Here is a 144,179-nt window from a genome sequence, read left to right on the forward strand (position 1 = left end):
TACCAAAGGCACAACAGAAGGCAGCAGAAACGAGAGATACATTCGTCTCAATCAACGGAAAAGCAGCAGACGACATGCTTGCATTTTAAAAACTCTTCAATGAACAATGTTTAACCTACATACCTGGAGAATTAAGAAAGTTCTCAGAGGCCCGTTTCTTGGGTTCAGTCAGTGATGGTTGATTTTGTCTTAGATGATCTTAACATCAGTTTTAAAAAAGAGAAAGACTCTGTTCAGTTCAGCTCAACTCCTGGTGCTTCCCAAATATGTCTGCATGTGTGTGCATGAGTGTGTGTGTGTGTGTGTGTGCTTTCTTGGCCATAGTACTGAAGTGGTTCACTATTGCCTTCCTCTAGAACAGTGTTTCTCAACCTCAGCAACTTTAAGATGTGTGGACTTTAACTCCCAGAATTCCTCAGCCAGCCATGCTGGCTGGGGAATTCTGGGAGTTGAAGTCCACACATCTTAAAGTTGCTGAGGTTGAGAAACACCGCTCTAGAAACTCCAACCTATAGCCCTAGGGTTCTTGATTGTGTCTCATCCAAGTACAAATCAGATCCAACCCTTTTATCTCATTCAAGAATAGCCAACGTCAGCTAGGGATTGCAACCTACTCTAGACAAGATTCCTCCCAGGTAAATTTCAAGAACTCTTTTCTGGTTGAAGAAGTTACTGAATCAGATTGATGGAATCCCCTTTTTCCAAGGTGGCCGGCCCATCTCACACAATATATAGACCAAAGAGGAAAAAATCGCAAGGCCAGTTCCATGTCAGCTCAAAGAGTACCTTTTAGGACTATGATAGACTAAAATATAAAAACACCGGTGTAGGGTCAGCTATCGTCAACTAAATTAAACTCATTCCACTTTTACTGCTGCCCGCTAATTAAATTTTGAAGAGCTAGTGAGTATATTATAAGCCATCTCTTTCCCACACAGGCTGCAAAAAAAAAAAAAAAAAAAGTTACATGAATCAGTTGCAAACCTGAACTTGAACTTCCCAGACTCACTCCACCCCACCCTTTAGTGCTAATGAATACATGATGAAATAAAGCATTGGTCTGCCTACCATGGATTATGCAGGATCAGTTATTTCATAAATCTTTTCATTTTAAGAAAGACATATTCTTTCTGACTGTTTAATGTACAGGGAAACACATTTATATAAGCTTTTCTTTAAAAAAAAAAAGAAGCAAGGAAACAAAATTTCAAAAAAAATTCTTTAGTTTTCCCTGTAATTGTACATCCTCTTACTGTTGTATTCTATTGGCTTTTCTGAAAAACGTATATCCTGTAATCTCAGGTGATATAAAGCAGGTTTGGGCCCTCTATGTTTTGGCCAGTAATCTTCTATTTACAAAGGCCATCTTTCTATTATTTGAAGACATGCTATCATCTCTCCTCTCCTCTCCTCTCCTCTCCTCTCCTCTCCTCTCCTCTCCTCTCCTCTCCTCTCCTCTCTTCTCCTCTCTTCTCCTCTCTTCTCCTCTCCTTTCCTCTCCTTTCCTCTCCTTTCCTCTCCTCTCCTCTCCTCTCCTCTCCCCTTCTCTTCTTCCAGATCCTTCAATATTTCTTTCTAGGATTTAGTTTCCAACTGCCCTTCTAAAACTTGCTCAAATTTGTATGAAACTTGCTTATATTTGGGGGGGGGGGAGGGGGCAGAACTGGTCTGATCAGTACCAAAAAAAAAATGATTACTTTCCATGACATGCAATCTGTATTTCTGTTGATGCAGACTTCAGTTGTATATTTATTTAATCAATTTACATGGCCACACAACTTGCCAGTTGAAACTCTAGGCAACTAACAAAGGATTAAAACTAATACAAAAACAATATACAGAACAAAAACCAAAGACTTGTGATTTTACTTCTGCATTCTCCATTAACTCTGCTTATTGGAATAAGGCATTGAAGACCTGGATTTTCCCCCAGAGATTGGGCTAGGGTTCTGGATGAGTCCTCCAATAATAGTTGGGAACAGACTGGTTGTGAACTGGCCTCAGTTATGTTATGTTTTTTCTTTTTCTTTTTGGTTGATTGAGTTAATGTTTTTGATTTTAATCCTATGTCAGCTACCCAGAGTAAAAATTGCAAGTTGGATGACCTTACTAACAAATAAATAGAATAGAGAAGGCAATGCAGGATTGGATCATAAGTGGGAATGTGTATCTCTTGAAATATAAGATACAATATATCTATTCTTTTTGCTCTACTATTTTGAGACAGATTTTGGCAGCCTTCCTGTGGTTACTTCGTCAAAGAGTGATAATTCAAATGTGGATTATTTCCCCTATGTAGGTAAAAAAGTTTTCAAAAAAAGGTAATCCATATTATTTACAAATTGAACAAATATACATGGAATAAGCTAACTATTTTGAAAATAGGTATCATCTCTAGCCAATCAAAACATACCTAATCTAGAAATAATTCTCTTATAACGGAAGCATTAATTTTGGACTGAGGTTTTCCTACAATTGTTCTTCATTACCACTTGATTTTTATCTTGGTCTTGGCTTTTCTATAACTATAACATTCCCTTTAAACCAAGCATAAATTGTTTTAATCAACAGAAACAAAATCTTAACGTTATTTTAGCCTTAGCTGCTAGGTGGATGAACAATACTCATGGACAATGGAAAAAAAATGAAATAAATATCAACCTAAGATTCTTAAATACGTGACATTGTTTTATCTTCTTACCTGATCATTTGCACGTGAATATTGAGACATTCAACTTTTATACCAGTGGGGTTGCAGACAAGGCAATTTGAGGCTAACACATATTCTTTTTGAAGTTAATGAAATTCAACTAGTTCTAATTGTGCCATCAGTTTGAAATGGGCTGAGTAAATGGGGTGGAAGGGACTGAGAGTTGCTTCTGTATGTATGAAAGTGTTGATCAATATAGTAAATGTGGGCAGGGCAAAATAAAAAATGGGGGGAGCAGGTATGGATTTTCCTTTTTTCCTCCCCCCTCCTTTTCCTACCTCTTCTCTCCTTCCTTTCTTCATCCTCCTATCAGTTCCTCTTTGAATATTCTCACAAACACACAATCTTTTCCATACTACCAGCTAATGGTTCATAAGTTGGTCATGGTAAAAAGTGGGTGGGATTCTCCAAAGAGCTTCAGGACAGGTAGAGTGAATCTTGAGCTACAGACTTTCCCAATTTTTTTTTTTTTTTACTCCTTTTCAGAGAGCCTTGCCCCAATTCAACCTATGGGTATGCAACCCATCTGCAACAGACAGTAAATCTAGCTTGTTGATCCAGTCTGTGGCTTTCAACTCTTGCTGTTTAATTTAACCCACTGGCTTGGAAGACAAAGGGTGGGGTAGAGTCAGCTTCTTGGTATGGAGGTTTTCCTTCCAATAAAAGAACAAAGGATGGAAAACAAAAGATTGAATCTGTATTTCTCCTTCAGTTATTAAAAGCAGGGGAGGAGGGATTTCTGGTGAGTGCAGAGTAAGATGGCATTTTAGGCTCCTTGCTATAAGAGTTGCCAGCAGATTGCCTTCTGGAATTACCTTCTGTATCAGGTGTGCAGTTTTCCCCAATTGTAATAGCACTCATTATTTTTGTGCATTTGCAAAAATGCAAGGACAAAAGTTGAAAGTTAAGTACTGAAGTACAGAAGGGGGATGGATGGATTGGGGGCGGGGGGGGAACCTCTCAGAGATTAGTGAACACAGAAGAGCCATGCAGTTTTCTGAAAGGGGATGAAAGAGGAAGAGTATGAATAAGAACAGGTAAACCATATGATTGCTTTCCCACAACATTTTTGGACTGTTTCTCCTTTTGACTCTGGGCACTTTTTGTTAAAAAAAAAAAAATCAGCATGCATGAAGTCTGTACAATATATGTTGCAAAGATACAGAATGAAAAGCAAATATATAGCATCAACTGAGGTTTAACAGTGTTAGATCAGATTAACATTTGTCAAAACATCCTTGAAAAGTCAACTTTTCCTCTCTGCTGTTACCCTACACTGGGACTCCAGAAGCAATTGACAGAGGGTGGCAGATGTTCAGTGTTTGCTCTTTGTATGCTAACTGCACTGAATACTGCAATATCCTGAGTTAAACGTATTTTTATGATTACCTGGAGGGTCTCTTTTCTTGTCCAGCTGAGAAGTCCAAGAGTGATTCTTAAGTATCTGGTGGGGCAAGGAAAATCCCCCTTGGAGCCACTGTCACATCCAAGAAGCTGCCAGTTCACAACAGAAAAATTATGAACTCCCCCTGCTCCTACCTTCCTCTTCCAGGAGCTACAGCTACACTTCTTTCTTTTTAAACTATCCTATTAAATGCAACGAGAGCCAGTTTGGTGTAGTGGTTAGGGCACCAGGCAAGAAACCAGAAGATCATGAGTTCTAGTCCTGCCTTAGGCACAAAGCCAGCTGGGTGAATTTGAGGCATTCACTTTCTCTCACCTCTGGGAAGAATGCCAACCACTGAAAAATCCTTGGGAGAAAAAAATCCAAGCAACCAAAAAAAAACCAAACCCCACAGCACTAAGCTCCATGCAGCTGGGCAAGATCAAGGAGGCTGATTTAAACTACACAGATTCCAAAAAGGTATCTTTAATGCCAATCGAAGGTGCATGTGGAATCTTGGAGAATCTATTAGGAATTTCCCAGCCTCATTTATAATTAATTAAGACAAAGTCTCTTTGAATGCTCCACAAAGCCTTTTTCCCCAAATTTCTCACTAGCAGGCCTGAGTTGCTGTTTACAAAATCAGCTATCAACTGAGTCACTCACTGCTATCTCTTGATGTTTATGTCGATGTTCTCTTCTATTCCTGCAATCTCTCATATGCAGTGAGGGGAGGGGGGGACAAAATTTTACACCAGTTCAAGGCTGATTTAAATTTGAAAGCTAATCCAGGAATACAGTATGCTAGGTGAATGACGAGACTCTCATTCTGCCAGACTCATAGTTTCTCCTGCCTCATATCTTCGTGATACTTTTTCTATGGAGCCATCATAACAGATATATTGCTACAGCGACAATGGTCCTTCCTACTGGTAAAAGTAGCCCTCTACCCCATCCCAATCTCTCTCAGATAATCTTCAGAGATAATTAGGAGATTTTGTTCCCAAAAATCTTACATTATTATTTACTATAATTGATGGGTGCAAAACTTTTCTTACACTTCTTTTTTTTAATCAGAATTCTATCCTACCAAATCATAAATAGAATCTTGGTGGCTCAGAAGCAGAACAATAGCATAATCATAATTGATACAAATACAAAACTTTCAGACCCCAAAACAGTACCTGGCATCAACACCCACTTGCCTTCCAGAGGACCTCAAGAAGGTGGGTATTGTTGGAGCCAATCAAGCCTCCCATGGGAAGCCATTTCAGAGCAGTATGGAAAAAAACCCTATCATCTGTGGGTGTAATGGTATGTGCGAATGACCTTGGGAGACAGGGCAGAGAGTCACAGCCCAAGGAATGGTCAGATAAAAGGCAGCTTAGCTTGCAGCAGAATGTGGGCATGGCAAACATCTCAGAAGAGATCCTTCTTAGTTTCTTGGGCTGTAAAGGTGACAGGGGAGAAACGTACTTTCAGACTTGCAAGATTCTGTTAATATAACCTTACAATAAAATAGAATTAGCTCATCTGGCTGTGTTTCCTGTCTGGTCTACCTCACAAGGCTGACAGTGGAATTAGGCCCCCATGACATCCTGGAAATGGCTGGACAGCTAGTTGCTTCTCCCAGCAAGATTGGATGGAAGAAGCTGTGCTCAGGCCGACTCTGGTGGAAAGATGGGGTCTTGCAGACAACCTAGCACCAAGCTATAAAGGGCTTTGTTGGTAAAAGCCAACATTTAAATTATCCTTGGAAGCTAGTAGGAAGCCAAGACAAGTCCTGCAGAATAGATTTGACATGCACCCGCTGGCCAGCATCTGTGAGCACATGAACTACTGTCTTATTCATCAACTGAAGCCTCCAAGTGATCTTTAGAGGCAGCCCCATGTAGAGTACGTTGCAGTATTCTAAATGAGTGGTGATGACGGAATGGGTCACCTTAGTCAGATCCTCCTACTCCAAGGTTTCCCTGGCCATGGCCTCTACCTGTTGATTTAGCAGGAGCCAGAAGTCCAGGTCACCACCTTCCAGAGCAATCTGGAGCAATCCAAATCAATCCAGAGATAACACAGGGAATGTAGATGAACCTCAGTAGCTCCATCTTACTAGAGTTAAGTCTGATCATGTTCTTTCCCATCCATACCCTAACAGCCTCCAGGCACCAGGACAGGATTTCAACAATATAGTCAATATGGTCCAGGGTTGCAATATATAAATGGGTACCCTTTGCAAGTGATGATACCAAATCCTGAATTACTGAATGACCTCACCCACAAACTTCATGTAGATGTTAAACAACAGGAGGGAAAGGACCAAGGTTTGTGGCCTTCCACAAGGAAGAAGCCACTGTGCAAATCTCTCCTTCCAAGGAGAGATTTCCCAAGGACATCTCCCAAGGAGAAACACTCATACTGTATTTGAGAGTTGGAAAAAGGGTTTGTCCTCATGGTTCCTTAATGCCCTGAAAAAAACAAGATGCCCCACTATCTGACAAATAACCAGGAAGACCCTAGAATATTTTTTTTTCAGATAAAATTTTTTAAAAACAATGATTCAACATTTAAGAAATGTTAGGAAACAAATGTTGAACATTTATTTACTTTTCTTTAACTTTCTAGGCTTAAAAATAAAAATCAGCAGTAAGCTAAGATTCTTATGGCCCAATGCTACCACTTTAATGGTCAAAATGAACTTTGGAAAAGCTGGGTAGGAGATAGTAAGAACACTATCCTATGGAAACTGAATATTCAGTGGTAAGTCAAAAAATAATATTTGAAGGGAATATAACTTGTTGAGTTGTATTGCAGTTATAACTTACTTACATACATCACATACATGTACTTATGTGGAGGGAAATGTCAAAATTATCCAAAATCTGTAGAGCAAAAAACAACGCTTACTACCAAGAGATAATTCACATAATATTGAGAAAATGTCCAGGGAGGATACAAATAAGATCTTTTTCTTTTTCAGCCAGGATTGCAATGTCTCACAAATCTTCATCTCCTAAACTCCAGAAATAAGACTGATTACTTTCTAAAAGTGTGCAGAATTAGACTTGATCTCTGCATGAGGCACAAGTATAAATTGGGAAGATCATTGCTTGAGAAGATAGGTTTTGGGCTGAGAGAGAATGACTTGCCCAAAGTCACCCAGCCAGTCTTCATGCCTAAGGGAGGCCTAGAACTCACAGTCTCCTGATTTCATTGCCAACACCTAAACCATTACACCAAACTGACTTCTGTGTTGCTCCTATTGTTTTTTTAGATTCAAAAATTATCTACAGCAGTGCATTTCCAATAGATACAAATCTAACTTCTGTTCTCTTGTTTGAAGCTTAAAATCTATTGAGTTTTAACTGAAACTTGTAAATGAAAAATAATCCTGACGTTGGGACAGGAGGCCAACAGTTTTTTGGGCTTTTGGTTTCAGTTTTGTGCATTAAAAAAAAAGCAAGGCTCTTATTGGGGAATGTTTCTCTAAAGATCGGAAGTGATATAATCTTAATATTGAAAGTCAAAGTCTACTCCTGTTTTACATAATAATAGATGATGCTGTCCTGTATGTATCTACTCAATCCTATTAACTGGAGTTACTCCCAGGTAAGCTTATATATAAAATTATAGCCTAAATCCTTATCCTTTCCCTTGAATACCTAAGGAATGAGGGAAAACAGTTAAAACTCAAATAGAACACTAGAATAAGTCCGCGTCCATTTGGTTCTCCAAAGATAAACCAGCCCTTCCTTCCTTCCTTCCTTCCTTCCTTCCTTCCTTCCTTCCTTCCTTCCTTCCTTCCTTCCTTCCTTCCTTCCTTCCTTCCTTCACAGTTGGGAAAGGATGTTTCTCTTCTTACAATGCTTTATGATCATTCTGTTTTAGGAAGATTGAATGAAATTACCTTAATAAAGAAAATCTGCCTTTATGACAATGACAAATAATTTAATATATAAATGGAGCTGAATAACAAAATTAATTGCTACCATCTGAAAAGCATTTCCATCACCGTGAACAATTAATAACATTTGCAGGCTATTCTTTAGTTAAACGTCCTCTGAACTTGCCCCACTCGACATATATTTAGCATTCAGCACAATTGACAAAGACCTGTCTGTCAAAACCTTGTGGATTTAAGGTTGTTCAAAATTACTTTTAGGTTTCTGGGAGTCAATGCAATTATATTTGTAGTAGGAAAAGTGGGATGCTGCATTTGACATAGGCATTGGGGGAGGAGAAATGTCTAAGAAGAAATAAATCTGCACATCAAGCACAAGAAGAATCTTTCCTATAATTTGGTAATGCTCCAGCCCTGAAATCTTTTCAGCATTTACAGGTTCCAAAGAGGGGCCACTGAATATTACAAATGCTCACTGGGTCCAAGGGAAAAACTATGTGCAAAATTCTGACATAATGTAATCTTTGTATGTTTATTTTATTTATTTTTGATTGGTTTTAGATTGTTATGGAGTTTTAAACTGTTCTTGGGTTGCACGCCACCCAGAGTCACATGTTTGTGAGATGGGTGGCTATATAAATATGCTAATTTAATTGATAATTAAATAAATAATCAAAGTTACTCAATTAAAGGACCATCATTGCCAAGGTAATGTGAGAACTCCTCACTCCTCGGTTCCTAATGAAGCAATTCATCTTTTATTTTTATTTATGAATACCTCATAATCTGGTCTCCTAGGTGGCCTGCAGTAATTTAGTTAAAGTTTAAACACAGATTATATTCAATGAAATACTGAATAAAATATGACACATTAGTACAAGATATAATACATGTAGGACTTAAACAAAATAAACTAAATACTCTCAGAGTGGAGAGTACAAAATAATATTCCCCATAAACCTTAAAAAATTAAAAGATAGTAAAGGCTTGGATAAACCAAAAAGTTTTGTTTGGTACAAAGGAAATTTTATCAAATATAGCACTAATAATATTTGTATTTGTGGGAATTCCCCTAAAAAAAATCTTCTTGCTTTCATTTGTATTATTATCTGTTCTACTTCAGATAGAGGGATATTCACTGAAGATCATCAGTTGATATCCTTCAAGTACTAGTAGAAGCAAATGGGAAGAGGACTAATTTCAGTAAAAATAATTTAGCAAATATAATACAAACGTAATATTCATCAGTTCTGTTTAAACGTCAGGCTTACTAACATAATTATTCATATATCAACATCAGAATGCAAGGTATTACTGGAATAATCTAAACCAAGAGGTAACCTTGTTTGCATTAAGTTCACCTCCTAAATATAGATCAGTGATTATTCACTCAATCAATGATCCTTGATGACCTAAAGAGCATTTCTAATGGCTTCATGCAGAACATATTATGCTTTTTCTGCAAAGAATTTTTGCAATATATTAATAGATTTGTTGTTGCATAAAATAATGGAGAGATAAGAGTGAAAAACAAAGCAAAAGAAATCCAATTACTTTTGAGAAGATCAGGAGACCTTCCTTTTGCCTCTGTTATCACAGAGTATGCAATGTTCTAAATGGGAATATAATTATAATGTGGGATTTTAGTCCAATCCATCCAGCGGGTTTCTCTTTTATATCAGAGCTTGTCTTTGGTTTGCTAAAAAGAGCTTTATTTGGTTGTGGGAGTGGTAGCAAATTGTAAGGTGCAAGGATTGGTTTAGGACCACATAGGAGGCAAAAGATTAAAACTTTCGATCCTACAAAAATTCCCAGTTGAGGCCAGATGACCAAGGCAAGGAACAGCTAAAATAACACATAGCCTGTAGATTGGTCTTGGAATTAATTTCTTCCAGCGTCCAGTGCAGTTTTTTTCAGATCTACCAGAAGATATACGAAGGCCTACATCTAGCAATTGGGTCCCATTGGACTGGAAATCTATTAAAGACTATCAGAGTTCTCCAGAGGTATGAGGGGAGTGAATCCATGACTAACAAGTGCCTAAATTTGTCTTAATGAAAGGATTTGAGTCAAACTAGAAGTTTGTCTTTGGAGATTATTGGAATGACTGGTCCCTTGAAGGAGCATGAAGAATGCATGGATTTCCTTTTGCTGTATTTATATGCCGGAATATGTGTGTGGGGGGGGGACGGGGGGGGAGAAGGAGGAGTGAAACGTTTTTTAATCCATAAAATGAAAAATATTGAATCATTGGAGCAGCTTATTTGAAAATATGGGAAAATAAAAAGGGTGTTTTTTGGCTTGTTTTCTGAAGAATGTTTGGAATTGGGGTTTCAAAAAAGGTAAACGTAACATTTCACCTCTCCCTTCCCCAGAGTTAGTCATGTGCTTTCACCCAAATATCACCCATTGCCACTTGTCAATGGCAATATGAAGTGCTGACTTGCATGTGAAAAAGGATAAGTAGAGACAGGCTGTGCATTGAAAAGTAAAACCTACAGTACATATTAAATTTCTTCAATAAATGTTATCCAACAACCTATCAAGCCAGGTTCTAGATGCTTTTAGAAAAGAACAGCTATAGTTGCTTTGTTCATATATACGTATCCTGTGGCTGATGATGGCAACATCTAGTCTCCTGGTAGCACTCCTAAGAGGAATGGGAAATCTTGATTTGAAATGCCCTCTAGTCAAAATGGATTATAAATCACTGGTCTGGGGTGATGAATTGAGAAAACAGCCTTTTTTGCAACCTGTATGTTGAATAATAATAAAGCCTCTTACATAGAAAATCAAATCCATACTCCATATTCATTACTGGTGAGGGCACCATTGTCAATACCTAACTCTGGATTTGGCAAGTTATCAGTATATCTGCACCAATGCTGCACTAATGGATTTTCCTTTTTAACACTTTGGAACAGGCGATGAGAGAGTTTCCCAATCAACATCAAAAGGCCAAACAAGGTTTCACAAATTGTGTACGCTCAGCATACCAAGGGGGCAGAAGCAACCTTTTGCTTGGTCAAAGCTTTTTAAAACACATTTGCCATTATTTGCAAAACAGTGAAAAGCCATTATGCTATACTTTAGTCTTGTGGCTTTTTTTTTTTAAATGAATAATGCATACAAAATGTTTTCGGTAGTGTCATTATTAATAAATAATTGGAAATTATGTCATGAGTCATGTCTCTCCCCTTTCCTCTGGTATGGTTCAGATCTACAGGGCCAGGCTAAATAAAGTACCAAATCTATAAAATAAAACTACATTTCCTGAAAATGGATTTTAGTGACAGAAATTATGATGGCATTTTGCAATCTATAAATGTGGTTTGTCCTTTTTAAAATAACGAAAGCAACATCTTAAAAGTCTTTCAAAAATGTAGTTAATTCACTACTCCATGGCTTGGGACCTTGGTCCTTGAAGGACTGTCTGCTGCTCTCTAAAGCACTGACCTGGTTCTTAAGATGTTCATCTGAGCATCTCCATCATGTCTTCAAAGGGAGGTACAGGTGACCTTGATTCTCTTTTACTCACTTCAGAGGGATCACTGGAATAGTTCTGTGCTCTGCTATATTTTTAGATGCAAGAAAGTGCCTAAGGTTTTGGCAATTTTTTTCTGTGTCTTTTTTTTTTTAATTACAGTTCTTTTCCTTTTCTTGAACATGGGAATTCTCAGGCAGAGTCTTCCCAGCTTCTGCAGTTATTTTAATCCAGATCAAGAACCCATGCCTTTACAACAACGTCCTTATAAACTTATGCTATTTTTTAAAAAGAGGATACTTGAAGGCTACTTGTATACTAATGTGGGAATGGGATGATAGATAGATAGATAGATAGATAGATAGATAGATAGATAGATAGATAGATAGATAGATAGATAGATAGATAGAACAAATTAAGGTCATAACTATATATAGATAGATAGATAGATAGATAGATAGATAGATAGATAGATAGATAGATAGATAGATATAGATATATAATCATAACGTAACTGTTAGCAATTATAACTCATAATAGAGTGGAGTTTGCACACAGTACAATAAAATTTAACAGCAATTAAGGACACAGAATTGTCTTTGTTGTCTGATAAATAATGTAAGTAAAATAAATGAGAATGCCTTGGGAATTTAGAATGGAGAGGGGAAATCAATTGCAAATGGGAGTCCCTATAGAACTGACAGTATAACAAAACATGGCCTGTAGTTTCTACTGTACCTCCATCACAGCGACACTATAGTTTAGCAAAGAGGATTTTCCTATATTTCCCTTCCAACACAGCAGTTTGGATCTTCAGCATCATGCCCAAACATACCCACTGCAGTCTTCATCAAGGCTTGGGCCCCTGATACCTACCAAACTTTAAACCAGGTTTTCTGCTAGCTACAACTTTAATGTAAAATATAGCTTAATCTTTAAAATAGACATGATGGAACTAAGTAGACCGGTGTTCTCAACCTTGGCAACTTTAAGATGGGTGGACTTGAACTCCCAGAATTCCCCAGCCAGCATGCTGGCTAGGGAATTCTGGGAGTTGAAGTCCACCCATCTTAAAGTTGCCAAGGTTGAGAACAACGCTCTAGACCCTTGAAGGCTTGCTACTGCATGGATAAGGAGGATGGCCCAATTAATGGAAGCATTAGCTGTAACAAATGTTACCCAGTTTATTTCTTGTAGTTTATTATGAGGCATCTACTTAACTTCAGACTTGAATCTGTTTCTAAGAAGTTAGGTTTCTGGTGATTTGCAATTTGAAAAGGGAGCAGGTTAAGAAATTAAGTACTTAACAGGACTCATTTTTCAAATACAGCATTTTGACACAGTTGTCATTTCTTCCAGTACCCACCCACCCACTGAACAATTTTAAAATTCAGATTTTTCTACAGGGCAAGTTAGCATGCATTAAAGCTGAGGTTTAAAGCTTTTTTTTTTTTTATTGCAATACCTTCCATTTATCCTTAATGACACACAACATTACTACAAAGGAACGCATCTGTACTACTTATAAGATGACCTATGAAATCTTAGCTCATGTACCATTTACTACTGTTGCATAGTTATTTGTAGCTTGTATTCATGTATCATCACTTAAACCATAATATCAGCATAATAGAACCATAATGTAGAAAAAGTATTCTTATTTATTCATATACTAACACAGACACACACATAAGACCAATACTAGCGTGGTACTAAATGGTGCTGATAGTGGGTAATATTTATTTCCTGTGCACATATGAATATTTTTAATATGGATATGTACAATATTTTGCAGATACAGGGAAGAACTGGCTGGAGAAGCTAGAAATCCTATGATGTTTCACGGTGATAAAAATATAGGAATATGGTTTATTTAAAAGAGCCCGTTTGCTGTAGTGATTAAGGCACCAGACTAGAAACTGGAAGACTGTAAATTCTAGTCCTGCCTTAGGGTATCAAGCCAGCTGGGGACCTTGGGCCAGTCACTCACTCTCAGCCCTAGGAAGCAGGCAATGGCAAACCACTTCTGAAAAACCTTGCCAAGAAAACTGCAGGGACTAGTCTAGGCAGTTGCTAGGAGCGAAAAACTGATTCGAAGACACACACGGACACGCAAACAAATGTTTTATTCTAAACATGTTAAAAACCATTGCAGAAGAAGACAATGGCAAACCATTTCTCAACTGCTGCCAATACGGACACATCCAAGAAGTCACTAGATTATTATTGCTGCTGCTGCTGTTGTTGTTAACAATAAAAGCTTAGGGCAGAGATTTCCAGTTCAATATGGAGATAAAGTTAATAGAAAACTTCAATGAAATTGAGGGACTTTAAATCCTATAGCTAATTATTTCCCCTGAGTACATTTTAATTGAAACCCAGCCCTACAGCTTCAGAGAGACAGGCATATATAACCACATATAACATTAATTTGTAAAAAAATGTGGTTCTTCCCCTTACTACCACCTCCACCCACATGAAATCTGTTTCTGCTGGGAATCTGGACAAGAAACAAGTACTTTCATGTGCCCCAAACATGCAGTCTTCTCAGAAGCTAAATCCTCTATAAGCCTGACTTCAGGTAAGAAACATGGCAAATGGGTGTGTTTTCCACACCACTAAGTAGCAAAAGTATCCATATAACTCAACAGGTTTGAGCAAGAGCAGATATGTGATGAAGCAGATAATCAGGCATTGTGTTGGGAGGTGACTGTAGAATTCAGTTACTTAATGTCTTGTCAAATGCATTAATTCTTTAGCAAACCATCTTGCACCTTGAATGGCTTTAGGAGAATCAAGCTTAATGTTACTTGCTGGGTTCATTTTGTCTTCTTGACTGCAAAGGAGACCTAGCCCATATTCAGACATTATGCTAAATGTATGAGTGAGAAGAGAATTGCACACACACTACTCTTATTCTGCACATATCCCAGACCTTAGTTTATCAACAAATTCAGCCATCCCCAATTTGATACTCTCTATTTGAACTACAGCTCTCAACAGTCTCAACCAGCATGGATAGGAATTTTAGAAAAGGTAGTTTCAGCACATCTGGAGGGCACAAGGTTGGAGAAGACTGATTAGAAATGACACATACAATTTATGTTTGCAATGCTGTTACCTCAATCTTGGGAACTATGTCCAAACCTTCTAAAATGCAGGTGAGCGTATATACACTTTAATCTAAACTTTCTCCCCCACCCTCCATACCTCACACCTTTAATTAAGTTTTGGGGTTTTGTTTTGTTTTGTCTTTGTGTTTATTTGTTTTTGTTTATTTTACAAAATAGGTGTTGGGTTTTTTTCCCACTTAAAGTTTGACAATTTTTTAATAAAAAAGATCTAGGGTTTTTTCCAATAAAGTGTTGCAAAAATATGTCTCACCAAAGGCAGAAAAGCAGGCTGTAGCTTGAAAAGTTATTTTTCCTATGCTCATCTGCAAAAGGCTTTTACAAACCATTCACTAGGGCTTTATTTATTTCAAAAATGTTCCAAAGAAGGGATACTGCCTACGTTCATTTAAGGAACAAGTTTTAAAACCTTCACAGAAATTACAGGTTTTCAAAAGACAAACAGTCCAGGTTAGGGTTACCAAAGATCACTCTGTTAGAGGATAGACATTGTTAATAATTAACAAACAGGCTTCCTGAAAAGATGAGGGTTAATCATGTCATTTTCCCTTAGCAGTTATAACCTGTCCTTTCAGGAGCATGTGGGTTTATTTATTTTGATGATGTAACTCAGCAAAATCACTGATAGGAGCCCCATACACCAGTGTATACACTATAGTGGTGAGCATGAGCAAAATGGGAACCTTCTTCTACTGAGGCACTTGCCACAAAAGAAAAAAGTTGTCCACTCATGCACTTCATGACCAGCTGATGCTCTTGGTTTTATTTCTTGCTTCCCAAGTAAGATTCCTAGAAAAGTATTGTGTGATGGATCATCATCCCAGTTGGTTTTCTCTGATACAGGTCACTTTCTTTGGGCCACCTATGGTTCAGAATTTTGCCCTGAAACATTTTAAAGCCAAAGATAAGTTGGTGCTTTAATGCTAGGTTAGACTATGAATCTGAAATTCCCATAGTCAGTCTACACATAAATAAAAACAGCGATGAAGTTGTAAAGTTATTTTTTTTAATACACACACACAACTACATATTCATTCCAAATTTAAAGTGTGGTAAATTCAGTTTTGCTTTTTGTACCAAATATGCTTATTAATAAAACCATCAGCATCTCTACTACGGTTCCTTCACCATAAACCATCATCACCCTCTATATCCCATTTCTACCATAGTCATTTCCTCACTAGCAATATAAAATGTCTTCTAGAGTCATGCAACTACAGGATCTTTCTGCCAAAATAACTATAATGAAAACAGGCTTGATATCACTTCAGTGTTAGTTCAATTATGCTATGGAGGTGCCGTAAGTCACTCGTGGCCCATCTCTTCCTTCACAAAAGCAGGTTTGTAAAGAGTCCATCAACCCCAGCAGCTTTGGATCAATCTCTTTCTTCCCAAACTGTCCCCAATCTTCATATTGCCAACTTCTTCCAGCTCTGAATTTCCTTCATTCCAGTACACTGGCTGGACTGGGGGGGGGGGCGGGGAGGGAGGGAGGGAGGGAGAGAGAGAGAGAGGAAAGAAAGAAAGAAAGAAAGAAAGAAAGAAAGAAAGAAAGAAAGAAAGAAAGAAAGAAAGAAAGAAAGAAAGAAAGAAAGAAAGAAAGAAGAAAAAACAATATTCCCCCCTCACTTGCAATTCACTTTTCTGTGATTCTGGAGGTAGTTAATTTTTGGAGCCTATTTCCCCCTTCTCTTTATTTAGCTTATATTTGGCCATCCCTGACATTTGCCATTTTTATTTGGCAAGCGACATCAGCGGTAACTATCAGATCTAATTGCCAGACATTTTCCCAGCCAGTTGGCCAATATGTCAATTTCTGAGTGTGCCAAACACTGATTTGTATGTCACATGCCACTCTGATTAGCTCACCCATCCTTGGTGGTGACATTTTCCTTGGCCTTATAAGAAGTAACAATCCCATCTAATAGGAGATTACAAATTAATTACATGTCATTTGCTTTAAGAGACAATATGCAAGTGGATCTTTCTAGCATTCTAATAACTTTGGTGCCCTTTCCAAAGTGTCACTGTTTCTGTGGGTCCCAACCACCTAACTTTTACTTAAGGGCTGCCACCTAGATGCTAGGAAGGAGCCCTTGTTTCATGACTCAACACTTCTGCCACAGACTTTTTTTTATTGTATATTTGTGCACAATAGCTAGCTGACAGGCTAGTTCCTTTCCCACAGTTTATTCAGATCTTCTGATTTGTGAAGCTTACTTTAGCTTTTAAATAAGTGCTACTTTTCACTGACCAGCTCCAATTCAAGAAATTGTTGTTCCTTATGTAATCCTTATTTAATAAGCTGTAGTTTTCCAAGTCATCCTTTCTCACAGATTCTTAAGACTGGGTGCTGTGCTCTATCAAACTCATTACAACATTTTGTGATTCTGTTTGAAACTTTTCAAGTCAATTGTATTATGTGTGATTTTCTCTCCCTCTCTATACCACTTTGAATTAGTTTTATTTAGTACTGCCCAATTCAAACATGTTTAAAAAATTCCCTCCCTTTCCGTATTCAAAGCATGTCTCTAATAAACATAAAGCATTATAGGATAAGATTTGTTCTGGATAAAGTCATAAAGCTAGATTAAACCTAAACAGCTTTCAGTAGGAATCTTACTTGTGAATGATGCTGGGATTATACCACTCTAACCTGGAACCTTCCAATTTGTTGAAACTGGAAAATTGGGTTCTGATGGCTGGGAATTTTGAGAGTCCAAATGCATCTGGAAGTCCAGATTGGCAAAGATTGTTCTAGCCCTAGGCAGACCTGAGGATGCAAAAGTTTGTCACTCTGTCTAACTGACAAGAACTGTAAGAAGGGGAATTTTGGGAAACATCTAATATTGATCATGGCAAAATCACTCTAAATGAGTTTGGATGTGCATCATTCATTCCATTTGGCAGCGTGCCTTACAGGAGCGGTAGGAAAATTGTGGCTGTCTAAATGTCCCTGAATTTCCGCTTCCATCAATTCCTACTGTTATCCAGGTTGGAGGAGACTGATGGGAACTGCATTTTTATTAGGAAGATTGTAAGTTCCCCACACCTGCCTGCCTTTAGAACTATTTCAGTACAGACTGTAAAACACACCATATGTAAAAAAGAGTGACGTGAAAACTATGAATAATTATACACAAAGACAATTATACAACTATAGATCATACAATTATGTCCTAGCAGTATTATATTTAACTCTTTTAACCATCCAGCTAGGATGGAAGTATGTATGGGGAAAAAAGTGCTTTGGCTATCGTTCTGAGACACAGACAAGGACAAACCAATTGGCTTTACATCTCTGTGCTTTATTACACCCTTTGAACCTCTGCAGACCTAGCAGGGCCCCTTCCTGACTATTCTGAAATGTTTTGCAGTGGTTTATGTACCTTAGACCTTCATCTGAATTTCAGCATCATCTGGTAAAGGATATGGCTTTATGGTGAAATATGGAATTTATTCCTGTATGACATAAATCATGAGATGTCATAAATCTTAAGTCTCCACTAGTGAGCTTTGACAGTAATCCATAAATAAAATGGACTATATTTCATGTTCTTGGCTTAAGTCATTGTGTATTTTATTTTCCCTTAAGGAAAATAATGGAGCTGTAACATTAAAAAGAATTGATCCCTGTGTTTCCAACCTATTAGTTGTGTATGATTCCTCCACTACCTTTAATGAGTTCACTATGTTCCCTTTACTAACAGAACTATAATATTTTAACATCTCACCACAGAGTCCTAGTTACCTTGCATTTCCATTTGCTTTCCCTTGTTTGTTTAGCGGCCCAGGCTTCCTCCCACCAATTTTATGGTCATGTAGCTAATCTCTCCCTCCAGGGCCTGTTCATTCTTTAGGTTTATTCATTGTTCAGCAGGACACAGTTACAGCAAAGCAGACTCGTATTTAGGGCAACACACTTGCAGCCCTGGGTTTAAGGTAATTTGTGCATGAAGCTGACATTTAAAGCATCCAGGGCTTAGCTTGGAATTAGGATTTAGAGTTCTGCTTCCTTCAGATGAACTGTTAATCTTGTACATCTATCACAAAAATGGCCAAAGCCCCTTAAAAAAAGGATGATGCTTTAAAAACAGAAGCCCTTCTCTCTGGCTTTCTTTCTGGATTTGGGTTTTTTTGGATTTCAAACTTGTTTTCCTTCTGTCCATATAATTGCATCCAAACACCCAGTGCTTTTATCCACGTATGTTTATGGGTAAAACAGAACATTGGTTAAAAAAAAAATTAAAATAATTGCATGTGTGATTGTGTCTATTCCATGCAGCCTTTTATTATAACAAGACAAGATTGGGGAACCAACCCCCCTCCCCAAAAGCATTTGGGAATTACATTGTTCTGGGCTCAGGAGGGATAAAAAGCAGAACAATACTTCTATATACAAAAAGACATATGTTCCATGTGCCTTCTTGGCTCCAATTAAGCCACCAATTTAATTTGAGAAGCCAGCCTAACAGAAAATATGGCAATGGTTTATACACTTACAAAAGGGACTTGCATTAATATGTTGCATACACCTCACTGCCTAATAAAAGGAGTACGGTTTCAACTAACCATCCATGTCCTCCTCCAGAACGTTGTAATTTGTAAGAGGCTCAAGTAGGCCTAGCTGCAGAATACCTCCTCCACTCAAGTTTTTTGTAGAGGCTGTTTAGTTTAAACTGCATAGCTTTGGATTCATTCAAGCATGCTGATGTCTTTCTCTTGTTTCTCAGACGTACCTTTTGGCTCCAGTATTATCAGCTCTTAACCACCAGACTTCACTTTTACAGGGAATAATGATTAACTTAAAATTGCTAGGAGTTAGAAAACAAAAAACTGAGGAGTGAAAACTTTAGCACAATTTTTTTTTAAAAAAAATGTATTTCTTCCCCCAAACAAAAAGATAATCTACAGAATAGATTCCATTAAATCAGCCTGGATGTGCTGATGGCAAATAATTCACATACTTACTGAATCTTTGTATATAATGACAGAATACTTCTAAATTCTGAGCAAAGAACATTATACCCTGCTTGCAAGTGTCTAGTCGGCCAATGCTAGAAATAAAGTCCTACCTTAGATTGATTAGCTTTGGTAGATAGTTTGCTTAATCATCAAGATAATTTGCAAGTCCCTCTGATTTCAATGTATACTCATAGTATGATTAAATCTAGATACAACCCAGTATGTATGATCATCAGACCAAAATACTAAGATGAATCTATTTTCCTGTTCTTGAACTATGCAGATTACCAATTGACTACCAGTTCTAGTCTCCCTCCACTGTTTATTAATGCCCGTCATGACCATGTGCAGTAAAGATGACAAGGAAACCCATAATGGAAAGGGATATGTTGAAGCATCAGTGAAGTTTTATTTCTTCTCCTTCTTCTATTTATGTCCTACTTAGCATGTTTCTATCAGTCTCAGCCTTAAATTCAGTCCCTTTGGTCTCTGTTCAGAGTCGCCTGATGGAACATATATCTTCTTGTTTCGTAAAACGTAGGTAAAATAGAGGTTGAATAGTTCTGCCTATTCTTTGTTTCATTGTATCTTTCTGCTGTCTTTATTGAGCAATTTATATGCTGGAATATTTCTCCTCATTCTATTTGGAACATATCTAAATAATTGTGTTGTTAGTAACATAATTTTGCTGTTAGCATCATTCTGACCTTTAATTTTCCTGAGACATCCCTCTTGTTCCAGACTAGCTGTATGAACTCTTCCTTAGTGGCATGACCCTTTTTCCACCTTCTACATTTGTGTTTTTCCCTTAGAACTTCACTAAGCTTTTTAAAGTGTCTCCAGCTACTTTCTGGATTTCACCCAATGATATCAGGCAACTACTGGCCTTTCCTTCTGCTTTCCCAAGAACTCTCAACACAATATCAGGGATATCATTAGGGAGAACCAATGACATCATAGAGTTTCTGAGCAGAGGTTCCCCAAATACAGTAAAACTGGCTCATGACATTTCTGAATGATAATCCATAATTTAAACATCTCCCCCACCCATCTCTTCAGACAATTAGATTGATGGTAGAGTATAAAATTACCAGATTCCATCACCTCTAACTAAAGGTTTATCTCTCTTTTAAAAATGCTTCATTAACTCTTTTTTGGGGGGAGAGGGGAGTGTCATGAGGGTCTATCAATGAAATCATGATGCACGTTCCCATTTAGATCACATGTGAGTCAGTTCTAAAATATCTTTGTTGGTTGCCTGTTTCCTTCTAAGACTAAGGTGCTTCTCTTTTCCTTAATGGGTCCAAGCACATGGCAAAATTCCTTCTGTTACGCAGCCTGCACATTAAGCTTAAAGAAATGTTTTAAAAACCTACTTCAAACCACTTCAACTCAATGGTCACTTAGTTCAGGAAATCCCACTGTCTGTCTCAGAATGGACTCCCTGTTATTATATGAGCAAAATCCTTCCATCTTTTGTAGCTATGTAACTTCCATTTCTTTGTCACAGTTCTCCAGAAACATATGGTTTGGATCCAGAATTAGTTATATTTAGAGCTGCTGTTGAATTACTGAAACTAGATTCTACTGATTTAAATAAACCTATGCTAAATATGACTAGATTGGCCACCAGCCATAGTTCTGAAACTTTTCACTCAAAAAGATATATATTGTCATATTTGCAGTCTAAATCAAGAAGTACATGGCTGTTAGTAAAAAATAATTTTATCTCCTGATTTTGTTTTACATTCCCCTTGACAAAATATCTCACGATAAATTAGCCATTTGTGTTTGTCTATGATTTCTCATCTATAAAATGCTTCTTGTGCTGAGAGCCACAAAGGTGTTTTCGGGTACAATCTGGGTTTATATCTATTCCATATTCTCAATATGGCATGTCTGATATAATGATTTTTAAAATCCACATTAGCCTTGACTATTACCACAGATATCCATGCCACTCAAATCCCAGGTCATGTTCTTCTAACTGCAAGAGTCTTAGATTTCTCAGCAATGCCCACTCTTTCATCCAAACCAAACAGCAAGCTGCAAAATACAGTTTCAAATCAGATAGTCCCAATCCTCCTCTTTCCTTTGCATCTTGTAATACCTTATATTTAACTTGGGGGTTTTCCCCTGCCTCACAAATTTAGATATATCCTTCTGCCACCGTTTAAATAGTGCATCAGTTGTCAAAACAGATTATCTGAAACAAAAACATCATTCTAGGCAAGACATTCATTTTTGGTAACATCTTTTGTCTTTGTCTTAATCTTGAAACCTGCCAATGCACCAAATTCTTTTAATTTGCCCATTAACGTTTCAATTCCCTTTAAAGGATCTTCCAAAACCAACACCAAGTCATTTGCAAAAGCCCTTAACTTATAAGTTTCTTTTTTAATCTTTCTTCCCACAATTTTCTCATCTTGTCTTATATCTCTAATCAAGAGAAGAACTGGTGGCAGAAGGATATTGTTGTCAGTGATTCTCTTATTTACAGTTATTAGAAAGATTTAAAGTAGTCAAAAGAGTTTATGGTTTTGAACATTGTAAGACTGAGTTTGAAATAGAATTGTGTACAAATGATGCATATGTAATTGCTAAAATGTATAAACTTTTATTTAAATTTGAAACAGAAGAAGAACAAGTGACAGAATGGACAATAAAGTGGATTTAAAATGTGGTTATAATATACAGATGGAACAATCGGAGTATGTGTAGTTGAAAGGATTGAAATTTATACTATATTATAATCTTAAAGAGAATTTTTATAAAATGATGTACCATTGGTATATGTCACCATAGAAATTGTCTAGAATGTATAAAGGCACCTCAAATTTATGTTGGAAATGTGAACAACAAGATAGGACATTTTATCATGTTTGGTAGATGTGTAAAAAAGCTAGAAAATTTTGGATTCAAATACACACACTGATTCAGAGGATTTTAAAGATAAATATACAATTGAGACCAGAGGTTTTTCTTTTGGGATTGATGGACAAACAGTTGGAAAAAAAGTCATGGAACTTTGTTTTTGTATATGATAACTTCAATGAGATTATTGTACTTCTTATTGCATGCACAAAGATGGAAAGATTCAGCATTACCCACAATGGAGGAATGGTTGCTGAAGATGATGGAACTTACTGAGATGGCTAAATTGACTTCTTTGATCAGAGAAAAGACAATATCTACGTTTATTGCTCATTGGAAGCCCCTTATAGACTTTTTGCGTAAAACAGAAAAAAATGAACTTACGATTTGTGGTTTTGATGATTAGACAGGATAGATTATAGAAAGAAGATAGTTATGTTGTAACCATAGAGTAAGAAGTAAATTTATAATTGTACTTATAACTGCTATAAAGAACATTGGAAGCCATGTCTTTGTATCTTTTTTCTTTCTTTTCTATTTTTCTTTTACTTTTTTTCCTTTCTTGCACTTTTAGCTTTCTCTTTGATTTCTTTTTCTTTTCTTTTTCTTACTTTATATTAGTTTGTATTAATTTTTATCTTCCTTTTAAAAATTGTTTGTGTGTATGTGTGTGTGTGTATATACTATATATGTAAAAAATAATTTTATTTGAGAATGCATCCCTTGGTTCATAGACCTTTTGTGAATAAACAGTACAAAATAAAAACATAACCAGCAACACCGTAATTTCCAGATTTACATCTAGGATGAAATAAATAAATAAATATATATATATATATATATATATATATATATATATATTCCCTTAGTCTCGGGGGGGGAAAAGATTGAAGTTGCTGAACTTGATGTACTTTCTCTTTCACCTCATTAGTTTCACTTACTCAAAATATATACAAATTTATGAAGCAAAGCTATTACATTCATCAAAATAATAATTGAAAAGACAGTTTTAATGGAGACTAACAATCCCTTTGGCCTTCTTTGGGCAAAGTTAATAGCATAACCTAACTTTATGATTAACAGGATCATTAACCTTCGACGGTGGGGAAATGGCACTGGGTGAGGCCAGGCTAAGAAGACTGAAGATCAAGTGACTATCGGGTTGAGATCATTTCAAGAACTCTACTGCATTCCCTGCAACCAGGAAAGCCAAAGGAAGTATCATTCTGTCTCAGACTCCAGATGAAGAACTAGGAGATTGTACCAGCTCCTTCTAGCAGGAAAGTGGAAATTGCTTTCAGGATCACTATGAAAGGGTAATGATCTGATGCTCTGGAATATTTAGCAAACTGACTCTTGAGGGGACAGGGTTTACTTTCAAGTACTAAAATGATCACAAGGTACTTCTGAAACACCTTCCACACACCCCAGTCATATGTCAAAACCTTGCCACTAAAATTGTCCTTTATATAAATGTTATTTGTAACATCTTAGTGAATTAAAATAAAATGCACACACACACATACATACAAACACCCATCTTGCAAAACACAACTCTGGGCATCCCACAACAATAATAAAATCACAAACAGGAAAAGCAAAAAAGCCAAGAACAACTGGGCACCCGATCCATCACCTCCATCCGTTCATCTAGACAAACCCTGGGCTTCAGCCTTATATCCTAGTGCCTGGGGGGAGGGGGGGGGAAGCTAGCCCTTTATAGCTTCCCCAGAGGCTAAAGATTTGCATTATTTAAAAAAAAAAATTCCCTATACCCTTATCCCAAACCTAGGTATCAATAAGGACACAATTAGTAGATCACATGTGCAAAAATTTCAATGACCACTATATAGATTGAAGTTTTTCTGCATCTCATTGGTGCTGGCTCATGGTTGTCTCTATTTTGACAGCTTGGATCTTATAGCCCTGGGTAAGAAGCACATACAGTAAAAAACACATGCAGAGAACTATTATTTCTCTAATTTGCCCAAAATCCAATATATGGTGGAAAGACCATTGAACCAGATTCTATTTCACTTTTTCTCAAGTGCTTTCTTCCAAGATCTAAGCTAGTTATACAGTTTAAATCAAATATTTAATGCATTATGCATGGAAGATAAAAATAACAAACCTACATCTAACTGATGTAGTTTAAATCAAGTTTTACATTTATTGCTTGAAGATAACATTTGGGTAGTATGCCTCTCAGGACAGAATTAAGGATGTCTGTGTCTATGTGCTAAGCAATGTCAGAGACCTGCACGAATTTGTATTAAAAACATGTCTTTGATGTAGACCAGCATCTGCAAAAAAAGAAGAAAAAAGTCTCCTGCTGAAATCCCACCATGGCAAAACAGCATAGAAGCATCACATTAAATGTAAAGAATAAAAAGTAGACTGTAACATATTCAGTATCAAATATTTTCCCCCTGAACTGAAATAGGGACTATAACTATCTCTAACAATACGATTTTATTCATATTTATGAAGCAGAGAGTTATACGGCAGCATTCAAATAATTATGTTTGTCTATAACAATTTACAATCTTTTGGAACAAAAAGATGGGATGAAAGAAAGATTCCAGCTTAAAATGGTGCCGTTTGTATTTTTTTTTTGTCTGCTGGAAACTTTCTTGGGCTTTTCATATCCTAATTACTAATGTCTTTCTCACTATCACTTATCTAAGTCACCATTGGGAGTCATTACAAATAAATCACAACAGTTTATTTAGTTTTCTAACACTGCATTTCACCCATTGCAAGAGAGGTGAGCTATTCAGGTCATTCAGCCAATACATTATATATTTTTTCTTGGATATTGTTAGGGGCGGTATTGTTGTTGTCGGTTTCCTTAGCTTCACTAAAGCAAGAAGCATGAAAAGGGAGCAGACCTTCATGTGGTCTGAGAGCACACTCTTTTTCTACAGAATGCCCTAACCATTAGAAGAAGAAGAAGCAATCTCATACTTGATGTGGTCATTCCTATAAGGGCTGATTCACGTTATTAATAGGAATAGGCCAAGCCCTTGATTATACACAGAAATTCAATTTAAGATCTCTCAGAACCTAAGAAGAATATGTGTCATTAGAGGAATCCTCTTTGATGTAGAAATGCAGGGGAGCACTGGATGTCTTCTGCCTGGTCAATTTATTTATGTTGTTGGTTAAAAACAAACCAGTTTAGCCTGCCACCTGTAAATGAATCCCCAGAGTGTATCCCAGTGTCTTTAGCAAGGCCATGAGACTATGTAGCAAATGGGTCGGTGGTTCCTCAGCAGAAGTATCAGTGCAGAAAGTGTCCCCTAAAAGGGTCCCCTCTAACTTTGTTAATATTCCTGGGACTGGAAGGATATTGGATACCAAGAAGCAGTGAAAATAAATTCGATGTACCTCCTATAATCATGTGATAATGCTCCCAGACGTTTGCAAAATTGGAGTTCATTTCTGAAACTCTCTGTCTGAACAGGGTAATCAAGTGAAACTCTCCCTGTTGGCCCGCTCTACAGACCTGGAGCCATTCCTGGTCGTCTGCAACTTCTCCCAGTAGCGCATCTTCATTAAGCTACTATGAAGTAAAAGCAGGTATTTCCTCCTGAGGCTTCCCCAAAATAATCATATTTGCAATATCTTCAGAATTACTCGGCACACAAGGGGATTTTTTATTCCTTGATCCTGCTGATTTAGCCTATCCTAATAAAAATGATATTTACTTTGCTTGGGAAACAACATTACTTCAACCTTATCTTACAACATTTTTTTAATCCACTGATTCCCAGACCGGTCCTGTCAAAATGGAGGTTTGGCTTCTCTAGCTTCTGTGAGGCTCTTCCATATATAATTCACCAGAAACTTGCTCTGTGTGTGTGTGTGTGTGTGTGTGCGCGCTTTTTCAATGAGAGTATCATTTTAAGAACAGGGTATAGCACTTCCCGGCAAATAATCAGGGTTACTGAGTACAGACTGTATTATGAGATAAAAATCTTTACGAGAACAGCTTTATTTTGAAGTACACCTTGGCAAGTCAAGCTCTGTAAAATATAACAGGATGTCAAGGTGGAAGGAACAATTTAAAAGGTAGAGAGGGAATGAGACCCAATAGATTTCAAGAGACTTTATAATTAAGGGCACAATATTTTGTGATGCATGGCTGATCAATACCAACAGACGTCCTAGATATAGAACATCTTCTCAGAGAGGTTCATCTGCTGCCCGTACTACGGCCATCTCAAACCAAAATAAGACTTTTTATTTTCTCAGGCTTTTGATCTATAATTGCTTTTAATGCTTTTAAAATTTATTATAATCCCTTGCTGCTCTTCATTCCAGATTCATCTTGTGCTGTTGGAAATTTTATGCTGTTTCTAGGCACTTTTAGCGTTCTTTTAAATTATTATTATTTGGTGAACATGTGGCATCACACAGGTAAAGACAGAGCTTTGATCACATTGTTGTGGCTGCCATCTTGACTTTTTGACCAAACCCTGCAGACCCCCCCCCGCTTTGTCTTTTGATCTGGGGATTCTGGGATTTAAAAAAAAAAAAAACAGGTTCCACAGGGTGAAAAGGTTTGAAAAACAGCTGTATATAGTCAGTTGTGTCATTTTAACATGATTCCTAATGTTATAATGTTTTTTTCTTCAGCTTTTCTGATCAGCTATGTATGTCTATTTGGAAAGTGAGGGGAGGGGGGAGAGGGGCAACTAGTAATATGTCTGGCTCCCAAATTCCCTTATGATACCATATTGTGGGTAAACAATATAATCCAATATAATGTAGTACAGTGTTCACTGGTTGGGGAATTCTGGGAGTTGACGTCCATACATCTTAAAGTTGCCAAGTTTGAAAAAAACTGGTATAGTGGATACAGTGTTGGGCTTAGACTGAGAAAGTTGATTTTAAGTCCTCGCTTAACAGTAAAGATTGCTGGGTAGCCCTGAGTCTCTTGAATAGACAAAATTATGTATGTAGGAGGGAATCACAGCTGACCTTGGAGATCTTCAAAAGCAGGCTGAATAATTCCAGTCTGATATGTATTGTCCAGTTGAAAATTAGGGAAACATATGAACATTATGGTGATAGAAAACACATAAATATTAATGGGATGTGATTTTCTCCTTCTAAAAATGATTCAATATACTCTCTATTAATTTCCTTTTAAACCTGCTGGTTTAACACCGGATGGTTTTACAATGTCCTCTTGTGTGTTTGTGTGTTTTATTTCATACTGTGTATTCTAATCATTTTAAAGACAATTTATCTCCATTCTTGCCTTAAAGCATTTCTGTTGACTAGAAGGCTTTTAAAAAGCTGTTTCCAGCTGTGCTATAGTTTAGTAAATTATATTGAAGGTTAAGAGTTTTTTTCTTCTTCTTTTTTCTTTGTTTTCTACTGCAAATCTATGGAGATGAGGCTTTAATATTTATTTTAGAAAAGCTGTTTCATACACTTTGTTTCCCGCTGTTTCTCTGAACAGCTCTATAAAACTTTTTAATGAAGCTGGTTGAAGAGTTCCTTCTATTTCTACCACTTTAGAACTGAAAACTTCCAGAGTAACCAGCAAATCAACATGCCGTTATCTAAAAAAGGGAGATGGAGAAATATAGAAGCAATGTTTCTCAAAACAATACCTAAATATTATCTTTAAAATGTTGGCCATGATCCAGCAATCTAGTTAAGCACACTAAAACCTCTTTGTGGATATTAGAGTTCCTTCCGATGTTTATTTGTTTAAAAGAGTTAAACCATGTCTTTCTGGGATATTGAATGTGGCTCATGTTTTAAATTTAAACCTGTACTCAAAGCTAAAGATAACCTAATGTCTACAAATAATCAAAATATCTGAGGAGATGATGGCAACAACAGCAGCAACAATAATACAATGGTACACTAGAATATCTGCAAGAAATATCATTTACCAATGATATTTGGTATCAAGCAAAGAACTGGTTGGACCACAAAACAAAGTAATAGAAAATGAAGACGCTAAAGTGCTCTGGGACTTTAGAATTCAAACAGAGAAGCCCCTGGCACACAACACCCCAGACTTAACAATTGTTGATAAGAAAGACAAAAAAGTCTGGATAGTGGACGTTGCAATACCTGGTGAATGCAGAATAGAAGAGAAAGAACTGGAGAAAATCACAAAATATAAAGGCCTGCAAATAGAAGTAGAACGACTATGGCAAAAGAAAGCAAAAATAGTACCAATCGTTATAGGCATCTTAGGTGCAATCCCAAAACACCTGGAGCACCACTTGAATGCCATTGGCATTGACAAAATCACCATCAATCAATTGCAAAAGGCAGCTTTACTTGGAACAGCTTTTATCCGGCAACAGTACTTTTAACACCATCAAACAACAACATCTGCCTGTCACAAGTCCTTGGGAAGGACTCGATAGGTGGATAAAAATGCCAAATCCAGTCTAAACATCTGGCTGACTGTGCAACCAATCAATACAACATTTCACGGCACTTCTCCCAGCATCCACTTGATTTCCTGAGCTAGTGTTTCATGCAGAACCACTTGAATATCAGGAAAGAAGAGCCAGCATGGCATGGATTCATAGACATTACCTTTGGGGTGCATGATGTAAGGGCTGAAGCCAGAAATAAGGCCAGACAGAAGCATAGACTCATGGGGGTGAAAGGGACTTTGGAAATCATCCTCCTGCCCAGTGCTGGAATCCTCAGACCATCCCGGGCTGTCCAGTCTTTCCTTGAAAACCTCCAGTGATGGAGCACCCACAATTCCAGGACACCAGCTGTTCCACTGCTTAATTGCTCTCACAGTCAGGAAATTCCTCCTTATTTCAAGTTTGGATCTCTATTAAGCTTCCACCCATTGGTTCTTGCCTTACACTCAGGTGCTAAAGAAAACTCCCCTTAAATGCCCCTTAAAAAGTCATTGGTTTGCCCTCCCCTCCAAGAAGTCATCGCTTGATCCCATGATACTGGACAAAGGTGTCCAAACTTCCCTTTTATTAATGTTTTATTATTGAGAAGGGGAAAAAAAACACACATAGAAAGTGCTTTAACAAAGAAGTGAAGGAAATACAACAAAGGAAAAAAAAACATGTTAATATGTGATTATAACAGTAAACAATTACAATTCTATATATACTTGTCTAATGCAAATATTATTCAAGTATGTATTTTATTTTTAATGCATTTATATGACTATTATTTTTTTAACCTACTGTATTTTGTATAAATGAATCCCATATTTCATTATACTTGTCAATACAAAGTCTACGTCTATAGGCAATTCACTTGTAAGTACCAAAGGCAAACAGGTTTTCAATCCATTGAATAAATGGGGCCATACATTTATCTTTCCAGTGCTGCAATATCAGTCTTTTGGCCATAGTAAGGGCATGGAGAATCCATTTACGCTGTCTGGTTATCAAGTTCCATGTACTAGATATATAGTTCAAAAAATATTACCCTCTGAAAATTTTAGAACCTTCCCCTTTTAGGGAAGGTTGTACAGAAGGTTGTCGTGCAACAGCTTCAGAGGATCCTGAATGAAGCGAATTATCTGGACCCCTTTCAGTCAGGATTCAGGCCCGATATGGGGCAGAAATGGCATTGGTCATGCTTCTGGATGATCTCTGGCAGGAGTGGGATGGGGTAGTGCATCCATCCTTGCTCCACTTGACCTCTTGGCAGCTTTCAATACCATTGACCCTGGTATCCTTCTAGACCAGCCTTGGGGTTGGAGGCACTGTATTCCGCTGGTTTTCTTTCTTTTTCCCAGATCGGTTCCAGTCAGTGTTGATTGGGAGCGAGTAGTCCGGCTCTCAGCCCCTTTTATGTGGGGTGCCACAGAGCTCAGTACTTTCTCCACTCCTATTTAACAGCTTTGTGAAACCGCTGGGTGAGATCATCATCACCATGGGGTGAAGTATCATCAGTATGTTGATGGTACCTAGCTGTACCTCTCCACCCCTAGCAAACTAAGAGATGCTGTTGAAATCCTGTTGTGGTATCTGGAGGCTGTAGGTGTCTGGATTCAGCTGAACCCTGGCAAGACTAAATGGCTTTGGGTTTTAGAGCCTTCCAATCCCAATCCTGGAACTCTACCATCTTTGGTATGGGAAGCACTGCCACAAATAAACCCAGAATGCAATCTGGAGATCATTCTGGACTCATGAGTCCTGCTTTAGGAGCAGCTGGCAGTTGTGGCCAGGAGGGCCTTTGTGCAACTTTGTGTTATGCACCAGTTGCTTCCCCTCTATCCCACAGAAAGTTCTATCCCACCCTACAGAAATAAACTTTTTTTTCTTATGAGAAGAAACAAGCCATTGTTTCTTCCAAACAAAACACCGGAATTCAGTCATCCATCACTTTTATTTTCTAAGAATCCCTTGGAGGCATATATAGGACATTTATGAAAATAGAGAAAATGCTGCCACTGGACTCTTTGCCTTATAGTGTCCCAGCTTTATATTAAGATATTTTGTCCCCAAGCCAAAGCAGAATAGTTTAGGGAACCTAGTGGGCATCAAGGGAAATGACTGTGGACACATTGATGTCCCCAGATACTATTTTGGAGCTCCAAGAGTACTAAAATTTTCCTTTTCCTTTTCCTTTATTTTCTTTATTTTTCTTTATTTTTCTTTTCTTTTCTTTTCTTTATTTTTTTAATTTAATTTAATTTAATTTAATTTAATTTATTATTTTATTTATTTTATTTTGGTTTTTCTTTTCATAAAAAAAAAATAATCCTACTGGAACAGGCCAAGGTCCACCTTAGTCCAAAGTTTATTTCTCTTAGCCAGTTTGGTGTAATGGTTAAGGCACCAGGCTAGAAACTGGGAGACTGTGAGTTCTAGTTCTAGTTCTACCTTGGGCAGAGTTGAGTGACCTTAGGCCAGTCACTCTCTCTGAGCCCTAGGAAATAGGCAATGACAAGTCACTTCCAATATTTATTATTGCAGCCAACAATAATAAATAAATGTCCAGGCAGATGTCTTCATGGTACATACAAGCACAAATGAAAATGCCCTCTCCAATAGGAAACAATGGCCTCTCTTCTGCCATAGTTTCTATTGGAGGCTAGCTCAGAGATCACATTGAGTTTTGACAACTCAATGCCCATCATAGACTTAATCTCCATGAATTTATCCAATCCTTTTTAAAGCTAACCACATTATTGGCGATCATCAAATCTTATGGAAATAATTCCACAGGTTAATTATGCTTGGTGTGAAGAAGTTTTGTCTGTCTAAACCTTCTTTAAATCATTGGATAACCCTGGTCTTGATGTTTTGAAATACAGAAAAACCTTCTCTATCTTTACTTTGTCCATATCATGCGTGATTCTGTACATGTTGATCATGTCCCCCTTGGTCATCATTCATAAAAACTAAAATGTCCTGAATATTCCAGACTTTCCCTGTAAATAAATGTTTGAATTACCCAATCAATCAATCCTCCCAATCTCCTAATCAATTCTGAGTCATATGCTTGTTCAAATGTGGAGATTTACTTATTAAATTAATTAATTAATTTATCTATAACTTAAATGGCCACCTATCTTATATATGACAATCCTAGGCAGCTCACAATGACATTCAGTAAAAACAGAATAATACAACCAACACAACTCTGAAATAACATATATGCCAACCACAGTGCCACAAGATTGCACCGACTCTACATTTATATCTGCTGGACTCACTTTCATCCTAGACCAATGACTGGGTGAAGCCAGGTCTTCATGGCCCTCCAGAAGGCTTGTAAAGAAAAGTTGGATCTCCAAGGTCCCAGCAGATAGCAACATTTAACGGAAAGGACCTGGAGCATATGAACCCTATTTGACCTGGTAGAATGGGCAGATACTCTTAGGGAGAGGCAGTTTTGCAAATAATCTGGCCCCATGCCATTTTGGGCTTAAAGGTAATAACCAGCACCCTGAATTGCACCCAGAAAGCAATTGAAAGTCAGTGCAGCTCACACAGCAGTGGTGTAACACAGGCAAAATGTGAAGCGGTTAGAATTGGGTTTACTGCTGCATGCTGGACCAGTTCCAAAAAGAGAAGGTTGGAGACTGGACAAAAGTTGTCCAGCATGGTTGGGGCCAAGGATGGCCTCTTGAGAAAAAGAGCACACTACAGTTTCCCTGAAGGTAGGTGGAACCACCCCCTCTCACAATGAGGTGTTAACCACTGCTCAGACCCAACCACATGCAACCTCCCAGGAGACCTTAACCAATCAGGAGGACCATAATACAGATGACAGAATTCACAGTGACTGCCCACTTCCTCAGGATTGACCAGCTTGAACCAAAGAACTGGGTTAAGACATGCCTTGGGCACATCCGTCTGAAGCCCAATTCAGAGTGAAGCCAAGTGACTTTGTCTGACAGATGCCTAGAATAGCCCTCACAAAAGCCCCACAGAAATTCCCCCAGTCCCTCCTTACCCAGAATGGGATCAAGTAATCTGAAACAGGATCACCATAAGCTTTCTTCACTGCTCTCATCACCACAGGTTAAGTCCTAAAAAAGGCTGTCACTTCTGCTTGTTCAGCTTCACAGCTACTTCCAGTAGCACTCTAGGCATATCTTGCATTGCTTCATCTCCTGGAGTTACTCTGTAAACAGGTGAAATCTACAGGATCTGCAATCACAGAGTCCACACAGGTGTGATCTGTTCCAAGGCCCTAGTTACATGCTCATTCCAAGCAGCAACCAAGACCTTGCTGGATTGTGGACCAGAGCCTGGGGAATAACTCTAAGCTTCCTCTGAAATCCTACTGGGTCCATCAGTTGTCTGGGCAGGCCAATCAAATAGACCCCCACTTCCCTTCAATGCGGGGTGGCTACAGAGAACTCTAGGCCCAGAGGGAATCCATGATAAGGTTAATATTAATTAACATTAATATTCCCCAACCCGAGATCATGTTGCCACTACCTCAAGACAAAACCCAGATCTAATGTGTGACCCCCATTGTGAGTTGAGCCCCTAATAAATGGAATCAGGTTCATTTGAACTCCAGAGCTACCTCTGACTCCAGGCCCAAAGAAGGCAAACTGAAGTTCCCCAAGACAATCAGCCTTGGCAACTCTCATATCAACTCACCCGCAAAGTCCAAGAGCTCAGATAGGGCTACCGCCACACCGCAGGGAAGACGTTCAGCAAATAATAAACCAAACAGCCCAATTTTATAAAGAGAGTCTCACATCCAGTAGGTCTGGGGTAGCCACCCTACAGTCCACCAGAGACACCCAGATAACAACAGCCACACTCTCACCCTTGCCCCAGAGTCATGGCTAGTGCCACACTCAAAACCCAGGAGTGCACATTCCTGAGAGATGAACCTCACACTTTGCACCCAACCAGATTTTGGTAATGCAAACCAAGTAGGGCCTTTCATGCATGATCAATGATCAATGATGGCATTAAGTAGAAGCAGCTGGAGTCCAGGGCCTCCAAGGCATCTGGAATGTGAAATCAGTACCAAACCCCAAGGCTGTCCACCCTCATTCCCACCAAATCTCCCCATGCCCATCACCACCCCAGCACTGCCATCCATCCTCTCCCCCTGAGGCCCCTCGCTACAAGGATGCCAGAGCCACAGCCATTCTGATATGCTAGCCCAATTCGATTGGCCTCCATGCTAGCTTCAATGCAATTTTCAGAATGGAGGGTGAAAATGAAACCTCCACTCTCCTGCTGCTCCTCCATTAAGCCACCTAGACAAACATCACCAGGGAGCTGAACCAAAATCAGTTTTTCTCTGGTGTTCTGAAGCTCCAGCTGACATTGGCAGCTCTCCGCAGAGTCTCTGGTGCCGGAAAGTGCTTTGATGAACCTGTGGCAACCGCCAGCTGCCCTACTGCCTCTCCTGTGCTCGCATGGGCACAGAGCTCTGTCTGCACCTTGCTGCCACTTCTCCCACCTACCTGAATTCTGTGCTAAAGTTCTCCTAGCAGCTGGACACTCCTCCCACACATACCCTCTCCAACATTCTGAAACGACTTCACAGTAGCTTCGTGCCCAGTTGCCATACATCCTACCCAGTGCCACGTATACAGTATTCAAGATGCAGACATGCCATAATGCCATATAAGGGCATTAAAATATTGACAGTTTTATTTTCAATCCTTTTCATAATGATCCATAGCGCAACATTTGCATGGAAAATTGAGGAGATCCAAGATCAATGATCCCATCATATCTCAGCTATGATACTTTAGCTGATTGAGCTAAGTTACCTCACAGTTTATAGTGAGGATAAAATGGGGTACGGTAGATCCAGGAATGTTATTTTGAGTTCCTTCAAGAAAGGATGAGACAGAAGGAAAGAAACTGATCATTCTTGTTAAAAGCTAGGTCAATAAATGGGTCCATTTCCAGAATAGCTATGCTTCTGATCAAATATTATTTTACTGAACCAAAGAAATGGTATCCTTCATAGTTACATCAAAGACTTCCCTCTATCACTCAACTTCCTAGCCATCATATAAAGTATCATCTTATGAGGTTGCAATAACTTTGAACATTTAAAACCATTCTATAGTTTCTTGACCTCAGATTGTAACAGTTTCCATCTAGTTCAGAACTGTGATGGGTGACAGCTTGACATGAGAACGTGAGAATAACGTCCGGGTGAAATTCCACATGGAATAACTTTCCAACTGCAAGTATACCATTTGAACATTTCAGCTGCAGTGATGTATGTATTTACATACACAAATATACAGACATACTTACAGTATACACATACACACAATGAAGTTATTCACATATTTCCAAAATAAAGAGAAATAAGCTATGCAGCGTTAGATCTCCTTTTTATCATGCTACTGATATTTCAGCTCCCCATGGAATCAATACTTCGGTTTCTGGAAAACCTGCAGTGGGGAGGTTTTCTTTGTGGCATGGGGTTTCTCGAAAACATGACAAGGAGAGGTAAGAATAACAGCCACAACAATATCTGTATCACAAAGGTAATGCAAGAATGCATTCTAAATGGCCTTACCTTGGTCAAACAGCAAGGCACTTAAGGAACGATATATTTCACTCCCTGGTAGGTTGAGCAACACAATCGCCTAAGTCCACTTTAAATATTTGATTGCAGCCTTCTCCTTTCATATAATATTTATGCCTACTTCAAGTATCGGAATGTTTGATGCCAGTAAATATACAATTTCCTGGTGCAATGGCTTGCCAGGAACATTTGAACTTCTATAGAAATACAGTTTAAACAACAGTTTGACAAGTGATCTCCTTGCACCCAAAACACAACAGATATAAGGATGGCATTTCATATACCCAAGCTCATCAGGAAAAAAGTAAAGGCAGTACTAACAGCATCATTAACCTGTTGTTGATTTAAATCGTGCACGTATCCTGTAGTCCAACAAACTGACCACAGCTCAATAATCATGCCCTCTGGCCCACCATGGATTCAATAAACTTCTAGAGTTTGCTGCCATCTAGACTTGCATAAATATACAGGGCACTGATAAACATTAGCAAGTTACAATACCATGACAAATCCCTCCATATGATGGATGGTTTGTTCTTGGTAGGTCACACGCCTTCTAAGTCTGCAAGATTACTTGATTCCAAAAGCAAGAGAGACACATTCTTCATAGAGACACAAATTTTTATCATCGTCCTACTTTGTGAGTTCAGATGCTTACCAAACTAGTATGAATGTGGAACACCTCTTAGCTTTTCTGATTCCCATTTTCTCTCTTTTTATTTTTCTTAGAGCACTAAGTAACCAGGTCATACACACTTTAAGAGCTATTTCTACTAACACAACACCACCATTTCTAAATGCAAAACAATCGAGTGTGGAAATGAGGTGCAAAATTGGGGTGCTGTCCCTTTATTTTGTCTATTTCAGGTTAGAACTTCCTAAGTATATAGTGTATTGCTTCTCCAGTTTTTTTTTTAATCAATATAAAGAGATCAGAGGAAATGAAAAACGGCGGCCTTAACAGCCATAGTTACATGAGCTCTGGCCCACTTATAAAAACAATGGCTGAATTTCTACAAATCACATACTTGCACTCTCCCTGCTTCACTGACATGTTCAACTTAATGCATACTGTGATCATGCATAGTTTGCCCTGATGTAAACTATGGTTTTATTGAACTCTTTGATCTAGGGTTACAAATGTTTTGCTATTGTCATTGGGAAGAGGTTGTCCAAGAGTTAATCTGCTAATGGTTTTTACATCTTAATTTAAAAAAAAAAAGTGAGGTCTTTTCGGTGCTAAAAGACAATTCGTAAATCCTTTTGTAAATAAAATAATAAATAATTATACAGTGTGGCTTGATCTAAACAGGAACCAGGAAGAGAAGAGTGAAGATACAAGCAAAAAGGCTTATTTTCAATTGATCAGTGAAATAAAGAATCTCCTTGGAGTCCTTGGGGTTCTCTGAGCTTGGTTGTTTTCTTGCCAACTTTTTGTTACCTGGCTAGGTAACATCTTCAGGGCTACAAACATCTGCAGGAAAGCAACCAAGTTCAGAGAACCCCAAGGACTCCACAATGCTTCCCCGAGCTACGCGTTTTCTCTTCTATTGGTAAAGAATCTCTATCTGGATGGCAATTTGGCCTGGGAAATTCATCTTCAGGGGATCAAGTTAAAACTATGAGTAGCTCTTCTCAAATCAAGAACCAGAATGTCTTTATCCTAGGACTGCTCAAGTTGAAGCCTTCAGGTGAAATAGAGAATTCACAACTTTACTAATCCCAATCTAAAGACAATACTTTGCAGTATAGTCAGAATATCAGTTGTGCATCTATTCTTTTCCATGTCTTATCAATGCCGGGATGTTCAAGCTTGAAATCACTGTAGCTTGCCAATTAGGGACATGCTAGGGCAGACAAGTCATTTGCAGAATTACAGCTATACTTATTAGTTTTGCAAACTGTCAGTGACAATATATATATAGCTATTGAAACACATGGATGCTTGTAGGACAGCTGTATCTCATCGGTACTTATACTATATTCCCTTTTATTCACCTTTATTTGAGCTGCAGTATGTTTATGCTTTACAATATCATGATGGTCTTATGAATATGCTCTGTTTCTAAACTATTGGAAATTTGGAAACTTTCAATTTTAATTTTAATTTGCGTTGCCTAACCTTTTGTTCACTTATATCTTTGAAAGTGTTTAGTATATAAATTCTGTCATAAGCTAATACAATATGCATGGGAAATGAATTTGTTCATTCAACTAGAATTTTCTGCTGAGATGAGCCCTTTATTTTTCAGTGAGTTAACTTTCCATTAAAATAAAGCAGTTGAAAACCTGCCAGTGACTCCATGAGACCAACACCAAATATTATTTGTGAGCTTAATGCTGAAGAAAGAAAAGCAGGTAATGCCCTCAAACAATAATCATGACATAAAATGCCCTTCCAGTGAGGAGTCTAATTGTTGTTTTATTGTATATGCTTGGCAACAATCCTCAACATCTGGCTTTCTAAAAATGATGTCTCATCATGTGCTATTTTTTTTTTAATTGCTCAGGACTACTGTTGTGACAACATAAAATATCTGATATATAATGCTGCATAATGTGACAAAACAACATAGTTTTAGAGCTGGGTTCCTAGGACTTGCCTCTGGTCCTCTGAATGTCATTAGAGGATGTCCTCAAGAAATTATTAATAATGATGGACAAGCTTCCTGAGGCTGTATTGGGTTAACCTTCAGGGCTTCCTTGAGTTTGTATAGGTCATGAATGAGGAGGACCATCATCTGGTTGGTATCCAATGTTTTCAACAAGCGATTCTTCCTGCCTACACAAATACAATTTGGGGGCTGTGATTTGTGAAATCTTCTGCCTCTTCTGCCAATTAGGCTTAGAAACTCAAAAGACTGCTTTTGCTTACCACTGATGCAGTCCCATGCATAACCTAAAATAAACCGAATACCAGAAATCCAGTGTCATTGCTGAAAGCACATAAAAAAGAAACACTGGGCCTAAACTTCCCACAATTCTGACTTGTTTTAGGGAGATCACAAGGGTTTCTTGCTCAAACACATTCATAAAATAGCTCTTTATAAATTGTTCACGATGTGCTTGTGCAGGCCAACAGAGCCCTTATTCACCAACGGGCAAAGATTCCTGAATTATCCGTCCCCCAAGGTGAAACAAAGCAAAGAGAATGCAGAAAGACAAAGCAGCCCAGATGGTCCATCAACAGTTAATTAAGTGGCAGAGCCCAAGCCAGGCCTGATGCTGCCAACCTCATTGCCTGTAGACCCTACATGGGAGTCTGATTTAGATTGCTGGATGAAATCCTCGTACAGATTGGCATCCGCATCCTGTGACATGCCTTTGAAACACAGCCAAGCAAACAAAAGAAGAAAAGCGAAGTGAGACTGGGCCTGCTAGGGTAGACGTTTAGCGATGGTGGGCTTTCTCTTTTTCTGTTTCACAGTGCTGGGCCTAAGCGAGCCAGATGATGATGATTGATTTATTGCCCCAAATACTGAATTGTCCCCTAGACTAGAGGCAAAACTAAATCAAGGTCACACAGAATAACAGGATTTGGCTTCTACTGACTGTTTTTACCTATTACCCCATCTAAAATTATCTCCAGCTTTGTGAATATAAAGCCTGCCTGGTAGATTTTTTTTTCCTACTACCAAGGAAACTTTGGTAATTTGCTTCAAGACAGAAACAGGGTTGACTTAATAGCTAGATTTTATACATCTAAAAGTAAGAGTCCAACAATTGTTTGCTTTCTTCTTCCTCACAAGCCTTTGGAAAATCTATCACTTTTGCAGTTAATGAGGCCTATTATGTATGGCTGCAGACTTTTCAGCACTTCGTTACAATTGTAAGCTATGCAGACATTGCTTGATTATAAGCCACATTAATTTTGCCCCTTCCTTTTCTCGACCTATTTTTAAACCATCTTTCTTTATGGAGATTCTTTGGAAACTCAAAAGCTTTCACAATATTTTGTCAAGCTTGAGTTGTCTTGATAAAGGCATTGTCTCAGTATAGATTCTGAAGGCCAGCTTATATTTTGGACTTTGGCAATGAAGGGAATTCAAAATCCAGAGTAGTCTTCCTTCAGATCGAAACCGTGTTCCCTGAAAGAGGGGAAATAGAGTAAGACCAATCAGAATATTTGCACAGAAGAAAAATATGAAAGGCCATTGTACAATAGTTTGAAAGAACAATAAGGAGATGATAAAGCCCCTCTGTATGTGATAGAGAGAAGAGGTAGAGGAGGGTTCTTCAAGAAGAGGGACAGAGAAATACAAAAGCATAAAACCTGGAAAGTAGCCAGTTTTTTTCCAAATTCCAAATCATCCTTCAACTGTACTCTTGATAGCAATTTCCCAAGTAGTATCCTATAAGTATCTTACCTACACGCCAGGTAAATACATGGTGTCAAGAAAAACTGCAGTATAGTATTAGGACTTCACTAAAATACATAAGAGTCACTACATGAGATGGGTGGCTACATAAATGTGATAAATAAAAAATAAATATATTGACAGATCTTGAAAAGTACTAAACACATACTTTGACTGTTTTCAAATGTCTAAGGTTTCACCCTGATTAGTACTTGAATAGGAGACTGCCAGGAAATTCCACGGGTATAGATTAAACGGGGAAATTGAAAGCAAAATTCCAGAAATAGGCTGTTGCCAAGCAGATTGCTTGGATGGGTTCATATGATCATTAGGAGTTGAACTTGACTTGAGGGAGTCTTTACACACTTTTATTTTCAAATTAAATTTGAAATGAAATAACAGGAAAAGTAAACATTGGCAAATGGTTCACAGTCCATCATTATGGACACTCTTGCGCTGGAATTAAAATCAGTGAGCTTCAGCAGAAGGTAAGTCAAATAGAACGTAAATTTGTTTGTTTGTTTAAAATGTTAATATGACCAGCATTCTTATACAATATCATCCTGGGCTGTTAACAACCACAACATAGGAAAATAATGCAAAAACCCCACAGAGTTAAAGCCATCACATACCACCAAGCTGCTGTAGCACTCCCATTCCTCATATGTTGCCTCAACTCCTGTCATAGCCCATTGCCTGGAGAAAGAACCAGGTCTTCACGGCCTTCCAGAAGGCCTAGAGGGCAAGAATGTTCACCAATCTCTATGTTAAACTCTAGACAGAAAGTAGTGATTTTTTGACTGAAGTGTTAAGCAGTTTTGTATGTGACCATTTGCACCAACTGTTGTGTACAGGATTGCTTTTAACTGCATGAGAATAAGCCTACATAAATCTATTGTCCAGGAAATTGTGGAAGTAACCCACTGCCACACTGTGTGGTAAGGAATCTAGTATGCTAATGATCAGATCTGCGAACAAGTACTTTCTTTTATCAGTTGTGACCTCAGCACTTTTTGTAGGGAGGAGTAAAGCCAGTTGCAACGCAGAATAAAGAGAAATACAGTATGAGAATTGGCTCGTAAATGCATTAGGAATGCCTCTTCCAACAGTTTCACAAAAAAGAAAAGCCATCATCAATTTTTCAAAGTAAAAAAGAAAAACTCGTTTAATAATTTAAATATTAACGTCAAGAACAGAGGCTGCATAATGGGGCTGTGTACTGGTTTTCAAGTAGCAAGATACCAAAATTAAAAAAGCATGAAAGTAGAATATTCCCCATTTTTCACTTTCTGAATTATTTTTGCCCAAAGTGTACACCACCATCTTTTTGCCAATATTGCATAACAACAGCAGTGGTTGACCCATCTTAAAATTTGTTAGAAACATTAAGAAAGCTTCTTAATTTACAAGTAAAAGTAATCTCTAAGATTTGATCTCAGTGATGTTATTAACACTAGTTAATTTCAGTTATTATTTGGCAAAGGTGGAAAGAGAAAGAATCATGGGATTAAGAAAGCAGCCATCTTTCTAGTAGGAGATACTGACAGAGAGAAAGTCCAAAAACAGATAGAGAAGATCCCAGTTAAAGTGGAAAGCATTGGCTTGTCTGAAGAAAGGGTAGCAATCTTGTTCAACTCCAGCAACTTCAATACAGCAGGTTAAATAAGCTAAATTGTCATAACTCATGATCTAGCCCACAGGGAATTAAAAGGTAGAATCATAGAAAAGAAGTGAGGGAAAAAGAGCCCTTGAAAATACAAAAAGTGAAGAGAAAACATTTTCCAGTGACACTTACTGAATCCAAGAAATACAGAAAAATAGATTGAGAAAACTATTACTCTCTATCAAGGTGTATTTTTCCCTTGCTTGATCTATTTTCTATATCCGTCCCTCTCCTCTCTTCCTCATTCATTTCTAGCTGGTCCCCAAGAGCTTTATCCTGCAGAGCTGAATGGAATCCATCATCTCCTATAGATTTAAACTTTAGTGTAGAAGAATTTATTGCACTTAACTGCAGAAAGTGATGCAGAAGTGGGTAAATTCATTCAATCAGGAGCCACAAATAATGCTATTACTCATCAACCATTCTTAAATATTATCCTGGGCTGAATATCTACTGAGGGTTGGCGGCTGTAACCATGGGTATCCATGGCTTCAGCTGCTTTTCTTAAAATAATGAAAGCAGCATTGTGCCATTGCACCAGCACACCTCAACCACTATAACTTTTTGGACATGGATGTGGAATTTTGGAATCATTGCTGAAAGACAATATTTATGCCTGGCATAGGGATTTATCAAGCTTCACTTGGATCATGCAGAAGAGTTGTTTGCTGTGCTTACAATGAGAAAACTAACAGTGACAAGCCAGGACGATGTGTTGGCACATTTATGGTTGGCTTCCATCCGCAATTAGTGTGGCCAATGTACTATTCTATTACCTGCTGACAACCAGAAAAATGTAGCGAAGCATAGATAGATGCATCAAAGTTTTTCATATGTCCCTTTTTATGTCTTTGAATCCTTACTGGATAGATGGAAGATCAGTAACATTATAGAAATAATGGTTGAACCCTCTCTCTCTCTCTCTCTCTCCCTCTCAAAGGTATTTTTCTTCCCAGTGTTCAAAGTGAAGAGTAAATTGTGATTTAAAAATAAGTTCTTCTTCCCCCACAAAAAGATCTTGAGCAACCTCATTTTCTGTAAAGGAGAAATGCAATAACTGTGCACTCAAATCCTTAACAAATTTACTCAAAAGTAAATAGCACTGAATTTGGTAAGACTTCTCAATAATTCTATTTAATTCTTAACAGGTTTATAAAGCTTAGGAATTTGGAGAATTGCTCTGCAGAAGTTGCAGTATATAGCAGTGATTAATTTTTATTTTTCTTTGGTGTAACATTTGGGCTTGTATCACTTTATCTATTCTGTGAATAACTGCATTAACACTAAATTTGTCAAGAATATGGAAAAGCACAGTTGAAAAAAGTGACATACAAAAATTCAGCAAAAATTATTCTTATTGGAATATATGTTTCTAAACATGTTTTCATTTTCAAAATATACTATTTTGTATTTTAAATGAGTATCTCATAAAGGTGGAATCAGAATCCTCCCAAAATACTGTAAAAGCAAAAGAGATGTGTTAGGATTCAGATTCTGTTATTAACTGAAAGTGAAACAAAGGGTAATGGAAGTTAAATCAGAAAGGAAGAAGAAAGCAAGAAGAAATATTAGAATAGAAATCAATAAAAAAAAAAAAGACCTTGAAGAAAGATTGTTTCACATTCTGATTTGATAATTTTCCCAGGCTCTGAGGCTATAAGATAGCTCATCCAATAATTCAGTAAGCATTCTGCAAAACTGTTTCATTGTGCTAATAGACTTTGGACTTATCTACCCTGCCCTGCAATATTTCTGGAGGTCAGAAATGGATAATGTTACCCTCTATTAATCCCCCGCCCACTGTCAAAACAACCTCAGTGTGTGATTTTCTGTTCTGCCTCATTTGCTACTTTGCAGAAGAGGGAATATCACTTAAACTGAGTCAGTAATTACCATGCTGTTTAATACCATCTAAAACTACCTTTTACCATGTGTGCTGTAATAGCACAATGGCTATAATTCTTGCCTTGCAAATAGAAAGGTTCTGCTTTGAAATCTGGCAGAACCCTTAAAAAAAATGTGTTTTTATTTTGTTGTTTTTCCCTGAGTGCCCTACCTTCCCCTGGGTTTCTTTTTGCCATCCCTATAAATATTTAGAGAATAGGCGCTAAACACATCTCCCTAGGGCACTCAACAGTCTGGGAACTATATAGGAGAAAGTTCTTTCTTATACATCAGATAGCTTCTAGCAGAAGGGCCTTTCTTGCTGATCTAAATAGCTGGTCAGGTTCAGAAGAGGCAATTGTGCAGATAGTCAGGCCTCAAGCCATGAAGGACTTGAAGCTAACACTAACGTCTACAGTTGTGCTCAGAAGGCAATTAGTAACTATTGCAGATCTCTAAATAGAGACAATATGATCCCTGTATGCTGCACTAGAAAGGAACCAAGGTGCCACATTTTGCACCAATTGCAATTTCCAGATACTTTTCAAGAGGAGCTTTAGGTACAGCACATTCAAGTAATCAAGATGGGTTGTAATCAAGGTATGGATATCTGTAATTAAGTCCAGACGTCTCAAGAAGAGTTGTATTTAGCACACTAATTGTAATTGTGCAAATGTGTTTCTCACCCAAACGGATGATGATCAAGGAACACACCAAACTATAAAAGTGCTTCTAGTAGGGGGAAAAACCTCATCCAGAGTAAGCCTATCAGTTCCAGAATCTGTTTTTTTTTTCCCCATGCCAACACTACCTCCATCTTGGCTGGATTTAATTTCAGCTTGTTCCCCCTCATCTAGCTCATTGTTGAGAATAGACAGTATTGAAGGGAACTGATTGCTTCCTTGGAATTAGAAGAGAAGGAGCAATAGCACCAGGTATCATCAGCATACTGTTGGTCCTCAATTAGCACTTAACATCACATGCAATAAAGTTTAAAGCATTCTACTTCCCGCTTATCCCTATCAAAAGACTGCTTGATTTGGAAACCCAGATGTAGAGTTTTTGTAATGCTCATGTACAGCAAAATAGATCAAATGTATTTCAGGCAGTGACAGTGAGCACTGTCATTGTTTTTAAAGAATAAAGAGTGAAGTACCTGTTTATTCTTTAGAAATATTCTTAAATGCTGACATTATATTCCCATTATAGGTTTATGCTTCCCATTACAGTAATCAATTTCAACTCCTTTCCTTCATTCAGAGGAAGTGAACTTGCATCAGAAAGAATATCTGGTTTAGTAAGATGTTTCCATCTTTCTATTCCTTTTCCTCTTTTAAAAATAGTTGCCTGGGTACACAAAACATGGCTGTAATCCTAATTAGCCATATGTGTGGGGAGAAAAGAAGAGGTGGTAACCACAGAAGTTTTGAAATAGTATTTTTGGTGTTTTATAATCTGATTATATGACTGAGATTATTAGATACAAAGCAGTAAATCTGGACCTACAGGATTAAAGCTTACTACTGTAATGAGTCCTCTGTGGTAGATCTTTGGCATTGCCTAACTACTTCAATAACATCCTTTCTGTCTTACATAGAAGAGGGTTTTGACTAGCTAGATTCATCTAGGTTCTCCTTAGAAACATAATATCCTATCCCAAGATGGTCTCTGCCTCAACTAGGTCAAAGTAATAGAGAAAGTATCTAGTCCTGCCCTCTCTATCACGCTAGGAATTCTGAGCTAATGACACTTTGGTAACCTATCATTTGTAATGGTACATTCAGAGTCTGAAAGAGGTTCATTATTGACCTTCTGGACATTCCTTACTTATCAATTAAGAGAATAGCCTCTTCATGTAGCGGCTATGAGCAGAAGACTGAAAAATCTCTGCTTAGCAACCTGGGAGATAAATTGGATTCTAAAGTGGGAGCAATCCAGTTGCAGGGATTTCTGTAATTTTTTTCCTATCCTTTTTCAAGCAATCTTGTTAAAAGAAATTCTGGAAGAATCTTGCTTCCTGATGAAGTGAGATATCAGGAGCTTGACATCAAGTAGATCAGACAGAAGAGTTAAGCCTTTTCTTGTTGCTAGCAGATTGGACTCCAGAAACATCTAGGAGGATTGCCAGATTTTGTGTGTTTGTAATTGCTGAGGTTCTGGGAAACACTCAAACTGTTTCCTGGCTAATTTATCCCTCTTCAGACAAGGTTCATTATTCATTTTATTAATTGTTTGGCTTTTCCTGTATTAAGTTCTCATCTGGTTTTCAGTGTTTCTGTTTTACTGTTGTGGTCTCTGAATGTAAATCAGCATGTCCACCTCTTCAAAAACATATTTCTTTCTGAAACAAAATGGTTCTTCTTCCTTAGAATTATCTAAGAATTAAGTCCAGTGACTAATATCTAGCTACACTACCTATACTCATATTTCAGCTTCTGGAATCCTGGAGCCTGTGTGACCTAAAACAATCTTTTCAACCTGGTTGGAATTCTGGGACTACTGATCCCATCTGAGGAACACCAGGGTGGGAAAGGCTGTTCTAGGATTCCATGGCTGAAACCAGCTGGAAGTCATTACTGCCTGTCTCTGACCATGTGTTGAGATACTTATGAGAATACATCCTGCTTTGCCATAATCTTACCAACAGGATTGCTGTTCTTGATGAAAACATACTCTTTCCCTTTGAGATAGTGGTGCTGGCCTGGGAATGGTGCGATCTGCTGTGAAAACAATAACTGATATACCTCTTGAAAACTAAACAGGAAAAAAAGTATTAAGCCAGTGCATACCGATCAATTCTTAGACAGCTGCTGAACTGAAGTCTAATGAAATCTCTGGGTTCATTTAGTACATACATGCATACAGGCTGGAATAATCTGGAGAGGTCATTCTGAAATCAAAAGTACTTCCCTGTTAAACAGCAGTCTGTAATCCTGAAACTCAGATGGGATGGATTAATTTTCAGATGCAGAAGAAAAATAACACTGAACCGTTGCCTGCAGATGAAATCTTTGTAATGCTAACGTACAAATATCTTGTTTAAAGGACAATGTCATGTTTTTTGGAATACAGGAATTTATTTTTTAAGAAAACATCCGATGATGTGATTTTCCAATTACAGTGAGGGTTATTTGGAAATAACTTCTTTTGTGCTTTGTGTGTGGAGGAGCATGTGTGTGAGTGAGTCGTAGGTAGAGGCAGAGAGAGCATTACGAACGGATTATATTGTGTTCCTCTAACATGCTCCTGAATATAGGTTTGGCTCTCCTGTGTGTACAAGTATTTGATTTTGTCATTCACAATAAGTCATCAAGCTCTTCAGAGTGGCTGAAGAATGGAGCCATATTTTCTTTCCTGCTACACACTTTGAGGTGTGTCTTGGGGGGTGGGGGTGGGGTGATCCAAAAGTTAAGATGGCTGCCACACATAAGAAAGGATACTGCTTTGATTGCATGGTAGTGGCTGATCACGTACACTGGTCACATAATTCATTTTGGGATCTAGTCCGCTTAATCAGAAAACAATCTGATTCAGTCTAGATTTATTTGGAAACTCTTCCTCTGGCGTGCTGTCTGAATCTGAATCTTGATTCAGAAATCTAAGTCATGACAACCCCCATCAACTGTACCAAGTTCTATACTATGTATTATTTATTATATTATATTCATTCTATTATATTCTATTACATATGTTATGTATTATTGATACTTTTTATTATTTTAATAGAACTGGATAAAATTTGCAGGAATTGTTGCTAAATTTGAAGGGATGAAATGTACTCAGTACCCTTGCAGGGAGTTTTGTTCTCGGCAGTTAATTTAAAAAGAAACGTTTAGATGACAATAATACTTTTGAGACAAATATAACACATTGATTTTGAATTAGATAAAAGTGAAGAAAACTTCTGTTGCTCAGTAATTCTATTGCTAAGGCAGGAAATAATATTACACATTTTATTATGTGGCTCCTATACTTTTCTTGTAAATTAGGGCTGTTCAGGATTTTTAGATTTGATCTCCAGAAGGTGCTTTAGATTGTATGGACTGCAATTACACGATGGGAGGAAAATCTACATCTGCTTTAGGAACTATAGGCCAGTGTACTCCTGAGCTCTCCAAAGGTCATCTTGAAGATCAAATCCAAAGCACTATACAGCCCTACTAAAAATCCCTTTGTTGGACACTGTGCAGGTGCCAAGATATCTTGCTTCCTCTACATTGAGTAATGAATATCCAGAAACACCTGGCCAGTTGAGCATTGGCAATGCAGGATGTGTTCCATCTCCATCCAGGTCGACTCCTTAGGAAAAAAACCCACAATTGATTCTCATAAATCACACCAAACCAGCTAAAAACCACCCTGGCTAAATCCCTGACCAAACACCACTCCCCATCTGTCGAAGTTAAATAGCCAGGAAGAAGCTTGTCAGAGGCTTCCAAAGAAAAGAATAATGTGGCAGCATGGGAGGAAACAGAAAAGTGCCCACTCCAGGTTGAGGACTGTGATTCTTCCAGGATTTTAAGAAGAAAAATACAATGTACCCAGATGTCTAGATTTAGGACATAATCAGTCAGATGGTGTTACAGTTTTGATTTCATTTTGAGGACTGTGAATCTTCCAGGATTTTAAGAAGGAAAATGCAATGCATCCAGATGTCTAGATTTAGAACATAATCAATCAGACAGTGTTATTGATTTCATTTTGGATATGCTCAAAGCTTTGTCCAATTCTTTTCACAATATCTTTTCCCTAAGGTTCAAACTCTATTATGCATGAACCTTCCCATGATCCCTTTGTTTACAATTCATCTTGAAATCTAATCTTTCTTCTCTAAGCCCAACACCTACCTGTGTTTCTCTTTGTTGTTGTATGTTTTCTAACAAAATCCATTTTTAAACAGTTGTTTTTGGTGCCAGTCTGTGTATGGAGGGTGGTAATTTGGTAAAATACTTCAAAAGGTCTGTTTGTGATAGTTACTTTAATTACCCATCTCCATCCTACCTGTGACTGGCCAGATTCCAAATGTATAATTGACCAAACACAATGATTTCTGCAAGAATTAATTCCTGGTCATGTTGGCCATGGGTTTCAATTATAGGGAGAATATGAGATTAAAATATAGCACATCTGGCAGGTACTGCTATTGATAGCAGAGTTCTGAAACAGCAAAAACTGGTTAGTTAATATATATTTGGAAAACTTTGGAGTTGAATAAAGTTGACATATTTTAACAAAGAGAAGAAAGCAAAACCTTTTCTCCCCCAAAATAGTGGGGGGGGGGGTTATTTTTATTTTGTTTTAGGTTTTTTTTGTTTTTGTTATTTAGCATAATAATGTTTAACTATTTAAATCCTAAGAACCTTCTGGACTTCTTAATGCTAAATGGTAATAGAAGTATATCTCAGTTTATAGATCAAGAACTATAAAGATTTATACATCAAAACAAAGATTTTAAAATTGATGACTTGATTAAGGTTACTTTCATTCAACTAAAAATGAAAATAGAAAAGTGGCAACTGTAGAATTTTTGGAGGAAATGTACATTTCACTCTATATATAGTATAGTAGAAAAGAGTTCACCCAAACTCCCCACATTAAAAGAGAGGGGAAATGATTCATGAATCATGGCAGGACATGGCCTGAAAGTCTGCAAATGATGGCAACTAATGTGTTCAACCAAAGGAATTTAATGGTTATGTTATGGGTCTCCCACCATTGCCTAATACAACAGGCATTGCATGAATGAAAAAAACTTTTTTAAAAAATTCTCACCTTAGAGTATTTCTTCTTCTTTTTCTTTCTTTCTGCTTCTAAAAAACAAGCCACCTACTCACTTCAGAACAGCATATATTTCTAAGCATATAATTTAGGCTAAAATGACACTGTAAATTAAATGTAAGGTTTTCATTTGCTTTGTTTGTTTGTTTTGAAAAAGAAATCATAAGGGATTCAGATCCAAATGGTTTCTCTTTGGAAAAATAAAATGCATGTGCATATAAGGTAATATATTGCTTGATGTTAGCATAACATACTTATAGAATCAGTTTGCCTTACTTATAATATTCTAATAACATGACTGCCAGAATAATTCTGGATATTGGATCAGTAGCTTCCATATGGCATCCTATAAACCAAGACACAAACTTTTTCAAGTGCCTCATTAAAATTACTTCATTCATTTTTTTATCCAAAATCACCAAAAGCCTTTAACACTAAGACAGCCATATTAACTTCTTAAATTCCTCCCTCTTCACCTAATTTCTCTAGCTGTGTCACTGAAGACAGTGGCTTGATTCACTGATTTGTATTTGTACCTACAAGCATAGATGTACCCCTTAAAAGGCAGATCCTTTCAGTGAGATCACAGACATTTATTAAGTAATCATGCAATTTGATATGAAATAATATGCATGCTTGTCGGCTACCGGGCCAATGGAGCTAACACATCCATGAGCTTAGCAGGAATCTTTTGATACATCTGAAGGCAGGCCCAGTTACGATGAAGGTGTCAGCTGTTCAAACGCAGGTTGTTTGCAGACTCAGCTATGATACCTATGCAATTACCTTCTATCAAGGTCATTGTTCAACGTCAGGTAATGGAGAGGAATCCATGTTCTCAAATGAAAAATGGATTGCTAAGCCTGATTGGGGCCTATCAAGGACAGTCTCACTTTCACTTCTGTGAACTTTGAGCCTAGTGACAATATGGTCTGCAGTTCATTTTCTTTTATCTTCCTTATAGGAGGAATGAATGCAGCTAGCACTTCCCAACATTTGCGATGAATGCAGAATCAGAAGGATGATTAAGTGCCTCTGTTCAAATACTAAGTTAGTAATATGAAGGGTTGGAGGGACAGTGTAAAAATCACTTCCATGGTATACCTTGTCAGTTTTCAGTGCTCCAGGTTTTGTCCCTAGAACCTTAATTACTAGGTAGTCATTCTCAAATTGAAATTCCTGGAAGAAAGAAGTCTCGCAGCCGTTTTGTAGCTTAAAAATCTACGCTGCTGCAAAGGAAACAGCAGCAGCCTGTCCTTAGCCCAGGAGCTTTTCAGTCCCAATTTACCACTAAAGCAAAACTAAAGGGAGCATGCTGAGTCTGATATTTGAAAAAGAGATGCTCACGGAAATGCTTACTTTTTCTGCAGAAAAAAGAGGCGGTGGAGAAGCAGACAAATTAAAGTGGAAGCCATGGTTTCAACTGTAAATAATGAGAATTGGGAGTTTTTAACACTGGGTTTGTGTGGTTGGTTGTCTCTTTTAAGATGCTCTTTTTAAAGCTCACATGGGAACAAAAAGTATTAGGAGCCTTGCATGGGGCAGGAACTTTGGCAAGTACATTGTCACCTCCTCAAAAAAATCTGTCTGGTTGTTGGTATAGTTTTAACTAATCACCAAAATCCTAGTGGGAGTTGTTGTCCTGGGGGTGAAATGCCTATGGTTACTAATGTGTCAGGAAGAGAAATACTCATGGATTTATTTTATACTGCAGTATATTGTAACATGGGGCACCACCAAGCTGACCTTCACTTTCAGAGCTGTAGATTAGACTGGGCAGTTGAAAAAAAAATAGCCTGGAAAAAAGCAGTGGCAAACCACTTTTATAATGTTGGCAGGGAAACAACATGAATGTGTCCATGAAGCCACCTTGAGTTCAACTCAGTTCACTTACTGGACAGTGTCTCAGGGCTAGCAGTAGAGTTCCCATGGCTTCAGTGCTGGGGGGACTTCAGGAATTCATGGCTATTGCGGCAACCATGGCCTTTTTTCAAGCTCAACTCATACAGGTGGCCAAATGTGAGATCTAGTCCTCAGTTCCAAACCGTTAAGTTATCTGAAAACAAAACACTTTTGAGTTTGTTATGGTCAGGTCATTCCCTGGTCTCTTTCAGGTTTATTGCTGTTGGTAACCTCTGCAGGTGGGAAGACTGATTAGGAAGGTCTGCTCTAAACACTTTATGGATCTAGATGAATTCCTGCAGGGCCTGGGAACTCCTGTTTGGTCTCTGGAATGTAGAGGCTACCAGAATACTTGAGAAGATCACACCTGAGTAGCTTCTTCCTATATGCTGATCCTGGGGAGCTCCTTAATTTTCTAAGGAGCTCTAGGAAATGAAGTGGCAAAAAGGATGCCTGGGGTGACCTCTTCCTTTTTGAAAATAAGAGACAAGATCATCTGCCTCTGTGCCATTGTGGGATCCTAGGGAATGATTTTGCAGATAATGAACTGTATTCAAATTGCTTTTGTTAGAACCAAACTTTTTACTATGACTAAAGAACTAAAAATGCACAAGTATTATTGTTGGCTGAACAGTCAGCCATATGTTTAGACTGGATTTGGCACTTCTATCCACCTATTGAGTCCTTCCCAAGGACCTGGGATAGGCAGATGTTGTTGTCTGATGGTATTAAAGGTATTGTCACAGGATAAAAGCTGTTCCAAGTAAAGCTGCTTTTTGCAATTGACAGCTGGTGATTTTCTCAATGCTGATTGTGTTCAAAAGGTGTTCCAGATGTTTTGGAATTGTACCTAAGATGCCTATAACTATTGGTACTATCTTTGCCTTCTTTTGCCATAGTCATTCTACTTCTATTTGCAGATCTTTATATTTTGTGATTTTCTCCAGTTCTTTCTCTTCTCTTCTGCTGTCTCCACGTATTGCAAAGTCCACTATCCAGACTTTTTTTTTATCAACAATTGTTAAGTCTGGGGTGTTGTGTGGCAGGAACCTCTCTATTTGAATTCTAAAGTCCCAGAGCACTTTAGCATCTTCATTTTCTATTACTTTGTCTGTTTTGTGGTCCCACCAGTTCTTGCTTGCTGGTAAATGGTATTTCTTGCAGATATTCCAATGCACCATTGTTGCTACTTTGTCATACCATTGTTTGTAGTCAGTCTGTGCGATCTTCTTGCAAGAGCTAACTAGATGGTCCACTGTTTCTTCAGTTTCTTTGCAGAGGCGGCATTTGCTGCCTGTTGCTGTCTTCTCAATTCTGGCTTTATATGCATTTGTTCTTAAGGCTTGCAGCCAGAATTAGCCTCCCTGTCCCTTTCTTCAACTTTCCTGATCTTAGCCATTGGTAGGTCGTTTTTATCTGCTTTGCCTGCTAATTTTTTTGTGTACTGGCCATGTAATACTTTCCCTTGCCATGTCTCTTTTCTATTCTTCATTTGGTCTTTCTTATAGGCCAGTTTGGTTTCTCTGGTATTCAGTAAGCCTTCACGGTGTACTAGCTTCAGTATATCTTCTTCACTGTCCTTCACATATTCTTCCAATGCCCTTTTTTCTTCTTCAACTGTCTGGAGTTGTCCACACCCACCTATGCTCCTTGGTAAGTAGAGTCTGTCAATGTTGCTGTGTGGATGAAGGGCATGATTCATTGTCATTATTTTTCTGGTCTTCCTATACAGGGATTCTAGTTCTGCCTGAGTCCAGTCCACTATTCCAGCTGTCTGTCTAATGACTGGAATTGCCCAGGTGTTAATCGATGGTATTTCCACCACTGAGTTTGGACTTTAAAATCTTCTTCACTCTTCTGATGTATTCACTACTAACCTTCTTATTGACTTCAGCGTGCTTGATGTTGTTAGCCTGAAGGATGCCCAGGTATTTGTGGTGATCTTCTTCATCCAAACTCTTGATGTTATTTCATTTGGGCATCTTGATTCCTTCAGTTATTACCACTGGGCATCTTGATTCCTTCGATGATGGTGGTAGTGTTGATGATGATGATGTCTGTAAGAGGCCTGAGAAGCCTTTTAAAAGATTCCAGCAAGTCAGGAGGAAGTAAGATCTTGCTGGAGGGCTACCATCTCTAACATCTTCTGGGTCAATAGCATCTTTATAGGCTTCTTAGAGGTATATGTATTGTGCCTGGAGGGCTCTCTTTATGCTACCAAGAACTCTTAAGAAGTACCCTAATCACATGGGGAAAGCTGTTACTGTATACAGATGTACATGGGTGTGGCTTATGTGTGAAGCCTTTCGTTGAAATTGTACTGATCATTTCATTCAGTACAGTATTTGTAAAAAAAAAAAAAAAAAGGCTGCATAGAGATATGCACATACTACATTTCACTCCCCATGTAGCTATTTTTAAAACTAATAGTGCAAACATTTAACCTGTAATAATCACCAACATCTTTCAATAGGGATTGTATTTAGAATCTAAAATAGGGATGAAAAAACTGTGGTCTTCCAGATGCTGGTACTGATCTCCAGGTCCCAACAGCCCCAGCCATATGGCCAGTGAAGAAGGATGCAAACAAATTGTAGTTGAACAACATTTGTTAAACTGCAGCATCCCTACAGTTTATCTAAATGGACAGCACAGGCCTTCAGATAATAATATGACAACACAATCAGTAGCCCAGGCATTTATTCTATGGAAAAGTTGCACATACTATTAAGAAATAAGCAGTAGAATGGTTAACACCCACTGTAGCTTTCAGTGCAATGCAAACCCATCTTAAGAAGATATTTTGTAATTGCTTAGTTAAAAATTTTGACTAGGAGACCAAAAGAGTATAATTGGACCATCAAAGGCTAAAAAAAAAATAGATCAAATCCTTCATTACATACAGAACTTTTCATGCATTTGGGAGGCAAGATGTCCATCTAGATTTCTTGTTCTGAGTAGACAAGAGATGGACTATCATCCCCCCCCTTTTTTTTTAATTCCAGGGTACAGCAGTACATTCTTGCTTCACAGAAACTTTATGAGGCTGAGATAATGGCACAATTACTGTATGCTGTAAAACTGGATCCCTGTACCAATTTCACCCCTGTGGAAAGGGTGCAATCTAAATTCCTAAGATCAATGTTGTGAGTTCCTCAATGTGTATTCACTGTTGCCATAAGATTGAAACTGGATGTCATAATCTTTTTTGATTTCCCACATAAGATCTTACCCACACATTTCAGATGAGAATACCAAAACCTTACAACATTTCAGAGAGGTTGTGTGAGATCTCAGGGGCATGACCAGCAAAACTGCAGAAGACTTGATAAACTGGTTGGATCTCTGGTGTCTTTCTTATATTATTTTTTAATTAATAGAGGCATCCAGGCCCACCTTGCATTATTGTGTCATAGCACTCAGAGCCTGAAAAGAATGCCGTCCTGACATAGCTCAGCAGGTGTATATATAGGCTGAATTTACAGTGACTGCTTACATCTTCTTTAACTGGCTATTCTATTTTTGTTCTTTCTTACAGCAAATATCAACTACCAAAATGCACTACGTGAAAACTGAGAAAGTTCAATAAATAAGTAAGCAATCCAATCATTCTGTTACATTAGATCAATCTGTTTACTTTAAAAAGCCAAAACTAAAAACTTAGCTCCAAATGCTTAACCATACAGTTTTCACAATTTATCTCATCATCTGGCTTCTAAAATGACTTAAAATGTACAAATACAATTTGAAACATAACACTGCATTAGGTTTAAATGTACACATTGCCCCCCACCCACCCCCGTTACAGGAAAGTCCACAAACACTGGGTGATCTTTTTTTTTTCTCACATAATTTTATTAACAGAGTGATAAAAATTATACAAGCTAAAAGAGAAAAAGAAAAGAAAGGCAAGAAAGCAAAAAAGAAAAGAAAAAAATGACCTTCCCCCCAAGAAAACAACTTCCCATCCTCATCATGACAAGAACAATTCCATAATGTCTTCACCTCCTCTTAGTTAACAAATATAAAACCCTTTATCCCATAACCCATCTCTTAACAATAGACAAATCAAATAATGTCATCTCCAATCCATTTATCAGCAAGGCATCCAAACAGAGCTGTAAAATATTAACATTAATTAACATATATAAAACACAACATTCTACATCTCAACTCTTAAGCATAACAAAGTCCCATTTTAAAAGCATAAAATGATGACAATATCTTAATGTAAACAAAATTAAAACAAACAACAAAGGTGTAACATAACAAAAAGAAACCATTTTTTATCTCCTTCTTAATTTTTAAAACCTCATCAAGTTTTCTCTTTATATCTGATGACAAATTCTTATTCAGGGTCTCATGCATATTTTTCTTGGGTAAATTTTGCTGCATATCTTGTTCTATGCTGCTTCTTCTGGAATAAATTGTTCCCAAGAGGATAAAACATAGCTGACATAATTGAATCCTGGTGCAGATCCCGGTGCAATTCCTCAAAGATGTATCTGAACGTCATTTTAAATTACTTACCTAGTTATGTCTCCAATTTCAAAAACATTTTTCCCCCACAAGCATGTATTTATTCTTTAAAAAATAATTTCATAGTGTTAATAGTCAAAATCCATCATTTCAACATTTTCTGAGCCCTTAACCCATTTAAAACTTTCTATAACTAAAACATTGTCTTGCTTTTTGCTTTTTATTTAAAGTTCTTAATGATTGTAAAAATATATCTTCATATTCTTATTTAAGGACTGAAGGCAATCACCTGGTATTTCCAGCCTTGTCACTTGCATGTATCTAACTTCTTTGAAGCAGTTAATAGACAATTTTGAAAGGTAGTTAGCAGGGGAAATGAACAAACTTAGTGTCCTTTAAAAAGGCTCTGTCTGCAGCTAGAGCAATTATAGAGAACACCCCTGTCTCCTGATTCTCCCCCGCCTCCAGAAACCACTACCTTGCAGTCCCTTCATGAGGAGAAACTGTATGGAAAAACAGCTTGGGTGATCTTATGTCTCTCTCTTTTATCCAGAGAGAGTTGTAGGAACCGATCTACTGATTGGCTTCTTAAAAACGTTGAGCTGTCTTCAGTCTGCCATCTTCCGCCGGAATCCCACAAACACTGAGTGGTTTTAAACATCGTCACTCAAATTACATCTATAGATGTTCAGTTTACTGTTAATCTGACATTTTGGCATTTAAATGCTTTTATTATTTATTTTTTTTAATATGGCTGCTGCTTATCTTCTATAGACAGAACTCTTTAGCCTTATCTCGTAACCTGCAGGAATAGCTACGATATTATTATGAATAGCTTTCTCCCAACTCTTTGGACTAGCTATATGCATTATTAAATTGATAACTAAACAGAAAGTTTTTCAAAATAATTTATCTAGCATTGCATTAGTTTCAGTTCAGTGCTACTAAAAAGAAGTATAGGCTGAGGGATGCTGTCTCCAAGATTTCTCTTTATATTTAGAAATTTGGTATTCTGGTAGCCATCAGAAGGTGTAAACTATCTATCACACTCACAAGGACATTATTCTTGTTTTCCACAAGACTATTTTGTAGATTAAAACCAAAGTCAGGCTTTCCACTTGAAAATGTGATCATGGAACTCAGATATTTTCTATATGTGTGGATCAACCTGTGCCTCCATCAGTTCAGATTCCCAAATCAACCCAAAGTAGCAAAGCATGTGCCAAAGTTTACTATCCATACAATGAAAGCAATTGTGTTCTAGATGGCAGAAAGATTGGATTTGCAATCCAATCCCCTAACATTAAATTAGGGGATACAATGACTACCATCTGCTTCATTTTGCTAATCCAGGTTCCATCTTAAAACTAGATGGGACTGCAAAGAATGGTATGCTGTGAATTATATTTTGGAGTAAAGCCCATTAAACTTCCATACAGCAGCTTAAATTGCTGCTGAAACCTGCTAGAAAGTAAGCCAGCATCAGAAATTGTCCAGATTTCAACCTGTTCTTCAGTTCTGCCAATGATTCTGATCAGATGTGCTGTTTAGACAGTTGCTACCACAGCCCTTGATTGGTGGATTCCCCTGCTTTTTTACCCCTCCCACTGTACCAGGAAAACAATCACCAAAGACTTTTCATGGGTAGGTCTTTGAAGACATGTGATTTCCATCAGCAGCCCTTTTGGTTTCCATTGATAGTACTTTTGACTCCCTCTTGACCTTTCCATCCAGTGTATTCACTGGTAGACCTTGGGGGTCAGGGAGGTAAGGCAGGGGAAATGCACCACAGTTTTACCATTCTTATGTTATTTGGACAAAATGACATCTGGTAGAACTTTTGACAATTTCATCTTTTTTTTTTTTAAAGAAAGAAAATAAAGGGTCAACCTTTCAGCTGTACAACTAAGTAAAAAGAAGGAAGGAAGGTCCACCACTGAACCTGTTCAAATGATCTACCATTTCAAGGGGAGCAGGAAGGCATAACTGAGGTTGCCTCCATATGGTATAGAGGCAGGTTGAGAGTGGCATTGTTTGTTTGCTGCTTCTCAATGCAACTCCTAAAAAGTTTGCCATTAGCCAGTCATGCAGAAGAGCCCTTCTAAATAAAAAAGAGTGCATAGAAAGCCACCTGACTTATTGCATCCAGTAAAATAAAACAGCAGTGTGGGTAAATAAGGCTAAGAGCTGTGAAAGCATCAAAGGAGAAAAATTGCAACAAAATGATAAATGTGTGTCTCTAAAAGGTGCCAACAACTATGTAAAACCAGAGGTCCATATCTCAGTATTCACAAAAACAAAGACAACATAATGTAAGCAGTTTTGGCTAGCTCGGCTTGTTTTTTTTCCCCCTCTCTCTTTTCTTTTAGCTACCCATTTTAGAAAACATGAGAGATAAAATCTCAATCTACTGTAAGGAGAAAGCTATAGCAGGCAGAACTATGGAATAAGCTGCATTCTACTGAATAAAGTCACTGTCTATCTTAATATTATCTTCTACAGCTGTGAATGTCAGTTTCAGTGGGAAAAAAGGTGCTTTAGAGAGTGCAGGGGTTCACAAGTAGCATCTGTTGGCAGCTCCTTAAACTAAGCATGTCTTTTCCCAGGATTAAGCTGAGCCAGGCGATCCCTTGAAAAGATGCAGCTGCTTTAAGGAGTTGCAGACAGGCACTACATTGGTCCTTTGAATTCAAAGTGCTGCATGGTTCTGTTGTCTTCAACAGAAGACTATATTGGCTTCAAATGAGGTCTTTAAAGGGGGCAGAAGTGGCAGCTGCCCTTCCATCTTTGAACGCAACTAAGGTAAAGCTGTGCTACCTCTTTCTCTATTTGGGAAATAGAAGCAAATCTTCTACTCAAGAAACTGGGCTTTCTTTCCTCATCCACACTCCTACACATTATTGTACACTACACCAGGTCCAGTTACACATAGCCATTGCCCACATTCATCGTCTGCCACAGTTTCATGCCACTGTGCTATTATCTATAGTTCTGTGTTTTGTCTTCCCATTCTGAGGTCCAGAGGTCCTATCAGCTGGTCCATGAGAAAGGGAAGAAATAGCAGCAAGCTGGAATTCTGCCCCCACCCCCCATCCTTCTCTTGCAACATTTCCTTTTCATGGTGAATGAAAATACAGGATGGAAAATAACCTTCAGCCAGTTATTTTGGGAGGGGTGGGGGCAAAGCCAATCCTCAGAGTCATTAGGGAGGATGGGTGATCAACAAAGTGCCTTGGTGACAGGACAGAGCAGGAAAATTCCAGGAAGCAGGAGGTAAGTCAGAATGGAGTTTCTGCCAGTAGGTATCTCTTTGCCCCACAGCTCTAAAGAGAATGTTTCAAAAGAGTCCTTGCAGTATTTCTTCTGGAGTAGAAGTTGAGCTAATAAGCTGAGAAGTCATCGCTCTATTTCTTTGTGTGGAAATCAGAACTGAAACTGAGGCATTCTGCATGTAACATCTATGTTCTACCACTGAGCTACACTCATTTCTTTTAAAATTTGATCTTGGGGGGGAAAAAAAAACAATTTTCCTTTTCAGTGAGAAAATGCCATCACAAGTTAGACTTAGGGAAACATCAGTGGTATTCTAGATAATTAGGAAAAAATACATTATTGTTTATCTGCACTGACAGAAATGAACTTTCAAATATGGCGCGTTAAAACCACAGATGAGAATGCTGAAGGGTTGAAAGTCGTTTTGAATTGCTTCATTGAGAGCACAGTCATTCTAAGCCAAATGAATGTGGTTATTGTGGTCGTGAACTTCTGCAAACAAGGAAACTACAATACTGAGAACAGCATTTCTTCAAAACTTGATATCACTATTAAATATAATCCGCTCCATTCACTCCAATACATTTTGAGAATAATAAGGATGTTGTCAGATTAACAAAGGGGGAAAAACTTTTTAAGGAAAGAAAAATTATATGGTTCTTGAAAGTAGGTTTTGTAATCTGCAAGGGAAATATATATGGGATATCTGATGTCTGAAAGGATGCCTTGTGGGTTACAATATGGAACATGTTGAACACTTACTTTATTTTTATACTTCACATTAGATTATGTTGTTTTTTATGCTGCAGTTATTACCAGCTGGCCTACAGTCCAATATCATAGATTGGGTTTATTATTTTGAAACAGGGGATGGAAAAGAGAACTGTCTCTCTCAGAGGAAAAGATTTTATGACAATTAATGGCAAATGGAAAGGATAGAAGAAGGAAAGAACATCTAAAATATAGATTCCTGCTCTCCCATAAGATAACAATATTTGGCAGTTTAGAAAGAGAGTTCCCCATTCTACTGCAGTCCTTTCTAACTAGTGAAATCAGAAATTCATAAAACTAAGATGCCTTGCCTGAAGCACTAAGTGCCGAATATCCCAACTGACCCACAGATCATCTCAGATTGAATTTATATGGTCACCTATCTCAGCATCATGATTCTGTGCAGGTAACAACAATTAAAAACACAGTATCATAACAATATCACAATAAATACAAATTAGCAGTCGAGGTAGAAAACCACCACAACCATCAGCACAACTATCCCACGGGTTCTGCCATGCGTCCCAAACTCCATGCCTAGAGGCAGAAACTTCAAGGCTTTACAAAAGGCCAACAGGGTTGGGACTAATCTGATCTCCAGGGGGATGATGTTCCAAAGAGCAGGAGCCGTGACAGAGAAGGCTCTGTTCTTGAGTCCCACCAGATGGCACCCTTTAACAAACAGATCTGATGGGACAGGTAGACACAGTCAAAGAGAGGAGTTCCAGGCCCCAGGCCATGGAGGGCTTTATAGGTATCTATCAGCACCTTGAATTAAACCTGGAAATACACTGGCAAGCCAATGCAGCCCATGGAGTGTAGGTGTAACATACACTGATAGAGGAGCACACAGATTTGCCCGTGCACTTCTGGATGGTCTTCAAAGGCAGCCCCTTATATAGGACATTGCAGTAGTCCATTCAGGAGGTAACTAAATATCAGCCGTTCAAGATATACTAGAATAGGAAACCAACGTTATGAATGCTAATACTAGTTTTATAATAAGGTTACAGTAACAGAATTTTGCAAACCTGAATATTTTTCCCCCTCCCTCCTTTTATCTTCATGAGGACATTGGGGGGGGGGGGTCCTGTCTGAGATGTTTACTCAAATTACATTTCTGCCCCAGACTCAGATTTCTCTTATCTGACTGTTGTATTGGCTGCAGCTCTTCCTTCTGTTCCTCAAGGTTATTCCTTCTTTCCACTACATTAAGGGATGAGTGACTGTGAACAGAGCCTCTTGGTCCAAGAATGGGCACAATTGGCACACAACATGAAACTGTGCAAAAGTCCTCCTGGCCACAGTTGCCGTCTGTTCCTTGAACAGGAGCTGTGAATCCAGGAGGACCCCCAAATTGTGCACTGGTTCTGTTTGGGGAAGCACAATCCTGTCCAGAACTAATGACGGGAAATCCCCGGAACTTGGAGGCCCTAAAACCCAAAGTCACTTGGTCCTGCTAGGGTTGAATTGAAGCCTGTTCTTCCCCATCCAGATTCTCACAGCCTCCAGACACTGAGACAAAACCTCCACAGCATTGCTTGGTAGAGATGGAGATATAAAGCTGATACCCTTCCCTGTGCTGTTCGCCAGCAGTTTCATGTACATGTTAAATAGGAGTGGAGAGAGCACAGAACGCTGCAGGACCCCAAAGCTGGGGCCATGGGGTTGACCTCTTTACCCTGACAGGAACCAGCCCCAAAGGAATGAAGAACCAGCACAACACAGTGCCACCCTCTTCCAACCCCTGAAGCCTATCCAGAAGTATACCATGACTGATGTTATCAAAGGCCACTGAGAGGTCAAGAAGAGCAAGGATGTGCCACCCCCATCCCACCCCTGCTGGAGGTCATCCACAAGCACAAACATTTCCATTTTGGTCCTAGCCCAGACCTCAACCTCAACTGAAAGTGGTCCACATAATCTGTTTCTTCCACTGTTCTCTGGAGCTACTGTACATCCATTTTCTCAACAACCTTCCTTCCCTAAAATAGGGAAACCTGAATTCAACCTGGGGGGTTAAATATGCCTAGAAAGAGATTTATTTATTTATTTATTTTTGCTTTTGAATGCCTGGCCATATCATATATCCAACTGTAATCTCAATAAATATTATAGCATCCTACAAAGGGTAGTATTCTTATTCTCATTCGCAGTGAGAAGAAAGGAAGATGAGGTGGTTACAGTTTAATCTTACACTGGGGAGGGCAGGGGAGATCAAAACAATTAAAGATGGTGGCTGCAACTGTGGAATTGAAGCCCTGCCCTTTTTACATAGGTTGCCATGTTGAGGTTTATATACCTTGCAGACACCCTGAGATTGTAGGTTGGAAAAAAAAATAGTTTGCCAGAGGCTATCCAGGGAATTTAATGTTTAGTGCAGTTCTGGCTCAAATCTGCCCACTATACTGGCCCTCAGTTATTGGAATATTTTATCAATTTTCCTTCCATTTTTCATTTTCCTCTCTATTGGGGAATGCTGAGATCAAAACAATGATTCTAAAGCAGGCTCAACCATGTGGCTGATTCTCCCCCCCCCCGCCCCACTACTGAATCATCTTATCTGTTAACTGAAAGTATTATAATCCTGCATTCTTTAAAACAAAAAAAAAAACCCTTAGATAATGTTGTTTTGGGGGAGGGGGGTGGAAATCAAATAATTTACTATTGAAGAGATTTAAGTGACATAAGCAGACGTGTTGGCATGATGGAAAGGTAGAGATTAAGTCTGTCATTTTACATATCTCACTATTTTTAGAGCAAGGTACAATGGAACAGAAGCAAAACTATTTGGATAAATCCATAAAACGCTCTTCCTGACATGCCTAATAATTTTAACCTACTGAACAAGCAGAGAAATTTAACTCAGTGGCTCCCCCCACCTTTTTTCTTTTTCTTTTCCCTTTTTAAGTTCAAACCCTGTCTACCAAATACCTTTTGTTATCAAAAGGCTGTACATGTGTCAATCTAATTATTCAGCTTAAGCAGAAACATTTGCGTATGATAGCAGTGCTGCAAGGGTAATGAATACCTATGGATAATCATAGAATTTAAAGTCTGATAAGAAAAGATCATCAAGCTTCCCCCTCCATTGGAGAATTTTTCAACTCTAAGATTTGTTGACACATCTTCTGGGAATGAATTAACACACATCGAAGAATGAGAAAATAACGCTGAAGAATTGTTAACCCACCCCAAAGAAAGGAGGAGGGAGCATTCCTACTGCTGAGAGCATGTGAGTGAGCATTTTTTCATGTATTTATGCTTAAATCATACTTCCCTTCTTTATCAGATAGCTTTCCAAGCAGCCTATAAATAGCACGTAAAATGTTTCGCTCATTAGTTTTTGAGTCATGCAGTCCTATGCAGTCCTATTCCTATGTTGGAATTATTTCTATACTCAGAAATAATACCAGTAAGATACAATGCAGCTTTTCCCTAAATAAATCACCATGGGATTGCCGCCTAAATCAATTACTCTGATTAATCGGTTTTTAAAAAGCTATCTCTAAGTCATTGTTGTTGCTCTTATCATTATTGAAGATTATTTTTATTTTCATTCAAGGGAATGCCTCTTTTAAGATCCAACAATCAACAAGAAAGTATACCATTTTTTTTGCAACTATTTTATACATCTGAAATGTAGGCAAACTTCACGAACGCTGGAATTTAAATGCAGTAGCTTTAATCAGGTGACAACCCTAATAAACTCTCACTTAAAACCTATTTCTTTATAAATTTATGGGTAAGTCAATGTATAAGACTGCTGGAAGGCCATACCCTATCAGAACTAGCTTTTAGTTGGCAGGAAGATCCTAGAATTGTTTATTTAGTCAATGATTCTACAGCATCCTTGGAGGTTCATGTATTCTTCCTCAGGTATTTTTGCAATGCTGGGCAAATGCTTGTCTCTTTCAAAGGCCTTGTGTATTTATGTCAATCAGACACATTCCAGTCCAGAAAGACAGGAATCCATAATGACAACTGGAGAAAGGTGGGAGACTTCAGTGTTGATTTTATAATTACCTTCATTTTCTGAACTTCTGCATCTGCTTTGCCTAACCACTGGCCCTGGACGTCATGGAACAACACCTAGAGCTTTGGAGGCAGTTTACCAATCTTAACAAAGAAATGAAATAAATTTAAAAGGTTAGTGAAACGGTTTGAGAACTCTTATAAATGAAAACCTGAGGAAAGTCCGAAGCTGCATACATACCAAGCAGGCATAATCAAAAAGATCTTTTTCTCTCAATTTCTTTTTGGCTTTCTGCCTGCTACAGTCTTCCAAATAACTGTCATTAGCAATAAAGGATTTTTCTACCACATACAATATTGGACAAAGGGTCTGCTCTTTGAAAGAGGAAAAAAATATCTTAAATAGCACCTGGTTGTGTTTTTGTGGTTAACAACAACAGGATTATTTATTCAAGGCCAGAAATATTTATTCAAAGGAAAATGATAAAATTGCCTGATGCACCCTTCATATTTTTGCTTGTTATGCTCAATAATAATTTAGTTATCTGCATCTTAAATGAATTACAAAACAGCAACAAAAAAGGTTAGGCCCAAATCCTTTTTAAAAATGTGGAAAATGTGTCAAACACTCCTCAGCCTCCAATATAAAAATAAAGGCAAAACTATCCTGAGAATAAGACTGCTTTATTGAAAAGAAAATGAGGTGTCAGATGACCTCTGAGCTTTTTGCCTTCCCAAAATAAACCCATTAACCAGACAGTGATTTCACTGTGCCAACGGCTCACAACTTCAGGTTTCTTCCAAGGTATTTGGGCTGAATCTACATGAACAGCAGATTAGGTGACAAACCAAGATTTGCACTATAGCTCCCCAAAATGCCAGACCTATATTTGAGCTCTTTCTGCTTACTGTTGAAATGATTTGTCCCCGCAGATCTGGCAGAGTGCACATGGTCCCAGTTCCCTGGTGAGGTAATATCACCTGGTGGGTCCTAGGAAGTATGCCTTCTCTGTCATGGTGCTGTCCTATGGAACAGCCTGTCCCCAGGGATATGGACAAACACAAACTTACCCGTCTTTCGGAAGACCATGAAGACCTAGCAATTCCCAGTTGGATCCAGGCTGTTACTTTGGGAGCTCCAGCATGGATATATGGCATAGATGTCATACATAGATTTGAATGAAGTAACCTTGACTTAACTTTTGTATTTGTATTATTGTTGTGTGTATTTTACTATTATTGATGTTTTATGTGTTATGTTCACCACGCACAGTTTCACTGGATAGAACAACAGCCTTATAAATTTGACTGATAAATAAATAAATAAAAGTTTTAGCAAGCAGCAGGGTTTTTTTATTATTTTATTATTTTTACTTCTTTATTATTTTATGATTACAATTTACTGTTGAGGACCTGCTGATTGAGAAGTCTGTGGGTGGAATCCTATCAAACCAAAAGTAGCTATGGTAAAAAAAATGAAAACTGGAATGAGGACCAGGTCAAGAAATAATCAGCAAAATAGAAGGAGGTCTCCATATGGAGGAGAGGTAGAGTTAATGCCCACTCAGAGCATATTATTTGATACAAAAGAGGAATCCTTTGCTTCCATATAGGCTTACATGGTCCGTAGATGCAGGAGAAGATGCCTTGTTATTCTTCTTCATTTATGATGCTTGGATGGACATTCTGTATATAGTATTCACCAAATGGAACTTCCCATGGTGGTTAGGCAGGTCCCACTATGGAGTGCTTCCACAATCAATTAAAAGTGTACCGCTTTGATCCTTGATTGCCTTATATCGTTTCTGACCGTAATCCTAATCACCGTTCCTTTATTAATTGCTGGCTTTTTTCTATCTTAACTACTTTTATACTTTTGAATTATTTATTGTGTATCATTTCTTCAAATGAAAAGCAAACTAATAAATTGATATAATAATAATATTCCACATTTATCTCTACATTTCAGGTATCTGCCCTCTAATCAATTTTGCTCTGAAGGCAGAAGATCAACAAGGTTGACTGATAGTTTCTTTTTTATGGGTGTAGCACATTACTATCTGAAGGTAAAGAGTCCTAATACCCTTCTTCGGAGGGATGGAAACAATACCCAATGGATCTAAAACCTACTACTCAGATATTGGAGGGGAAACCCAATGGTTCCTCAAAGATGCATTGAACTTGCAACACCACAGATGATTTTTGGGAAGAAAAAGATCCTTGCAATACATGGTTTGTTTTCAGAGGTTCTAAAAGTATAGCTTCCTTTGGGAAGAATACAAATGTTATAGCTTTTCTTCAGAATCTGGCTTGTCTTTTTCTACTGTCCCTTTTCGGGTTCTACAATGCCATTTTTTAGGCATATCAGACAGTTGCAGTTTACATCTATGCGTTGCAATATGAGATTGATAGTTTATTTTTGATTTCTTTCTTATGCAGAACATAATTTTCATAACAACTGTATATTGGGCCAATTATTTAACTGATCTATTCACTAGCATTCCACGCCAAGATTGTCATCACCTGACCTCTTTGATGTACATGTGAAATGTTAGGATGTTTCTACTCAGAGAGCATAACTTACTGCTACTTACTGTCAGCCCTTCAAGGAAGACCAGATTAGGAAACCAAAGTCATGATTCTAATGCTACTTTTATTATAAGGTTACAGTAACAGAATCTTGCAAGTCTGAATGGGCTTCCTCCTCCCTCCCTTTACCTTTGTGAGAACTAGCGAGAATCTTGTTTGAGATGTTTTCTCAGATTACAGTTCGGACCCAGATGCAGATTCCTTTTATCTAACTGTTGTCTTGGTAGCAGCTCTTCCTCCTGTTCCTCAAGGTCATTCCTTCTTCCCCGTACACACTTTGCCGTTTTAATGCTTGCTCATCCCCCTGTTCCAGTTTGGACAGACTTTATTCTGGTACTCTAAATACCTACGTCATATCTTTTTTTGCTAAGAGCACAGTACATAATATGAGCTAGAAACTGGAGCAAGATAATTTTTTTAAACATTTAGTGCCTTAGTCCACAGGGTGGTGCCCATGAAGAACAACTTCTCTGAAATATACATTTTAATTACCTTACATTAAGTTATAGGAGGCAGGCATTGCGTGACCAGTTTTGTTCCATTTGGGACTCATCAGACATAGATAACCAGATGTTATTTTATGGGATTCAAAGTGCCTTTTGGGCATTGAACTCACAGACCTTTGCACTTTGCTTTGATACAGTACATTAGCTTTAGCAGCTATTCAGTTCCTGGTACTAACTGGTTGAAGGAGGGATATACGCACTCTATCAGAACATCTTCCCATATACAGTTTTATATACCATGGTCGATATAACTGAAAGCACAGGATATACACTGTGTAAAAATAGAGAAACTAGCCCCCACTTTCAAAAGGGAGAGGGGTAGAAGTCACATAAAACCTTGTACCTGTGGTCATGACATAATGTCACATCTGCATCTCTCTGCTCTGAGAGTTTAAGAGAAGGTGGCTACACCATTCTGATAGATATTTTAATTCCATGTCACTAAATGGGGATCTAACAGAACCAGTAAAATGCCAGCCTCCAGCATAGTACTTATTTTGTAGAATGCCTTTGGATGCCACAGAGATCCAGGGACTTATTTAGGAAGTAAAACTAAATTAAAATGAAGTGAAATAATGATTTAAATAAATTTATGATAAAATAAAATTATAAAAAATATATTTGTAATGATTGGGTGTTATTGCTGTTTTTTTGTCTTATGTTTTTATTTGTTGTATTTTTTTTTCTTTGAGTGGTGAGTTGTTATGCTTTTATTCTATGTACATTTGTTTAAAAATGGACTGCCCGGTATAACATAATTAATAAATAAGAATAAAATTTTAAAAATGAAAATAATGGGTCACGGTAGCTTAGTTTGTAAATGCATCTACCTGCCCAGAAAGAAGGTAAATATAAGCTAAGATGGTAGGAGAACTGAGAATAAATACCTTATTTTGCCTTCATATACAGGGGCATTTCACAACAGGTCATGCCCTCCGTGGCAGCCATTTTGTGAGAATGCTCTTTTTTTTTTCTCAAAATTCCTAATGGCCCATAAAGTGTGGGAACCGCTGCCCTAGGGCAAAGTAGAGACAGCTTCAATGTCTTTCCCTGGTTGCTAATGCAGAGGATGGCACAGCTGCTGCGCAATGATGGCATTTGCACGCCTGCACAGCTCTAATTGAGAATTGAGTCAGGTTGCTTGAAATTAACCCAAGAGGAAAAGAATAGTAAAATTTCAAGGTCATAGCTTATGGATCCTTAATGGGAGCTGAATGGGTAGTTAGTAGAAAGCTGTGACATGCCTCAAAATGTTAAGTGAGATAAGCACTACCCAAATTACTTGCCAACATGTCATTGGCAAAAGGGACCAGTGTAGAAAATCTTCGACTTCAATTATCATCCCAGCTGCTTGTCAGTGTTAGTTGCATTAACCCAGCTAGGTCCTACAATAAAATTGTGGCTGTAATCAGATGATTGTTCAGTGCTTTTCCTATAATTACTGATTGACTTATCCACCTAGGAATAATATAAAATTGTGTTTATTTTCTTCCTTTACGAGATGATCCCCTTAAAGACACAAAACGTATAGAATTTCATAGTTGTCCAATACATTCCACCCAACACTGGAGGGATTCTTGGCTACGCAAGGAGGGGAGACAAGATGGTTAATGTCATTCTTGCATTAGATAATGAGCCAGGGAAATGGCAGGATTCCTAAAACAACATCGTATTTCTCTTTCTCTGATTCCTTCCATTTCCATTCCTCCAGATCACCACCGCAGCCTGAGCTTTTAAAACAATATATATTCTCTCACACACTCGGTCATGGCATCATCTCGTTCTGGAAACACATGAGATTTCCTGATAATATTTGTTTCATTAGCTTAATGCATTTTAGAAGGTATAGAGTCAAATTAAATAACAGCAATAAAAAGACCACTGAAACCCTTCCAGATATATAGTCATAGGTAAAACATGCAAAATACTAATAACAGGATGCATTTGCAAAACGTTTCTTTCCATCACATCTACTAGAATGAAACATTCATATATAAGAAACCCACATCTTTCTTTATAACTGTTTATATGACTGCCTACATGGTTAATTCTGGTATAATAATATACCAGAATAATATATTTTACAGAAGTAGCATGGAAGATTATCATCTCACCAATATGAATCAAGATATAATATGATGCAGCAAATGAATAATATTACATGCTTAGTGCTGACTGAAGTCAGTGGGGCTTGCTAGAATGCAGAAGGGCACAATCTGAAACCTTAGGACTTTAGGAGATCCTCAAAGCTGCTTTCTGAGACCTTCAAAAGTTGTTACTAAGTTGTGATTTTTAATTTGAAGTAGGGGAAGTTATTAAATGCATGACTGGAGTGCAATCACGTTAACTATATTTAATTTTAATTAAATTAAAATATAAATGGAATAAAATCCTATCAATATCATTTCTACACGCCAAATGCTTGGAACGTGGCCTCAGGTTTACCATTCAAATAGTCTTTGTGGCCTTTGAGAAAACAGCTTGCCTTGCTCCAATGCCATAGTGTGAGGCTTCCTGCGGTCCCAATCAGCGATCAGGAGAAGGAAAAGAGCTAATGCCTTAGACCAGCATTCCTCCAACCCAGCTGCCCTGGGTGTGTGTGAATTATATATAAAAAAATAATTAAAAAAATATTTGTAGCACATTTATTCTTTCTTTGCAAACCATTTTTGCAAAGAAAAGGTATTTTTAAAAAATAATGAACATACTCCATTAAAGATTTTTAAAAATTAAAATAAATTATACAGAAATTGGTAATCTTTATCAGACTATAACATTAAACTGATCTTTTGATTTAATGTACAAATATACAATAAAATTAAAAACTATATGTGTATGTGTGTGTGTGTATGCTTACCTAAAATGAAACAAAGTTCAGTACAAAGACTGAAACACAGTGATGTATCTACTGTATTTTCAAATAGAATAGCTCAATAGCAGTTACGTTTATTTCTAAATAACCAAGCGTAACCGAGCGTGCACCTTGTGTTTTTGTGAATCATACCATTGCACTAATACCCAGCACAATCATATGATTCATGTGGTCAGCATCTGGTTGAAAGAGTCCAAAGTGGGATACTATTCTGAGCATTCTAAAGTTTGATATATTACTGAAATATATGTTTACAATTTTTCGCACTTAATAAAATTTGTTGGACAAATTACATGTAATCTCCTGTTATTATAATTCGAATTGCCCCTCCTGTTGTGTTGCCCCCTTGCTGTCTAAGAGCCCCCTGCTGCCCCCTTAATACCTAACTCCCCTCTGAATAATTCAAATGCCCCCCAAGGGGCGGTATCACCCACCTTGAGAAAAACTACCTTAGATGATCAACAAGATCTCATAAACAAAGAAGCTGGACTAAGAGAGTCATTTCCTGCTCTCTTCCTACTCAAGAAGTGAGAGATTTCAAAAAGCATGATCATACAATAAATATTTCTTTTTGGGACCAATTAAAAGTCCTGGTCATTCTGCCAAATTATAAAGCTATACAGATGGAAGATGTCATTTTTTAAAAAGACTTTTTATCCCACCTTTATTATTTTTATAAATAACTCAAGATGGCAAACATACCTAATACTTCTTCCTCCTCCTATTTTCCCCACAACAAGAACCCTGTGAGAATAGAAGAAAAGTTAGAATAAAGAGAAGGCAAGCAAAAGTGCAGAAAAAGAAACAGAATTACACATACACACACACACAAAAAGAATGGCTTCTGATTTCTTTTACAGCAGATATAAGTAAAACATACATTAAACTCTTATTCTAAGTTTTCAACTTAACATCCATTTTTTCTATAATCTGTTAATTCTACTAACTGTCAAATTCATATATCATAATTTCATTTTTTTTTCTGTTTCCCATAAAAAGTCCAACAGGGGCTTCCAATTAGCATTAAAATTAGCCAGTGTTTTTTCTCTAATCAAAGCTGTCAATTTCACCATCTCAGCTAGCTCCATCAACTTTACCATCCATACTTCCATAGTAGGTAATATCGAGTCTGTCCACTTTTGAGCATATAAAAGTCTCACTCCAGTTATCATATATAAAAACAAAGGTCCATAAGATTTTTCCAATTGTTTATCCATCATCCCCAAAAGAAATGTCTCTGGTTTCGATTGCATATTGATCTTCAGAATCAAAATTGGCGAACTACATTATAACAGATTATAATATAATGTAAATTTCAGTCCTTTCATCCACATATTTTCCCATTGTTCCATTTGTATATTATATCCAAATTTTTAGCCCATTTTATCATAAAATCTTTAACTTGTTCATCTTCTGTTTCAAATCTCAACAAAAGTTATACATTTCAGCAATAAGATGTTCATCATTAGTACATAACTCAAATACAGTTTTATCACATTCAAAACCATATGTCTTTTTATCAACTTTAAATCTTTCTGCTAATTGTACATGTGAAAACCATTAGCATGCATCCTTCTGACATCATGTCTTCTCTTGATTTTATTTTAAATTCACCCTGACAGAAATCTAAAATATCACCATAAGTTAGCCATTTCAGCTTAATTACCATTTCTCTTCTATAATACGCTTCTTATGGTGATAGCCACAAAGGTATTTTCAGACACAGTCTAGATTTATATCTATTCCAAATTCTCAAAATAGCACATCTAATAAAATTATTTTTGAATTCTACATTAACCTTAACTTTGTCATGCCATAAATAGCCATGCTATCCAAATCTCAAATCATGTTCTTCTAAATCCAATAGTCTTGTGTCTCTTAGGGTCACCCACTCTTTCATCCAGGTTAAACAGCAAGCTGCGAAGTACAGTTTCAAATCGGGTAAAGCTAAACCTCCTTTTTCTTTGACATCTTGCAACATCTTGTATTTAACGTGCAGTGTTTTGCCTTGCCACACAAATTTAGATATATCCTTCTGGCATTGTTTAAATTGGTATATCAGTAGTCACAATTGGTATTGTCTGAAACAGAAATAACATCCTAGACAAAACATTCATTTTTATCACAGAAATTCTTCCCAGCAATGACAGTTGTAGTTTCTCCCATCTTAACATGTCTTTTTAAACTTCATTCTATGTCTTAACATAATTATTTTGAAACAACATACTGTTCATATTTGGCAAATTAATACCCAAGTATTTTACTTTTTTCTCAATCTTGAAACCTGTTTTGTTCATTTTTTGTTCATTTATTTATTTATCAAATCTGTCACCACCCATCTCGTTGAAACGACTCTGGGCAGTTTACAGCAGAGATACAATTCATTAAATGCAACATAAAAACAGTCCTAAAAATAAAATTTTAGGATCAATTCTATTTGATCTTGTGTCTTCTTATTTTTTGTTAACATTTTTGTCTTTTGTTTATTAGTCTTGAAACCAGGTAGTACACCAAACTCTTTTAATTTTCTCATTAATAATTCTACCCCTTTCAACGGTTCTTCCAACAAACACCAGCACCAAATCATCTGCAAAAGCTCTCAATTTATATGTCTCTTTTATTTTTTGCATTCATTATCCCCTCACCTTGTCTTATGTCTCTATTCAAAACTTCCAAAACTAAGATAAACAAAAGTGAGGATAATGGACAACCTTACTGTGTTGCTTTTTGAATCTCACATGCTTTTGTTAAATCTCCATTAACAATAATTTGTGTTTTCTGTAGTGTATATATCGATTTAACCCATTTTTTAAAGTTCTCGCCAAAATCCATATTTTCTAAAACTTTAAACAAAAATGGCCTATTAAGGTTGTCAAAGGCTTTCTCTGCATCCAAAAAAATCAGTGCAGTTGTTTTTCATTATGCTGTTCAAAATATGGGAATTCTGGGAATTGAAGTCCACACATCTTTAATTTGCCAAGGTTGAGAAACACTGCTCTAGATTATTGGTACTACTGTCAAATAGATCTTACTTTGAGGTTTTTTTTTCTTTCTTCTTTTAATGTTCAGTTGGAATCTGCCTCCCTACATTTAAATCAGTTATAACATATCCTGGATTCTGGGGTGACAGAAAACAAACTTGACATTTACATGTGTCTTATCTTTTTAGGTATTTGAAGAGTGTCATCATATCCCCACCCCACCATCTTCATTTTTTTAGGCTAAATATTTTCAGTTTATTCAATATTTCTTCACGGGACTCAAGTTTTTAGTTCTCTGAGCATCCCTACTGTCTTTTTCTGTATCTAATCCAGTTGGTCTTAATCCTTTCAAAGTGCAGTCTCCAGAGATGGACACGGTATTTGAGATGGGTTCAGTCGAAGTATTAAATGGATTGACCACTTCCTCTGGTATGGAAAGCATGTTTTTGTTGAAGAGAGAGCCAGTGTGGTGTAAAGACTAAGGTGCTAGTCTACAAGCAGGGAGACACAAATTCCAGTCCCCCTTTAAGCCAGCTCAGTGACTTTGGGCCAATCACTCTCTCTCAGGCTTAATCCTCATCAGGCTCCGTGACAAGCTGCCTCATAAACAAAAAAGCCTCTTTTGCTTCATGCATTGATAGCTTTGCTGTAAGAAATCAGTGAGCAAGAAGCCGATCCTGCAGTTGTGCAGGACAAACATTAAGAACAACAACAGTACTGTTGATGCAGCCAAAACTGCATCTGGAGTTTGGAAGTGTCTACCATTCCAAGCTCTTTTTCACAAGTACTATAATGAAGCCAGCTATCTCCATTTTACACCTGTGCATTTGGTTTCTGATTTCTAAAAAAAAAAAAAAAATCTCTGTATCTATCTCTCCTGAATTTCATTCTATGAACCCATTTCTGTAATCTATCAAGCAAATAAGCCAAGGACTTCCTGGAGGGACCATGCCTTGATGATTTTGTCTTCCTATATATGTTGGAATAATTGATATCCTCCATCGCTACCTAGTTACTTCCTGTGTTTTTATATTGCCAAGTTCCATAAGGACTTCTGGCATTTACAATATAATAAAACAACCAATATACAAAACAATAATAAAACAACCAAATTACAGAAAGAAGTATAATATTAACAGTATTCAACATTAAACGATTTTTTTTTTTTTGAAAGATTGGTAATTTGTTTTTAGAAAGCATCATCTACTTTATTTTGTGGGTTGGGAGGGTTATAGTAGATACCAAAAGTGATATTTTATATTTGCTCTTCTTATTTTAACCTACAGTATATGTTCTCTACATTCTTGTCAAGTTCATTCATCTTGGACCTCTAAGCAGATGTGGATACTTTTAATAAGTCTGACAATTCCTATTTCCATTGCTTCTACTCCTTTTGAATACATTATTTCCTTAAATTGCTATATTCCAAACATCAGTTCTGTTTATGCCTATAAATCAGATATGCCTTCTGTAATAAGAATTCAGCCTCATCTTATACATTTCCCCTATTTTAAGAATTAGTGTATAGAAATGAAGAAACTGTATCAGTTAATGTTATTTCTGATTTTTATATTAAGTGGTTTAATAGGTTTTTTGCAACAACACTCTTACTTTCTTTTATAGTGTGCTTGTCTTTGTCTGAAGTCCTTCCTTCAGGGGTTTCATCTAAATTTAAGAAAGGCAGTACTAAAGGTTCAGATACCTATACACCAATGGGCAGAGTATGGGGAATAAAGGAAAACTTGAAGTCCATGGACAGGAGGGCAAATATAACATTGCCAACATTATGGAAACCTGACGGGATAAAACTCATGATTGAAATATAGGACTGGAAGGCTATCATTCATTCAAAAGAAACAGACCAACGAAAGGGAATGGAAGTCGCATTATAAGTAAAGAATGACTACTATTGCATGGAAGTTCATGACATCAGGAGTGAAAACCTTGCTGGGTGAAAATAAAGGGAAAATAAAGCAAAAATTATGCTGTTGTAGGTATGTTCCTAACTAAGCAGAAGATACAGATTAAATATTTGCAGATCAAATGGTCAAGGTGTCAAGGAAACACAGCACTGTGGTAATGGTGGACTCAGCTACCTCAGTGTTAACTGGGAGTCAAACTCTGCAGCAAGTGGGAGAACCAACAGGTCCTTGATGTTCCTTGCAGACATAATACATACATACATATTGATTAAATAAATAAAATAAATAAACTTTGTTGTCCAAACCAAAGCGGATTAGCTATATTTTAACACTTACAAACAAGAAAGAAATGGTGGAAGAAATGGGAGTTATAGAAACTTGGGGGAGAGTGACAATGTGATTCTAGGATTCACCAAAATGCAGGCAGAGACTGAGGTAAACAGAGTAGTTCTAGATTTCAAGATAAATGGCTTCAAAAAGCTAAAGGGAAAATCAAGAAGGATTCTATGGATGGAAATCCTGAAGAGAAGATCAGATCAAAGGGGCTGCCCAAATCTGAAAAATAAGATAATTAAAACCCAAACAATACCAAAGAGAAAGAACAGAGGGAGATGCCTGATGAAATTGCCAAGGTTGTGAAAGAGATAAATGGAAAAATGGAAAGGGGGGGATATAAAAAATAATATGAGGGAATAACCTGAATCTGTGAGGATGGGTTGAGGATGGCTAAGACTTCAAATGAGCTGAAGCTTGGAATGAACACTAAAAATAACCAAAAAGCATTATTTGGGATTGGCAGAGAAAGAGAAAAGTCATGGGAACAGCCGGCCTGCTGGTTGGAGAAGATGGCAAAGTGGTGACAAACAACAGGGAGAAGGCTGAACTGCTTAATCCTATTTTGCACCTGTCTTTTCAAGTATCTGGGACTGGATGGATTAAATCCCAGGGTGCTAAAGAAATGGGCAGATGTAATCTCAGAACCACTTACTGTAATCTTTGAGAACTCCTGGAGTACAGGGGAAGTGCCAGAAGACTGAAGCATTATTCCATTTTTTTTTAAATAGAACAAAACTGCAGAGTAATCAGCCTGACATCAGTAATTGTGAAAATCTTAGAAAAGATAATCAAGCAGTGGGTTTGCAAGCACTTAGAAAGGAACAAAAGGATTACTAGAAGCCAGCCTGGATTTGTTAAAAATAGCTTGTGCCACACAAATTTGCTTTTTTTATAAAGATACTAGAATGCTATAGATGTAGTCTCCTTAGAGTTCAGTAAGGCATTTGATAAGCTGACCACAGCCTCCTTCTTGATACAATGAAACAATATGAGATGGATGGTCCCACTACAAGATGGATTCACAGTTGATTGAATGATCTACCCAACTCATGGTTCTTAATGGATCTACGTCTACTTGGAGGGAGGCATGCTGTGGAATACCCAAAACTTCTGTCCAGGGCCCAGTGCTTTTCAACATTTTCATAACTGACTTAGGTGAGGAGATAGAAAGGATGCTCATTAAATTAGCAGGTGACATACTGTAAAGTATGTCTGGATCATCCTCCCTCCTGAGATTAGGATGGCCCCAACCCTTTTGGCTTTCGAAAGGCCTTGAAGACCTGGCTTTATGCCCTATTTCATGGTTGTGCTGATACCGACGGTTTTTAAAAATCTCATGGCTGTATTTATATTTATATTTAATTAACTGTATTGTTTTAATTGTTTTAATTGTTTTTATTATTGTTAGCCATCCAGAGTCACTGGTCTGAGGTGGGTGGTTATATAAATTGAATAAATAAATAAAGCTGGGGAGAACTGCTAACCCATCAAGAGACAGGCTTGAGGTTGAAAAGGAACTTGATAAACTTGAATATTTGGCCCTATCCAACAATATGCAATTCAGTGGTGAGAAATGTAAGGTTCTGCAGGTAGAAAAAAATAGAATCGCATGTATACAATAGGTGGTATGGGACTTGGCAGCAGCACTTGTGAGAAGGATCTGGGCATCTTGGCAGATCACAGATTAAGCATAAGCTATCAGTGTCCTGCAGCTGCCAAAAGAGCCAATGCAATTTCAGGGTGCATCAACAGAGATACTGTATAGTGTCAGAATCTTAGGAAGTGATAGTTCTGCTCTACGGTGCACCGGTCAGACAGTGTGTGGAATACTGTGTCCAGTTTTGATTACCACAATACAAGGAGGAACTGGAAGTGCAGAGAAGAGCAACAAAGTTGATGATGGGTTTAAAAGTTAAAACAACTGGACATGTTTAGCCTAAAGAAAAGAAGGCTTAGGGAGGTGGGGGCCATGATAACAGTTTTCCAATACTTCAGTGGCTCTCATGGGGAAGAGGGTGTGGATTTATTCTCCAAAGTGAAGGAGAGTAGGACAAAAAATAGTGGTGGAAGCTTTATAGAGGAATATCCACATTCAAAATTAGGAGGAATTTCCTGACTGTGAGACCTATTAAGTAGTGAAACAGTCGGCCTCCTGAATGTTCTTTCACTGGAGTTTTTCAAGCAAAGGTTGGAGGACTATTTGTCTGGGATGGTATGAGTATTTCTGTCCTGTGGTTTGGACTAGAAGACCTTCCCTTCCAGCCCTATGTTTCTATGATCTCCAACCCACACAGAGTTCACCTAAAACTCTTCCTCATTTGCTACGTTTCAACCAAATATATTTTTACCAGTCTCTGGTCTTAGAAATTAAATGTTCTTAGATATTATTACAATGTTTTCTTGGTTTATCATTTATAAATAGAAACATACTAGTTAAAGCTATTGCTATTGTATAATAATCTGATTGTAATACTGCTTTATTTTAACATGGATTTCCACTTTCAGATTGATCTATTTTAATATGTAGATTTATATCAATGCCATTTTAATTTTTTCCTGTCAGTTTTACTTAGAAACTTTTTATTTACAATTTGATTTTTCTGAATTTTTCTTGCTTCTTTTTCTGCTTACATTTCTAAATTTAATAAGTAATTAAAAATACTTAATTTAATATAATACAGGTAATAAGTAAGTTAATAAGTAATTAAACAAAACAATAAAGGCATTATTTTGTTACATCCGTATGCTACACTCCTGACAGATTATATACTTCACAAGCTGATGGTTCGAGTCAGCCATGTTGGTTTCTTTGTATTATTGAGTTGCCAACTACCTCAGCTTTACTCTTGATGTACTTGCAGGCCATACTCATATTCTCTCTGCCCTTTAGGAATCCCCTATCCTATCTCCTATCTGGCATTGTCTCATACCCTCACCCCACCCTTTTGCAAACTCAAAGCATATTGAAAGTTTGCTGGGTTCCAGCAATGCAAAATACTTTCTATAGCTCTTATTTCTGATTGTCACTCTCATCAGCTCATTCCTTTCTTTGGTTCTCTTCCTTATGGGGAGTTCCTCTATTGCTGTGCTTCATTTGTTTGATGTGATAAGTCTTAGGGCTCTCTTATGTATTGAAATGCTTGTTTCATTTTTTTTTCGCAAACTCTGCTACAACTTGCACTTCCTGCACATATATGCCAGATTGTTTTCAGTCAGAAATACATACAGGTCACAAGCATTATAGATCATAAATGCAGGCTCCTGTTTATTCCTTGTCACTTCTGTTTCTTAAGGCTTCACAAATAGAAAGGATTTCATTTCTTATTGTTCCTTTCTCAGGCTCTCATTTAACTAATCAGTGCCCTTTTAGGAGGACATTTTTAGAGAGATCTCCTCTGCAAAACTCTTAATACCTTTCCCTGTTCACTACTTTAATTTGTTCATAATCTGGAAACTGGATGTCTCTTATAGTCTGTGATCAGTGCCTGTTTTTTTAGTAGAAAACAATCACTCAGTTACTCCTTGTAATCATCAGCTGTTTAGGAAATAACATTTTTACCACCTAACAGCTGAGATATTCCATCAAACACATAGCTTTTCTGGTTTCTGTCCTCTCTTCTTGGTCTGTTCTTTCTTCTAACTTCCAGTGCCTCCTGTGAGGTCTTCTGATTTTATCTCAGCATTTGTTCAATTCCTAGAATCTTTCTGCCTTATATTCTGCCCATAAAATTGGCAGTTATAGGAGAAATATCTGCAAATCAGTAAGCATTAATGTGCTTTAATATTTATGCTGACATTTATACAACTGTGATTTCAGAAACTTTCTACCAAAGTTTCTAGAGCCTGCTTATTCTCCAACCAATTACTTCATCCCTTGCAGGACTTGTCAGCAGGACCTTAATTGCTTAACCGTTGGTTAAGATGCCAGCGTGATGCAGTGGCTGGAGTGTTAGACTTATATTAAAGTCCACCCTCTGCCATGGAAACTTTGGACTAGTTGCTTTATTTATTTTACAGAGTTCTTGCAAGAATAAAAAGAAAGGTGAACCACTGGTAAACTCTAAATTTATCCAATACATATAACACTTATAGAAGAATATGTTCTCTACTGTAACCCATCTAACCCTCCATCTCAAGAATCCAGTATGGAGAGAATGAAATTATTTTTGAGTCTATAAATTAGCATATTCCAATGGTATCAATGCTCAAGAAAAATGGCACAGCTTGCATATGTATAGACCTAAAGTGGTTAAATAACTGTGTTTTGATCATCCAAGGACATTTTGCTTTATTTTTCTTTTAAAACTGAACAAAAGCAAAAGAACACTGAAGCTATTTCAGAAATGATCCCCCCTCCAGTGCTGTGATAAAGGGATTTGGGGGCATTGTACCATTGGATGATTTAGGCCATAGTTGCCTAATTAGAGACCACAAGCTATTAATTCCTCTAATGAATTGTAAAGATGCCAGTGACTTTTCTAAATTATAAGATATAACCTTGATGATGAATACCATTCAGGTAAAGCATTTCTACTAGTAGATATTTAATCCTCAAATCCAATAAAATACCCTGATCTAGAGTCAATTTAACTTTTAGAAGAAGTATGAAAACTGATCAAGTAGTACTGCATGTCTCATTTTGATGGGTATCTTCAGCATATAAGTCCCATTACTGTTTCTAATTCGGAACTACAGGCAATAGTAGCTCTACTGTACTATTGGCCATCACATGCATGCAGCAGAGCTATCACCTTCAACCCATTCTTTATAGAGAGCAAGCCCTACAATACCACGGTGACTGATGGTTTATGGCACAGAGTTGGTTATTTCAGCTGCAATTTGATGAGAAGCAATAGGAAAAACCCATAAAGGTCACCTTCAAAATTATTAAATGTAGAAAATATCCAAGACTATCTGTTTGGTGGCCACAACTGAGTTAAAATCTTAACGTGGTCGTGATATAAAGTGATTTTTGTCAGAATAAACCTTCTGGGTTAAAAACAAAAACAACATCAGCTATCCTGATCAATGCCAGATAAATCCTGAGAGACACTGATTTTTTCCAAGTATGTCAACATTGAAACTGTGGTTGACCTTACAAAATCTATTCAGTAGCATCCACAGCAAACCACAATTACCCCAAAATAATGGCATGCACACAGAGACAACATCCTAACTTTTGATGAAAGTATGCAAGTGGCAGTATTTGCACTATGTTGTCATGATACCCCCCACCCACTTTTGCATCCCCTGCAGATACCCATGAATTTACTATCATTAATTGCTTTTAGAAAATCGCTGTAAGAAGATGTCCTGAGGAATGGATAATGAAGGACAATTCACAGGGAAATTTTTCACTGTTTTCAAAGAAGTATAACGTACAATAACTTATTACAGCCAGCCCTCATTATCCACAAGTCAGTAGGGAATCAGAAAGAGCAATTCAAGCTGCAAAGTGAATTCTGTCACAGGAACATCCATTCTTGGTTTTATTAAGTGATAAAGGAACTCCCATCCATGTCACTTTGTATAGCCCAACTCAATTAATCATGAGATGGAAGCCATAAATCCCAATTCTAAAACTGAAAGACACCCCTACACACACACACACACATACCCTCACCCTCACCCTCACCCTCACCATCCTGATTTCAAGGAACTCTTTCCATCATCCGTAAAGGCAAATGCAGCCATCAGATTCCACATGTTTAACTAGCATGGACTATATCTCTTTCTGAAACTGCATGCAGGATCTCCAGAGCAAATTCAATTGGATCATTAGAAGGAATGGTAAGAACTAGCAACTATACAGGAACAGTGTCAGGCACCTCAATTCTATATTATTAAGATGGACAGAGACACAATTAAGAGGAACAGAAGATATTTGCTGCTTATTTGGAAAACCAGCAATTCTCAGATACACAGGAGTTGCAAAAAGAAAGTCAAGCATGATAAACTCACCAATACACCAAACCACTGAGACTAAGTTAATGCCACCAAAGGCTGTGACATCTAATCACCATTGTCACCTACCTTCAAGCTCAGAGCCAGTGATTTCTAGAGACAGGGCAATCACCAAGTCTGCTTTTTATAAAAACTTGTTTATGTAGGTAGAAAGAGCAATAACTTATTGAGGCAGTATAACCCCCTGATGCTTTTATTTATTATTTATATATTATTACTTTTATTTAGTAGATTTATATGGCTGCCTGTCTCAAGTACATGACTCCAATAGCCCTCTCCCTTTCTCTCCCCCTATATATAGAGAGTAGCTTGTTTGCGGTAGTGGTTAAGAGAGACAGTGAGTTCTAGTCTTGCTTTAGGCACAAAGCCAGCTGGGTGACCTTGGGCCAGTCCCTCTCTCTCAGTCCTAGGAAGGAGGCAATGGTAAGCCACTTCTGAAATCTTGCCAAGAAAACTGCAGGGCTTAGTCCAGGCAGTCACCAGGAGTCAACACTGACTCGAAGGCACGCACAAACAAATACATGACTGTTTGTCTACTCATCACCACAGAATTAGGAAACTGAATACTTCAATGTTGTTCATTTTTAAATTGTGCATTTGTGAATTGTATATAATTTATGACTCAAGAGAAGTGCAATGGAACATGATCCTATTCAGTGAAGAGCAAAAGTTAGTATTTTACATGGCAAGGAAGAATCCAGGAAGAAGGTAGAAGAAGTTTTCCACTCAGGAAAACTGACTAAGAACTGTAAGCAGTTTGCATATTTAGTTTTTGTAAATACACTGTTAATGTTGGTCAAGTAGAACACTTGGATCCTTTTGTAAAGAAAGAAGAGACTAAGGTTCTTAATGGAAAAAATAAACCTGAACATCCTGAAATACTGCCAAAACCCAATCAGTTGTTTACACACAGAAGCGAGAAAGCAATCTGAGAAAAAGTTATTTGTCCACAAGATATTGATGTAGCTTTACCTGACACTCAAGAGTTATAGATATGATATGACAGATTCTAAATTTTGAAATCAGTTGCTGCTTAGAAGTAACAAATGCCCTGTCTTATCCATCAAATATGAATTAAAGCTTTTCTCTTGCATAAATCTTACTCCAAAGAAAATAAGGAGGGAAATGAAGAGTGAACCTTCCCCTGCAGGGATAAGAGCCTGTGCTAAGGATTACCTTGTGGAAACATTTAGTTGGCAAAACTTAGTTGTTCTTCCATCTTTATTGCAACCCCAGAACACCAGCCGTTAACCATGTTTAGGGTAATCCAGTTCCTCCTTGGTCATGAGGGGCCAGAAAAATACCCACCAGGCCATGGTGAGGACTATTCTAGGCATATCTTGGATAAAGTCACCCAGATTTTCTCAGAGTTGGAATTTGGTTGTAGAGGTCCTTTGGAGTTGCCTCCTTGAGGCACATTGTTGCCTGGTTATCTGGGAAGAGTTTGAGCCTGTTGGTCCTAATGAAGGGTCCTAGGATCATTCAGCCACCTATGTTTTAGATCCATGCTCCTCCTGGTTAATTAGGGCCCCCCAGAAGTTGTCATATGTTTGGGTCCATGGAGTGCCGAATGCTTCTTTGTAGGAGAGGGGGTGCACCCTGCTTTGAAGAAAGTGGCTGTTCACCCCTCTTTAAGAAAACATTGCTGGATGCAACGGATCTAGATAACTTTTATCCAGTCTCCAATCTTCCCATTTAGGGAAGGTTATTTATGTCAAGCCTATGAAGTAGATCACATCCAGAAACCAACTCCACAGGAAGATTATAACATACTTTATTGAGATACAGTCACAGAATCTTGCAAGTTTGATTGTGCTTTTCATCCCCTCCCTCTTATTCCCCAGTGAGTCGGGGAGGACCCGGCCTGAGTCTCTTCTTAATACTATCTTCCTTCCTTTAAGGAGCTTCCTTTTTGTTTACAGTTTCTGAATATATGCTTCGAGGCCATTTCCATAGTTCTCTACCATTTATAATAATACCACATCAAACAATTCCAGTGAAGAAAAGAATGAAGGACAAGATGTCAGTATGATGTAATAAAAATCTTTAAACAAGGGGCTTATCCTCATGACAGCATTACTGATTGTTTCTCATTCCAAACCTGGCTGGAAATGAAGCTAGTTTAAGAAATTGCTATCCAGATTTCAAATCATTCCTCAGATTTGGCAGCAATGCCCATCAGGTGTTCTGTCTAGGCCAATTTAAGTGTTGTCCAAACTTGGCCACTTTAAGATGAGTGGACTTCATGCTGGCTGGGGAATTCTGGGAGTTGAAGTCCACTCATCTTAAAGTGGCCAAGTTTGGACAACACTGGCCTAGGCAGTAGTTACAATGGGTCCTACTTGGTGAAGTTTCCTGTTTCTTTCTCCCATTCATTCTTGCCAGGAAAGCAGCCACCACTCACACCCTATTCTGCAGGTTGAGGTCCAGTAAGGAAGATGATCTTGACAGAGATAGGCCAGATCAGTTACCAAAGCAACAAGGAGATTCTTGGTCCAGCCTACCTGGTGGGGCCGACAAGTCTTTGAAAACATTTATCAACCTTTTCCAAGAACCCCGCTGTGACTTGGATGAAGGTTTATTGGTCTTGAAGAAAGTTGTAGACAGTCTTTCCTTCTTGCTACCACTTGAACTAGAAAGTGAAACTGGTAGAACTGTGGTCAATTTCATTTCAATATTTCATTTCTGGATCAATGGGCTGCAGAGAGAAGGCAGTTTAACCATTCTGTCATTTACCTGGAGTGAAAAAAGGGTAAGGCCCGCCATTTCTCTTCTGTACTGGTATATTGGAGGAAATTCAGCAGTTCACCAGTCATCTCTAACCAGATAGCACTTGCTCAGAGCATAGTCAGGCTTAATTGTGACAGCCCTTTCATAAGTGGACACTCAGCTCAGCAGCAGAGGATGAAAGGGCCATGGAGGCAAACAACAAGTGAATGGAAAGTATATAATATACCCAACCAATTGGAGTGAAGGAATTTTCCTAAGACAAAATGAACTATACTGGGCAGACCAATTGTGTGTGCCATCAGATGCCAGGAAAACACTATTTTTGATGGGGAACAAGAAAAGAGAAATGGCTGTTGCTATCCCAGCAAGCTAGGGAAGGGTGGATGATAGTCTGTCCATTTGTGATCTCCAGACATGGTAGGTAGGCCAGGGCAAGCAAGAAATGAAGATGAGCCCAAACAGACAAATGATGCATTTGGAGGTAGAAAGAAAGTAAATTCATCAAGGAAGAGTACATCCTAGCTGAGATTGCACAGATGATATCAAAATGAGCTAAGATTTGCAAAAGATGTTAAGAACATTTAAAAAGTCTTCTGTAGATATATTCAGATGAAAAGAAAAGAATCACTATACCAGCTGCTCAGTGAAGTTAGCAAAATGCTAACTGTGAACAAAGGAAAAACAGAGCTACTCAACTTCTATTTTGGTTCAACCTTCTCCAAGAAAATATGCGTTTTGAATTCTGAAGAGCAGGAGGAAGGGACAAAACTGAAGCCTGAAATTGATAGAAACATGGTCACATGACTGCTATTTATTTGGAATTAGCTTCTATCCCACTTCAAACATTATGTTCAGTTCATTTAAGAAGGATTCAGAGAAACTGCAACAGATTAAGAGAAGAGGAATCAGGATGATTGGGGACTAAAAATAGAATAGTATAAAGAGAGACTGAAGGAAGTAGCCATCTTTAATCTCAGGAAGAAGTGGGGGGTAAGATACAACTCTTCAGATATATGAAAGGTTGTCCTACAAATGAAGGTCTAGACTTCTTATTGGCCAAAGTGCACTACTCAGAATAATAGGTTTAAATTATAAGAAAGCAGATTCAAACTGAATCTCAGGGAGAAAACAAAAACAAAAACAAAAAAATAAAAACCTTCCTTACAATAAGGCCAGGTTCATAGTGGACAACTTACCTAAAGAAATGATGAGATCCCTTTTTTGGATGTGTTCAAGGAGAGACTAGATAGCCCTGTGTCCCATACTTTAATTTGAACTTTTTCATTAGACTAGTGGCAGGATTCATTGGCCTATATAGCTCCTTCCAGCTATGATTCTCTGAATTGTTCATGACTGTGTTTCAGGAAAGTTAGTCTGTTACCATCCCTTATTATGAACTGGGTGTTTCAGAATCAATGTAAGTTTAATTAATATAGTATCTTAAAAAGGAAGGAAGCTCTAGAATGTGAAAGGGATCACAATGAATGTTGTACTGCCTCTTCCCCCTCCTCTTCTGAGGGCTGCAAGGGGTATAAGCAGTGATATAACTGGAGGGACAGGGACAGCGTTTTCATCCTGTTTGAGCAAAAACAGTGTTAAACTACTCTTAAGGCTAATGAAGAAACTAATAAGTCAATCACCCAGAGAGGGAAAAAAAGTATTCCTTATTATTGAAAGTGTAAATTACATTAACAAATTACATCTTTCCAAGAATTAGCCATGGGTAGAATGGCTACGACTCAACTAGGCCCCATGATTGTATGCAGAAGATCCAAAGCTGAATCCCTGGGATTTCCAGATAGGTACGCCTTTTAAATCCTAGAGTACTGCTCTTAGTATGAGTAAAAGAGACCAACTGATATAAAGTGGCTCCCTAGGTCTGATTTCAGGTCTGTAACCTACTCCTCCTGATTTAAATCTTGGGAAAACATTATTTGGATTTATATAAAGTTTGTATCCTTCTCACAGGAATGTGGAAGCTGAACTTAAGGATCATAATGAAAAGCCCCTGAGTACAGATACTTAGTTTGTCCCATTTTAAGCAATTTGTGTACATACTGTTTGTAAAGCCCAGCTAAATGCAAGTACTTTGAGAACTAACAAATCTCATATTCGTTATTAAAACAAGATTAAAATCAGATTCAAAGTCAAGAAGCTAAACCTTAACAATGAAAAAGATCAAGTGAAATGTTAGTTCCACAAATCAATTACATTTCCTCACAGGAAACAGATTTTCTTCAAAATACAAGCAAGTTCTTCTTGAATGGCAAGTATCATCTCTGGAAGATTCCAACTAAATTGGCAGGTGCCGAAGTCAATTCCAACATTAGTGGGATTTAGTACCCATTTTGCAGATTATTTTTTAAATTATATATCTGGAAGCTTATGTACCAATATGCCCAGAACTGTACAGAATTTCATTCTTGTTATTATGCCTGACCTTAGGATTTCAAATGAGCTTCAGAAAACTATAATATTCTATAAGAAATAGATATGAGAATACCACTTGTTACAGGCAAATAATACCACTTGTTACGGGCAAGATAACATAATATATTCAAAGTTGAGTCTGGGACCATGGAGTTAAAGCTCCAGAGTCATCACAGTATATGTTTGCACTTTTGAGATACACAAATACAATTAGTTTTATGAGCATAGCCTATATATTTATTTCACATTTATCCCCATACTTCTTACCATTTTGCCAGATTCTTCAGCCTATTTTCTTTCCCCAACATTACAGCTTACCAAATATGAGCTGCAAAAACATCTGGATAACTACTAAGATGGAACCAAAAAGATACAGTGAACTCTAACTCTCCATTTCTGTCCAGTGGTCATCCAGATTTTTTATAGATATAGCAAGCTGTACTCAACAAAATCAGCCTAAGTGATTTGGTAGCACAAGGCAGAAGAATAAATGACACCCTCTTTTCCAGATTGGGGTACATGTTGCTCAAAAGCAGATAAAGAATTTGGAGATGGAAATTCCACTAGTAAACCTTTTTGAGATTAAATATGCAATTACAATAAGTTAAATAATTAAAATATACTTCCCCATCATGATACCCTAAATCTGCTGACTTCTGCTTGAAATGCCCATGTCATTTTTAGCTCAGTCATAGGGTTGGTCCTGAATATCTAAAGAATGGACATTTTGGTTCATGCTGAATTCTAATCCTAGAAGGATGACATGGTATCTTTAACTATTACACTAGAGGAAATCAAAATGACACATACATACATACATACATACATACATACAAAGGTACAGAGTCAGCCTTCTAAGGAGAGAATCTAAAGACAACAACTGTAACAAAGACAACATTTGTAGCCAGATTGATTGTTATTGTTACTTCTTTGTGCCATTACAACTGCTAGTATATATTTTGAACTAAAATAAATTTTGTACTAAAAGAAATGGAAATGTTACAATGTACAGCTCAGAGTTTTATATAGGTTAAAGTGGGCACACTAATAGTACAAGAGGAACTGTGGGAAATCTGTACTCAGTGGTAGGCAGTTCCTGCAAAGTAGAAATATTTGCTTTCATTTTAAAAATGTCCAATTCTTTTCACATCAAGCCATCCATATTCTTGAGATATTTACCTAGCCATGAAGTACCTAGGTCTGAGAATAAGTGACAGTGACAAAATTCACGATGCAGGATGACACATTTTGCCAAAGCATCTGAAACTATTTAAGAATGGAGATTTTTTTTTTTAAAAAAAGTGACTTGTACACAAGCAGAAATGCATAGATAGAATTCAATCTGGCAGACCAACTTTTCTGCAAAACCTCAATGCTCAGTTAAATGGAATCAGATTTCTGTCGGAAACCTTCCTATGACCAGAAGGAAAGGTTTATGAAAGAAGCATTTTCAAGCAAACTTTTATAATAATTTTTCTCTCCCAGAAACATAGTACAAACATTTGAACCAATCCCCAACCTATATTAAAAAATCTGCTCTGAATGTTTGATCAGAGCTCACGCTCATTCCTAAAATCTGTAGGGAAGCTGGAAACACCTGCTGAACTCTACTTGGCTTCAGCTGGTAATATTAATGCCTCATTTTCCTGAGCATTACATTTACTTAAATGGTTTTAAATGTTGTTTTAACCTTTCCAAATGAAAGCATAAAGTTATAGAACATTTCTACAACCAGCCAGGTTGTAACGACATGCCACAAAGAAATAAAACAACAGCCCAGCATTTAAATCAATCATATACCCTTATATTTGGATAATGTACCTTCCCACCTTGTCCCTATACAGTATACATTTCCTTTAATGCGTGGTCCTCATTGTTGAGAGGAGGGAAAAGCAAGAAAGGTTAACAGTTGATATTCTATATTGATAATATAGAAAGAAATATTTTTCTCCAAACCATCAGTGACAATGTAGACTTGGGTCATAATGCATATTATTTAAAGTGTGTGTGAAATAAATTTTTCAAATTTAGGAAGACCGTTATGGAAAGTTGTCAAGCTGCTTGAAAACTGTGAACGATTGACCCTGAAGTCAAAACTGATGTGCTAATATCAAATTAATACTGCGCTCAAGTGTTTGTGAAAACATAAAACAATGAAAAGTCATTTCCTCCCAAACAGAGAGTAGCAATGTAAATAAGCTGATTCAAAAATAATTCCCAGTGAAAGTTGTGTTGGAAGTGTGACTTCAGCAGCACTGAGTCTTCATCATGTCTTGACCTATTGACCATAAGGAGCAGTAGGGTGTACACAGTGGCTTATGAGCTTACCTAGTGTCCCTTCTTTGTCTATCATTCTGCAGGCTCTTTGTCTAGATTGGTAATTTCAGGTCTCCTCCTTCTGTCTTTGTTTCCAGGTACATATACACAGAGCACTTGTTCCCTAACTCTCCTCCTGGTAGGATGTAGTTAGCTAGGTGCTAGGCTTTGTCTGTGCCTACAATGTACTTCCCTCTACATCTCTCCTTCCTGTTATAGCTATAAAACCTTTTTCAGGAATCATAACTCACATGGCTTTCCCAATCTTAGGAATGTTCATACCTTTGCACAGATGCTTTCCCACCAATAAATGGAACGGCATTCACACTTATTATTTAAATCCAGATTTCTCCCCATAAATTAGTTTAGTCTCCCATTCAAATCTAGTTTGTTTTATGAAGACCACAAGCTATTATGCCCATATTTAACTAAATTCCCCAGTCATTCTATCAATTTTATTTACAACTCTTACTTTCAGATTTAAGTTGTTCTATTTCTTTAAGTATGGACAAATTCTGTCATGTACAATATACAATGCACAGCAGCTTGCCTGACATGCTTACCTAATTAATTAATCAATCAATCAATATTAGTTTTATGTATGCAATATGCTTTATGGACTGGTCATTGACCATAATAAAGAATCTATGTATTTCCCCATAATTTGATGAATAGGACATAATGACCTGGTTCACATGTAATGCAAAACTACAATAGACAGCTTTGGGGCTAATCTAGAAACACACACACACACACTGCAGCTTAGCATTATTTGTGAATCAAGCCTTATTTTGATGGCTTGATAAATGAATAGCTCTCTCCAGCTTTGCATCCAAATTGCCAAGTCCAACTTTTTCTCTGGATAACAGGATACAATTTCCTCCTTCTGTCTTATGCTTCAGCTAGGAGTTATTTTCGCTTAGTAAAAATTGCCATCCTTTTAAAAATGTTATTACTATAATATACAAACCACTAAAAATGAATAAAGATATTATTTCCACGAAGTACAAAATTAGAAGGGGGAGTCATAAAAGACATATTTAAACCTTATCCTTTCTTCCTCCTTCCCCTAACTTTTCATGAAATGTATCCAATTCTTCCTTGTATGTCATATACTGGAATTATCAATATTTTTGCGGCAAAGGAACTATATGGGGATGTTGGTGAGCGCTGCATGCACAATAAAAAGGTTTTCTTAATATATATACTCAGCTCAAATCAACCAAACATCATGCATCATGTTCATTTGTCATGTGTTGAACCTGGTTACTGGTTAGTGTAGTCTAATCAGTAATATATCTACTAGCATTTTCATTTCTAATATCTTGCATCCTAATTTCCAATCCATGTTTATATTTAGGTATTCTTCTCACTCATATTTAGGCTGTGGTGTTTTGAGTCTCTCTCTCTCTCTCTCTCTCTCTCTCTCTCTCTCTCTCTCTCACACACACACACACACACACACACACACGTATTTCCAGTGTTCAGAATGAGTCTGCCACAACTGAACACTGCTTACTAATCACATGAGTAACCTGGCTGGAGTTTGACCACCATCACCATGTTTTGCAGTGTGACTCCAGCAAGAAAGCAAATGGCTATTTCTAGAGATTGTGAAGAGCATAGCTCCTGACAGCTGGATTCAGAGGTAACAAGTGACTCTCCTACCTCACTTTGATCTGCCCTATTGTGTATTTATCCATTTTGTTTTTATTTCCATTACATTTGAGTTTGCTGCTATTTTTCATTTTTACAGTCCAGCATTCACATTACTACATCTTATAGGGAATAATACAGTCATGTTCTTTTACAGAATTGCCCTTGGTTTTCTTCCTTGCCACAAACATTGTCCCTCCTCACGTAAGCTTTTCCTTTATATGTGTCTCTAGAGCAACATCATTTTTTCTGTCTTGTAGAAGATTTCCTATTACCTTGAGGTCATTCATTTAATCCATGCTAATAGTATCTCTGTGTGTGCTTGGGATGAAATCTACAAGCTCTCCAGTACATGCAGCTATCTGTGCATATCACCTAAATGGTGATGTGCATGACAGTTTCTGGCAACAGATCATTAGCGTTAACAGGGACGTGGGATTGCGTGAATGTATTCAAATATGGTTCCTTCCCTTATGCTGGTACCCTTGACTAAATCCACTACCTTCATAGAGAAAGCCTTACTCACAGGCAACCTTATATATATATACCTCCTTCATACTGATGGTGAACACATGCTGACTCAGTTCACACAACACGTTAAACCTGGGTTAGAAAAATGCAATTCCTATATTCACATCCTGCGCTATGCCCAAACAAACAAGCCATTTTATGTAATTAATGTGTTGATGGCCTGGTTCATGCAACATGCTAAGATAATAACTGGGTCCCATAATGTGATGAACAACAAACTGCCTAATTCATTCACCCATTTGTGTGAACCCAGCCACTGTGTGAAGGAGGTGGGACTAGGCAGCACATTCTAGAGAGACAGTTTTGTGGTGTCTACATGAACTGAACAATTCAGAACAGCTTTTGTCTATTATAATTCCTGATGATAAAAAAGAACAGTCCAGGCTATATTTCGGAATGTGGTTTGTATGTCGAGAGAGTTTTCAACCTGTAAGCTCTTCAAACATGCAGTCTTCCTTCCTTCCTTCCTTCCTTCCTTCCTTCCTTCCTTCCTTCCTTCCTTCCTTCCTTCCTTCCTTCCTTCCTTCCTTCCTTCCTTCCTTCCTTCCTTCCTTCCTATGACTGCTCCCTATATTTTGCATATACTGAATACAACAGTATTCAATAAATGTTTGCTACATTTAGTACATTTGCAATGTATTTACAAGGATTTTTCTTGTTAGTTTGGTAATATAGCCTCCATCTGCTCAACAGACTGCCTTTCTGGGACTTCTTTTCATTGTTGAAATCATCTTGTCAATGACCTGATTTGCTCAGCCAATAGTTCTCTCTTTTTTTGCTAAGAAGAGGTTTGGCATACGTTTACAAATTGTCCCCTAAATTACTAGGTTTTGAAAATAGCTGAGGGCAGGGTTATATTTTGCTACAGTTTCCATTTTCCTTTCTTCATGTAATCTGATTCCAAAGATGAATGGTCTATGTTTTTGTTATTTCATACTGAAACTGAGGAATGTGACCATATTTGGCCCTATTCCTAAATATAAAGCTTATTACTGAAAGAACTATTTATGGAATGAAGAATCCATGTCATTTTTTTAATTCATGGGAAAATACTATACTGAATCACCAAGGTAAGAATACGTTAAAAGAACAAAATGGATTCTTGGCAAAATCTGTTACAGAGATGGTAGCCCAGTGGAGGCTACCCGTTACAAGAACATTCTCCTAATATACTATTGATAAAGGAAATTAAAAATTAGCACCTTCAAAGAATTACTGTGACTGCAGCTCTAACATTATTCACTTCTTTAAAAGAAACATTCTAATTAACATAAGAAGAGGTGTGTCTATCCCGCGGGGCATCTCTCATAGCTGTTTATTTTTAATGGATTATCAAAGTGAATGACAAGATATTTGCATTTCTGCACTCAACTCTCATTAATATAATTAATGCAGTCTACATTTTGTCACCCCATATTCATAAGGAGTTGGGAGAAAAGGTTAGTTTCCATTGCAAGAACCTCTTAGAAAATGATAATACATGGAAATAGAAGAATTTTACTAGGGGCATGTAAAAGATTTATTCACACTCAGAGCTGTTTAATTTTTCTTGTTAAAAGAAAATTACCATCTAAGAAAAAGGAAAGTTATATACTGAATATATAGCTTGTTATTTCTGTGCCCAAATTATCAGCTGTAGGACTAAAGCTACATGTGACATCACTGATGATCTGGTTAACCCATTCACATCCTTAGTGGTAGTGGGATGTGTGTATGTGAGTGAGAGAGAGAGAGAGAGAGAATGAGAGAGAGAGAGAGTCCCTCAGCAGTTCATTAAGTAATTTATCTGATCCTATGTAGAGTTTTGGATATGCAACGCCAAGGTTGACTCCTTAGAATGAGAAAGGCATTTATTACTTCCATGACAACATCCATATAACAAAGGGAAGGATATAAATTAGATATGACTTTTTAATTTTCCTGGAAATAGATACTCCAGATGTTGAAACTGCAGAGATGAAACCATTCCCATGGCTAGATTATTATGTTCCTATGGCATTTTACACTCTTCCACTAGTGCAATTCTGCATTTCCATTGATGACTAGGAAGAAAACATTTCTTTCTATATTGCTGATATTACTGTCAGCCTTCCATGCTTTATGACCAGAAACTCATGTAACCAATCTGTTTTTATAATTCTCTAAAGCAGGGATAAGCAACATCCCAGCATCCCTGGAAATATGGCCAGTGTTGAATGATACTAGGAAATGCAGGTTCATTAATATCTGGAGTGCCATAAATTGTCTATTTCTGTTCCTCATACTTCTTTCCCAAACCTGATATCTGAGATGATTGGGGGGAAAAAACAAACAAAACAAAACCTAGAATTAAAAGTGTAGTTTTCTTCTTGAACTGCAGTCTTGTGACCTAGCTCTATTTGGCACACTTTGTATTATGTCATGACTTGGGATCTGGACAGTATTTGGGGGAAAAAAAAAGATTGTAGGTTCTTCTCATTCCATCCAAGAGTATAATTAATTGTTTGTTTCAATGTTCACACTTATTGCATATTTCAATGACACATTATGTGCAAGATATCTAGAAGAATATTGAGAGATAATAAAAAACTTTGTGCACTCTTCACAGAAGTAAAGTGTCTTGCCTATAAGAAAACATGAATGCACAGCAAAACTGCATCAAAACTATGGCAGTAGGGAGTGAGAAGAACTTACATCTCACTAAGCATGCATCATGCTGGCATGATGGACAAGCAAACAAAGGAAGAACATTCCAGTGGTGCGACAATACATTTTCCAGTTCTACTCTACTTCCACACCTTAAACGTGACCTTGAAAGAAGCACCCCTAAGGTAAAAGTTGATAGTTCAAGAGCTTATTTGTAGCCCAGACATGTTTGGTAGAGATAATTTATAGGCTTTCATATTTTTATGTTCATTCCAGAATGCTAATTTTGCTATCGGGAACACAAAACATTTTTGCTGTCAGCTGAGATCAAGCCTATAGTGTGGGCATGTCAGAAAGATAATTAGGTTAAAATGGTGAGTTACTCTAAGAGGCACAGGTACACAATTCACTCACACATACTTTAGGGCAACATATCATTCAATCACCAGCCATGGAAATAAACTTATTTGAAGAAAAAGACATATTTATGCCACACACACAAGTTACATTCTCAAAGGTGAATGCAACCAACTAGGAGAGTCATACCTCCAGGCTAATTGCTGTGATATTTAGAATTTATTTGATGTGGAAATGAGAAATAAAAAGGTTTACAAAAAGTGATTTTGGGAGTGGGGGTTGCAGGAATAGAAGTTCAGAATAGTAGCATGGTCCCAAGCTAAAATCCATCAGGCTAAACATTCCTTTTCCCTTTTTGAAGCTCAGAGCTTCCAGATGCAAGTGTTAGTTTCTCACTGGGCTATGTTCCTCTTTAATATGATAAAGAATTAATGCCTTTAGCCATATATTTATATCAGACAGTTTGAAATATAGCCACTCATTTTCTAACCATTTCCCCCCCACACACACAACAAGATATCACGTACATAAAACCTTTTTTTTTTTTTTTTTGCATGATGCCTCAAGAATCTCAGTCTTGAGTTTAAAAAGCAAGTGATAGGAATTCAAGGAACTGGGGAAGTTTACAGATCTGTAAGAATTCATGGCGGTCTCCCAGATAGATATGTAATATTTGCAACTCTTCCAAAGATTTTGTTTTTAGGTGTCATGGTAAGATACTATGCAACTTTCCCAGCTAGAACAACCAAAACGTTTGCCCTATAAACAAGTAACAACTGCATAGCAAATAACATATCAAACAAATTCAGATTTATTCAGATTCCAGAGGGTTAGCTGTCTGTGGCAGACTATCCCAGGGTGTGGCCAAATCTTACAACAACAACAACAACAACAGAGCACAGAAGCAATGTGTACATTTTCAGTACAAATGTGCAATAAATGAAGTATATCCCAGGATGATGCTGAAGCACAATGCTCAGATTGCATGCAAAGAGATCTTGAGGCACATCTTTAAGCAGTGCAGTGCAGATTCTTGATGCTGCAATTATCTGCAAAAGGATGCAAACATTCTTAAAATCCACAAAAATAACTCTTCATCAAAGAACATTCTGTTGGTATCTGAAGTATATCTGAAGAGTCAAACCACGTTGGATCGTCAGATCAGAAGTAGCTGTACAGTAATAGGTATCCATGGCCTTTCAAGTGATAGCTGAACCACATCATCTCCCAGCATCCCATTGGCCATGTTAGCTGGAATTGCTAGAAGCTGTAAGTCATCTATCTCTCAGTCCGTGGAACAGCAAAATGGATAGCTTAATGCCTTTTCTTGCTTGCTTGACTTTAGCCACACACATACCCGTGAGTTACTCAAGCTAGGACTAGGTTATTATCTAAGAACACTGAATCTTTCCTCCCTCCCTCCCTCCTCCTCTTTCTTTTATAAGCAATATACTATTAGTAAGCTTGGGCAAAATATTATAATTATCTACACTATCAGTGAGAAAACACAATTCCTGCCCATTTTGGAAGCCATTGCAATATGATATGAATCTGCAGATGCATTGGGAGATGTTAAATAACTATAAATTGCATCATAAAGGAAAATCATATCTACAGACTTTAGCACAGAAACATTTGTGGCCCTATGTCCACCTCCTAATCAAGTCCCATGCTGCACAAAAGCTAAGCCAACCCAATATCTACTGGATATTTTCAAGAATTTATCAGCTGTTTTTCCAGCTCCAGACTTTCAGCCACACTACATGTGTTGTCTACCTGTCAGGCAGGGAGCTATTTGTCAGGATACAAAATCCTTTGGTGGTTCTTGGAAATAGCTGATGCATACTCTAAGCATTACAGCACATTCAATAATTTAGACATTGCCTCGATTATCTAATCAGCAGCAGCAGCAGAAACAGCACTGGGAACGTACGTGCTGCTTTACAGTATCCTGATCCAAAGAACTTACCATCTGAAGGGAAAAACCAGAGGGAAAAACAGAAGAACCTGAGATAAATATGAGCAAATGCAGGTCCACATATTTAGAATTCATGGCGCTGGAAGTGAAAGACATTAGGATTAAGGAAGGGCTTCATGGAGAACTTAGTTAATCTCCTCATCCACAAAGCTTTCTTTTTTCAGCTTGTAACCATTTTTATTTTTCCATCAAAAGTGTTTCTCCTTTCCCCCTCCACCCCCATACGCTGCAGACTGAACCACCTGAGAATTCATGCCAGAACAGGCCTTGTTGCAAATGCTGGCAAAGAATTTCACAAAGCCTGCTGCTGAATGAGTGAATTGGAGGATCCACCATCCCTCGATCAGCATACATGTGTTCCTTTCCTGCCAAAATCTGTCTCTTGAAGCAAAGCTGCAGTCTACTGGGACAGGTAGATGCAGTTAAACAAAAAGGGTGCTTGTGGGACCTGGGGAAAAAAGTTAAGAGAGGAGGGAAGACAAGCTGTTGATTGGATTTTATTTTTTTTCTTTTCTTTTTGACAGGGATGGTGATGTTAGAAATAGCAATTAAAAAAAAAAATCTCACTTGGGAGAAACAAATTGAAACATCAGAACAAATTTCTGATGGGAATATAGGGCAACAATCACATTCCCAAATACGATAGAGGTTATTCTGAAATCAGTTTGTACCTTCAGTGAGTATAAAAAAAAAACACCCAGACACAGAGAGATAAATGTGTCTATAGACATATAGATATTTTCCTATAATCTATGGCCTCTCCTTCATTTGTCTTAGGGGACTTTATTTAATGAAGTAAATATCTTTTTATAGTTTTTTTTGTTCTTCTATCAACAATCCATACCTTCTTTGCTGACTCTGCTTAATTTTATTTTACATTTTTGTATGTTTTTTAAATTATTGTTATTTAATAAAAGGAGCCAGTCTGGTGTAGTGGTTAAGGCATCAGGCTAAAAACTGGGAGACTGTGACTTCTAGTCTTGCTTTAGGTATGAAGTTAGCTGGGTGATCTTGGCCCAATCACTCTTTCTCAGCCCTAGGAAGAAGAAGGCAATGGCAAACCATTTCTGAAACTCTTGCCAAGAAGACTGCAGGAAACGGCCAGGAGTCAAAACTGTCTATACATACAATTTTCCTTTCCTTTCCTCTTAATAAAACAATAACGTAAAAATAAATGAGAAATTAGCATGCCAGAAAGTAAAGTGTCAACATTTATCCATCATTTTTATTCCTAAATGAGCTAAGCACCAGACCAACAAATCAGATACCCCAACCATAATAGTAAGCATTATAGCAATGTTATATATGATAGAATCAAGCAGTGAAAAATCATAATGGTTAACATTGCCATTAATTATCTTCCCTTCCATTCTATTTTCTCAACATGATCCATCAAGCAACATAAACATAGTAATTTGTATGTGCACAAAGATTCTTCAGGTGGTCTCCATTTTAGATATTTTAGGCCTCCTCTAAAAAATATAAATGCTATTTCTCCAATAAATTTACAAATATATATATATATATATATATATATATATATATATATATATACACAGAGAGAGAGAGAGAGAGAGAGAGAAATGGACCACAATATGCTCATGCAAATTTAAGTTCAAACTCAACATAGGTATACTTGGGTTTCAAAAAGCTGGAGATCTTGGATTTAAATGTAATGAAAAATATAATTTTTAAATAGTAACTAGTTCTAAAAGTAGGTACCACTTTGAATAAGTGGCAATACATACCTTTTAACTTAAGATTTTGAAAATCCTTTCCTGAGAACAAGAATGGGCAACCTTTTATAAGTAAGGACTGTACACAGTTTTGGGGGGAAATTGAGCCTCAGTGATTGAGGCAAGCATGCAAAGTGACTGGGCCCATGACTTTTCCCCTGGGATTTTGGAGGAAGTTGGAGAGGGGATAGTTTTTAAACTATGGCACGTCTATTTTCAGGCTTACTATACTATTACAATGCAGATATCATGGGTTTCCTACTTCCCACCTTACCTCATTCAAGTAAACAAAAATGCATGATTGCCCTTAGTATTATAGCTTGTTTCTTTAGGTCACATGTGAACAGTCTTCAGTACTACTTATATTTCTGTTGCATATACCATATCATTTAAGGCCATCCTTCTCTTTCTCAGCAGCTGGCACTACCTGGTCAACTCTATCTGAGCTTGGAAGCTAACTAGGCTGACCCTGAATAGTACATGGATGGAACACATCTTGGAAGAAGGCATCTGCCAAGAAACCTACATGGATATGTCAAGGTAGTCAATGTTCTAGCCCTCACATGCAGTCCACTGCTAGAAGTACTTCTGACTGGGTTAATAACAATGGTGGAAAGAAATACAGTCACCCATTCAGTATTTTCAGTCTCCATCATGACTTAAACTCTGTTACAGTGGCAATGGGTGCTCTATTGGAAGTTAGACCTGAAAGACCAGGTTAGGCACAGATCATCATGCAGAATATCTGTCTATGTGGTTGTTAAGATTCAACAACAACTTGATGGCACATAATCAATAAATCAATCATGACTTGAAAAGAACAAGAGATGGCAGCTTCTGCATGACGGCCACCCCTGACAAAATTAGACACAGAAGTGAGTATAATCATGGGACTTGGAAAGTCCTAAGAGGAAGTAATCAGAAGTGAATGACTATGCCTTTTTTGCCACTTATAAAAGCCACTTTAATGACACGAAAACTGATGTCATTCTTTATTTTCCCAACAAAACCTGAAACTGGGCCACTCACAGAGAAACTAATGCATCTAAGTACTATTTCTAGCAATACATGGAGCCAATTAAACGTTTGATTCTTTTTACACATAGATGAGGACAACAGCACTACATTGTACTGAGGGAAAGCGAAGAATCAAAACAAAACAGAGAAAGCACTTCAATTTATTTGCTATTACTTGTTCCCAAGAAAATTAGCAAGAAACAGGAAGAAGTTCTAATTAAAGGGAGGTGAAAAGCATTATTGTCTTTGTGCCATTCTTCTATCATCCAAGTCAACAATGGCACAGAAGAGTAGCAAAATTATTGAGCAATGTAATTAGCAACTTTTAGAACTGGCCTTTAATAGCCATAATAAGTTTTGAAAATAAACCTCCTACAGTAATTACAGAGTTCAGTTCCAGTTGTCAAGACTGTGCTCACTGTGAGGAAAAAATAAATAAAGAGGAAAGTGTGATAAAGGAGCTTTATTCCCAGCAAACAGAGTTCTCGATGCATTTCTATCATATGCTTCTGTAGCAGCGCAGAAGCAACTTTCTCACAACTTCTCCCTACTCTGGTACAATAAAATCTTCTTGGTGAAAAAAAGAAATGAATGTAGGATCAGTCATTGTATTTCTTTGCAAATGGGCCTTGACTAGCCTACCGACTTTGGGAGCTCAGAAAGTTGGGTATCTTCCTTCTGCCAGTTGGCATCATAAGTCAGTCTGTAGGTAAACCTGGGAAAACCTGGTTTTGAGGATCCACACTGTAAAAGCAAACCAACAAATAAAAAACAAACTGTCAGATTAGCTAGGGTTGCCTGACAGGCAACAGTGCTCCAGCTTTTGAGTAGATAATTCAAATTAGACATGTCAGAGCTTGAACCTGTGTTCTTCCTATGATTTATGAGTTCTCTGTCCAGCTATCAGCACTGTTCCCAAATTGCATACCTTTTTGTTGGAATATTTCTCAGGTTGCTACCCTGGTCAGACTCTGTTCCATTGTGCTGGGGGAGAAGCTGATGGGCTAAGAAGCGGGATCTGAAAGAAATTGTTCAAAACTGCATTGGTATGTTTTTAAAGCATGAAAGTAACCTAATTTATAGATGAAGATTTCACAAACTAAAAATAGTAGCAAACTAAAGGGACTGTTTCAGAAAGAAACACATTTTCACTTTCCAACAGAATGCAGTTAAGAAGATGGCCTCACTTCTTTGGATGGAGAGTTCTGGATATAGCAAAATGGCATCATGAAATCCTCCTTGTCTGTTACTCGCAAGCCAGCTTCTGAAGGCAATGACACACAGAAGAGTTGTGCAACATTTGGACTTGAGGAACAGGCAGGTTCAAATAGTTTGTGAAATCATGGTCATTCAAATCTCTCAAGTGAAAGTCAGCATCTTAAACTCAGGACAAACTTGGAGTCTGTGTATCTAATGTAATAGATAGGTGGCATGACCACAACAACTTCTCTATGATAAAAACAAAACAAAGAAACAAAACTAGAAGCCACATACACATTTATGTAAATATACACAACGGTGAATCGTGTTCAGAAGGTCTATTGTCAGTGACTCATGTGGATGACTTATCTGCCTTTAAAAGTGATACTGGTGGGGCAAGTGACATGAAAACTCAGTCACTTCAGGAGTGTGATAGAATATATAAGCTACATGCATTGCACATGTATTACTAAACCCTAGTGTTAAGAAATGCCACATAAGTTTTGCACAACAGTGTTTGATTCTGATCCTACAGCATCTATTTTAGAAATCATGCACCATAGTAAACTTGACATGCTAAATTGCTTTCGTGTGTGTATATATATATATATATGTGTGTGTGTTTGTGTGTAGAGGACCAAGATTGAGGAAGACACATACCACCATAGGAGTGAGAGGGGATTTTTTTATATTCAAAATGGCTGTTACTTCATTTATTGCCTTACTGTAACAATAGTGTCTAAATTAAGCCAGTGCCAATTCTCAGTGTACTTTTTCTCACTTCCCATAATGGAAGGTGGATTAGCCTGCACAACAGGATAAAGTGTAAATCATTTGGGTCTCCTCCAATCCCTGTAATGAAAATCTGAACATTGTGCCAGATTTGCAGAAAAACAGCCTATAGTTCTCTGTCCTTTCAACCATTCTTGGCCACATTCCAGGACATTCTTAGGCAAATTTCAAGTAAAACTTTTGCTTGATTTCATGGTTTTATGTGGAAACATTCCAAAAAAGCTGATGCTTTTATATCTTTTAAAGGTTCAATATTTATTAGTGACAGCTGAGTTTGGGGACCACGCAGGCCTTCAAAACTCCAGGAAGCATCTGATTTAGCTTTTACAAAGTCTTATGCAAATTGTAGCACCTGGAACTTCTGGCAGGCTTCTGGAACTCACAAAGTAGAGCTTTAAATGCATTTGGCAAATGAGCTGGTTCAAATGTGCTTTTTATTTACTCTAATAATTCCTCTCATTGAAGATGTCCAAATATAGTACACAATAAAGCTGCACTTAGCTTGGAAGAAATAAGACCTGGTTAGGCAGAATCAAATCACTTTAGTGCATGAAAAATTATTTACATTATTTTTAACTATGCAGACAATTCCATTTTATCCTTTATTTGTTATAGTTTATCAGCTGGTTTGATTAATCACCACAATAAAGAACTGAACTGAGAATGTATTCAGTTGGACAAAAAGGCTGGCAAAAAATGAAACACACGTAGTAGTACAGGTGTCTGGTACAAAGCGTGATGTCAAAAAAAAAAAATGATGATGAAATGTGTGTTACAATGTCCCAACACAAATCTAGCCTTTCATACTTGTACATTGGCATTAGATGCAAGTCATGTGGTTTGCATCGTGATATCCCAATGCACATTTCAGAACTTGCCGCCACCCAGACACATATTGAGTCAAAAGATACTTTTGTACATATTTTTCAATAATTGGATTAGATTTTTGCTTGATTCATTTGAAGGGAGCCTTTACCCAAACATTTCCCCAAACTTCCAGTGGTAGAGTACCTAGGAAGAAAAAAAAGAGAAAGAGAGAAATAGCATGTTATAGTTAACAAATAGGTTCCTTAAATTTCCCAAGAAAAAAGTTCTACAAATATGTTATATTTATAATCAATTGACAACTATTTACTATATAAAAGAGATTATCTATGTGACTAAACTGTTCAGATCCAATAACATTCAGTTGTCTTCACTGCTATAGAATAATATAAATAGTGTAGAATAATTTAAAAAGTCATCTTCAGGTTGAGCTCACCTCCTGGTGACTAACATTGACATATACATGTACTTTTCTTGGCACGCTACATAAGTAGAAAATACCAAAACTAAATAGAAACTCGGTCTTTTTTTAAATACACACACACACACACACACACACACATAATGTAGGAGCCTTTCATGCTTTAAGAAGGACAAACCTTTTTTAAGCTTATCAACAGATTCCTTCATGGCCATCTGAAAGAACAAGGTTCCAGCTTTTTTATATTCTGTCTCAGGACCCAGTCTACTTGATCATTATTTAAGTTAGCAAAAATGTATGGTTCCCTGGAATTTTAGCTTGTTGTAGTGTGTGTATGTGTGTGTGTTTGGGGGAGGGGAGCTTCACATTTCCTCAGTCTTTAGAAGTGTTATATTTCTGTTGCATATACCATGTTACTGAACCCTAGTCTTCTCTTTATCAGCAGATGGTAAAGCTAGGCCAACTTTACCCTTGGAAACTAAGCATGGTTGGGCATGATTAGTACTTGGATGAGAGACCCCCAGTGAATTCCAGGGCTGTAAGCTAGATTGGGAAATGGCAAACCACTTCTGTATTTTTGCCAAGAAGACTGCCTGGATGTGTCCAGGTAGTCACTCAGAGTCAAGCTTAACTTGACGGCATCTTTCCTTTTACCCTTCCTCCAACTGAATCTCAAACAGGGCTCTTAAATCATAATATACTTTTGTTAAGAAGCAGGATCTGGAAGATAGCCTGAGGTGTTAGGTGCCTAAACTTTACAATTGTGATGCCAAATCCCACACAAGCGGGACCCCTTAATCTCTTCTATGTCATTCTCTGGATACAATTATGCTGATGAAGCTTTCTCCTATTCATAAGTGAGGGAACATGCAAGTAGATCTCTATATATCAGCTGAAGCCAGTAAATTACAGATGAGAAATATCAGACATTGGAAGAGATTGATGACAGCAGAAGCAATATTCTATTATCATGGTACTAAATATTTCTCAAAGGCAGCTCATGTTTGAAAATGAATATTTGAACTATATTTCAATATTAATCTAGAGATTTGGGGGTCTTTTCTTAACCTGTTTGTTTCCTCTGCCCACACTTACATTTTAGCATGATTTTATTCATATGTATTCTAGCTTGTATTTTAACCTTTAATACCCTCTTTTTGGACACTTAATGCCAGTTGATTCATATAGCTTTGTGTGAAGTGTACTGACTCAAGATTCACTTAGTGATTCTTAAAATATGACGTTTTCCTTTAGTTTGGTTGCCACTTTGAAGAAAGTAGCTATCTTGTTTAAGGTAAATTTAAATGACTCAGTTATGTGAGTACCTTCTGGCTATGTGAGAATAAGTGTGGCCTGTGTTCTGAGAAATTAAGACTCTGTTCTTTCACGTGAAACACTATTCGATTTGTCCCTCATGAGTATGAATAAGAGGACTAGAGAAAGTCTGTTCCGTCTTATTTTCTTGCTTTAACAGGCAGATTTATGGCCTGATAAATTTCTAGGTTTTGTTTTGGTTTTAATTAAAACCCACAGAAATTGGCCAGATATGATCCACGGAGTGGTAGGTGGGGAGTGTACTTACTTTATAACCTGTATAAAGTGGCTGAGGGATCTTTTCTTTTTCTAAAAAAATACTTTATTTGTGAAACATAAGAACCAAAAGATATAATGAAGTACCAAGTACAACCAAAAATATAGAAGTGCTAATAAAATTGGGATATCGGTTGGATGAGTGACATTTGAATAAACAAAAAATATATCCATAAAGTGTTAATATAGAACTAGTTCGATCCTTTAACATATTATTAAATCTAGCCTTACAGGCCATCTATTGCACCATCTCCTCAGTTTTGGTACAGTATATTATTTCAATATGATATTTATACAATAGATTCTTAATATTCTAGGTGCCTTAGAGTATTATATATAGATAAAAGAAAGAAAAAGTGGATCTTCTATCAATATTAATTACAGTTTCGAATATTAATGTTACAAGCATCATGTTTATTTGACTTTTTATGGATCTTTTCTTCCTTCTTAAAAAAGATATGTTTTGAAAGCCCAATATGTTTAAGATCTATCAGTCTCTTTAAAGAATCTAAAGTTTTATTCTGGCATTTCTTGGGTGCATGGTCAATTCAGCAAGCACCAGCATAGAAGTCCAAAATTGCTTCAAGAAGTTCAACACCCAGCCTTTGGAAAATTAAAAAGGATAAAACAGACTCCTAATAAGGTTAAACCATTTGGTTCCTCTCTCTCTTCCTCTCTCTTTCTGCCTACCTACTTACCTACCTACCTACTTACCTACGTATCTATACATTTCTCTTTATAAAAATAGTATATTACCCCAAATATATTCTGGCTAGCATTCATCTCATGAACTAACCAAATCTGAGAAAAATTCATAATCAGAAGTGGAAGAAAGAAAGCCAAGATGGTTACTAACAAAAAGATGCAATGGATAATCTCAAGTTTATTATGCCTGTACCTCTCCCTTGAGAGCGATCTCTTTCTAACTAATGGAAGGAATTAGTAGAATTACTTTCCCCTGTGGAATCGGGAAGGAGCAGAGGTCTGACCAGTGAATCATGTAGGCAATCAGCAAGTAGTTCTCTTCTTAGATCAATACTAGGAACAGCTATTTTTCTGCCTGAGACAAAAAACAAGACGTTACTCTTTCTTTTGATGTCCAGTGATTTTCAATAAATGTTTTTTCTTTCTTTCTTTCTTTCTTTCTTTCTTTCTTTCTTTCTTTCTTTCTTTCTTTCTTTCTTTCTTTCTTTCTTTCTTTCTTTCTTTCTTTCTTTTTAATCTACCCACCTCAAGATTTGGCTATGAAGAAACAGCTCTAAAGCATTCCAATGGGCAATGATACAGTACAAAAACGTAGAAGTTGGACTCTCCAAAATATAAGTTTTATTCAGGTACAGTGCTAGCTGACTACTCCAGCGCCCTTCTACAGAGACCTTATATCTCTGCTTTTGTGCCATATTCACCAAAGATAGTAGATCTCAGTAAAGGTGAAGGTGCAGGTGCAGGTAATTATTGGAGGAACTATAGATAGATAGATGGATAGATAGATAATGGATGGATGGATGGATGGAATGATATACCCAGAAAAGCTGAAATACATATGCCTAAGATAGGCTTAATTAAGTTAAAAAAATAAATTAAAAACCTATATGCCTATCCCCACAAAAAAAGCAAACAGGTAATCCTAGGATAGTCCATGTATGTGACTTAAGGCCTAATCTACTTTGCATTTTCATTGGGGCCATCAGACCTTACTTCCCCTGAAAGAATGCTGCTGGCACCAAAAATCATATGACTTACTTTTCTGAACTGAACTGGATTGGTTTAATGCGACTTTTAATATACATCAAGATCTAATATCCAGGCAGGATCATCAGTTGTCTGTTCAGGGAACAACAGTACAACAGAAGAGGTAATAAGTCAAATGAGGGCCAGTCATTCTCTTTCAGCCCAACCCACCTCACAGGGTTGTTGTGGTAGAGAAAATAGGAGGAGGAAGCATTATACACCTGTCTTGAATTGGACAAAATAAAGGCACAATATAAATCTAACAAAGCCGAGTAATGAAGCCTCTCTTTTCATCCATGAGCCTGAAAAAAACTGTAGCTGCTTGAAGGATTAATTTATCCATTCATTACCTTTTAAGCAGCTGTACTTCCCCCCCCTCCCCCCCTTTTCAGGTGTATGTGAAAGCCAGGAAAAAGCTCTTTTAATAAGTAGCAGAACTTCTGTGGTCGCACTAGGTCCAAAGCCTTTCTTCCAAAAATTTTTTTGAAACACGCATGGTTCCCATTAATATGTTTACTCTCCTATCATGTATGTCATCTTTCTCCCTAGCACAGGGCTGCAAAAGTCCAATTGGCCACTAAAAGACAGCGGAAAAATTAAAAAACCCTTGTTCTCTGCTACCATCTTGCAGTTGTCTGAATTTTTGCATACCAGATATGGTACCCCTATGCTAGTATATGAAAAAGTATAACTTTCCTCTGGTTATGACAACGGATGTCTTATCACCCAATCCATCTTCTTTCAGTAATCAGTAAACTATGGGCCAGATTTTTATATCATAAACGTTTGGATTGGTATCACACTGAGAATATCATAGTGCCTGATCAGGCCAGTTCAGGTCCAAATACTCTATGATAAACTAGTGCATAATTCTATGCCATCTAACAGAGAACAGTTATAATCTCCTACATGGAGTGTTCCATGTTGCCTTCATGAAGATGCCCTTTGCCTCTATACCCTAAGATAAACTCTGGAGAAAATTGGCAGCCTCAACCATTGATTGTCACCTCCTCAAATTGATTATATAATTACACCAAGGCACTATTACACATGTCAAGGGTAATAATAATGGGGATTAACAGAGACTATTTCTACCTTAATAGAGATTATTCCTACCTGTGCATACTTACTTCCCTATTGTTTAACCTCTATATTAAAGATATGGTCGCCACTCCAGATTTTCATCCTCCATCTCTTGTTCATCACCCTACAGTATATCTATTCTCTTGCATGTAGGTGATGCAGCCATTCTTTCTACATCTAAAGCCGGGCTGCATTGATGCCTTAATGCATTATCAGCCTATTACAACAAAGAAGGCCAAAAAATAAATCACGCAAAAACAAAAGAACCTCAATCTAGAGAGAACCTCAATACCTGGACTTAGAACATGGATTAATGGAAGCACTATCAAGCAGGTGAAATCCTTCAAATATTTAGGTAAGGTTTTTTTTTGTTTGCCTGTTTTTTGGAGTCCCCTACTTGCTGTGGTAATCAAGCAAGAGAACTACAGTATCTATAAGGGCCCAAAGAACATCTCTAACAATTACCAAACTTGCAAGCTAGGATGGGAATAATTTTGTTCCAACTGCCATTAAGTTACTCAAAGCCAAAGTTCTGGGTATGATACTTTATGGAAGCTCATTTGTGATATTCCATGCAGGGTACATTTCTAAAAACCATAACACACACCCTGCACTTGACTTCTAATGCTCTAACACAATTAGAATTGGGCTGCACCTCTTCTGAAGTCTATGCAAGGTCTTGGGCAAAGCAAATCCTTTGGGGCACCAACTTGGTTCATCTTACCTTGAACAGATTTTAATTCCTCCTGAAGAGAAGACTAATTGACCAAGATCTGATATACTGGTAGTTGTCAAAAACAGCCTTACTTATCCTAGGCCCTGAAAAGACCCTAGCAGAATTTAACCAGAAGGTCTGGGATTTAGATATCCTGGTGGATATATTTCCCATCTTTATTATAATAGAATCACCTTCTCTCCTTGAACTCTCCCTAGTTATTTTTTTTAAGATCATGCATGCTGTGCATAGAAGGCTTTTTTCTCTGCCCCAGGTTCATAACCATCAGGATGACAATCATATGATTGTCTCCCATATGAAAATCATACCTGGATATGTTCAAGCATTGAAGTTGAATCTGTATCTCATATCTTATTCAAATGTCCACTACTTCTGCACTGGCAATCAGAATTCATAGCCCCAATTATTAGGAATTTTAATCTCCTTCATGAGGAGATCACTGTTTTGTTTTGTTTTTAAGTGATTCATTTTTACAAGTATCAAGGGTGGTGGCAAAATTAGCTTTAGACTTAGAAACTGACTGGTGCTTCTCTTACAGTTTTGATGATCCTGGTTTTATGTCATTTTTATGCATGCATTTTAATTGTTGTATATGCTCTAGTATAGGTTGGTCTCAGACTGCACAGTGATAATATACCTAAAACAGTAGCTTAAACATTTTGGTTAGAACCTGCATTTCTAAAAAGCATTTCTCTCTCTCTCTCTGTTTTCTCTCAGATTCATAGCCTTATCTTATACCCCTCATTTATTTCTAGAAGATGTTGTTTTTGGCAGAAGAATCACCTTGTTTGCCATTTCATTTCTTCTTATACTTTAAGGTCCACCTTGATATGCCTATGGCTCATCCTGAAATTTCCAATTTGAGCCTGCTCCATTGCAAAGCGGATAACTTAACCCAGATTCATGTTATGTATTCATAAAGGCTAAATGTGAAATTCAGTGAAGGTACAAAAATCCCAGCTAGTAATCTTTTAATGCCAAATAAACAAACAAACACAAAAGTTAAGCTGCATTTAAATTCAGTCCCCCATTGGATACTCCATCCTTCTATTTAGAACGGAATGAAAAGTAACCAAGGGAAGGAATGGATATAGGTCCTAGGAGCATCCCAGTGCTCAGCTTAAAAAATGATCATGTGTTGCAAGCATTCCTTGTGAGTAATTATAAAAGCTCGAGGATTTTTGTGGTTGCGGTTCCCAAATTGAACGCTCAAGCAATTGTCTTCTCTACCACCTGAAGTTTCTTCCTCCTCCTCTTCCCAGCAAAACCATTGCCGGAATATAATATCATTCTCTCAGAGGAATGGTTGCCTGTGGTGAGTGGGCTTCTGCCAGCAGCAACAGCATTTTTAGGAGCAGCCTTTCAAATGATCTGCTTTGCAACTAATCCAGATGTCTTTTCCATCAGTCCATATATGGAATGATCTGAAGAACCAATTCTGGGAAAATTGCTGCTGGCGAAGGAGAAACGTCTCCTCCCCTCCCAGCTCAGGAATCATTATGATTCAAGTTAACCTGCGGGGCAGCTTTTCACCCCCCACACAGGTGTTTTCCCAATAGGAGCCCTTTACAAACCAACCCCACCATCTTCTCAGTCTGCTTGTGGCATCATATTCTAATGATTGCATGCTCTGTTAACATAATACATATTGTGGGTTCAACACAAGTCATCTGCCTAGATGAGGTGCTTTTGACCTAGCCAGAGTACAGAAAATGCATCTACCATTCATACTGACCATTAGGGCTTCCCAGGATTTAAGACAGCCTTACCAGGAAATGCCAAGGATTAAACCTGAAAACTGCAGGTGCTCTACCACTGAATTACATCCCTGCCCTTGCTAGATGTTCCAGATAAATTTCCTATTTGTTTTTCATTTTTTTTAATTGCCTATTATGGCAGAAAATCCAAGGCTCCTTAATATACCACAATATTATAAAATATGATTCTATTCTAAAAAGATTCTGTCAGCCCACTGTTGTACTCTGAAGAATAATAACATTTTCTGGTATTTCTGCAGCCAACGAGGGTGGGCTACGCCACTACAATAAAGATGACAGGCATGTCAAACAGAATACTTTCAAGCTAAATTAATTCATACTAGGGATCTGATTGTTCCAGTTTTTCTACTCCCCTCATCTCCTGAACTCAAATCTCCTGCATGCTGTTTTGCAGTGTCAACATACTTCTACTATCTTAAGCATGGGTCTTGGGAGATACGCACCGTTTCAAATACCTATGGAATGAATCTCCAGTTACTGCCATAAAGCTGGGATCCAGTTGCAAGAGACATGCCCCAGAAGCACTTCAGTTGCAGCTTGAGAAACTGCAGGATACCAATGGAATGCCAGTTCCCACACCTCAGATACCGCTGGTGAAGCCAGCTCAAGCACGTGGGATAGAGAAGAACACCTGGTATGTGTTGCGATAAGCAGCCAGTGACTTCTGAACAATATCGGCTTGACCAAGGCAAGGCTTTGACTGATATGCCTCCCCCTTCCCTGAGTCCTTAAACAATTCCTGAGATTATGCTTAGGGATAAACTCTGATCTGGTCATCCTGCCCAGCTCAAAATCCTGCTTTGCTGAAAGGGGAGCAGGGATCTTTCATTTCTCTATGCCAGTGTTGTCCAAACTTGGCCACTTTAAGATGAGTGGACTTCAACTCCCAGAATTCCCCAGCCAGCATGAAGTCCACTCATCTTAAAGTGGCCAAGTTTGGACAACACTGCTCTATGCAGTCAGACCTACCTTCCTGCCGTCACTCATTTTCAGTAGCTCTCAAGGCAAGTGGAAATGGACGTCCGATCTCATTTTTAAGCAATATCCAAGTCATCCACCCTGGGATAAGTGACATAAGATTTGAGCTTGGGTTCAGAGTCCTGCCTATTCTTAGTGAAATAAAGTGGATTAGATGCATATGGAATCAAAGAGCAGCCCAGCCATGGAATCGGAACCCCTCGACCATAGCATGTATTCAACATTTTAAATAGTTAAAATAACAGAAAACCTTTTTATACTTTCTCAGATTTTTTTTTCTTTGCCACAAGCACCTTCACAAATAACTTGGAGCACACTAGCCAACTGATGCAGAGAGTAAGTCCTATTTATAGAATAATTTTAGCTCATGGTGGAAATCAGCCGAGTTCATTTTCATTAAGCCTTCTTGTTTCCATGGCAAAGCAAGGGTAATCTTTCTGTGCAAACCAAAAGCTTTTACTTGCCGCTTCAAAATGCTGCTCGTCTTACGTGTGCAGATCCATGCCAGCACAGAGACGAGCAGGCCAAGGGCCTTTCGTTTATAGCTTTAATTATGCAGATCTACTTATTAGGTTTTGCTGCCCTATCACTATTCTCTACTTTGTGTTTCATTATTGTAAATGGCTCAGAGCAGGAAGGCCCGTGGGGGTCAAAAAAAGTCAAGAGGGGAACCACAAGCATGCAATTGTGATGCACATAAAAAGGGTGGGGGTTCAATGCCTTTGTGGCCACCAACTTGACCTTTTTTACTCCCTCTCTATGGACCTTGGCTCAGAGGCTCTGGACCGAAGTGGCATAGAAGCAACAATAATTCAATTATGATGAAGATGATGAAGATGACAGCATAAAGTGATTTTTGCTCATGTGTATTTGTATGCCACTTTCTCTAATATGTATACCTTTGCACATAACTTTACTGAATATACATCTTTGTACATGCAGCTTTCCCCGATGGCAGTAGCTATGAGCATACATTTTCAGAAGTGCACAACTTTGCCTGAAAGTTTTGATCTGAAAAACATTTTGAAAATAGATGTGGGTGAACTTCTGAGTAACCTGCCCATTTCTGCCATTACAGATTTCCTTTAAGCAGTTCACATTGTTTTCCTTCAAAAGAAATCTGCAACAGGCTTCTTTTTACATCTCTACCTTGGAAGAAGTGACACAGAATACAATAGGACTGACGACACATATAGAATTATACTTAAATACCAATTGGTTAAAAATACACAAACATGCCACCTAAGATCTGTAATTAGATGTTTAGCGCTAGCGATAGATATAAAAAATGAAAACAATACAGCAGACACCAGGATTCTGGCATGTGGCACTTACAGAGCACAAACTCCATTGAGAACATGGAGCTGAAATTTAAGGGAACTTCTGTCATTGATTACATTTACCTTGCCTATGAAGGAGACCAAGAGTATTTCTCTGTAGCAACACATTCATCTATAACCCTTAGTATAGGGTTTCTTGTACTTTAAGCCATTATTTCCATCCTGATTTTGATAGCCTTCTTCCTCTGTCTACAGCGTTTCTCCCAGGCACCCACACTTCTGCACCACTTTCAAGCTGCATACTTTCACCCATCTCTCTCTGATGGATTCTCTGGCTTTGAACTCTGTATTTAACATCTGGCTGTTCCCTCGTTTGCTGCTTAATGGTCATGCACAAATCTTGCCTGCAATGAACAAGGTGAGATCGCAAGATAATGGAAATGCAAAAAGCACACCATAATTACTAGACTAATAAACATGAATAGAATACATAATCCAAATGTATGTGCATATTCTTTTTATTCCCTTTATCTCAAACACCAGAAGATCCTTTGTGGTTCTTTTCATTTAGGATTAATTGAAACCATACGTGTATATTTGTCTGGATGTGTGTGTGTGTGCATTTGTGTGCACATGTGATTGCATGTAATACGTAAAGGTACGCATACCCTTTTGGTGTCAAAAACAGCAACTATGGAGATCCATCCAGAACTGCCCAAAGAATCATTATAAAAATATGTCCAAACATGGTGTGCATCTATTGCTAGAAAATTCTAACATTGTCAACAGAAATGCATAGAATATGTCCCAACATATGTTAAAGGCATTTTTTAAAAAAGTCTGAATGACATACTTTGCTTAGCTAAGCAGACTGACTTCCACAGAAACAGTATAGATTTTCCGCCTGAATGCTTCCCCCCCCACCCCATAATGGTCAATCTGCATGTGGACTAAATAGAGGTTGCTATGGGTTTGCTGTCCTGCTCCATTTCCTGGTGTTTTTGTACCTAAGTTGCTAATGGGTAAAACTAGAAGCAAAATAAAACAGTGTGATGATCTAGAAGTCTTCACTTGATACTGGAAAGATCATAAAATATGTATTGGGCAAACCTCTCTAGAAAATGGCCTCTCTCTTATAACAATTGTTTGATGAGGAACCAACACACAACCTTAGGATCCAGGTAAGTAAATCTGGAAAGGATGCTTGAACTTGGCTCCATCACATAGGATTTCAGGGATTAAAACTAACACTTTGAATTGGGCCTGTTTGGATTAAATGAAGTTTCCAACTATTTTCTAATATAGCCCACAGATAATGTGTTACCAAAATATGAATACTATACCCTGATTCTTGCAAAATAGTGCATTTCTCCCAGGAACAGTGTGACCACCATAGCCAAACATACCACCTACAACAAGCATCTCTGCTTGTTCTGGAACTGAACTCAGTTTAGGGCCCCAGATCAATTTCATAATATTTTCCAAGCACCAGTTTAAAATATCCATTGCCCAATTTGCATTAGATGATATGGACCAGAAAAATAAGCTATTTTTCACATATTGATGGTATCTCCTGCCCCCACAAATGCAGACAAGCCTATGTGATAAAATAAGATCCTTAAAAACTCTGTAGCTCAACTGCCATGGGCTACCAAAAATCCCCCTGTACCACCTTCTGAAAATGACCATTAGCCTAGGAACAGAAGTACTGCATTATAATACTCCTGCATTCCAAGTCCCAGCAACTTCTCCAAAGGGATGCTACAGTTGAGCCAATTTGTAAGAAAATTCCCATCATCCAAAAAGTTTTGCTAGACAACACAATGACGATCCAGTGTGAAAACGTGGAAAACAAACACTTTTTGGCCACCCTGACCATGGAACCTATGCATTAGATCAGATTCTAAATTGTGTTCAATCAGATTCATCATGAGGGGTTTTGCCCAAGAAAATGTGCTAAGATGCATCTAGTGGAAACCATGGGGGAGTTAGTTACCCAGAATCAGACAAACATAAGCTGAGTATTGCCTCTGGATATTTTGACAGCATTCCAGCCCCTATATATTGGCTGGCTGGCTGGGCTTTACTTCTTGTATTTAAAACAATCCATACAAAAAAATCTAGCTTCCTACCCCTCCATTCAGAGAAGAGACAAAGCCAGGAAGGTCAGATAGGGTATATGAGGTGATAAAGAAGAAATCCGTAAAGAATTATTTTACATGCCTAGATAAGAGTGGTCCTGAACATCTAAGCTGGCTTGAGTACAAGCATCATAGTTCCATTTCTCTTCATGGTTTTGGGATAAGAGTAGACCAATTTCAATCAAAGCTCAACATAAGTGGAATGCCATGTCTCTTCTTCCTTTAAAGCTTGCTTCCTATCTCAAAACATCCAATCAAAGCAGAAGACTTCCAACAACCATTGATTTCAGCACATGCATACCTCTCAACAGATGTATACAACTTGTGGACTTCCAGATAATATTCAGCTCATCTGAATTCCTGCTCCCATCAGTTCTAGTCTGCAGAATCAACATCCATTGTCAAGTCTGAAGACCAATGATATTTAGGAGGCCACAAGTTGCCCATTCTTGCTAAATCAATTGGACTTTAAAGTATCTAATGTTGTCTGGAATGCGGCTGATAAAATACCAACCAGTTCCTCTAAATCTTTGAACACATTGAAATGGCTTGATTTAACTGTAGCTCCTGATCATAGAAGCATTTTTATTTACAGTGTCAATAAACACATTTTATTGTACAGCAAGAGCTAGAAAGGATGATGAGGAAATTGGGGCTGGGTGAGATGGGAGGAAAGTTACCAGATTTGCCTTTTAGGTACCATTTTTCACATTCAGTCACATTGTTTAGCAGTATTTATTAATCTTAGAAGCCAGTTATTATAACTAACCTGCATAAAATAAATGTTTCATGAATAGCTAATTGCCTACATAAGAAGGTGCATAAGTATTTTTCCCTCACTGTAAATCGAAAGAGGCAGAAAATGGAGAGAAAACTCTTAATTGAAGGTAATTTTGTCTGTTATCAGCCCAAACAGTCTTACTTCAAGTTTCCGCTTTCCAGTTTTTCTAGCAATAGGAGGGAATTTCCTCCAAACTCTTATCAGCTTGAACCACAACCCCTGTACTGATTTCTGGTTCACTGACAAATTGCCCTCCCTTAATCCCCATCCTAGTAAGTTAACATTTTGTGTCTGTTCAGGATTTTTAAAATGAGGTAATAAACGACAACTTTTTACACATGCCCAAAACATGAAGCAAAACTTTTCACAACATGTAGTAAATGTCTCCTCTTAAGTGATATTGGTAGTTGCTGTCTGAAGTTATTCAAGAGATTTTCCTTATTTTACCCCAAACTAACTAGTAATGGTTTTTCTTCCTTCTCTGTGTGAGTGTTCTCCCTCTCTGTCAGCATGAATTATTTGCCAATTCTCAGAGCCTTTCAAGTGATTTCAGAACTGGAGAAGAAAAACCTTTAGTATCAGAAAATTATACACTCTGTGAATTAAATACACCATTCATAACCTCACAGTATTGATCTGCTCTCCCCCCACCAGCTTTACAATTGTTTCTTAAAAAAAAAAAAGTGAGATGTTACCTATTTGCCACTTAAAATAAATTTGTTTTCTGTGTGGTACTTTTTACTATTAAAATAGCTTTTTACTATTAAAATAGCTTCTGCATGGTATTTCCATTACCACATTTATCCCCAACTCACAAATTAAATGTAAATGTGTGTGTGTGTACACGCACACACCAAACTGATCAAATAAATGCACACTGAATTTTATTTTATCAATTACGTTTTCATACATGCTTTCTGCAAAATAAATGAACATCGTCCATGTCATGAGCAGAAGTCATTATGAAGTAATGAGAACAAATGGCAAAAGGGAGATCCCTTTTCCCAACATAGCAGGCCAACCCTATCATCAGGCACAGCCAAGAATCTGCCTTGCTCAGTAGGTTTTTGATCCTAAACCCAACCAAGTTATTAAGCAATTATCAAGTTATTAGTTACTATTGCTCAAGTGTCAGACTACCTTGGCTAATACTGATATTTGGAGGGACATTTGCTGCTCAGTTTCAGGTGACAAACCCATTGAAGGTGTGTTGTGGGTAAATTTTCTTTCCTTTTTTTTTATAGATACATAATTTTATTAAAAATGTTTAAAAAAGAAGATAAAAATGAATAGAAACTAATACAGAGTAAGAAAAGGAGAAAGAGTTAAAAGTGCAAAAGTAAAGAAAGAAAAAAGTTACAAAGAAGGGGCTTCCAATCTTCTTTACAGCAGCTATAAGTACAACTATAAATTTACCTCTTGCTCTATGATTACAACATAACTCTGTTTTTCTGTAATCTATTCTTTCTAATCATCAAAACCATAAATCATAAGTTCATTTTTTTTCTGTTTCATGCAAAAGTCTATAAGGGGTTTCCAATCAACAATACATGTAGATAACTGTCTTTTCTCTGATCAAAGAAATCTGTCTGGCCATTTTAGCACATTTCATCATCTTCACCAGCCATTCCTCCATTATGGATAATATCTAATCTTTCCATCTTTGTGCATATAATAATCTTGTGGCATTTATCATGCATAAAAACAAAGTTCCATGACTTCTTTCCAACCGTTTGTCCATCGGTCCCAAAAGAAAAGCCTCCGGTTTCAGTTGTATATTAATCTTTAAAATCTTCTGCATTAGTTGTGGGTAAATATTCCATTTCAAACAATCAATAGTACTAGGATTGTTCAGCTGAGCCTGTATACTGGCCTAGACCCACAGAATTTCTTGCACTCAGGAGCGGAAACTAAGATCTATGGGACATAAAATAGGTAGGGCCAGAGAAAGACATGAAGGGGCGGAAGGTCAATATGTCTCATGGAGGTGAGGAAGTGAGGCTCAAACTGAGGTTCTGATAGGCAGAGGGAGGTATGGGAGAGACACTGGGTAGGCCAGGAGAAGGGGGACCTATATGGAATTGCAGACCCATTTTTCTTAAGTCTGTTGCCCCTATCCCAGACTCCGGTGTAGATTGTGAGATACCTTGGCATCCAGCTACAGTTGGTAAATGCCAAATTGGTCCACAAAAGAATTATATCCATTCATGAACTGTTGACAGACAAACGTGTTGACCTGGCTGGACAAAGATGGAGATGTAGCCCTGTCTGAAATTTCCACATGGATTTCAGATTCTGCACCAACTGAAATGACAAGACTGTGAAAGATAGCTAGTCATTATTGCATATGCAATTCTTGAAATGGGATGGATCCTGCCCCAGTGATAACTGGTTGAGGGTACATGTGGATGAAAATTAGGCCAGCCTGAAAAGCTTGGGGACCTTCATGAGCTATGAGGTTTCATCTCCGAGGTCATGTTCGCATTCCCAAGGCTGTTAGTACAGCATGACTTCAATATCCATGCCTTGGGAGAGAGGTCCAGTATAGCTTGTGAGTTAATGGCCTGCAAGATGACCATGGGCTTGTCATAAGAAATTGTTGCCACAACTCTCATCAAAGAGCCCATATTAGATCTTGTCTTCAGAGCATGTGAGAGCCAAGATTCAGTCATAGGACAGAAATGGCATTGGCCATTCTAGTGGATAAACTTTCTGGAATCTAGATGGGCGAATGTGCCCCTCCTATAAGGCCTCCCAGTGTCATTTGACCCCATGAATTATAGTATTCATGTGACCTCCCTACAAGGATTGGGTATTGGGAGCACCATTTTATGGTGGCTCCACTACTATGTAAGTGGGCAGTTCCAGTTAGTAACTGCGAGGGGGCAGGGGGAATAGCCCTTGATTATACCAATATGTGGTTCGTCAAGACTGGTGATCTCCTCTGTGCTATTTAACCTCTACAAGAAACCACTGGAGGAAATAATCCAGAGGTTTGGGTTGAAAGCCATTTAGATTGCCCTCCCCACCATGCAGAACTAGAGATGTTGTGGAAGCCTTGAACCAGTGCCTGGAAGGGAGGAACTGGATGGGCTGTTCATCGATAAAACACATAGCACTCTAATAACACCAGTCCCAATAATAACTCTTGGTAGTCATAAAGGAGTTGGTCCATAAATTGGGGGTACATCTAGACCTGGATCTCCTGTTTAAACAGCAGTTGAGGCTATAGCCAATGAAGCATCAACTAGCTTTGCAGGATGTTTAAATTCTACTTGGCTGGACTACTGTAATGAACGGTATGTGAGGCTATCTTTGGAGATGACCAGGAAGACACGGCTGGTACAAAATACAGTGGCTATAGTGCTGGTGAGTCAATCCTGCCAGTGCAGAATAACACCTCTAATTCATTGCTTTTAAGTCCAATTCAAAGTGCTGGTAGAATCCCTTCAATCAACATCAACATGAAAAGATCTGCTGAGAATCCCCTAAGGTATGGTGTTGGACAAGGCAGCAGGTCTTCCCGCTAGCAACTCCCACTTTATGAAATTGTCTTACTGTGGAGGTTCAGACATCTTCTACCTTCAGACAGTCTTTGTTTTTGGTAAGCAGATTAGAAGGGCCCTATTCTATTGTACCTTTGACCCAAGCTGATTGGGAGTACTGTGAAAGCTTTTTTCTCCCACTTTGTTTTATTGTTTATCACCCAGAGTCCTTCAGGATTGGGGGCAGACTACAAATGCTAAAAGAAAATAAGTAACATCACTTCTTTGATTTCATTTGGATCAGTTTCACTTTTTGGAATCTACCCAGACCTACAGTATCTCAGATTATAGGCCTCTAACCAAATCTTGGAGCTTGAAATGGTAATAAAGCAGGTAAGGTACAAGAGACAACAGCAGGGGTCGTGCTAAGGATTTTTAGTTTGTCACAGGCATAGTCATTACTCATGTACTGCAAAATGAACTGCTAAATGATTGGCATTAATGAGCTATCTCAGTTCAACTACAGATATACTTTTTATATTGCATGAAGTCAAAGAAAGATCCAATACTTTTTAAGCTGTGCTGAAAGTTCTCCATTGCTAAGGGATGCGCTTGACCGTATAGTACTCTTTTGAGAGACCAGAACTGGGAAACCAAGGACATCTGAGAAGTTACTAAACTCCAATTCTCAAAATCCATAGCCAGCATGCCCAGTGGTGTGTGATGTTGGGAATTTTCCTGCAGTATTCAGAAGATTGTGAAAGAGGTAACTCTATAGTCTGGAGTTTCAGTTGGTTCGGAATGTTGTCACCATTCTTTTGCTGACAATAAGCACAATTAACCACATGGCCATAGTTTCAGATTATCAGTGTTCAATTCAGGGTGTTGATTTTGGTCTTTGACACTCACAGGAAGCTTAGTCAGTAGAACAGTCTTCCCAGGGAGACATATCTAGCCCTTTAACTGCCATTTTTAACACATTTGTAGAAAACAGCTTTATTTTTTAATTTGATCCTCTAAATCGGTGGTGATTTCTGCTTCTGGTGATTGTTAACTATTGGTGATTATGCTTCAGTTTAATTTCATTATGATATTACTGGAATTTTATATATAATCCTGGCTCAAATATATATATATATTGAAAAAAATGAAATAAAATACACAAAAGCCAGTATGGTGTAGAGGTTAAGGTGATGGACTAAGAGCGGGAAGTTGTTAAAAAAAAAATCCTGCTATGGCTATGAGCCACAGTAAGCAAGTGTGTAATGACATTATCTGCTTATGAACTGATTTCCTTATCAAGTGTATAACAACTAAATGATATCTAATCAACACATTATTTCATAGCAACTATTATTCCGAGGATAGTGGCTTTGTAGATGGTTTTGAAATATTCAAACGAGAAATTTTAGATCAGTAGCCATGGCAGCAAATCAGTAAGTTGTCAGCTGCATGCTGGCATTCCAGCAAACACAGTCTCTTGAGAAATGTGTAAAAACAACTCCAAAATCTGTAATGAATGCCTTTTGGAATTATAATTAGCATCTGGACCTCAAACTCTTCACTCTGTTTGAAACAGATCCAGTGGGCTGCATCAGGGATGAGCTAAAGGAAATCCAAGCCAGAATTGAGGAAGCTTTCAGAGAAATGAATCCTATCTTTCAGAACTTCATATATTTTTTGCTCTTTTAGATACTAACGTCTTGTTTGTTAACAATGCGTCTGCTTCCACCATGGCCTTTCAATTAAGAGAAGGTTCAGGGAGGGGGGTGCCATTTCTACTCACATCTGGTGGCCAGATAAAGGTGAACCAAATGAATTGCAGGTTAGGATTTACTTCCGGATCTAAGTAGGCTGAATTCTCCAAATCTTATTCAATCTCTGCCTTGGCTTCTTGCCAAAGCTCATCCTGTAAAATCGCTCTAGCAAATTTCAGACACAAATGAATGTGTTTCATCTTGCTCTTGGTTCAGGCTTGTCTGTCTTTAATTGGTTTTGAACAATTAGATATCTTTTAAATAGTGATTGTTATGTGTTTATACTGTTATATTATCTAAATCCCAAGAGGTCAGACAAATTGTGTCTGTGTTTATCTGAATATTTATAAATATGCACACATATCAGTGCAATGATGGGGACGGTATGTCTTTAAAAAATAAGTATTTCTATATACTGAAATATAGCTTTCAGATTTTATATGAACCTACCTAGGTTTTTTCTATGTGCAATCTTTTCTTACAACAGTAAATACTCCGTTCTTTTGGACCCCTATGTTGGATCAGAAAAACTGAACTGATTTCTCCTACCCTTCCAATTTCTTCCGTACTACTGCCCCAGAATCTTTTGAGTACTACCATCTTATCTATTCCTTCTCCTAAATGTAACTGGGAGGAAAGTTACAGTAATGTCCCAATTTCCTTCCTACTCTCTTCCTAATAATAAAAATGCATCAACAACCATAATCCAGGTACAGCAAGGGGCATGGTAAATCTGGTTCTCTAGCACGCTTTGTGATCTTATAAGTGGATGAGGCATACATACATTCTCACTTAATCTCCATGCATTAACCAATCTCCAACCACTCAGCCATGCCAGAAAAAGAGTTCTCTTCACATTAGCTTGAATCTGATTTTATCTTTTCATGTTTAGGGACTTAGGAATCCATGTTTATACTTCAATCATTGTGCGTACAGCTGCCCTTCAGTTGAATGCATGAAAGAGAGAGAGAGAGTAGGGGACAGAGTCACTGTGCACTTTCCATCAAATACCCACTGTTAAGCCTACATATATTCAAGCAAACACATGATGAGAGCTTCTGTCACATTGCTGGAACTAGAACAATAGTGTGGGGCTGGGAAAAGAAACAGTAAATTTGGGAACATTCTCTGAACCTTCCTGGTTTCTTAAATCAGCAGGAGAGGTGTTTCTGAAGCTGCGTCTGGTGCCAGAAGCTTGACTACTAGGTTAATAGGAAAGGGCCTTTTCCTATATGGCTTCTAGGTTTTGGTATGTATTCCCTAAAGAGCTGCACTCAACTCCCATTTTCCCAGTATTTAGCAAGATAGTAGAAAATCCATCTCTTTCCCCATGTTTTTAATTCATTACTTCAATGACTGGTTTTCATTTTAATTGCATTAAAAAAAATTCTGTTTCATACATTTATTTTTTAAATCTAAGTTGCCTTGAGCATGGTATAAATTCAATAATTTGAATTTATCGTAAGAGAAAAATCAGTAATAAAAAGCAACTTTATGTAAAGACTTAATAATAATAATAATAATAATAATAATAAAAACAGAAGCAAATATCATGAGACTATAGATCTCTAGCAAAGCATCTCAAACCAGGCAAATAAACACCAGCTGTTGTTTCTTTCAAAGCACACTTTAGACTCAGTGTGTTTAGTTTATTGCATCCAAAGTTAACAGAAAATGCAAACATACTTGTACTAAAGAATACACCAAGGCTTGGACAAGATTCAGGACTTGCTGATCTCAGCCTAGTAGACCATTCAAGAAGAGGAGCAGATGAAGATCAGTCCAAAGGAGACTAGACAGTGTTTATTTTACTCATTTTACTCATTTCCTTCTTCTCAGTGTAATGTCAGTAGAGTTGGAGGAGCGTTTATCTCTCTGACTCTCTGGTGGAACAGAAGGTATGCTGGGTGTTAGCTAAAAGCAGCACTCTAATCTCCATTGTTTTTTACAAGGCATATGTTTCATTATAATTAATGAAAAGTATTGCCTGAATCACCCAGTGTTGAATGAATGGCATTCTTGTTCCTATAAAAATAAGTGGAAAATATATCTTAGGGTCATCATTGGGTTAAAGTGGGTGAATGTAGAACTGGATGTGTCCTCAAGCGACTGTAGCATCTTAGACCACAATGATCTGGGTCTTTACTTTTCTTCCATTAACAGAATAAAATTCAGTTCATAGAATGGAATTCTTTCTTTTTGTTGCAGAAAACCCACTGCAAAAAAATATGCTGTATTCCCAAGAGTTGGGAGACCCTCCAAAACAGGAAAAAATATGGTAATATGGGAAAGGGGATCAAAGAACCAATGTTGTGCTGAAATCTACCTTTATTTTTCCCATACTATAAGTGACATTTTCTATCTTATTCTCAGGTTTGCTTGAGGATTTCTTTCAAATTTCTCTTTGTGATGTTTTTGAGTTGATTGTTGGAGAAAGTGAACAGTGCTACTACTGGTGCTTTTTTTTTTTCCCCCTGGTACAATTTTTTCCATCCTTCTCCCTGGCTATCCATATCTCCCAAACTTCCTCTGGGAAGGCAGAAAGCCTGCAGATTGCTGGAAAGCTGATAAATAATGGATGATCATTGCAAAATCTACACATGAGTGATGGGTCATCATGTCTTGTAAATAGGGAGTGTAAGAGAGAAACAGAGTGTTGGGTCACATAGTCATAATATGTTTAACTTACAAAACCCTAACCAAATGTAGGAAGTGATGAAATTCTGGGTTCTGGAATGGAGAACCATACCCAAGCAGCACCTTGCTAATGAGTCTTACTTGCTGAATAAAGTGCATGATGACTTTATCTGCAATAAAGTTGCCTTTTTTTCATCTTATTTAAGTGTGTCTGTAATCTTGGAATCCTCCAAACTGATTGAAAAGTCTTTCTTTTCCTTGGCTTGTTACTGGCCAAGCTAGATGTGACATTGTCAGAGCAGCATTCTGACAATGGAGGGTTCTGGCATACAGTTGGCTTACATTTAGGTGGCATTTGAGAGTCTGGTAGAGGCCAGAGAGGGTCTAAGCCAGTGGATTTTTAGTCCTGCATGGCCTACCTACCATAGCTCCTTGGTGGATTTTCCACATTTGGATTTCCCAAGCTCAAAAAACCAGCAGACAAGTAAAACATCCTTGGAAACTAAACAGAGGAGAAGTGTATTATCTTAGTTCTTCCTTCAGTGTCAATGAACTCAAAAGAAGGAGAGCCTTACACGTACCATAGTTGCTGGTACACTTATGGAATAATCCAATTACTTTTAAATGTGTATTGGGTATAATTGTTGGTGTTTTTTTTTAAGTAGCAGCAGAGAAAATAGGATCAGGTCTATGGTTCAGAGGTAAAACAAGTTTCATTTTCCTTTCAGCTGTGGGCCAAGTTGCTAAAGACCTAGTGACAAATTTGGCTTAACTCTTGGGGTAAAGATAAATTAACTCTCTTCCTCACCTTCCATTATCCTGATCCTGATTGTCCAAAAAGTGGGAGGGAGGGAGGGAGGGAGGGAAGAAAGCAAGCAAGCCTAGAAGCAACCATCCATATATTACCTAGTTTGGCACTAAGTAATGTGGCTGTTCTCATCCTGTAAAACTCACCTAATAAATTCAATTTTATCAGAGGATGATATCTAAAAAAGGTGATGTCAGTGGATAATAATAATTAGGATAAAAACAAATAAGATTGAACTACATGAAAATGTCCTGGGGATGGATGGATGGATGGATGGATGGATGGATGGATGGAAGGAAGGAAGGAAGGAAGGAAGGAAGGAAGGAAGGAAGGAAGAATGTGAGCCTTTTAAATGTTAGTAGAAGATACGGACTAATGTCACTTTTGAATCTAGCTCAGTTCCTGGTAACTTGCATGACACATCCATGCAGTTTAGTTTGCAATGGAAGTAGTTTGCCCTTGCCTTCTTCTACGATGTTCTTTCACTTCCCATCCACCCGACAATCATGGACCTCCCAAACAGTCTAACCCACCCTCCCAGCCTTTTTTTAAACTTCAACTGGCTCTTGAAATGCTTTTTTCCCCCAAATACCACAAAAATACCCCCTTAGGATTTCCCACCACTTTTTTTTCAGTGCTCTGTTATGTGTGCTGTTATTAATTTATACATGTAAATAATCTATTTCTTTCCATTTGCCTGTCATCAGGGAGATGTTCTTTAGCTCTAGTCCCCAAAGTCATCTCAGATGACAAACATGCTTGTTCTGACACTCATTTCTGCTCTTCTAATTTAAAAGAATAAGAATACCTGCATTACTTTACTGTTCATAATGCTGTAACTTAACTGTCATGCTTAAAAATGCACCAGAGGATGCAATGAAATTCTTCTGCTTCCTTTGTTGCTTCCGTACACATCAAGTTGAAAGGGGAAATATTAGATTTACACTTAAAGAACCATAGGATTATATTTGGCTGATTTGGAAAAATGTGAATATATACTACTTGGCTAAGTCCCAAAAAGAGGAGTAAAAAAAAAAAAAAAAGTATTGTGGACACTAGGAGTGTAAAAGTACTGTGCTATGAATTTGTCTAAGAGTGGGTTGGGGGGAAGGAAGTATTCTTCCTTAAAAAAAAAAAAACCTAAAACAGGGCCATAAAATATGCTAATATTTTACAAATATATGGGCTGGTTGAAGATTTGCTTCAAACACTGTATATTTTAAAAGTCTGTTTTGCTTCCAGCATCCTTTCCAAAGAGGCTTCTTTCCTTACTCCTTTTGATGGAATAAAAATGCGACAACCAAAATTCACCTGGCATCTAGCAAAGCAAATGCTATTTAAGCCTCTGTGTAAATAGCCCAGCAGCGCCACAAGTGTGTCAGTTAGATTGTGAAGGGAATGGTTCTAGTATTTTACCATACTAAGTGCAATTCTTGTCTGTCCCCACCCATTCCACAAATATTTCTTCAAATCCACAGGGTTGCCTGGTGGACCAAAAACTGCCTTATAAAATCTGGCAGTAGAATACAATGGATGTGTAAGAATCCACCCAGCCCCAGAATCGAGCCACCAAGAATGTCTTCTACACAACCTCGCCAGCTTGGCATATTTTGCATCACCCAGTAACTGAGCCTGTTGACAAAGTCACCCTACTTGTCCCAACATACCACAGACATTTGATTCTGGATTTAGATATCAGGTTGCAGCAGCCAATTATTATTTTAATCTGTTGTTTTATTTTAACTGATAGAGCAAGAAAGGGGGGTTCTACCTGAAGCTTCAAAATACTGTGAGCAACCTTCGCTCTTACGCCCCGTGACTTGGGTGCAAAAACATTTCCTTTCCCCACTTCAGTCAGTAAGACAGAATGGCCCTGAGAGTTAATATAAAAATCTTCTTGAAAAAACAGATCAAATGGCTGGGAAGGGAGGGGTTAGGAATTATGAGATTTGGCATTATATTCAGCATTCCATCAGGCATTATAATATTGTTCACCTGATTCATTTAGTGAAGTGATTGTTCATAGAAGCTTGAATCCTCCTTTAGAGTTTCAGTGGATCACAGGCTTCTATAACCTGGACACCTCCAGCTGTACTGGAGAATTCTTAGCCAACGTAGGGAAGGCTGGAGTACAACGCTAAGTATATTCAAAATGCATCTGATTTTTTTCAAAGTAACTTTACAGCATTTAAGACAACTTTCAAAGCAAGTCATGATACTGCCTTCCCTAGTTCTATACTGACAACTGTATTGCAAACATGACACAGTATCATCAGCACCTGATAAAAATGGCTTTACTTCTGACAATCTGCCCCAGCAATTTCAAACCATAATACTATCTTAAGCAGCAATGTCTGTAGGGGAGGAGGCAAATGATGTTATGTGCATCATGATGTCATCACACAAACAAGGCAACTTAGGTACTTGTATTAGAAGCGATGACATGAGTACATAATCTTGTAATTTGTGTGCCCTTATTATCATTCCAACATCCCCAAGCTTTGCTGCACCCGAACTGAAGAATTTATTTGCTAAGATGTGTAGTATGCATTGAAGTTTAAAAGTGGCCACAAGTGAAGAAAAACAAGCAAATATTCCTCAAAGGTAGTGGGAGGAACAATGTAAAAGGGGAAACAATCAAAATAAAAACTTAAATGTAAATTGAAACAAATTTTTGAATCTGGACAATTCAAAGCTGGCAGATGACAAATATTTTTTACCTGCTGAAAATATCCTGATCCATTCTGCCTTTTGAAACAACTCAAACCAAGACATAAACTAGACCTTTAAAAAGTGCTTTCCAGTTTTCTGAACTCTGAACATTCATTTTACTCAGTGAAGAATTTTGTGAAACCCAAGCATTTATTATATTGTTTAATTGCTGGTCAGTCCAGTATAAGATGTCACTTCATCAGTTTTATGGGCCAATGTGGACATTCTTCGAAGAGGCAAACTATTTTCTGCAATATGTTTCTACTTTGCTGTAGCAGACAGAAAGAGAAAAGGTGCTCCATTTTAGTGCAATGAAATAGAAATCTATGTGGAAAATACAGCTTTATTGTTTTTGTGGCCTGATGCTCTCTTTCTTCCTGACACAGCGATCTAGAAGAGGGAACAGTTATTTTGGAGAAGGTCCAAATCAAAGCCAATATCTGGGAGAAGTAATACTTTTGTAATAAAAAGCCTCCACAGATAATATATATATTAACATCACTTGCTTGCAAGTTTTAAAAAGAGGGTTCTACTTTCCATATACAAAATAATAAATCTGGAATGGGGGGGGAGGCTTGAGTGGGAATCTTTACCTTACTTAAATTAGCAAGTTTCTTTGCAAAACAAAGAAATGTCTTGCCAAGGAACCCCCAAGGCTGATGACTTGTCAACTCTAAAATTGCAGAAATCTTATCTCAAGTTTGATATTGGCTTGCTAGGAAAATCCCTCCTGGATGATGGCTTTGGCAGATCAATGACACAATAATTTGTAGCAAGCTACATCCCTGGTCCAAAGAAGGGGGGGGGGGGGAGAAGGCCTGTGTAACAGGTAATGAGATTAAGCTGGTGTACAGGGACTTCCTTCAAACAAAAAAATCAAAATGTCATCCTGGTGTGTCAGGAGAAATTCAGGGAGTGCAGACTTTGGTGGATTTTATGTCAAAAAGCAGCTTTTAAATTTAAACAGCTTGAGGATTAATAAAGTCTGGGACAACAAGTTGTGACTATATCCATATAGTTTATATACTGACAGATTTTTAAAACTGACAGTAACGCCTCTAGGCTAGGGTGGAGGACTTCTCTGCTGGAAAAAAAGGAAGAAACATTCTTGTTTTAGGAGTTTATAAATCAACTCACACACACCACTGAGCTGAAGGGTTGCATGGGGTTCCAGCTTCATCTATTCCATGCTCTGAGCAAAACAGGTCATCTGCAAGGGGAGGGTGCCACAAATGTCAAGATGGTGGCCGCGGCTATGGGATGGAAGCCCCGCCTTTTTTTTTTTTTATTGTGCCGTGCAATTTCAATTACCATTTTGACCTTTTTGACACCTTCCCCCCTTGCAGACACCCCTGGGGGGAGAAGCCAAATTATTTAACCTTGTGACAATCTGATATTTATAACTGCCTTCACAATCCTTTTTTTTTTTTCTTTATACCTAATGGCAATATGAGAACAAAAACATGGTGGATAAAACAAATGCAATCCAGCTGGCTGATCAAATGAAGAACTTTTCTGGCCTTCTACTGCAATTATATTAATGAACATACCTCAAGCAAAAGGAATCGCTACCGCCAGCGATAATAATGAAATGAGATATAAGGTGAGTGTCTCCACTTTTCCAAAGTGAAGTGATGTGAAGGATTTTTTTTTTTCAGATGTACTTCATAACATGAAAGGTGGAAAAAAAATTCTGTTTGTTTGTTTTGGGTCATTGTTGACTCCTGATAATTGCCTGGACAAGCCCTTGCAGTTTTCTTAGCAAGGTTGCAGAAGTGGTTTGCCATTGCCATCTTCCTAGGGGTGAGAGAAAGGGACTGGCCCAAAGTCACCCAGCTGGCTCCATACCTAAAGCAGGACTAGAACTCAGTCTCCTGGTCTCTAGCCTGCGGCCTTAACCACCACACCAAACTGGCTCTCATGAAAGTTACCCCACTCGAATCAGAACTACTTGATAGTGGTCACGTAATGGCCATAGGAAGCAGTAGACCAAGCTGTAGCTTCATCTCACAACAGCATGGAATTTCCTGGAATGGGAACAAAAATGATTTACAAAAACACGTTAATATTCCCAAGCCATCTGGAAAGAAGCTGAATTGTAGATGTTTCTATGCTGTTAGACATAATATCAACCCTATCCTTGTCGTCCTTATCATAATCGCCTCTGGAAATTTTGCAAGCTTTCAGTGGAAAGCCAGCCGTTTTTACTAGAATGGAGGACATTCCAACTATATTACAGCTCAGTTTGCAACCTGCTGAATTAATCTATGTGAACCTATTTGAGAGATCTTCCAAAACAGACATCGAATAGTCTGTGTGTGTCTGCTTGTTTCTTGTAAAGGACACATACACACACAGTGCAAGCACTTATTTGTGAGAAGTGCGTTAAAAAACAATCTGCAATTTGTGAACAAAATAGAGTACTTACCTAAGAAGGAAATGGTTATATAATAAAGAATGATAGGAAAAATGTAAAACCATTTTTCAGTTTATATTAACAACCACATACATTGTGGAAAGGGAAAAATACAGAATGCCATGAAGCCTTTAAAAAATCCCATTAATTCCCCTCCCCTTGATAATTGGAATATTGCTCTATTAATATGAATAATAAAATGGACTACATTTTTAATGGTTGCATCTTTGTTTCTAAAAAGCTCAAGAAACTTGCAATTGTTACATATGGTAATAATTACTGTATACTGGGGGAGAGGTCACTTAAAATGTATCCGCCATTTTGCCAATGCATTGCCATAAACCATAGCTTTTATTAGGTTTTCAAGAATACTTTAATGTTTTTTTCAGGCAGAAATATTGAGGTAGATAGATGAATATTTATCCTAGGTGTGACCTTTTGTAACCCTAAACTTGTTTTCCCTAGCCACCAGAACCCTCTCTTAGTTCTTGAGCCCCTCCTGATTACTAAAAATGGATGGTAAAGTTTTCTAACCCCAAATCCATCTATATATCTTGCTCCATCTACCTGTATCTGATATAGCTTGGCCCACTTCATAGCGTTACCCCATGCACTGTGGCCTCACGTCTAAAAAAGTTTTAAGGATGGTCCTTATCCACCAAAAAGTACTCTTCCCATCACACTTTGGTCCCTGTTACAAACTGTGAGAAGGTAGTTTAAGACCTCACTGGCAAATTCCCTCTTCCAAGAGTTCCTCAGTAAAGATACATGAGATGACCTCCACCAGGCTGACTGAACCTCCTGATATCTCACTGGGATTCTTACTCTTTCTACTGATGGCTTCTTTCTTCAGCCCAGATTTAGAAGAAAAAATATATATCTTGTATCTTTAAGGCCAATCACAATCAGAAATTCAGAATTCCTAATACAATCAATACAATATAAACTACATCAAATTGCTAGCATAAGAACATGGCTATATTCAGAGTTCATTGCAAAGAGAATGGCTAGCAGGAGATCTTCTGGGTCTCCTCCATGGTTATTATTAGACAGGTCCCCTTCAATTTCTTTTTCTTCAGCATTAGACTTAGCTTTAGAGAATGTGGAAAATAAGTACTATAAAAGCCAACCTCTCTGGAAAGACCAACAATTACTTTGCTCAGTCAAGCAAAACATTCTATCTCTTGTGTCAGGAATCTAGCTAATGAATCCAAAATTTGGAGGCAGTTGAAATAACCCTCCTAACAATCCCGTAGCTGAATGACAAAGTTGCTGACTAGCTTTACTTAGTTCTGCCATTGTATAGAAAGGATTATGTGGGAGAGGCATTTATCACCACTCATCTCACTGCAGAGCAACTCTGGGCAGTTTACAGTAAAAAGAATAAATATTAATTAAAATAGAATAAATACTAATTAAAATACAGTATGCTTACATCTTGGACTTCCAGGGAAGAAATGGCGAACTGAAGACTAAGCACAGCCAATGATAGCGGCAGAATGAAGAGCCAGCAAGTAGACTGGCTCTTCAAAATTCCTCTCTGGACAAGGAGAAGACTTGAGATCACTCACAAGTGCTCCAGACAGTTGCTTTTTATAAGGAGACTGCAAGACAGTCGTCTCTGGTGGGTTTAGAGCTCTGGGAGACAAAGGAATAGCCATCTTGCTCAAGCCATGGTCAGCATCTTTAAGGACACTGGGTTCACATACTTCCTTTTCCAGTAAATTTCAGAAGTTGCTTGTTAATTGCTTTTCAGCTATTTTCATCTATTAGGAACCTTGGGTTTGACATGTTTTACAGACCTGGTGAGCGTCCTTCAATTCTTAGCGAAAGAAGTTTTAAATACAAATTTAAGGACTTAAAAAAAAATAATAATAAACAGCAAAAGGGTGATTAAAACCTTGATTTTAGAAAGTTACAAATGGACTAAGGGTCCAGATAAATTTGAAATAAGATTTTGGAATTAATTATAAGAATCCTTCCCATTGAAAAATACTTTTGTTTTGAATTCTTTAAAAAAAATGATGATGGGACTTTGAAGGCTGGACACTAGAGGGAAGCAGAAGGAACTAAACATTACAATTAAAGGAGAAGAACACTTAAATTTAACTTACTAATACAGAATGAAGCAAGTATTTTAACATTGGGCATATTGAAGGATATTTTTGAGCAGTGGACCCAGAAGTTAATTTTAAGAGCCTCTATAGAAAGACTGTGTTTGAAAGATGTTATGAATAAGTTTTCCTGACAAGATTGAGACTGATCTGAAAGTGGATTTAAAAATGACAGGCTACAAGAATGATATGGAAAAAGATCCTACACTGGACATACAAAAGAAACGGCTGATGTCTTAATAAGTAAAAGGGATATACAAATAACAAACCAAGACAGTGACCTGGATAATTTTCCTATATAGGATTTACAAAAGAGTCTTGTTAAAGCTTTGAAGAATTTTGTGAGAAGGGACAAAGAAAAAATGAAAAGAAATCAAATTTCAGGACATTATTTGAAGGGACTAAAGAGCAAGATTGTTAAAAGTAAAAGGAAGGAATATAAAGTCGGTTTATTTGATCAAAGTTAAAATAGATATGTTGTTATCTGTGGTAACCCTTAATGGTGTTTTGCTGATCAGGACTGAAATGACAAATTTTTTAAGGATTTGTTTATAGATAAGAGATGGGATATGGGAAGAAAAGATCATTTGTTGTATTTTAAGAGAAGGTGATAAGTTACTAAAAATTTTTATACTTGTGATGAAGGGGGAAGTCATTTCTTTATATATATATGTATATTTCTTTTCTTTATTATATTCTTATTTTTTCTTTTCTATTTTTTCATTTTCTTTTTCTTTTCTGCACCTTTTATTTTTTTTATTTTTTAGTTTCCATTAGTTTTTTATTGTTGTAGTTGTAATTTTTAATAAAATTACTATTTAAAAAAAGGATATGCTTACATCCTGAAGTGAAAGAGCAATTCCCTATTTCATAATAGTAATCTATCATGTTCTTTTTAATCATGGGAAAGATGATCTCTAAATGGGTTTCTGCAAAAAAAAAATTTAAAAAACCTTGAACCTCTGGTTCAGTGATTCTGGCAATGTTATCTCATTCAAATTTCTTCCCAAATTGTAATTGTCTATAAAAGTTCTGATTTAGAGAGTTTAAATTTGTCATGCTGAAGACAGCATGAAAAGGAAGGATAGTATCCAGATAACACACATTTTTTTAAACTGAGATATTACATGAACATTTTTTTTTTCTTTTTTAAAGAGCAAATTAGTATAACTTGCTTTGGAATGTTCTTCTAGGAAGCTAGCCAGATGTTTATTACTATAGAAGGCTGGAATTCTGGCCTTAGGAAAAAAGGAAAGATAATTACCTGTTTCAAAGCAGTAGTTCTACTTATTCACAGTCTCGTCTCTGCAGATTTCAGACAGGCAGTCAGGACAATACATGTGTTTCTGTCTCAGATTTCCATCTGACTTTAGGCAAATGAATATTCATACTTAGTTCTTCAAAATCCAGCTAACCAAAGAATGAGGGCCTTCAACATTGCCAATTGTTTTCCTTTCTCTCTTGGACAGTAGCATTCATGCAAATATATAATTCACTGGAGATGGGTTTAGATGTTGGGAATGCCCAGAGAATCCAAGTCCCATGCCTTTTGCATGTGTGCAATGGGAATGGATGCACTTTTATTTATTTATTTATGAAATGTATTAAATAAATAAATGTACAAACAAAGAGCAGGGCTTGAATAGCAACAACGCACCTGTCATCTTGCAGATTTTGATCCCTTCTCTGGGGCTTGGTTTTGTGAGACTGGGTGCATATCCCATCGTTTATCCCCCTTTGTCCTCTGAGATTGTCTATAAACCCAACTCCCTTTGTACATAAGCACAAACAAAGTCAGATCAATCTCACTCACATGAATACCAGCTATGTTTCCTCTGGCTATTTTAACATTTTATTAAAGCGTTCTGGAGAATTTGAAAGTTTATAAATTGTCCTTTGAGTTGGTCTAGTATATCTGATAATTAGACATTTCTAGATGGAAAGAATCTGTAGCCAATGGCCTTCCAGTAATATGGCCACCCCACCATAACATGCTATCAGTGATCAAAACATCCAAATAACATTAATACAGCATATAATTATTGGTTGGTATATAAATGTTGTAGGCTAGTGTATGTATATATGAATTAAAGAAATAATAAATCCCTAAACTTTTGGATAATTAAGAAATTACCTGATGCAAAAATATAAACCAGAAGCAAACAAGTGACTTGATGCAGTTCATTAAGCCTTGTCATTAACAAAATTAATGAAGTATTTTAAACTTGTTTAACATTAAAAAGGACTAATTATCAAGTAGCAATATCAATTTTCTCTGAGGAAAAAAAATGTTTTTCATCACTTGATATATTGAAAAACTAGATTTCTTTATTTTCTCCTTGACAACTATCACCCTTTCCCCCTTTCTTGGAGAAATTTGAAATGATGTCCACAGTACATTTTTTTTAAATTTAAAGCTAAAAATAACACAATGGAAATTATCTATCTGTCTTTCTCTACTTAGGAGCTTTGTAAAGCTATTTTTTTTATATTCATTAAAATGACTTTGCTCCAAACATAGAAAATTTGACAAAGTTTAAAATGTGCATATAACTTCCATTCCAACCCGATATAGTCATGTATAATTATATCTGTATAGGTATATATATTCTATATTCAGACATCATCTACATCTTAACTAAACTTATTTTCATTTTTTGTTTAATTCCTCCTGGAAATATTTTTTCTTAAAATGTATTTAATATAACTGAATGTATAAATTCAGATCATTATGTTTAAAGCCACAGATCATGCTTTAATCAGTTCCCACTATCCATCCATGATCATCTACCTTGGTAAATTTAGACACAGTATACCACTACATTTTACTTTAGAGTAGATTCTGAATACTTGCAATGATCTGGGCTGTATCCTTTCCCTTCATCTCCTTCTCTCTTCAAAAAAGTTTCAATAAGGTTATGGAAGAATTGATATCTGACTGGACTGCAAGTGTACTTGGTGAATCACATTTTCTGAATTTTTAATTAGACAAATGACATGAAATAATATGCCATGCTTATTACTGGGAAGACTGCATGCAAGAATATGTATATCAGGAGAAAAATATACAAAGACATATGAAGCAGGCAGGCATACATCTAGAGCAGTGTTTCTCAACCTTGGCCACTTGAAGATGTGTAGATTTCAACTCCCAGAATTCCCCAGCCAGCATGCTGGCTGAGGGATTCTGCGAGTTGAAATCCACACATCTTCAAGTGGCCAAGGTTGAGAAACACTGTTCTGGAACATTGGTGGCAGAAATTGAAAAGCAAATATGATTGAGTGCAACTTAGGGACCATTAAGGGCCTATGCTGTGCCAATGAAAAAGAAGAAAAACAAGGTGTTTTTTTTTTTAAATCACTTGTTCATTGGCTGAAAATCTTTGTTGAGTTATTCTGAATGGGGCAGGGGCAGACACAACCCAACAGGTTTGCAGAAGGCCCCTTAATGACATTGACAACAAATTGTAAGGACGTTCTGGAATTTTTCACAGACAAAATCGTATCTGTCTAGAAGTAGATTCACCATTATTGGATGCTGGTAAAGAGAAAGTCAGAACAACAACTGGCCTTGATTCACGGCTAAGAGTGCTTTTTGACTCTGTAGCAACCTTGAATGCTGGGTCAGTGCAGTGGTGAGAAGTACCTATTTCTGCTACGAACGAGCTGTTTATTATATTATTTCTAGAAGAGGTCTGATCTGGATATCCTTATCCATGAATCTGTTATTCCCATTTTATGTTACTGTAATGGACTTCACATAGGGGCGTCCCTGAGGGAGGGGGCACAGAAATTACAACAGATCCAGAATGTGGCAGTCAGGCTTTTTTGGGGGGGGGCATGTGACAAATGTTCTGGCTAAGCTGTACTACCTCCCAGTAGATTTCTGGGTCAGATTTAAGGTGTACATTACTAAATATAAATCCTCAAATTGTATGAGCCAAGCCTACTTGAAGGAATGGCTTCCTCAATATTGTATCCCAGGAGCTACCATCTTCGGCTAAAGGTTTTTTGGGCATGCTGACCTGGAAGGGTAACTGCCTGAAACCTATCAGGGCCAGGGCATGATTACACTTATTTCTTGTTTAATTACTCCCCACTTTTCTTTTTCCCCTTTATCTTCTTTTTGTTTGCTGGCGAAAAGCTGTAATAAAATTGAATTGAATTGAATGGGCATTCTCATTCATTCACGGCCCAGTACAATGGAATGTCTTGAGACAGAAACATCTGTCCCAAATTTCTGTAACTGTCTGCCCTAAGAATCACTGGTTCTCACCTCACCAGTTTCAGCTCTTACACTCAGTGACAAAAATAGGCCATCTTGTTGTGGCCATTTTTTTTGTTAAAAAAAAAAAAAAACCTTCCCATGTGGTGCCAAAGGTCACAGGAGTGCAGAAATGATACAATACAAGAAGAGAAGAAAGGGCAGAATTTACAGCTCATTTTCAATTTGGGAAGAGTTTGTGGGGATTATTGTTCTTATGGGAGGGTGATTTTTAGGGGCCATAGAGAATGGGTAAGGGTTCCATATTTCCCATGGGCCATCACTTCCCCTCTTCTGTTCTTCAAACACCCCCATTCTAGTAGTAAATAAACTTGCATTGGATAAATTTGATTCATACTGAATTGATAGAGTTTGTTCTAGCTTTTCTAATTATTGAGGTCAGTCCTCTCTGTCCTTCCAGCAAAACAGTCCTTTATCCATTCCTATATTTTCCTTCCAAAAGTTTGAGATATGTATTTTAAAACTGTAGTTGGTGCAGAATGATTTGATCTTGGATTTTAGCCCTTTCTCTTGGCTTCTAAAAGCTCAGTTTCTATAGAACTCTTGAAGTTCATTATCAATAAAACTGTAGGACAAAGACGAACAACCGGTTGAAATGGCAGTGTGATCTTTTCCTCTTTGGTGCATTTTAGTAGGGTCCCCCCCCCCCCGCCCTGTACTGGCTATACTCCAAGTTGCAGTTGTTCTACAAAGAAATATAATCAAATCCATGTGATCTTACATATCCTTAAAGTTTTTCATTTCAATCAAATAATTAAGATATCAACCCTATCCAAGGAACTAATAAGATCCACACTACTGCACATTACACAAAGAATAGGCTAAGAAGGGAGTTCTGAAAGAATACGTAAGAAGGTATGTTTGGCAGAGAGTTTTGGTGTATAATACTTCATAATATTCTGGCCTGTGAATATTTTGGGGCAAATTGATCTATCCTTTTTTGAAAACAAAAAATGCCTTAGAAAAAGTAAAAATCAGCAGTGGAATAACTGGTGGTAATGACTGAGGTAAAGAACCAGAAGGTTTTGGATCCATTCCTTCGATCTGTAAAATAAAATGCACCGAGAACAAGTGAAGGCAGAACATCATATATTCCAAAACTAACACAGAGAGTAATCAGCCAGTTAATGCTTTCAGTCACGGGAAAATGTGCTTCAAAGCCAAATGTGTTTTCACTAGGAAAATAAGCAAGGACAGTGTCCAGAAGAATATATTCAGGCGTTGCCCAGACATTTTGTCGCCAGTTGTTTAACCATGGTTAAGAGGTTGAGAGTGGACGATTTCTTTCCTTTCTCCTTCAGATTTATTTTCCCATTTCTTTACTTAGTTGCCATTTCATGTGCTGTAATAAAAACACAGTTAACTCAAATTATGATCCTCTTACATTCAGGAATTGAAATCATTTAAATTTTTTAATGATTTTTATTAAAACATTTAAGAATCTGGTTGGCTATTTTTTTAGTTCAGCCCATGACAACGAATTCAAAGCATGAATTGTGTTGCACTAGACTTGATTATCAAGTTTAATATTATTTTCAAAAGCTTTATTTCTGTGATCTAGATGATGCTCTGTCTTGAATAAGACATGATTCAAATAGATTGCAAACGTGAAAAAAAAAGGTTCTTGAATTCCAGTTAACTTCTTTGTGTGTGACATTTGCAAAAAAGGAACCCAAACATTGAAATTGTCTTGATATGGGAAAGGAAGAAAACATGTATACTTAGGGTCCTCCACATGGCACATTCATTTTCATTCTCTTTCCATTCCAAAATCCTTCACAAACAGGCTGCGTGTTCCTGACCTCAGAGAAGTTAGGTTACAACAGATACTGAATGAGCTCTTGCTTCTGCCAAGCAGCTGGGAGGTGTGGTGAAGAAAGAGCAGATACTGTAGAAAAACAGAATACCTGCAAAACCTAGCACTGCAAAAACAAAACAAAACAAAAAAGGGTGAGACCCAGTTTTGCTTTTAGTGGTACCTGCAGGGAGGGGGGAAAAGAAGTAAAGGGTCGTGGATGTCTCTCTTTGCTCCAGACAAGCTAGCACAAAGCCACAAAGACTGCATGTGGAAAGGCCCCCCAGAGAAAGGGATTTCTTCCTCAGATTGTCATACACAGTTTTATCTGTAATGGTCCTCCTCTATTCAGTTTTTTTTTTTTTTAAGTGGAAATGGTTTCTCAAAAAAGAAAAAAGTACTCAGCTCCTTTTCGAAGAAAGGCCAGAGATATCCTTGCAATAAAAACTACTGTCATGCAAAAATGTATCTGAGATGCAGATATGGAAAGCACAACATGATTATAGATAAATAAATGTCCCAATGTTAGGCTTTGTCTTGAAAGAGGTATGTACCATAATGATATTTCCCTACCTGCCTTGTACCAGGAAATTGGTGAAATAAACCATAAAAACTGTTAACCTTAGCAAGACAGAATCACTTAATCTTGCTGGAGATATTTAGCCTTTGAGAGAACACAAGCAAGCCACAGCACTATAGAAAATGGAAGAGTTTCAATAGAAAAATGTTTAAGTCTAGGAAATATGGAAAGAGAGCCATCACTATTCCAAAATCCATGCACATGTACACTCAGTATTATATTTATTCCTTGTGTAATACGGTTGCAACAGTCATATTTAAAAAAAAAAAAAACAATATCACACAACCATTTATCACAGAAATCAGTGTCAGGGAGCAGCGATCTGATCCAAGACAACAGTCTTCTGGAGTAACATGCTGTTCACCATAGGTAATCTGTTGTCACCTACCCAAGTTTGTTCCATGCTTAAAAGTGTTAGCTTTTAAGGTGCCACAGGTCTCTTGGTTAATACTGTTGTCTACTTATCCTCAGCTTTTATTATCAGATATGGGCAGGGTGGAGAGAAAGTAAAGATGGTACATAAGAAGCAATAGAGGAAAACAGTGCTCAAGGAATTGGGAACAACAGGCTTTGATCCTCCTTTCCTGCCACAGCAGCTAGCAAACACAACCACATATTCCAGCAGGGAATTGCAATAAGAACCTTGCCAGGCCAACAGACTAGCGAGTCCTTCTGCACCAGAAGCCAAGACTAACCGCTGAAGAAAGTGACATCCAAAGCAATATTCCAGAAATAGACCACAAACTGTCCAGCTGGCACCCTAGTTCAAGGCCTGAGAAACCAAAGGAAGATTAGTTGATATTTGGCCTTAAAATTGGACCACAAAGAGAACATTCATGGGGCTTTTTAGTGTTTCCTCCCATTGATTACAGGCTTTGACGAACTAGATAGGAAAGAAACTGGCATCTTCAGTCTGCAATTAGGAACTGTTTTTCCCAAAGCTCTAAAGAAAATGGTTCAGTGCAGGTACTTGGAGAAGAGGTACAGTTTTATTTGGAACAGTATGAAAGACATGTACTTCAGCTTCAAGACAAATGAAAGGTGGGGTTTAGAAACACGTTTATGCCTCCCATGGACAAGCATGGGAGCAGAGCTAACTGTTTCTCTTTTTAAAAAGTCTGGAATGACATCTATGGCTATCATAACATTGCTGAAACCTTCCAAATGTCAGAGATGTTGAGGCAGAGTTCTGGTGCTAAGTTCATTAAATTGAGGTGGGTGTGGGAAATGAGAAAGAACCTTGCCATTCTTCTCTCTCTCTCTCTCTCTCTCTCTCTCTCTCTCTCTCTCTCTCTCTCTCTCTCTCTCTCTCTCTCATCTTCAACAGAATCAGATTATATTTGTTGGGATTGGGGCACCATTGTGGGGATCAAGCATGCTCAGATTTTGAGCAGAGATGCACAAATATTTGTGCAAGGAGAATTTGGGATAACAACAACCACAGCCACAACACAACAATGTTACTTAATCCCATATAGTTTGATGAGTAATTTCTACAATGATAAATATTGTAGAGGTGCCTTTGGTAAGAAAATTGTTTTTGTATAAAATTGTTGCATTACAGGAGGATAGATGGAGAGATTTTTATGATGGATGCCATCTTAAGTTTATTTTGGAAAGGGTAGAGAAAGAACAATAGGGACTGGTTACCAAATCATGAGGTTGCTCAACAGATTATATAACTGAAAAGGAATCAGCTTGATTAAAAACTGGAAAGCTGTAACTTGAAATGGGAGGGTATGATTAAAAAAGTAACTAACTTGGGAATATTTTCCCAAGCCAAATATATCAACACATACTGGGAAATATATATAAAAATATTCTGGGTTGAGAGATAGAAATCATATTCAGCTCATACAAATGCAGTGGGATAGTCTTGGATAACCGGATAACATGGTTAGATCACTAGTCAGACCCCCACTGTCACAGCTCCCCCAGGGATGGAAACATCTGTAGAGGAAAGTCAATTCAACACATGTGAGCTTGCAGCCTGGGCCAAACAAATGTGAACATTTAAGGGCAATGCCAGCTGGCATGTCCTGTTTTTTCATACAAGACTGTGATTCCTTAAGGATAGGGCTTTAATTAAAATGAAAAATGACAGGATATTGGGATATCGCCAGTCAAGGGGACATATTGTTGCAAAGCTCCCCTGTTATGTCACAAGCTGAACGTGGAAAAATCTGATCACGGCATGGAACATTCTCAGTGTTTTTCAGCCTAGGATCTGAACTCTGTCAGCAGAGCTGCTTAGATGCAGTAGAATGAACTAACCAGGAGGTTAAGGAGAACGGTCGGTCATGGAAAGAAGGTGACTACAGTATCTGGAGCTTTGCATCTTTAAGCATAAACTGATATACTTGGACCATCTTCAACATTCATTCACAAATTTCAGTAGATGATTTAATGACAGTTAAATTAAAACAGGCTTAAAGTGTATGAGGTAAAAACAGTTTAACTGCATAAAGGAAAGCTTTGAAGTCAAAGAAAAAGCCACAGGCAGTTGGATATATAATGCTTCTTTCCATTATCCAATATTCGAAGAAAATGTGCATCATCATTCAGAGTAAATTAGAAAAAAGCTACAACGAGATACTTGGCAAGAGTAACCAATATGTGAATTCACAAGATCTAAAGAAATGAAACTGACATGTCACTGACTTCCTGATCTCTTGCCAACTCCTGTGAACTATTCTGCTGATTCCAACTTTTACAGCACATGTGGACTCTCTCATATGTACAGCTGGGATCCTTAAGAGCTTGGCAACCCACATGGCAGCAGCACCAGTGAAGCATCTCTTGGTTCCCAAGGAGCCACCTGAGGTTCTTCCATAAATCTAATAACACAGGATTATAATGCTGGCATTTTCTCATTGAACATGCCCAGGACACGAATGATCTAACTCTCTTCCAAGATAAAAAGAAATGGAAAGCTTCCTTACTCCTACTAACGAAAGAAAATCAAATTTTGACATCACAGGAATCAGTTCCCGAGACTGCAATATTAATAATAAAGGCAACATTGCAGTAAGGAAAAAATGATAAGTGGTCCAATTTGAGCTGGATAGGATTGGTTGCAAGTTAATTAACTTTTTGGTTTCCAAGGTGCGGTGTTGTTCACTTTGTGATTTACTTACCACAACATATTGTAACCCTTGGCCATTAAGCTGACAGAGATTTATCTTACTACAAGCTACAGCATTATATTGAAAAGACCAACCTAATGGAGTTAGCACACCTGATGTTTTTTTCTCCATGACCTGTCATCTTTATGCAATTTTGCTTAGAAGGATAAACTGAACACCTAAGGTTTTTAAGAATCAGACTATTCAATATTTTCTTCTTTCAACACATCTGGTCAGCTAACTATAAATATGTACCATAGCTCTACTTTGCAATTGTGGCATTCATGGTGTGATCTATGAAAGGCTCCAGTGGACATCCACCCTCTGAAAGAGTTATGCTGGAATCGGCCATCCAAGCAACTTTTAAATTTTTTCTCAAGGAAACTCTCTGAGAAATCAACTATAGCCTACAATTTGGATTAGGTATAATTTACCAGTTCAACCATTGTTTTGCCAGAAAAAACATCTGGATTTTAAAAGCCAGTAAACTGGCCTTTCTGGCACATTGATGGTTTTGAGATCAAACATAGGCAAAATCCTGTTGAGGATATCATAATCATACTGTTAATAGAGAGGAAAACTGTACATCCAGCACAACTTTGCACAACCTCCCATAAGCAGAACCACCCACAGTGCCATAATACATGCTGGGTTATTTCAAGAAGCATCCTTTGGTTTATAAGGATGCTTCTGGACAGGAATCTCTTGCTACTAAAATGAAACAGTGTGAAATGAGGATAGACACTTTGATATTATTCACACATACCTGGGAGGGAAAGCCACATTTGTATTTAATGTTGAATATTGTCCTTTTGGTAGACATCTTTACCTGCAAGAGACTGATTAGAATTTCTAATTATTGGGAGATTTCTAGGAATGCTCCACTGAAGCATTTTCAGACAATCATGATGAAAAGGAGTCCTCATCTCTGGTTTTATGAATGAGGATGAATGCATGGCTCACTCCAACAAGGGGTGGGCAAGCCATAGATTGTCTATGATCTCTCAGTCCCCATTTTTATTGATCTGGAGCCCCCTTAAGATTGCACTACTGAAATTGGGATGGGTTATGGGAAGAAGAGAGATTTATTTCTAGCCTTATAGGGGGTGATGAGTTATCAAATTTGTTTTTACTTGTGATGAAGACTGAAAGTCACTTCTTTACATATTTCTTTCTTTTTTTAATCCTACTTCTTTCCTTTTTTCTATTTTTCTATTTTTCCTTTTCTTTCTTTGCATTTTTTATTCTTTCTATCTTTTTTTTTCTTTTTTCTGAGTTTAATTTGTGTTTGCTTTTACTATTGCACTAAAGATTGTAATGAAAATAAAAATTGGAAAGATTGCAGCACTGAAACTGTCATCAAATTGCTAAATTTTGATGGAGTGATTTGCCTATATGCTCCAAACACCTTTTCCTCTTCAGTCTGAAGCCCTGAAGCCCTGAAGCTTCAGCCTGAAGCACCCATAAAATAGGTACTCCTTTTACTTCTTTGAAAACCTATTCTCCCTTTCTCACTCCCCCAAAGCCAAATATTTCAGCCATGCTCTATATGGTGATATGTATACCTTGTCACTGCCATACCCCATCTGAAATCTTAGAGAAAGATGATAGATAGATGATGGATGGATGGATGGATGGATGGATGGATGGATGGATGGATGGAGAGATACATAAGAAATAATAGATAGATAGCACAGGATGATGATGATGATGATGATGATGATGATGATGATGATGATGATGATGATGAAGAAGAAGAATAGATAGAAAATAAAGATAGGTGAGAGATGATAGATGATAGATAACAAAATACATGATAGATGGATAATAAAAGATAAGATAATACAAGACAGATGAATAGATGAATGTGTGTGCTTCCCATCTCAAACTAGTTGCCTGCTTTTGTGTACAATACAAGTGAATCCTTACATTTTAACTTTTTTCTGCCTCTGTACATGTTTTAATTATCAAGATCAAGAGAAGGAGGGGTGGGTGCAGGACACTTTAACCGTCCTTTTCTTGTCCCAAAACTTTTATGAATCCCCATGTTTCAGGACCCTAGAAAGAAAGTTCTTATCAGCTTTAATAGAGATTTGTATTCTGTGAAACATTCTGTAGAAAATTTAGGAAAAGGAAATTTAAGACCCTGAAAAATAGACCTGATCCAAATTAGGATCTCCATGTGTGCTATTTAAGTCTACTGTACATGAGACTGTAAGGCAGCATCTCTAACATTTTAGCTTTCCCTGCATAGAACGAGCAGAGTGTTTCCAAGTATGAGTGCATATGATCAGATTGCATAAGTCTCTAAAACAAATAGAGCTTGTGAAACATAATCATATATTTTAGCTTTTGGGTTTGCTTTACAAGAGGCAAAAGAATGCTTTGGCACTTTAGAGGTTAGACATGTAATCTTGAACACTTATATATTAAGAAGCAAAACCTGCTGTACTCAATGGGTTTCTTATATGATTAGTAAGCATACCTGGGATTGGAATGTGCAGGGCACATATGTTCTATAAGCAAGAGCTGACTTCATCAAATGCAAATTTGCACACCCCCACAAAGAGAGAACATCTGCAGAGCTTTACAGATGAAAATGAACAAAAATTGCCTCACACAGTAAAAAAGACTCTAAAAAGCTGCAAAATAGAATCACTGCAGATTGATTCTCAACCTATCGGAAACTGCAGAACCCTTCCGTGATGTGGTTCTGGTTTAATTCTGGGATTCATTCAGCATTCTTGCCAAATGCCTAACAACTGTAGCAATTCATGAACTAACACTGAGTCAAAGGATGGCTTTAAGTCTCTAAGAAAGTAACACCTTTATAGTTTGGGGGGTTTTCCCCCTTAAGTTTCCTCTAGAATTTCCTGGAATAGAAAATGCACACATCATCAGTTGGTGAAAGGTCTCCCACAATTGTAACATACTTTTCATATCAACTCTTACAGTGTCTTGTATTAGTCCACTTTTACTGAATTATTGTTGTCGTTTTCAATTATACTATCTCTGGCCTTTGGCTGTAATAAAGATTCATTCATTCATTCATTCATTCATTCATTCATTCATTCATTCATTCATTCATCATTCTCCCATTGTATAAAATAATGAAGGATGGATGGATATGAGAGAAAGAGAGAGAGAGATCCAACAAAGACATGCTTCCCCATTATACTTCACAGAAGGTTGTAATTCTGTCTCATGATTAAACTCCTAACTAAACTCCACCTGTTCAGCAAGATGTGAAACTCACCCTCCATGTCTTCAGTGAATGTGTTCTGATTCTTGAGTACTTCAGGTGTAAATGGCTCAGCAAAACTTTTGCTGGACATCTCCAGCTGATAGTAAATTTAGAGGGATCTTATTCCATGTGCCTTTCTTACCTTCTTTATGAAGTGCATGCAACTTCTAATAGCTGAAAGAACATACTCTGAAAGTAGAAATTATCTGGGTCTGTTTGGAAAAGTGGTTTAGAAGTTTAAACATCTGCAAAACTTGAAGCATCTATTTTACTCCCTATTTCTCCCCCCCCCACCCCTAAAACAAAATGCAAAATGGGGGGTCCACATTTTGGCCCATTCTGCAGAGATCCCTGAGAACCACAAATGACAGCTTGGCAGATCACAATGATGACACTTTCCAATCCTTGGTGTAAGAATTCATCTTCATTTTCATCTAGTCATTTTCAAAATCTGTTTGAAGCTCCAAGCAAGGCGGTGGGGGTCTTTTGAAACCTGGTGGTCAGACTAGATGGGGTAGGGGCAGTTTCATTTGTTTAGTTTTCATTGAAAAAGGAGGAACAGCTGTTTGCTAGAAGATTCATTTTGACAGCTAAAACAAAGGAAACCACTTTTGATAACCAGAGCCACAACAATATGATTCAGGATTCAATTTGAATTAACAATGCATAGTTCTAAATATATGGAAATAGATTTCTTTGGCCCAGGTTTTAGTTTTTGGTTTTTGCCAACCGTGCAAATTTCTTACTCAGATCTAAAAGAAAAATAGTTCAAAGACAATTATCAAGAATAATTCATTATAGTGTTGCTCTTTGCTATTAACTAGTTTTTCAGTCTTTTCCTTTTTTTTTTTTTAACAAATTGTTTTATTACATTTCAGTTTTATTTTTGCAATAGCTAAAGGGCAAATAACTTCTTCTTTTAAAAAAGATCTAAAATGATTTATTACACAAATCCCTAATTTTTCCTTCTTTGTGAGTTACACTATAAGTACTGCAGCATATAACTTTCATTCTCACCTCGGGTAATATAATCTCAGTGTCACGCAAGAATTTTATCAGGATGACAAAGTAGATGACAGAAGGAACACAAATAATTGAACATCTAAATTAAAGGGCAGAAGAGAGTGGGGTACATATAATTAATGTTGTTTATTCAGCAGCACATCCTTTTCCTCCTAGCCATGGCAAACACTGAATGGCCATTTAGGACTGAACTGCTACAGTGCTGTTAAACAGCATGTCACCACCATTTTTGAGCCCATTTCTGGGGTGCTGAGAACATGTTGTGGGTACCTCACAAGAATGTCTGCAGTGGGTGAGAACATGACATTCACCACACCACTGCCATGTTACATCCAATCCCAGCACACCTCTTTACAAGAAGACCAACAGATGAAGCTGATGAAAAATAGATTCCAAAAGAATCTGTGGATACAAACATTAGAAGAGAGAGGCATTTTTTTAGAAAAAATGAAAGAACATTAGAAGTCAAAGGTCATCAAGGGCTTCCTAAGTACCAAACCAGGTGTCTGTGGGCAGAACACTGAAGATCTGACCTCAGGACAACAAGATGAATTACAATAGAGGAGTCATTAGGCCCATTCAAGTCTTACATTGTAGGCAGCTTTTATCCATGGCAAAATGTCTTCTTCTGTGCCATTTCTACAAAGCTAGGCCCATGTTATGACTCTGGATTATTTGCTATATATCTTGCCTTTCTATGGCTGGGAGTTGTATTGCAGCTATAGAATAGCATGATGGAAATAAAGTAAGGGAGGATTCCCCCTTTCTGGTCACTGATTTCCCCATTA

The sequence above is a fragment of the Python bivittatus genome, unplaced genomic scaffold (genome assembly GCF_059951505.1).
Source record: "Python bivittatus isolate LINGU-HERP-01145 unplaced genomic scaffold, Pbiv_v1 ctg000060_np1212, whole genome shotgun sequence".
In the NCBI taxonomy this organism is placed as follows: Eukaryota; Metazoa; Chordata; class Lepidosauria; order Squamata; family Pythonidae; genus Python; species Python bivittatus.